Source organism: Telopea speciosissima, chromosome 10 (genome assembly GCF_018873765.1).
Source record: "Telopea speciosissima isolate NSW1024214 ecotype Mountain lineage chromosome 10, Tspe_v1, whole genome shotgun sequence".
Lineage (NCBI taxonomy): Eukaryota > Viridiplantae > Streptophyta > Magnoliopsida > Proteales > Proteaceae > Telopea > Telopea speciosissima.
Window position 1 is genome coordinate 4314575 of NC_057925.1, and position 129335 is coordinate 4443909.

Sequence of the window (129335 nt, forward strand, 5' to 3'; positions counted from 1 at the left end):
CAACAAGTCGTTTGGCAAAGCTTCAAGACTCCATCTGATACCCTTCTCCCTGGTCAGAATTTCTCCATCTCCGAAACTCTCAGAGCTGCAAGCAAGAATTCCATCTCCAGTTACTACAGTCTCTCCATGGATTCCTCAGGTCAGCTGAGGCTCAGGTGGGAAAGCGCTGTCATTTACTGGACTGGTGGAAGTGGAACTTCTTCTACTGTGGGCAATAGAGCTTCCCTCACCTCTAATGGAGCCCTGCAACTTCTCGACCAAAGGTACAGACCAGTGTGGACAGTTTTTGGAGCAGACCATAACGATTCCTCGGTGAGTTTTCGGTTTCTCAGGTTAGATGTAGATGGAAATCTCAGAATGTATTCATGGGTTAAAGCTTCCAGGTCATGGCTCCCAGTATGGCAAGCAATACCTAACCAATGTGATGTCTTCGCCACCTGCGGCCTCTGTGGCATCTGTGTCTTCACTGAAGCAGGATCCACTATCTGCAAATGCCCATATGGATCAAACAATGATTCCAATTCGAAATGCCTGGCACCCTATAAGCCGAAATGTGTAACTGGTAACACCATGATCAAGCTTGAACACACTTCCCTCTATGGCCTCTACCCTCCCAATGATTCAATCACCCACACCAGTTTGGAGCAATGTAAAACCTCATGCTTGAATGATCCACTCTGCACATCTGTGACGGTGACAAACGATGGTACGGCACAATGCATAGCAAAGCAGACCATTTACATCACAGGCTACTCATATCCCTCCCTGAGATCCATTTCCTTTGTCAAAAAGTGTTCAGATGAAGATCCCATAGCTGTGTTGCCCCCAAATACTCCCAAATCCTCGCCTTCATCACCACAGTCTTCTCTGTTCAAACGGTCTCGTGGTTACTGCATTCCTTGTCTGATCGGAGCAGCATCAGGCACACTTGGTGCGTTTGTCGTAATTCAGATTGGAATTGGCCTCTGCATCTTCATCAGAAGAAGAGCTATCAAAAAAGCTTCTACTTTAGCTTACAAGGGTCCTCATTCTCAAGGTTTGATCGTCTTTTCTTATACTGAAATCCAGGATCTCACAGGGAACTTCAAAAACCGAATTGGGTCTAAAACGTTTAAGGGTATGCTTCCAGACAGTAGACCAGTTGCTATCAAGGATATGAGGGCCACCATTACAGAGAAACAGTTCAGGGGTGTGGTTTCAGTTATAGGCAATATTCACCATAAAAACCTGGTGAAGCTTGAAGGTTACTGTTGTGAGTCAGGGCACAAATACTTGGTCTATGAGTTTGCTAAGAACGGTTCTGTGGATAAATGGATGGAAGAAGCTAAGCCAAGCAATGGGCTAACATGGAGTAAGAGAATGGAGACGTGTTTAGGAGTGGCAAAGGCCATGGCCTACTTGCACACAGGGTGTAGAGAGTTTGTGAGCCATGGAAATCTGAACTGGGAAAATGTGGTTTTAGATGAAGAATTGGTGGTGAAGGTGACTGAATTCGGGTTAGGGAGGCTATGTTGTGGCACTATAGCCAGCACTGGGGCAGCCGGAGATATTGGGAGCTTTGGGGAGATGGTGCTGGTAATGGTGAGTGGTCAACGAGGGGCTGAGGTTGTCTCTGAGTGGGCATACAAGGAGTGGGCAGAGGGAAGAGCAGAGGGGGTGGTGGATGGAAGGATTGAAGATGGAGTGAACAGGAATGAGTTAGAGCGTGCTTTGAGAATTGCATTTTGGTGTTTACAACGTGATGAGCGGATGAGACCTTCAATGGGGGAGGTGGTGATGGTGTTGGATGGCTCATCACCCGTTGATCCTCCACCACCTCCTTTCATATGCCACCGGAGATGGCTGCCGGTGGAAGAAGAGGGCTTAGAATCAGACCTTGAAACATAGAACCTGGAGAAGGTAGAAGATTCTGGTTTTGTTTATTTTGGAGGCTAACCCATCTCAGATGCTTGAAGATTCAAATCAGGCTTTGCTTCAAGCTTGTGGGCTGCAGGGCATTGAGGTTAAATTTAAAGGAGAGGTCTTTAAATCTGCTGTCAGACCTTGAAACACAAAAGATGGGGAAGTTCGAAGATTTTGGTTTGCTTATTTCTCAGATGCTTGAAGATTAAAGTCAGGCTTTGTTTCAAGCTTGTGGTCTGCAGGGCATTGAGGTTAGAAGAAGAGGTCTTAAAATCTGCCAGACCTTGAAACACAGAACCCGGGGAAGTTAAGAAGATTTTGATTTGTTTACTTTGTAGGTTAACCATGTGCAGGCTGTAAAACAACTTTGATGCTTCAAGATTAAAGTCTGCAAGAGTGAATTGAGGTTAATTGTGGCATATGATTCTTATGGGTGTCTAAAAGGCAATACCCATTGATGCTTTTGTATTCTTTGACTCCGAAAGGTGTAGTCTCTATTCATGAAATTCTGGATGACCTCACCAATCAACCATGGATTGTATTTTCTTCCTGTTCTCCTTTCTTCTTCACCTCTATTTAATTCGTTTGTCTTGTGTTATTTCCACTTGGGTTGGTTTTGAAGGAGACCTCATGGTTTCTACCAAAAAAAAAAAGACCTCACGGTCAAATAAGTAGACATATATATGGTTGACTGAATAGATCCCTTTTTCTAGTCCAAATGTGCGGCCATTTCCCTAATTTTGATAGAAGGCCAATATTTTTGGGAGTGCAAGAAACCTGGTTAGAAAGTACACTCCGTAGGTTTGTAACTTTCCTTTACCATCGATCTTCTCTTTCCTCGTTAAACCTGTGGATCTTTCTATTTGATGGGGGAGCTTGGATCACATTCTCGTACGAAAATGTGAACCAGCCTCTTTGATGGACTGTTTACCAACCAAATACCCATTGGCTGGCTGATGGAATGGACTGACTACCGAAGATATCTATGTTACTTTGTCTACATTGATTTATAAAATGAATGTTATTTATTTTTTTATTGTCTATTGGTTTGGAGTGTAAGATGTCAATATATCAATGTGTATTCTTATCTTCTAAATTAAATTTGGGAAATGAACTCTGTCCAGGAGTGTGGCCTTGCGATAGTGCCTTAGCTAATGAGAATGCGTGCACAAGCATCAAACAGGAGGAGGTGCAATGGTCATTTCACATGCCCTTGTGTTTGGACGCAGGGATATACTCTTGGACAGAGAACACGTTCTCATTAAACTAAGGTAGAAAATAGTTGCCAAGCTACGTGGTCCCCTACACAAGCGTAGGGCCAATGAAAGCACGTAGGGGCATCAACGGGTAGAGATTTTTTCTTTTAGGGAGTGTAACGATAATTTTACACGGTCCTACGTTTGGGCGCAGGCTGCACGCAACATTCAAAGTTAACACCTTTCTTAAAGATCATTGTCATAATAGATGTATTTTTTATTTTTATTTTTTTTTAACTCAAATATTCTTTAGGACTCAGGCTGGCCCCAAGAATTTTATTAGAAATCAAATAGAATCAATGAAAGAAGAAACAAGGGGGGGACATACCCGCCTTACCCCAACCCGAGTACATAAAGACTCACAAACACTCATTGATTAGGCTCGCTCCCATACAAAACCCCACCGAAGGATTACTTTCTCAAAATCGGGATCCCAATCAAACATATGATGCGATTGAGCTCACGAGGAAGAACATTTTCTGAACTAAACAGGGTGCTAGTTGCCGATGTGCAATCATAATAGTTGTATTAGCTAAGCACTTTAAGTGGGAAAGAGCTTTAGCAATCTAAACTAGAGTCGTATTTCAAGTTGCACCAAATGGATTTGGTTTAACAATCAACAGTAAAGAATTAAGGTAATGTGTTTTTAATATTTCCCTCTCCTATTTATAAATCGTTCCCCTCATTTGAATTTAACTTAACCTCACGTCTAACCGAATGATGCTATAGTAATTTGTATATGAATTTCATAATTCCATCCTTCGAATCTTTTTTTTTTTTAGTAGGAAAACAAAATCAAAAGGATTAACTAAAATGAAAGAAGTGACATTGTCCAATACATCAAATTTTTGCCTATGATGCCTATCAGGATTAGCAAGATCATTAGCTACCAATACAAATGATATATTTTTCTTAGAGATACAAATATGTTCATAAGATTTCAAAATAGCTTTGTTGTTCCACAAGAGGGTAAAATACTCCCATGGCCGCTTAAAATTGTCAATAGTCAACCAATAAACCAGCTCCTCGCAGTCCGTCCAGATGTTGATTGTCATCCTCTGAATCTTATGGAGTCCAAAAAATTACAATAACATGAAATACACTCCCTGTTAGCACAAGGAGATTTCAATACTGGTACTAAAATTTTGAAATTATGTATGAGCTAGTTGTTGCTACATATAATTGTCATCGACAAGTTAATCACTAGAATAGAATGTGTACATCTCTATATTATTAACATATATATTATTAACATATATAATAATGACATAGGCATCACATCTAGATGATGCAATCGCCATTAAAACCCGTTTTTCATGTTGTATTTGTGAATTAAAATTGAATCCTTCTTTTGAGGAATCTTAATAACAAAGAAATCTCACTTATGGGAGATGGGGACATTTTTTGCATTTTCAATTCACTACCTCATTTCGTGTGGCTTCTAAACATCAATTATAATCTCTTATGAAATTTTAAATAAGTAAAAAAAAATTTTTTTTTTTTTTGAAAACCCCTAATGTAGTGATGTTAGAACTAATATATAACCACAAGTACTTCTAACCTTGTACATGAAAAAGACTGCCATTCATACAGTATATATATATTAGATTTCACATCAAGAGGAAACATGGGGTCATACAGTCCAAACATTTTAAGCTTGGTGCCCTAGTAACTAACAAACTAGATATAGAATTAACATTTTTATTGACAATAGAAGACAATAAAATATTTGAAGTTGCCTAAAAGGACCAAATGTCTCCTCAAAAGGTGTAGATTCCCATAGTGGGGTTGCTTTCTAAGTTTAGGTGCAACTGGATCACATTTCAATACTTAGAGAGGCCAAGAAAGATCAAAAGCCGCCAACTTCAGGCCAAGTATATATAGTCACTGCACAAAAAATTATTTATCACTCAAGGAATGGAAAAAATTTAGTGGCATATTCTTCTTTTTTTTTTTGCTATAATCTTTCTGATTTAAAATTATAGGTAAGAGATCTCTACTTGATCGCATGGTCTTTACACAAAGTTTAGGTCAATGAGAGAGCACACCTGGATATCTACCAATGGGACAAAGACATCATTTCACGGTGTCCTATGAGAACCACATAGAAAACGCTACCAAATAGAGATATTTTTCCCTAAAATTATAAATTTAACATGATGTCATGATGTTTGATTGAAGTGAAAATCAATTTATGATTAGAGGGTAATCTAATGTTTACCAACTTTTGATTAGATGGTAATATAATGTTTACCAACTTTCTTTTGGTATAAAAATGAAAAACCATGTGACCCAATATAACAGTGGTGATTAGAACCACTTAGACACATACAATCACAATCCATCCCAAAAATTATAGCCGATATTATAATGTGGTAGTGGCTACTGGCCAATTAATTTGCTGAATAGGAGACACATCACATCAAGTTGATTGATCAATCTCTGGTCTCAACTCTCACTTGGCCCACCAGGCCACCATTAAATATCCCTCAAAGAATATCCATATATATGTAAATTTATCAAACAAATTCAAATGGGAGAATGTTCCCGCAGCGCAGCCTGGCCCAAGCATATGGGCACTTGTTCGGGAGGCAGGGTGGACATTGCGCTCATCCCCATGTGCTTGGGCACATGTTGCGTTGCGGCACAGAGAACAACACCCAACAATATATTCACAAATACAACTTTTCAAACAATTTCAAATGAAAATCTGAATTTCATTTATAGCTTCTTTTTTTTTCTTTCCAATCATGATGTTTCTTAAATTATAAAGATTCCTTTATCTGTTCATCCTTGCTCTGATAAGAGGATATATCTCCTTATTAAATTGGATTTGCTATCCGCTAAGGTTGCAGTTTCTTTTCTTCTTTGTTCTAAGATAGTCGGGTACATCTTCTTTACAGATTTCCAATTTGAATACATTTCAAATTATAGAAATTTTTGTGAAAAATTCTTATCCACCCAAAAGGGCATATCTAGTGCATGAGGTTATGATCATTGCAGAGTCTGAAGAGGGTCATAATGTACTTAACCTTACCCCAATTTCGCTCTTCGTCGTAGAGAGGTTGTTGCATGTACCACCTTAAGTTCAAAATTTTTATTTGGAGGTTGGTGCATGAGGGTCTCCCCTCCAAAGCGTGCCTTTCGAAATATGGCTTGGTATCAAGGTTCAAAATCCAGGTATCGGACTCGGTATCAGTCATTGTCAAAACCTTTTTGGATCGGGATCGGGATCGGACCGGTCAAAAAACCTCAAAATCGTTTTTTTATGGATTGGTTCATGTATCGGCCAAAGTTAGTGGATGTTTTGATCTCGGGATCGGATCAGATCGGTCAATATCGGTTGGTATCGGTCAATATCGATCAATATCGGTCTAGATAATATTAAAATAAAACTTAAAAGCTTTGAAAATAAAAATAAAAATCCACTCGGATCGGCCGATCCAAGGAACGATCCAGCCAAATCTTTCTGTATCGATCAAATCTCGGGATCGGCCTCGACCAATACCAATCCGATCCAGTCAAATCTTTCTGTATTGATGATGTAAGTGTTTTTTATAAAAGGGAACCGAAACGATATGACATCTCTTTTCATATGACTTTCCACGATATTTAATCTGTTTCTATCAATTTTAAATGACGTTATTTAGCAGAATTTCTATCTCTGTTTATTTCATTTAGATCCATAGGATTAGGAACCAAGTGACTATTCAAAAATCTACTCCTAATCCTATTGTAGTATTACAAAACATCTCTCGCTGGATTCCGGATCTTCAATTATGTCATTTGCCTTCTCCTTCCCCCCCTTAGTCCCCTCGGTTTTATTGATATTGTTCCTAGCATAAGCTACATAGACTTGCCTACCACAGATTATTCCATCATTTTATTTGATGGCAGTTTTAACTTTTAATCCGGTCTATGGAAGCTTGATGGACAACTTGTGTTATTCATACAAAATCAGTTTATCTTTGTTGGGCTGGACTATGGGATAGTAAAAAGTGCGACTGTGATAGAAGTCACAAGATTTTTCCAAGAAATCAAAGGAGCATTGTTACTGGGTTACAAACCATTAGAAGCATGTCTAACAGATTTTTATCTTCTCAAGTGTGGTGCATTGTCAGTGCACATCACTTGTGAATCCAATCGTACACGGTACACCCAACACTTGAGAAGATAGAAAGCCATTGTCCATGTCCTAATATCTTAACGGTTGGATTCTCAAGTGCGGTGCATTCGAGAGAATAAAGATCCATGGATTGACTCAGCTTTGCTACTCAACCTGCTCCCCAAGTCTGCTGAGTAAATGGCCGTGGGATTGGTTCCATATGTTGTTTGATATTCACTGTTGTATTTTTAAATGTAAGAAGTTTATCATTAAAGAACAATTGGGAAGTGTTGGTTTTTTTGGAGAAAATTTTCATACACGATCATGTAAACCGTGTATGTGATAGGGTGGGAGTTTCAAGGCATTAATTAATGGGTGGGGATTTATGACTTTTCCAACTCTTTGTGAGAGACACGACCGTGTATGAAAACTTTTCTCTTTTTTTTTGCTTTTTTATTATGAAAATGTAATCATATAAACCACACACCAATCCCAAAAGGTTAACCAACAATTGGGAAGTGTTGTTAGCCTAGTTAATTGTTTCTAGAGAGCTAGGGTAGAGAATATGAGGTTGTCGGTAGGGATGTAAGCGGATCAGATTCGGATCGGATACGGATCGGATGTGATCGGGCGGATATTCCCGTCGAATACGGATACCTCTAAGCGGATTCGGATGCGGATCGGTCGGATTTTCGACCATCCGTTTACATCTACGCCTTGTGTAACCGGACCTTCCTCCCCTAGCGGATACAATTCACTCTCAATCCATATCTCTTAGATCATGATTCTCTTTTCATCATATTCTAGAATTTATTTAATCTTCAAAAACCCTTGAAATCATTATTTACTTAATTTTTATTATTAAGTATTCGAATTTTTCGGACAGATTTTAATCGGAGTATTCGGATTATTTTCGGATATCTCTAAGCGAATACGGATGCCCCTAAACGAATACGGATGCGAATTCGGATTCGAATTTCGGTTATCCATTTACATCCCTAGTTGTCGGCCTTACTGAATTTATGGACATTGTCACTTCTTTGTTTTTATTTCATAAAAAATTAGGAAAACCACGTTGTGGATAATATGTCTATTAAACCTAATTATGAAAGTGTGTCCATCAAAACAATTATTAAAGTATTTTAATTTTGTACCTGTTTACATAATATTAACGGGTTTTGGTTGTCCATACCAAGGTGGAATTGAACATTTTGTACATATAGTCGTCACATTATGTGCTCTCAAGAATGTAATTCCTAGACACAAGTGTGAGAATACATATTTGCATAAAACGAAATGGATCACATGGAAATCTTAAATGGGCTGCTGCCATTGTGTAGGAACAAGATTGCCTTTAGTAGTAGATTAATCCTCAAACTTAAGAGGTCCTTATTGTTGCAGTTAGGCATTATGAGTTTTGGTGTACTAACGGTTGATGACTCATGGACTATATTGGTGCACTGAATTCTTGGTTTTTAGTTGTGAATGAAAGAAACGCTCAACAAGGAATCCATTATCTTCAATGAGAATATTAAAGAGAGAGAGAGAGAGAGAGAGATTATTTATAAGATAAGATGAAATCTAAATTTGGTGACACGTTTTATAAATTATTTAAAATGTTCTGAAAAATATTAATTAGTATTAATATTTATTTGTAAATATTTTGGAATCTTTTTGTGGTTCAATCAATGGTTCAGATGTATGCTATGATTGTAAAAAAACACCACTGCCATGTTTTTACAGTTAGATTCTCAAGTATTGTGCCCTGCTTGAGAGGATAAAGTCTGCTTGTCGAGCCCCTTCTCCATTTATGTTTCTCTTATACACAACTCTTTTTGGTTTTCTTTGAAAAAACAATAAAAGTCTCCACCTTCCCAATAGCGTTTCACCCATGCAACTATGATATCATTGTGCATATTTTCTTATCCAAAAAAAATAAAATTGTACATGCTTTTAAAATACAGTTATTTTCCACGAAAACCAAGCATGATTAGATAAAGATTATACCTATTGACGTGTCACATATGAGACAAAAATAGTATTACATGTAAAACAGAAACATCATTATGAGATTTTTCCTTTTTTCCATCCGATTGTTTTATATCTAGGCTACATCATTAGAACGATAGACATCGGTCTAAATTGATGGTCGGGACCACTGATCGTAGTGATGTCTGGGTTTATTGGTTTCAAGTTCGAGACCTTTCCTCTCCTATTGTTTGCAAACAAGTTAGGTCTTTTTCTGGAATAAGTGTTGGTCTCAATATTGCGTCGAGATTAGCAATTACGAGATCTAAAGTGTTCAGTGAAACTTGTCCAATGATATCATAGTGGATCAAATTTCTATGGTTTTGTTTTGAAGTTAAAGGAAAGAAAAGAAAAAAATTCAAATTTTTTTGAAGATAAGATAGACATATAAATCAATCATTCTATCACCATGTTTTTCGTATTATATGTGTTTTTTTATCTTTTCTTTTCTTGGCTTCCAAACATAGCCTATTACAAGACTATAACAATCTAATTGGGTTGTCTTACCCCACCATGGCTCCTTCCTTCTCCACCAACACTACTGCCATGATCCTTTTACACTTCCTCTATCATCGGTTGCTAAGGAGAGGGCTTTGTTATCACCTTGATGGTGCCTCCTCTCTCATTTGCCAAGGGGAGGAGAAGAGTTTCATAGCTCCAAAGCGGTATGGGGAAAGAGTAGTTTTATCTTATTAAATTTTTTTTTTTTGATAAATACCTTATTTAAATTTTGGGAGAAAATCATAACTCTATAGCACTGTGGGGGATTGAGAAGTTTTACCTTATTTAATTTTTGAGAGAAAGTCATAGCTCTAAAGCGATGTGGGGAAGTTTCTTTTGGCTGCTAATGTAAGGTGAATTTCTTATGCCACACCAATCACAATGTTAAGAATGATTTTTTCAACAGAGGGGCCTACATGGTCAGGGAGGAAAGAGAAAGTGCCAATGCAACTTAACCATAGGTTTGAAAATGGATTGGGAGGATCAACAAATGATTTCAACAGTGCGAGTGGAAAGCAAGGGAGGGAAGCCCTTGGTGGATCATATAATCGGAGATAAGGTTTTTCTTACTGAAATGGGAACCAAAACCGAGTCGAATAAGTCTAATCGAGTAAATTCGATTATGGAATGAAAGTTTTAAATTCGGTTCCAGCTTAGTAATTGTTGGTTCGAACTGAATAAACTGAATAGTAAAACGGAAAATTAATCAAATATGGAGGGAAATCGAACCAAACCAAACCATGCTGGCTTGATTTGAATAACAAATTTCAAAGCTGAATCGGTTCTTGATTCGAATTTGGTTCACAGTAGCACTCCCTTGGATTGAACCAAAACCGAACCGATTGACAAGTTTAGTTGGAAATTGGTTATCAATTTTGAGTTTTGACAGATGACTCGTTTTTGTTTTGATAAATTTTTTGACAGATGACAATTAGCAAGGTTTTAAAATGCATAATCGGACAGTGACGATTCTGATGCAATCCGGATCGGAACCGGTTCATAAATCCAAAACAGGAAAATTTCTAGGGTTTTGGGTGTGAACTGTGAATCGACTGTGTCGGATATATTGGAATTGGGACCGGTCACACACAATTCCGATACGAAATGACCGATTAAACGATTCGATTTCTGATTCTTAAAACCCTGCATATTAGGGATTTCAGAACCAATTCATTGGTAAATCTTCAAAATTAGCAAACAATTCTAGGAGGTTTCTACCGTGGTTCTTCTCAAGACTTAAACGCTACGTAGTTCGTAGAGTAAGTATGGCGTCCTTCAGATCTTTAAAATCCGCAATCTTCGAGAGGGAAGAGAGAAAGCAGTAAGTCTTCAAGATCGCTTTTTGATTCCTGAAACTGGTAATTTTCATTAGCAAAATCCACCTAATAATTTACTTTTTGCAGACAGTATCAAGCTCACATTCGAGGACTCACCGCATATGATCGTCACAATAAATTTTTGAAGGATTACGGTAATGTCACCTTTATTTAGTTATTGTTTTATTCTTTTCTCCATAGACTTTTGCAGTCTGTCTCATTGTTCTGTTTAATTCGTTATGGTTCGTTTTCATAATAAGAGATTCTCTGTTCATGCCTAACTTTAGCTGATTGGATTTACTTTTCTAAAATTGTGTTCTAGCTTAGCGGTCAAATTTCTCATTTTATACAGTTATTGCGGTGCCATTTGGTGGTTCATTATGTTGCATAGATAATATACTCTAGTACCTTCTACTTCTTACTCCACTGTGTTTGAATCATGATAGCTCTGGAGTCTGAACCCCCTCTTTAATTTGGGAGGAGGGGTTGTTGATTACCCTTGAATGGTAGAAGCAATGACTTTCAGCAGCCGTGTTGTTCTGCCTGATCAATCGATGGACCATTACAAAGTCACATTAGGCGCCTTTGATATTTCATCATTATGGATGTCCTTAAAACAATCCTCCCCAGCCCCTTTTGTAGGAACCAGGATAAACTCAACCCAACCAAATCTTATCCCAATTAAATGGGGTTGACTACATGATGCTGTTTTGCCCTTCAACTGTTAAGGCCATTCTAGGATTTATTATGATGGTGTTCCAGTATTATTTAATTGATAACAGTTTAGATATCTCCATGTAAATTTTCTTTTCGTTTGGGTAGCCTCAATACATAATTTACATGTCTATCATGTTGTTGTCCCCTTGGAACAAATGCATTTCAATGGGTATCTTATGATTCAATACCCAATGCTAATGACCTTCTTGGCACTACCTTCTCTCCTTGCTTGAGACTTTAGTTTTGTTGAGTATGTCTTGTATTCCAAGGATCTGAGTGCGATGCGGATCCGACCTGACCTGAAATATTTTGTGGCGCGACCCGAAGGGAGAAAAAGTTGAGATTTAGTTCGTGACGCGGAGGGTTGGGCCACCAAACAAATCTCTTTTGGGGTTCGGGGGCGTAGCTCCTGAGAAAATTTTTTGTAGCCGTATATATATGGCACTTTTCTCTCATTCTAGGGTTAGACGAAAACTTGTATCTTCATTTTGTTTTAGTGAAAAATTTGCCGCTGCTCTTCCCGTGGACGTAGGTTTCTCGCGAAACCAAACCACGTAAATCTTGTGTGTTTGCAATTGTCTTGCTTGTTGTTTTCTTTGATTCCATATTTGGCCATCTTGTGCGATTCCGTTTTAACGAGTTTGAATCCAAGGTCAGAGCTCCTCTGCCAGGCATATTGCTCTGGCTAGGGATCAACCTGAGCCTCTACTCTGCAGTTGCTCTGGTTTGTGTTACTGTCATCCAGCTTCATGCATTTTCACTTGTTCCAAGAGTGCTAAAATTTGCCAAGTCAGACCCCTCTCTCAAAAAAGGGAAAAAGAAGAAGAAGTTGAAATCATGGTTGTCATTAATTTGTAGACTGTATACGATGGACATGAAGGAAACATGCAGATAGTGAGCTTTCTATTTGTTTGATCCTAGTGTCCTAAAGCAAATGGATGGTGAACAATCTCCTCCACCAAAGATAGGAGGGGGCTACACGCATCCTGACATTTACTGTTGTTATAAATGAATCTGTTGGTCTTATGGTACTTTATTGAATTCATTCCTAGTGTCTGTTACTGTTACAAAATCAGAGTTAAATAACTAGGATCAAAGGCAGAATAAGAAGAAGAGAAGAAGACAAGAAGTAGAAGGGAGCAAGAAGGAGAAGAGAAGAGGGAAGGGAGGAGGCGTAAGAGATAGAAAATAATGGAAATAAAACTCATGGTTTTGATTAGTTCTAAAACCGTGAGACATGCTATCATATTTATAATAAAAGAATCAAGTACAATGAGAACGATTGGAGACCATCAGTACGCTATGGTAGACAACACAACATACTAAAAAAAATAGACAATAACTAATAACCAGTAACTATAATTAATAACAAGAACCACAATTAATAAGCAAGGACCATAACAAGCACCTAACAACTTTAACACTCTCTCTCAAGTTGGAGCATATATATCTCCTATGCTCCAGCTCGGAATGATAGACAGACAATAATCTTCAGAGCCAAACTTGAACAATATAACCATTGTAGAAGCCAGTGGACATCAAATAACATAACTGCGTGAGAAATCATCTTCTAATCGCAACCCTTTATAAATATATCAGCCACCACGAGTAGCAACAGAGAAATAATCTTCGAGAGGAAGAAGTCTAGCAAATAATTTAAGCAACAAGAAATATCAGCCACGGGCCATAAATAAGTAGCAGTAGTAGATGAACAAATCATTGTTGCAGGATAAAAACATTAGCAACAATAGCAAAAGCTCAGAAATAGAAACAATGGAAGATGGGCAAGTCATCCCTGTGGGCAAAAAATTTGAAATCTTCAAATAGAAGAGCTTCAGACAAACAGAAGCACAGGATTTACCATAAGAAGGGAGCGCCACTTTGAAGTAGGAGATCTGGTTCTGAAGAAGATTTTTCCCTCTGCTGCACCTGGAAAGTTTGGGCCAAACTGGGAAGGACCATATGCCAGAAATACTAAAAGGAAATCATGTATTTGCCTTATTTGCTCAAGCAATAAGGGGTTTGTACGGAAAAATATTCAACAACAAGAACTCCTGGTAGATAAGAAATATTCGATAAGAAGAAACCCATAATAACAAATCTTCAATAAAGAAGATAAACATATAATCTTTAATAAGAAGACAATCAATGATCTTCAATAAGAAGACAGATAAATAATCTCCAAAGAGGAGACAAACAATAATCTTCACAAGGAAGACAGTCAAAATCTTCATAAGAAGACAGGTAGATAATGCAACAGGAAGAAATCTTCTTCCGGCATAACCATATTGTCCCCCTCATGTGTAGTACTACACGTGGACAAATAATTCAGGGGATGAAAACAAAGATGACTTGTGCAGTCCCAATATTGCAGCAACAACCTACACGGCTACACTAACTGATGTAGGTGCACTGCCTTGGGCCGACCCAAACCCATTTGGGTATCCATGTGAAGATGAACCGGATCCAACCGGGTCTTTGGGTTCAGTAAAATTTAATTTATTTATTAGGGTTTTATTAATTGGGTTTTTTTTCTTGTAATCTTTTATTTTAAATGGGCTACTTAGTGGTAGAGTCCTTTCCATACTTTATTTTTTAGGTTAAATAAAGATAGAGTTGATTTAGGATTTTTTTTCAAATAGGAGTCTTTATGTTTAATTTCAGTTTTAGATTCGGGGTCTTTTATTTTCTCTTTAAATACAAGCTTGTAACTGTCGTTCTAGGCAGATTTGATTAATGAAAATTTGAATTATTTGTTACCGTATGGTACGAATGAATCAGGTTGTGTGACCTCTTATCCCCTCCTCTGACATTTTCTTCTTCTTCTTCATTGTTTCTGGTTTCTTCTCTGTTCTGGACGGTAGTACTTGGCTGAGAAGAAGAATGCCCAAACCCTCATACCAGTTTACTTGAACCCGAGACTTCAGGCGAAGGTTGATGCTCTTTAGGTTGCCCAAACCTTGGAGTATCACTTCCAGATTCTTTTCTTCCTGAGAGAATTGAACCAAACTTTCAGATCTGGACCTGTAGTTACCGCCAGGCTTAGTTGCAGGGCTTATACCTTCTTTCCTATGTACTGTTTGAGACTGTGATTGGATGATTTCAAGAGTTCTAAGTATTACGATGCCTTGCTTGGAATTTCAGGTTGCATGGAGCTCTATTGATTGAGATTTTCCACTCGAACCAGGTCTGGTTCCATGGTGTTCTACCGCCTCTGTTTGCCAGGTTGAGGAAGACTCCCTCAGCCCACGATTTTGTTTTTATTTATTTTTATTTACCGAGTTTCCTAAACTACCCCTTCCTTTATTATTTATTCCCTCATGTCCCATGTCTTAACTTTGCTTCCAAGTTCATTCCTACACAATAAATCTAATTACTATTAGGTCCCATCTTCATTACCTACCAATCTAACCCTTAGAAATATCTACAATTATGCCATTGCCTCTTAGATTTGAGTTATCTGTTATTCGAGTGAGCCATAAGCGATCTGATTTGGGTTTTCGAACCCTGGATCTGCATTACCAACTCAAATAAACCATACCATATTAAAGGATAATGAACACCAAGAAATCAGCAGTAGCAGAGCAATATCAGGCCAGAATATCCAATCACAGAGAAGAAATAATAAAAAATCTGATGACACATTATTGACACCAGCTGATAACAAAATAGTCTCCAAGGATATCACAGACAGCAATCTGATAATGGCACAGCCTTGCAAGCAGTAGAAGGTCTCCACAATGTTTGGTAGAAATCCAATGGCAAATCAGCAAAGAGAATACTGATATACCACTAACTATAATCAACAGTTACCAATTGTAGACCAAAAAATAAACCCTACTCGACAACCGCAGGGCAAGTATAGAGAATGAAACTGCAATCCAGCAACAACCACAGGGAGAAAACCTCCAATATAGTAGTACCGCAGAGAAGAATCACGATATCTTGACAACCAGCACTCTGATCAAGCTAAGATCCTAGTCGGGTGCCAATGGGAAAACAACTAATAAGTCCTGAAATTTGCAGGAAAATCCAAAGGCTAGATAGCCCTGCGAGACCCTTTCCTAGAGTGATTAGAATGAATAGAAAACAACTACTAATGGATCTTTATGATGATCATATCACATAATTTAAAAGAAAACTCCAATCCAAGTCTGTATTAAACAGGTCAGGTCCAAATATGCAGTAAAGATACAACAACAACTATCTTAGCCTTGTCCCAACTTAATGGGGTTGGCTACATGGATCCTAGAGGAGACGATATGATACTAATAAAGAAGTAATGAGGGGAGTACAAATAAAAAAAGGGGAGGGGGCATACAATGACACAAACTATATGGGTGTCGATGGTATATAGATAGAGAAGAAATTTGGGGAGTGGGGGGGGGGAAACATCATCGACACAAGCTCTAAGGCATCGACCCTTCTTAGCTACATACCGCCTCTTAACTGCCCAACATTCTGCTCTAGGTCTCGATGAGGAGTGAAATGCAAAAACAGCAACCCAACATAAACATCCAACTAAATGGGGTCGACCACATGGATCTTTGATCTCCAATCAGCTCTATCTGAGGACATACTAGGAACAAGGCCTAAGCTAAGCATGTCTTTCTTCAACACTTCTCCTAAAGTTATCTTGGGCCTGCGCCTAGTTCTCTTGGTTCCCTCAAGGCCTCAATAAGAATCACGTCACTCCTCCGAATTGGGGCTCCTGAAGGGCCCGGTGGACATGGCCATACCATCTTAGACGACTCTCTCTAAGTTTATCATGTATCGGAGCTACCCCCAACCCAGCTCTAATATGATCATTCTTTACTTTATCCTTCTTAGTTTTCCCACACATCCATCTTTGTAGCCTCATCTCTGCAACTCCTAGTTTGTTTATATGGCATTTCTTCATACTCAACATTTGACCCCATACATCATAGCTGGTCTTTTTGAAATTCTAGTCTTGCAATAGGGTTGACTATTGTGTACATATGTATGGTGAGAACGTAACAAAGCTGGCCTTTGCTGGGCTTTATTTTGATTTCTGGTTGTCACTTATTATGATGGACAATTGTAGTGCAAAATTATATTGGAACTTAAAAGACATAATAAGCAAGCCAAAATAGGTCATTACTTATCCTTCACATAGCAGAATTTTGTAGTAACAAGTAACACATACAGAACAAAACATGATCAAATCTTCAAATGCAGCTCAACCTAAAGTCTTTGTCCAGACCAATCCATTCTCGTTTATCTAGTGACAGACTTCAATTAGGCCTGGGTAAAAACCCAATAGCTTAAATGTAGAAAGTTTAATGAGTGTTAATCATATTATTTGTGTGGAATTTTTCAATTTATCCTATAGTAAATATCACATTCCTTTACTGTCTCTCCTCTCCAAATCTAAAGACAACCATGCAAGTGTATATAGCCTAGGTTAACCAGTGAACATGTGTTTCTTCATACTGCTTAACAGAAATTGCCCTCACATGCTAGTTTATAGTACTTCCATTATTGTTTTATGAATACCACCATGTGTTCTTCACACTGCCTAACAAAATGGCCTTCTCATGCTTGACAGTAGATGCTACTTGCCCTAGCACAAGCTCATTATGGTTCAATTTCCATTTTTATTTGTTTGAGTGATGATTTCTTTTCTTGCAATTATGTCTTTCATTGTGTTGGCTGCTTATTTATCCTTTTCCATTTGTTACCTTTGAACATGGATGCTAATTTGTCCTTCTTGTGCATTTACATGGTTTATATTTATTTACTCTTGTAATACATGTGTATGAACTGTTGTAGGCTGTATTTGAAATTTTATTTGAAACATAGCATTGGATATGAACAATCCAATGAATTCGCCATTTGAAGTCAGTAGTCAAGATAACATTGTTGATAATAAGCCTCGGATCGACATGCCATGCATTTCGGAGATTGAGACATATGAGTTTTACAAACGATATGGAAGAAGGATTGGTTTTAGTGTTAGGAGAGATTATGCACATAGATTAAAGGAAGATAAAACAATCATAAAATATAGGAGATTTGTATGTAATAAACAAGGACATCTGAAAAAGGACAAGAGAGATGATAACGCCTCTCGTGCAGAAACCAGAACCGATTGTTCTGCAAGAATGCGGATTGCTAGGTTGGCTAATGGATTATATGAATGTCGGGATTTTTTTGATGATCACAACCATTTACTTTATACATCAAATTTGATGCGGTCTTAGCGTAAAATCTCAAATGTAGATGCCTATGAAATAGATTTGACTGGTGATTCTGATATCTGGCCTAAGGTCATTTTTGATTTAATAGATATGCAAGTAGGTGGAAGAGAGAACCTCGGTTATACTAAGGAAGATCGTAGGAATTACCTTCGAACCACACGTTAACATGATTTAATTTATGGTACAGCTGGGAGTATGTTAGAATATATTGCAAACCAAATAAGGCTCAACCCATCTTTTATATACTCTTTGTAGTTAGATAATGAAGAACATATAACAAATATATTTTTGGCAGATCCGAGGATGATCATTGATTATTCATTTTTTGGTGAAGTTGTTATCTTTGCCACTTCATTTGTCACAAACAAAGAGTACATGCTGTTTGATGTTTTCGCGGGATTCAACCGTCATAGGGGTGTAACCATATTTGGAGTTACACTTCTATATGATGAGACGACTGACTCTTTCAAATGGATGTTTGAGACATTCTTGGAGGCTCATGGATAAAAGAATCCCATTTTCATTTTTACTATTCAAGATGTTGTAATGACAAGGGCAATAGCTGAGGTTTTACCTGAGACATGGCATGGATTATGTACTTGGCACATAATGCTAAATGGGATAAAACATCATGGTAATTTGATGAAGAATGGATCACCTTTTCTTAAAGATTTGAATAAATGCATATTTTATTATGAAGATGTAGAAAAATTTGAGAATGCTTGGAAAAAATTGCGTGATGATACCGACTTTAGAATACTTCATGACTGGATCGGATTTATGGGATTAAAGAGAAATGGGCATGCTGTTATATGAAATACATTTTTACATTCGGTGTGAGGAGCACACAAGTAAGTGAAGGTATTAACAGTGATTTGAAAGAGTATTTGAGACCCTGTTTGGATCTTGTGCGATTTTTTAAGCATTTTGAACGGGTTGTGGAAGATAAACGTGCCAATGAATTGAAGGCTGAGTTTGAAGCAAGAAATACGCTTCCTAAGAACATGAATTCTAAATCACCAATATTGAGACAAGCAGGAAAAGTCTATACTCCTTATATATTTAAACAATTTCTAGAGGACCATGAGTAGATCTGTGCTTACGTCATAAAATCCCGTAAGGGGGATCATGTGTTCTATGAGTGTGGTTGGATTGATTGACGAGGAAATGAATTTTGTGGAAGGGGAATATGTGGTCTTGTATAAGCCATTTGAGCATTTGATAGAATGTAATCACAGAAAATTTGAAACATTTGGCATCCTTTGTTGTTATGCTTTTTGAAAATCTTAGATGTCTAGATTTTAAGTGTATTCATCATAAATATATTTCAAGGAGATGGACGCGGACAACAAGAAGAATTGTGGTGGAGGACAGTAAGGGTAAATAAGTTGTTGAAGATGTTCATTTGAATTGCACACAACATTTTAGGTTTTTTGGCCCTACATTTCTTAAGCTAGCAAACTAAGCATCTAACTCAGAAGCTGGTTCTAAGATAGCCAAAAGTAGTGCCTATTTGTTGGTTAAACAACTTGCAACACTGGATCTTGATAGTCCCAATACAAAAGCTTCAGTTAAATGCTTTGATGCTAACACTGAATTGGTGCTACAAAAGAAAGAAGGTAGGAAAGGTGGTGGGAGCAAGAGACATAAGGGCTGGAATGAAACCATTGTGATCCTTCTATTTGTGTTTATTGTATTAGAGATCTCACATTTTTTTTTTTCATCCTGTTTTCAACAAATGATATGCTACAGTACGGGTCTCATTCTGAGCATACCAATTTTGTGGTATTTCTGATCGTTCTAAATTTCCTGAACTTTCACTGTGGTAACAGAGATAAACTAAATAGTCTGCAAAAGGGTGTTAGTTTGATGTTACAATATTTACTATCTTTTGTAGAGATAAATCAAAGGATTTTTCTTGTTAAGAACACCTTGCGAGGTGTTAAATTAGTTTTCACTTTATCTTTTTTTTACCCTTCATTCTAGTGTACAGTAATTGCTTAAGAGTAGTAACATAGTAATTACATTATCCCCGTCATCTCTTCCATATATGTATGGACCCTTTCCTCGATGGTGCATTTTTTTCTTGTCCAAGGCTTTACTGAAAAGCTTCTTAGTATGCATTGATAGGGCCTTTTTATAGAGTTCAGGGTTGCAAATCTGAGACTGGAAAGGTTTCTTCGGTAGATTTGAGACAGAAGTAAATGGTTCATTGGTTTTCACTTGAGCTTCGTCACTTTTATAACATTGTGGATTTGTAGTGTAATGGATTTTTTTTTTAAAATATGGCTTTTGCTAAAAACAGAGAGATTTATCATAAGAGAAAGGTGTCACAATGTACAGTGATGGATCAGAGGATATTCAATAGGCCCTGAATAGCCTATATGGCAACAGATAAAGGTCTAAAGGATTATTGGACCAAAAGAAAAACAATGAACTATTGAGAATGCAAAGGAGGTCAAGGTTCTGGATGCAAATTGATATTGGATAATCCACTATAGCAACAACGAAGATTACAGATTTACTTGATGTCCAGGCTAGATATAGCCCACGATCTGGTTTTGGAAGAACTAGAAACTTCCAGTCGATAGAGGCTAGCCCAGCTTAGCTATTTGACTATATAGCCCCTTGGGTTGGTCCAATATTTTGGGTGCAAGATCAGCCCTTAGACTGAATCCTGTAGTTATATTGAAGCCCATGGAATGGATCTACATCAATTTAGTAGGAAACTACCATATATACTCCGTTAGTGAATAAAGGAGACACACAACAGATGTTGGTTTCCTACTAAATTGATGTAGATCGATTCCATGGGCTTCACTATAACTGCAAGATTCGGTCTAAGGGCTGATCTAGCACCCAAAATATTGAACCAACCCTAGGGGCTATATGACCAAACAGCTAAGCTAGATCAGCCTCTATCGGCTGGAAGTTTCTAGGTCTTCCAAAACCAGATCGTGGGAGATATCTAGCCTAGACATCAAGTAAATGTGTAATCTTCATTGTGGCTATAGTGGATTATCCAAGATCGATTTGCATCCAGAACCTTGACCTCCTTTGCATTCTCAGTAGTTCATTGTTTTTCTTTTGATCCAATAATCCTTTAGACCTTTATCTGTTGCCATATAGGCTATTTAGGGCCTATTGAATATCCTTTGATCCATCACTGTAGATTGTGACACCTTTCTTTGATGATAAATTTCTTTGTTTTTAGCAAGCCATATTAAAAAAAAAAATCCATTACACTACAAATCTAAAATGTTATAAAAGTGACGATGCTCAAGTGAAAACCAATGAACCATTTACTTCTGTCTCAAATCTACCAAAGAAACCTTTCCTGTCTCAGATTTGCAACCATTAACTCTATAAAAAGGCCCTATCAATGCGTACTAAGAAGCTTTCCAGTAAAGTCTTAGGCAAGAAAAAATGCACCATCGAGGAAAGGGTCTATACATCTGTGGAAGAGGTGACAGGGATAATGGAATTACTATGTTACCACTCTTAAGCAATTACTGTACACTAGAATGAAGGGTAAAAAGAAGATAAAGTAAAAGCTAATTTAACACCTCGCAAGGTGTCAACAATAAAAATCCTTTAATTTATCTTTACAAAAGATAGTAAATATTGTAACATCGAACTAACACCCTTTTGCAGACTATTTAATTAATCTCTGTTACCACAGTGAAAGTTCAGAAAGTTTAAATGATCTGAAATACCACAAATTTGGTATATGCTCAGAATGAGACTCTTGCTGTAGCATATCATTTGTTGAAGACAAGTTGAAAAAAATGTGACATGTCTAATACAATAAACACAAATGGAAAGATCCTTCAGTCTAGCAAAGAAGGATCACAATGGTTTTCATTCCAGCCCTTATGCCTCTTGCTCCCGCCACTTTTCCTATCTTCTTTCTTTTTGAGCACCAATTCAACGTTGACATCAAAGTATTTAACTGATGCTTCTGTATTGGGACTATCAAGATCCAGTATTGCTAGTTGTTTATTAAACAAATAAACACTACTTTTGGTCATCTCAAAACCAACTTTTGAGTTAGATGTTTGGTTTGCTAGCTTAAGAAATGTAGGGCCAAGAAACCTATGACTCTATGTGCAATTCAAATGAACATCTTCTACACTGTCCACCACAATGCTTGTTGCTGTCCGTGTCCATTTCTTTAAAATATATTTATCAGGAATACACTTAATATCTAGCACATCTAAGTTTTTCAAATAGCATGGCAACAAAGGATGCCAAATGTCTCAAATTCTTTGCAACTGCATTCTATCAAATGCTCAGATGACTTATTTAAATATAAAAGGGGTATAAACTTTTCCTGCTTGTCTTAGTACTGGTGACTTGGAACTCATGTTCTTAGGAAGCGTATTTCAAGATCCAAATTGGGTCTCAAATACTCTTTCAAATCACTGTTAGTACTTTCACTTAGCGGTGTGTTCCTCACACCGAATGTGAAAGTGTATTTCATCTAACAACATACCCATTTCTCTTTAATCCCATAAATCCGATTCAGTCATGAAGTATTCTCAAGTCGGTAATCATCACGCAATTTTTTCCAAGCATTCTCAAATTCCTCTACATCTTAATAATGAAATATGCATTTATTCAAATCCTTAAGAAAATGTGATCCATTCTTTATCAGATTACCATGATGTTTTATCCCATTTAGCATTATGTGCAAAGTACATAATTCATGCTATGCCTTAGGTAAAACCTCAGCTATTGTCCTTGCTATTGCAACTTCTTGAACAGTAAAAATGGAAATGAGATTCTTTTGCCCATGAGCTTCCAAGAATGTCTCAAACAACCATTTGAAAGAGTCAGCCGTCTCATCATATAGAAGTGCAGCTCCAAATATGGTTACACCCCTATGATGGTTGAATCCCGTGAAAATATCAAACGACATGTATTCTTTGTTTGTGAAAAATGTAGTGTTAAAGATAACAACTTCATCAAAAAGTGAATAATCAATGATCATCCTCGGATCTTTCAAAAATATATTTGTTATCTGTTCTTCATTATTCAACTGCAAAGAGTATGTAAAAGATGGGTTGAGCCTTGTTTGGTTTTCAATATATTCTAACATACTCCCAGCTTCACCGTAAGCTAAATCATGCTGACGTTTGGTTCGAAGATAATTCCTAAGATCTTCCTTGGTATAACCGAGTTTTTCTCTTCCATTTGCTTGCATACCCATTAAATCAGAAGTGGCCTTGGGCCAGATATCAGAATCATCAGCCAAATCTATTTCATAGGCATCTACATTTGAGATTTTACGCTGAGGCCACATCAAATGAGTAATCGTAAAAAAATCAAGACATTCATACAATCCATTAGCCAACCTAGAAATCCCCATTCTTGCAGAACAATCTGTTCTAGTTTCTGCACAAGACGTAGTCGTTTTATCATCTCTCCTATCCTTGTTTATTACATACAAATCTCCTATGTTTTATGATTGTTTTATCTTTCTTTAATCTATTTGCATAATCTTTCTTAACACTAAAACCAATCATTCCTTCATACTGGTTGTAAAACTCATATGCCTCAATCACCGAAATGAACGTCATGCCGATCCGAGGCTTATAATCAACAATATTATCTCGACTACTGGCTTCAACTGGCGAACTCATTGGATTGTACATAACCAATGCTATGTTTCAAATAAAATTTTAAATATAGCCTACAATAGTTCATACACATGTGTAACGAGAGTAATAAATATAAATCCATGTAAATTCACAATAAGTACAAATTAGCATCCATGTTCAAAGATAACAAATGGAAAAGGAGAAATAAGCAGCCAACACAATGAAAAAATATGTTTGCAAGAAGAGAAATCATCACTCAAACGAATAATTAATGGAAATTGAACAATAATGGGCTTGTGTTAGGGCAAGTAGCATCAACGGTCAAGCATGAGAGGGCCATTTTGTTAGGCAGTGTGAAGAAACACATGGTGGTATTCATAGAACAATAATGGAAGTACTATAAACTTGTATGTGAGGGAAATTTCTGTTAGGCAGTGTGAAGAAACACATGTTCACTGGTTAACCTAGGCTATATATGCTTGCATGGTTGTCTTTTGATTTGGGTAGGAGAGACAACAAAGGAATTTGATATTTACTATAAGACAAATGCAAAAACTCTATACAAATAATATGATTAATACTCATCAAACTTTCTACATTTAAACTGCTGGGTTTTTACCCAGGCCTAATTGAAGTTTGTCACTGGATAAACGAGAATGGATTGGTCTAGACAAAGATTAGAGGTTGAGCTGCATTTGAAGATTTGATCATGTTTTGTTCTATTTGTGTTACTTGTTACTACAAAATTCTGCAGTGTTAAGGATAAGTAATGACCTATTTTGGCTTGCTTATTATGTCTTTTAAGTTCCAATATAATTTTGCACTACAATTGTCCATCATGATAGATGACAACCAGAAATCAAAATAAAGCCCGGCAAAGGTCAGCTATGTTGCATTCTTACCATACATATATAGACAACAGTCAACCCTATTGCAAGATCAGCACCACCAATAAGCTTCACCACCACCAGCAGTAAGTCAATTACAGGAGATCAAACTAAAAAAGAAACTACAGATAAAGCAGGATTACAGACCTCACGGAGATGGACTTTAACACCACAAATAATGGAACCTGAGGCACTTTTACCAATCGTGACCAGAGATGATTTTTGCCTTCCAAATCTCACGGAGATGGACTAACCGCTTCGCCTAATGCAGAAAAAAATCAACACGATTTTTCAGTTCCACAGCTCAAAAAAGGAACCGGAATCTGCAAAAGAATCTCACATTTTCTTTTTGCAACGTAATGCTTTATGAGATTTGGAAACTTACATTGAGGAGAGATTTACGATTTGCAGGCAACGGCCGTTGGAGAGGAAGGCTTCAAAATCCCTTTTTCTGCTAAGAGAGGTTTCCATAAGTGTGAGAGAAAGAAGACGAGCTGCCCTCTTGAACGATTTTCCCTTCTCTTCAAAACAAAAACCTAGGGTTTTCTTTTGAAACCGAACTGGGTTTGGTCGGCTTCGGTTTGCCTGACCGGTCTGGTTTTGTTTGCTATTCACTAAACCAAGTTTCACAAATAACATTTGAAAAATTTAAAACTGACTATTCGATCGTCATTTGTACACATGCCAATCCCATAAGTGATGGCAGGACGATGGCTGCTACTCACAAGGCCGTAGAAGATCTGAATTCTATTTTTTAACAGTGACTACATTACCTCCTCTCCTTCCTCTTCTCCTCCTTTTTCCACCATGGTTATCTTGCTTTCGTAGCCAATGTTATGACACTCTACCGCTTGGCTTAATCAACTGCTCACTGCTCAGGGTGGTGGGGACATTCCTTCTTAATCATTTTTTATCATTAATGAGCATATGCCTTAAGGATTCGTTATATGTTGAAGGCCTGAAACCCTGGTTTTTAGGTATGGTAACTATGCAGATAATGGAGTATGAAGATTAAATTTGAGATGCAAATCAAAATCTTGGCACCGGCCTTCCTCTTTTTTGGATGTGGTATGCCTGTGCTGAATCGCAAGGGAACATGCAAAAATTCAGATAGATGACACAGTATTTAGACCAGCCATTTGCGAACAAATTATCTTCTGGGTTAGATGCATTTAGGCAGTGCTTAATTTTTTGCTTTTGTTGTTGTTTCACTCATGATGTTGAGACATGGCATCACCTCCAGTTTTACTGTGACGTCCTATAGTAACATAACACTTTGTACTTGTGAATATTTCATGCTTTTCACCCAATATGACATTGACAGAACCAAAATCTTAGATGGGAGAGTGAGCTTGTCTACATTTTAGAAATTGTTTAATTAAACAATTAAACAATTAAACAGAACATAGGTACATCAAAGATATTAGGAGGAGAATTTATCATAATGATATTTTGAAATAGCCTAAGAATTAATGCAGAATCACAGTAGCATTAAACACTATCATTTACAGGTAATTAACACGAATACTTAAATGGTGCGCATGGGAAAAACAATAAAATCCAAGTTCTATAGCCTAATGCAAAACTATAGAACTGGTTTTGTTTGCTCAATTAAAGAAACCTCTGGTTGCAATGGTTGAAAGAACTGAGCAGCTCAACCATGGAGGCGCACAGAGTTGTGCATGTTAGTGAAGTGGTGCTAAGTGAAATGGTTGTGCCTTCTATTTGAGACACAGTGTGCATGCCTGAAGCACCTCCTTAAACACTGGGTGATATTGGGATGCCTGATGTTTTACTTTAAGCTTTTGGACATGTTTTCTCTTCTCTTATAAAGTTCTTAATTTTTTGTTGTTTTCCGTGTGTCATCATAGTTTATAATTAATTATGGTGCAATTAAGTTCTTTTTTGCTAAGTAATTGGTTGACATCCAGTCTGATCTGGAATTTAAGTTTGATACTGATGTAATGAACAAAGCTATTACATTTGTCCCTTTCTTGAAAATTATGTCATTGTTACAATATGGATTTCATTTCAGCCACTGTATTTATATTCTGCAGTTGATTTTTATGGAAAGGGAAAAAATACACAAGACAAGTTGCCTATTAAGACTGATCATGACACTCTGAGAGAAGGCTACAGGTTTAATCATCACATCCCTTGTATTCAGTCCCTATTTGTTGTTCATCTATTATGTATAACTAGCAGTATCACATTTATAATCCACCGATTATTCTAACTATTATTTATTGCACTGTGAAATGTTGGCATATCTAGTCCTTTCAGGTTCTTTACCTGGAATCTGGTTTTTGTAGAGCTGATCAGATTAAACTTTTCAGCCTCCCCATTAAGTATACAAGATTATGGTTCTGTAGTTTTGTCAATTTTGATGTAGTTTCTCCTTTGTTTTCTTTTGACCCTGTATCTTTATTTTTTGATACTGCCTATTACTAAGTAACTTCAGGATGCAACAAATGACATAGTCATCCGGTAATGGTTTCTAAACCAACTAAGTTATTGGGCCTTTGTTTTTTCAAATTTTAAGGAGTTGATCAGTTTGATCTGTTGAAAGAAGTAATTACATAATTGGGGCTGTAAAAGAAAAGGTGGTCGACGTCCTCTATACCATTCCAGAACAGGATATAGGAAGGGGGCACAGGTATGTGGCGGTGAAGGAGAAAGGATTGGGTGGGTAGATAGTGGTTAAGGGTTCTCCAAACGTTGAAGCTATAGCGGGAGATGTGGCCTTTGAACCAAACTAGTTTATGCCAGGGAACAGTGGGGGCATGGAGCCTAACATAGTCCCAAGCAGAACTGGAAGTGAAGAGACGGTTAGGGGAGGGGATCCAAATGACTAAGTCTGAATGAGAGGGATTTTTTTTGGGGGGGGGGGGGGAGACGAAGAGCCATGAAAGATGATAGTGGAGAGCGGAGCAAATTTAGGAATGGCAGAGGAGTAGATTGAGCGGGCATCTAAGGTAGTGTATAGGACTCCTAAGAGATGTTAGGGATCGAGCCAGAGGGAGGTGGAGGACCCATCGGCAATCATAGAGGAGGTAGCTTTAAGGTTGTTGGGCGGAGGAGAAGGATTTTGCAGCAGACCCAAGAGGGGTCAGCAGGTTGGGGAGCTGTCCAGATGGAGTCTTTTTTGAAGGTAGGAGTAGACCCAATTGACCTAGATGGAATCATGCTTGGTAGACATTTTCCAAATTAGTTTGAGGATGCCCACAATATTATAATCCTGGATCCTACGAAGACCAAGACCTCCTTCAGATTTAGGGAGACAGGTGGCCACCCAGCTGAACGGGTGGAGGAATTTGGAAGATTCTCTTCCTTTCCAAAGGAAAGCGTAGAAAAGAGATTTCATGGCTTTGATGGTGGATTTAGGGAGCCTGTAGACAGATTAGAATTAGGCTGAATGCTTGGATGATTAATTCATCCCAAGCACATCGTTATTTATAATCATAATGAAACAATAATAATAATTACATGAGCGATGTGGGACTAAACCACATACAAGATACAACTAATAACAAAGGGTAAAAAGGTCCAAAATACCCCCACGATATTCTGGCCCATATATCTAACACTCCCCCTCAAGTTGGAGCATATATATCATGCATGCCCAACTTGACTAAGATAGGGTGAAACAGCTTGCTACTCAGTCCCTTAGTGAACACATCAGCCAGTTGATCAGAAGACTTCACAAAGGGAACACAAATGAGGCCGGCTTCAAGCTTCTCCTTGATGAAATGTCGGTCAACCTCCACGTGTTTAGTACGATCATGCTGGACAGGGTTATGACCAATGCTAATGGCAGCTTTATTGTGATCATGGGAAGATGGACAACAACACCGATATCCTGCAAAAATCCTCTAGGCCACAGGAGCTCACAAATGCCTTGTGCCATCGCACGAAACTCGGCTTCAGCACTAGACCTTGCCACAACGTTCTGCTTTTTGCTACGCCATGTAACAAGGTTCCCACCCACAAAGGAACAATAGCCAGAAATTGATTTCCTGTTAGTAGAACCAGCCCAATCGGCATCAGTATAAGCCTTAATCTTAAGGTGACCATTGGGAGATAGAAGGATTCCCTTTCCTGGAGCAGACTCAAGTACTGCAAAATACGACGGACTGCATCCATATGAGAGGAATAGGGATCATGCATGAACTGGCTCACCAAACTCACAGCAACTGCTATGTCAGGTCGTGTGTGAGAAAGGTAGATTAGTTTGCCCACTAACCGCTGATAACCACCCTTGTCAACAGGCTCACCCTCTTTCTCCTTAAGTTTTGTAGTAGGTTCCATAGGAGTATCTAAAAGGTGACAGCCTAGCAGCCCTGTCTCAGTCAATAGATCAAGAACATATTTTCCTTGAGAAAGAAAGATGCCCTTTGAAGATCGAGCAACTTTTATCCCTAGAAAATATTTTAAAGGGCCAAGATCTTTGACCTCAAACTCACGGCCAAGGAGGAGCTTCATATCCCTGATAGCAATACCATCATTACCAGTTACCACAATATCATCCACATAGACTATGAGAAGAGTAACCTTGTCACCAACTCGTCTAATAAACAAAGTGTGATCAGCATTGCTCTGCTTATAACCTGCTGAAATCATAGCCTTATGAAATCTGCCAAACCAGGCCCTGGGTGACTGCTTCAAACCATAAAGATCATGTTTCAATTTATAGGCTCTGCCCCTAGTCTTGTCATCAGAGAAGCCTGGTGGAATGTCCATATATACCTCCTCCTCAAGCTCCCCATGGAGGAAGGCATTCTTGACGTCTAATTGCTGAAGATCCCACCCAAGATTTGCAGCACAAGATAATAACACCCTGATAGTGTTGAGTTTTGCCACTGGTGCAAAGGTCTCCTGATATTCAACTCCATAAGTCTGAGTGAACCCCTTTGCAATCAGACGTGCCTTATACCGATCCACCGAACCATCAGCCTTCTGTTTGACCACGAAGACCCATTTACATCCCACTGGTTTTTTCCCTGGCGGAAGAGCCACAAGATCCCACGTATTATTTTTATGTAGTGCTCTCATTTCTTCCAACATTGCTGCCTTCCACTTTCCATCTGTAGATGCTTCCTGCCAATTTTTAGGAATAGAGACAGAAGAAAGAGAAGATACAAACGCACGAAAAGAAGGAGAAAGAGAGCTATAAGAAACAAAATGAGATATGGGATGTAAAGTGCAAGTCCTAATACCGTTGCGATGAGCAATAGGTAGGTCGGAAGAAGAGGGATTACCAGGAGATGAAGCATCTGGGTCTGGAGCCAGCAATTGGATGGGTACTGGTGCTAAAGTGGGTTGCAGCTGCCCTCTGTTGGATCTGCCCCTTGTATAGGTGAGTATGTTGGAGTTGTCAATTCTCTTCTGAAATTCACCAATAGTTCTCTGGACTGGAGTCAGCCCCCCCTAGATAGGAACATTAACAACATTATTTTCTATGGTCTCCCCCTGTAAAGGATTCCCATCAGGTGAGGGAGGAATAGCCAGAGGATGTTGGGCATCAACCAAAATAGGATGGGCAGCATCTAAAGGAGGCTGGGCAGCAGCCGTGGGTGGTAAAGAAGGCTGGACAGCAGCCTGAGGAACCTCAGGTAGAGGAAACTCAAAAGACACATCTTCACTAGAACTCTCCCCCTGAAGAGGTGGCGAAGAATAGTAAGAAAGGGGCTCATGGAAAATAACATCCATACTAACCATGGTACGGCGGGAAGGGGGATGGTAACACTTATATCCTTTCTGGGTCGGAGAATAACTCAAGAAAATACAACGGAGCCCCCGAGGTTCAAGCTTGCCTGGAGATCTAGTATCTCGAGCACCGCACACACAACCAAACACCTTGAGAGGCACAATAAAGGAGGAATTTTCCATTAAAACATTAGAGGGGCTACTGGAGTTAAGAACCCGAGAAGGCAGCCTATTGATGAGATAGGCCGCAGTGAGAACCGCATTCCCCCAATATTGAGATGGGACATTCCTTGCAAACATCAAAGCCTTGGCCATCTCTAACAAGTAGCGATTTTTCCTTTCTGCCACACCATTCTGGGCAGGGGTATCAACACAACTAGTTTGATGAAGGATGCCGTGATTAGCCAAATACTTTTGAAATTGTGATTCTGTAGACTCTGTTCCATTATCACTTCTCAATACTTTGAGAGTAGCCTGGAACTGAGTTTGTATCATTTTATGAAAATGCTGAAAACATGAGAAAACCTGATTTTTTGTGTGCAAAAGATACACCCAGGTGTGCCTAGAATGACAATCAATGAAAGAGACAAACCAACGATGACCAGAAATAGATGCTTTACGACTAGGGTCCCAAACATCAGAATGCACCAATTGAAAACAAGAAGAACTCCTTTTATTTGAAATTGGATAAGTTGAACGTGTCTGTTTGGCCAGAACACAAGCCTCACAAAAAAAGTCATCCTTAGTACGAAGGGTGACCAAACTAGGAAATAAATGAGCTAAAATTCCTAAAGGCGGGGTGACCTAACCTAGAGTGCCACTGGTAGAGTTCAGAAGAGACCATGGAGTTCTGGTGTAGCGGAGAAGGCAATGGTGGTGGAGAGAAGCAACTGTCATCAAGCAGGTACAGCCTACCGTGTACTTTACCCAATCCAATTGTCCTCCCAGATTCCAGATCTTGAAACACACAATGAGGGAAAGAAAGTGACTTTGCAATTAAGATCACGAGTAATACTACTAATGGAAAGAAGGTTAGTAGTAAAGTTAGGAATGTGCAAAACAGAAGACGAGGGAAGAGAGGAAGTGCAGTTGATGATTCCTTTTCCAGAGATGGAAGAAAGGGAACCATCAGCCACCTTGACCTTGTCTTTCCCAGAAGTGGGAGAATATCTGTGAAACAAACCAGAGGAACCGGTCATGTGATCTGTAGCTCTAGAATCTATGATCCAAGGATGGGAAGCTACAACAGCACAATGACCTCCAAATGGAATACCTGACCGGGCAAAGTGTGAACCTGAAGGAGTAGAAGAACTGGCAGTAGCTGATGTAGTAGAGGCAGCAGCAGCGGAAGACCTTAGCATACGTAGGAGTGCCTGTAGATCATCCTGGGATAGACCAGTGTCAGTAGCAGGGGCTGTAGTAACAGTCTCAGTCTGATGGGCCTTGGTCTTTGTCTTTCTCTTTGTCTTGGCAGCCCTTTTAGCTTCAAAGTCAGCCGGTTTCCCATGAAGTTTCGAGCACTTCTCCTTGGTGTGATAGGGTTTGTGACAGTGCTCACAAACAACAGTCCCTTTAGTAGAATCACCAAGAGAAGCAGTGCCACTAGGTGCAGGAGTGGCAGGGGCAGCAGCCTTGAGAGCTGATCTGTCAGTAATAGGAGGGTGCATCATGGCAGCCCTACGGTTCTCCTCAGAGGACACCAAGGCATAAGATTGTTCAAGTGTGGGAAAAGGCTTATGGCCCAACACTTGAACACGAATCTGGTCCTACTCCACATTTAAGCTAGCCAAAAAATCATAGACCTTGATCTTGTCCACATGCTTCTTATAGGAAGCAATATCAGTAGTTGTACTTGGGTGAAAGTCCGAAAAATGATCCAGTTGCTGCCAAAGGCTGCGCAAAGTAGCATAATATTTGGAGACTGTCAAGTCACCCTGAGTAGTGTGAAGGACCTTCTTCCTGAGTTCATAGACCTGGGCATCGTTGCCAAGCTGCCCGTAGGTCTCCTTGCAAGCAGCCCAAATCTCCTCGGCTGTGTCAAGGAGAAGAAAATTATGCTGCAGATCGGTAGTCATAGAGCCAATGAGGTAGGACATGAGAACTCCATTGTTGGCCAGCCACCTGTCTTAAGCAGCTCCAATCTCAGTTGGCATAACACTAGTACCAGTAATATGACCAGTAAGGCCACGGCCAGCAATGGCAAAGGAGGCAGACCTAGACCAAAGCAAATAATTAGTGCCATCCAATTTGATTGGATTAGGAGTAAAGGTATGGTAATCTGATTTGCTGTGTCCATCACCAATAGAAGTAGTAGTCGAATCCACTGAGTCACCCATTAGAACAGTAGAAAAGCTCAAATTTCAGAGAGGGGCTGTTGTGAAGAGAAACCCAAGAAATCCTGCAAGTGAAGGGCTAAAAATTGGCTGAGAGCCCTCTTATAATGATAGAATAATGGTCTCCAAAAATCAGCAACAGCAGCAAAGTGAATCCCTTGTATCGATTTGTATAGGGTTTTGAAAAAAACCCTGAAATTGCTAAAATCGATGAAGGGAGGAAGGATGCCAAAAAACTGAAGTGTTGCAGCTCCAACCAAGGTCGAGTGTGCCTTTATAAGTAGAGAACCAGTCTTCAAAAAACCAGAAGCAATAGAAGTCACCAGCCCCTAGATCGATAGTTGTCAGGGTTTTGAAAAAACCCTGTTTTTGGTGAAAAATCGATCTTAGGGGTTCTTGAACAGATCTGAAGATAGGAACAGATGTAAAGAAGATTGCCTGCTGCAGTTCTTGGTCTTCAAATAGGAGGAATGTTCCCTTGTAGCAGAGATGGAAGCAGTCCCCAAAAAACCTGAAGATTCCAAATATCACAGAAGGTGATGGTGTCCCTATCGAGCAGAAAGATGCACCATGTAAAGAGGTAATTGAGGGCAGCAGCTGGATCTGGAGATCACCTCATCAGTGCTGCCCTATTGGGAGAATGAAGAACAAGAGAGAAAGAAGGAACTGAAATCGAGAATGGCAGAGAAGGGGTGTCCCTAATTCGAAATCTGCTCTGATACCATGTAGACAGATTAAAATTAGGCTGAATGCTTGGATGATTAATTCATCCCAAGCACATCTTTATTTATAATCATAATGAAACAATAATAATAATTACATGAGCAATGTGGGACTGAACCACATACAAGAAACAACTAATAACAAAGGGTAAAAAGGTCCAGAATACCCCCACGGTATTCTGGCCCATATATCTAACAGAGCCCATAAATGCAATACCAGTAATTATATGAGGATTGGAGAACTGATCTAATAAACTCAATCCTGCTGGCATTGGAAAGGAGTTTGCACTTCTAGAGCTAAAGCCTTTTACAGAGAAGATTCAACACAGGGGTGCAATGATGGCTAGTCAGCCTGGCAGGAATAGGGGGAAGACCAAGGTACTTGGTAGGAAGGGAACCTAGGGAAACCTTGTTAGGCGAAGGAGAGTATCCTTATCAGCTTCAGAGACACGCCTAAGAGGAAAAGATTAGATTTCAAAAGATTCATACAAAGACTCGAGAGGCTCTCCAAGAGAGCAAGGAGGACATAATGGAGGAGATGGAGGAAGGAGAAGCCTTGGAGAAGATCATGAGATCATCCGCAAAGGCGAGATGGGTAAGCTTAAGGTCCTTATACTTGGGGATGGGGGAGATGAGGAGTTGGTATGTTTTTCGAATGGTTACTCCTAGAGTGGACCATAGTTGTCATGGCAGTTTGGCGACCCAAGGTGGTGGAGAGGGTCCAAATTCAAGGCGACACCAATTAGGTGGCCAAGGCGACCAAGGCACCCGCCTAGGCGACCAAGGCGCCCACCTAGGCGACCTAGGCGTTGCCTTGATAACTATGGAGAGAACCTCAAGGGCAAGGGAGAAGAGGAAAGGGGAAAGGGGGCAGCCTTGGAGGATTCCAACTTTGGAAGGGAAGAATCTAGCAGGGGAGCCATTGATGATGATCGAGAAGAAAGGGGAGGAGATGCAAGAGTGAATCCATAGGACTAAAACAAGGGGGAAGGACATTTGGGTCATGGCATCACATATGAAATCTCACCGCAAGATTTTGCCAATGAATTTATAGAGGAGGTTGCAAAGGGAGATGGGTCTGAAATCAGATAGGGAAGAGGCTCTCTCTTTTTTGGGGATGAGACAGAAAAGTTTGGTTGATTCGAGGGAGCTGGCTGGGATTGAAAAAGAAGCTACGCATAGCTTTGATGAGTAGGGTTGAATGGAAAGGTGGCATGGACTATGATCAGACATTCCTGGGAGGAGGTTGGCAAGGGAATTGGGGAAAGAAGAAAGCGAGGCTTCATTGATGAGGACACGATCTATTTTGCATGCTATCTGGTGTGTGCCAACTCTTCTATTATGGCAGGGAAGGGGGGAAACCCACCATCTCTGGTCAGTGATGCACTGATGCTAAGGTCTTCAATACAATCATTGAAGGCATTGACAGAGTGAAGGTCAAGGGGGCGACCACCAATTTTCTCATGACCAAACCTAACTACGTTGATATCGCCTCCCATACCCCAAGGGACGGGGCCAACCTTGGACTTGAGGAGGGAGAGATCAGCTCATAGAGGGAGCCGGTCAATAGCTCTATTAAAAACATACACAAAAGAGAGGAAGAAAGAGGAGGAATTGGGGAGGGATAGATGAAGGTGGAGGAGTTGAGGGGAGGAGAAGGAGATAAAGATATGAATTTTAGAGGGGTCTAGAGGATCCGGATACGGCCATTTGGGGAATGGTCGTAATTGGAAATGAAGGATCAGGAAGGAGCAATCAAGGAGGCAATGCGGGAAGCATTCTCTAGAAGGACTTGGGATTCAAGAAGAGCACATAAAGAGGAGTGAGTGGATTTAATGAGGGCCCTAATGTGTGCATGCTTAGCCAAGGAATTAAGGCCCTTGGCATTCCAAATCTAGCCAGAAGACATGGAGAACTAAAGGGAGGTGTGCAACGATCCCTGAGGAGGGAGACTTTTGTATTGCCTACGAGAGTAGGCAATCATTTGTTGCCGGGTCAGGGGGCACAACGTAGGAGAGGCTACTCTGAGCAAGGGCTATGGGGCCTCGACTGAGACCCCTAAGGAGAACCACCGGGGGGGGGGGTGTGGCCAGAGATTGCAGCCAGAGGGGGGGGGGGCCTCATCAGGCAGGGGGCACTCAAAGGGGGGCGGGAGCTCCCAATGGACAAGGCCCAACCAGACCGGGAATGGGGGGGGTGGGGATTGGGTTGGGGTGAGATTGGTTTAAAGGAGTGGGGTGGTTAATGGGGGACTGGTTTGAGGATGGGTTAAATGGGTTTAAAGGGGACCGGTTTGGGGCTGGGTTAAGTTGGGGCTGGTTCGAGTTTGGATTAGGATTGTGGCCAGGGTCAACAAAGGTCGCGGAAGAGATGGGATGGGATCGGGTTTGGGTTGGGTTAGGGGTAGGATGGGGATGGGAATATGAGAATAAGTGTAAAGGGGACCAAGGGTTGACTCGACATAAGGGGAGCACGAGGAAGGGTTGGTAAGGGGGGTGGACCAGGGTTAAGGGGGAAAAGGGGACTCTTTTTAGGTTAATTAATAAAAAATAGATGTGTTAATATTTTAATTGCGAGGATCAAGTTATTGCATCAAATTATACTCACTAAGATACAATAACTTGATCCTTATATTATTGCAAGAATCAAGTTATTGTATCTTAGTGTGTATTACTAAGACAAATTTTAGAGAGATGTTACAAGTTTAATGCAACTATGAGAGAAATTAGGATACACATTGTTGCATCTCCTTCCTTTTCCACATTGGTAAATGTTGCCCCAGTCAATTCTTTAACAAGATCTAAAGGCAGGTGACATGTCTCCAATTCTTTGATGTAGTTTAGAAGTGTAAGGCCACTCTTGTCCATAGTAGAAGATATTGATCTTGTTTAGGGATTTAGGGAGGGAGAAAGGTCTGGTAATATTCTCCTATACGGTCACTTGATTTATCGTCAAGGTGGGTGGCAAAACCTATGAGCTACTTATTCTGTTTTGAGGTGGTTTTTTGCTAATAATCCACCTTGGATAGATGATATCATCATAGACTCTTTGATGCATGTGCAAGAATGTTTTGATATCAGGTAGGTTGATAACCTTGCAGGTTAAGAATTGAAGTGATGGATTAGTATCGTAAAAAGAATTGGAGAAAGTGAAATAATAAGCTAAGAGGTTTGTGGCACCAACTGTTATTTTTTTCCATGTGGCAGTCAGGCAGTGTCTTTTGGTGCCCAACCTGGGGGGATATGTTGTCTATGTTATCATATTACATGTGTTGTTAGACCATTCCAACTTTTCCATGTGTTTTCAAAATTTTTTGAACAAGTCAAATCCATTTGAAGAACAAGAACCATTGAAAACCAAAGGGGCAATGCCCCATACATGGTAGGCCTTACAGTTGAGGTAGGCTAGTAAATTTGGCAAGTGGCTTCTCCAAGAAATTCCCCATCATGCAATGGTTAGAATAGTTAATATGGAGAATAATTGTTGCTTCCGGAAACCATCCGCATTTTAGGTACTGCAGTCTTTTTCCAATAATTAAAGATAATTAATGAAAAATTTAAAGTATTTTACAAGTAATAATAAAGACTTTCATTAAGGGTTTGGATTAGAATTATTGCAGGGATATTAATTGATAAGGATCATGTGAAGGGGGAATGAGCTCCTCTTAATGCTGTATCTTGAAGAGAAATAAGTTCTTAATAAAGAATGGTGATTTTCCAGTAAGTATAGTTGAGGAAGTTGATAGAAATTAGTAAAGCATAAATTAGTAAGCAATTAGAGTTAAAAGATATTATGCTTTAACATATCAGTTTAAATATAGTAGTTTTGTTCTTCGGAATCTTTGCATTCAACTCGAAGGAGGTTTTGCATGTGCAGTTTTTGTTTTGAGATTTAAGTTGTTATAGGGTTATCTGCATTATTTTCTTCAGATCAACTTTTGGAAGGTCAAAACTTGTCACTATAACATGACTTAGGTGCCACTAGAAAGCCTATTCAGTTAGCTTCCGACGAGCCTACGATCTTGCAATTCAAAGCTTATAGGTTGCTTTTATGAACTGCAGCTAAGTTGGTTCTTTATTTTCCTGTTTTGTGGTTGGTGGTCTTGATTTGTAGCTCTAGTTGGTGCTTGCACTTAATCCTGGGTGAGTTGTACCTTAACTAGGTATCCTTCTTCTGTTCTTTCCTTTTTTTTTTTTTTTTAATATTCTTTTGCACTGTACATGTCAGGTCTTCTTTGTCCCATTTCTTCTGTGTCAATTAACCTCAAACCTCCGCCATAATCTGCACATCCAAATCCTAGCTCATGTGAACTGATTGGGAGGTTTTCCCCACAATTAGTAATCAGCAACCTGTTCCAGAACTCATTATAACCCTATAAAGTAGAAACTATTGAACGACAAAAAAGAACAGTTAAAAATACTTCCAGAATGTGTGAGCAGAACTAACATTGGATTTGAATGTGCCTATCTGGACCATGAATCTGTTTGATCTTAGAAACTATATTTAAGTTTTATGGAAGTTGGAGCTTTTCTTCCATGGTTGTGCTCAATAATGTTCTTAACATTGATCACCTCAAGAGAGAGGGTTATGCATGGACAAATGTGAGTATGATGTGCAAACCAGAAGAGGTATCAGTCAGCAGGTGAATTGGATCCTTCTAATGTCCCTTTTGCAGAGTGCATTCATCCCCACAGGCATACTTTAAAGTTTAGCATATAATCCTTAGTTGTCACAGCGTCTAGGCCAACCCAAGGGCGTTGGGGGCGGAAGCAAGGCGACACCAACAAGGCACCTAGGTGCCCAAGGCGACTGAAGCGCCTGGGTGCCTAGGTGATGCCTTGACAATTATGATTTAATATAATGAGTCCTAACAAAGTTCACAAGGATTAGTGAACTTTACACAGTTCAACTTTTTATTGATATGACATGTCAGACTTTGTTCATGCCATAAAAGCACTCTGCCCATCTCATTTGTCAAATTTCAACCCAAATTGAGCCTCTGATATATGGGTCAATGTATGCCACTAAATTTATTATTACATATTAGAGGTAATGGTGTAATTTGACTTAGATTTGAACCACACTTTGACCTCTATTTCATAATTTTAATTGGGATGAAACTTGGCGACTGAGATTGGTACAACATCGTCTGTAACATGTACCCAATCAATTCCAACAATCAAGGTATAAAATTTTGCGATATATCGGTATCTCTGGCCTACCGAGATATTTGAAATATGTCGAAATTTTGTCGAAATATTGCATTTTTTCTGCAATATTTCAGGAGTCCATCTCGGTGGGTTTTTGGCCATATCTAGGCCTGATACTTCATGGACACCCTTATTTAAGCTAAATAAACACATTTAAACCTTCATATTGCAAAAAAATGAACTCAAAGTGGTGTTTTGGGCTTGCACCCTTGATTGACAATATACGGTCGCCGAACCTAATGTATAAATAGTTAAATACACATTGATTAGGCAGTCAAAGACATAAAAGAAATTTAAACAAACTAATTAAAACTCATAAGACATAATTCATAAATCATATTCTCATAAACTCCATAATAGTCAATGACTCAATACTCAATTGCTTATTACTTTAATAGGCAATACACAAAGTCACAACTCATAAGTTCACAAATCATAACTTACAACTTACAGGAGTGCAAGACTCACAAGTCACTAGTGCTAATAATAGTTGCTATGCCTTCCTGGATCAACCCCACTCATGGCCCACTGGAGTCGACGTCCATTGTTCTCTGTTTGAAGGACATATGTGGACCACGGTATAGTTTCGGAGAAGAAACGAGTGTAGTCATCCACAACTGTCATGTAAATGGAGTCATCAACATACTGTAGGTAACCTATCCTAGGATATGGGTTAGGGTTACCAATCGGTCCAGCCTGGGAAGAAGATGATCCAATATGATATGATGTTGGCGGAAGCAGCGTTGGCACTGGTTGGTGAGGTCGGTAGCTAGGGTATGCAAAGATGTCATCCACAAAAGATGATCCAGTATGTCTCTGGGACTGGGACTGGGACTGGGAGTCATAGTCCCCTACCCCACTAAACTGCCCATATACATATCCATATCCATATCCATATCCATATCCATATCCATATCCACCGTGAGGTTGTGATGCACTATAATCCGATGACAATGGAGTGGTATGTGCGTCAAAAGATGGGGCACGCCAATGCCCAGTTGATCCTCCCTCCCTGTCACCCATACTCAAACCGCCAACAGAGCTAGATAAGTCATCAATGTCCATATAATCAGCTTGTAACTGTGTTTGTCGACCCCTACGCTTCCTGCTGTATGGTTGTATGGGGGCTTGTGAGGGTGCGGGTGTGGGGTCACGTGCACCGTGGTCCGTATCCTATGTGGCATGATCAAATTGTGTCTCTCTAGTGAATCGTACTGGCTCTATAGGCACTGTATCCTCGCCTACCACATAACACTCTCGCATTTTAGCAAATTCTTCATTACCACCCCCACCACCCCCACCACCCCCACCATCACCACCATCATCATCACCTGAGGACCTAGACCAGTCATCATCATCAACAACATTGCCACCAGTGGGCTGGAATGGTATGGGTGATGCTTCCCGTGCATGTATCTGACCCTCGTCAGCCATATAATCATCCGCATCAGCACCAATCTCGGAAGCTATCACGGGGTCGGGCCTACCTCCCTCCTGATCCAACACCGGCTCACCTCTATCCCTCACCCAATCCACAATAGGGTCCTCATCGTCTGAGTCAACTTGAAAGATGTCGGCGAGGTCAATGGTGCCCCTTTGTCCTTCATGTCCCATGCGTATGTGTTGCAGTTTTAGCCTCAAATTGTAGTGCACATACACCATGTTAGATAGATGTTCGGACCCCAGTCTGTTGCGCCTCTTGGAGTGGATGAGCGCAAAGGTACTCCAGTTCCTCTCACAGCCAGATGCGGAACATATTTGGGCAGGGACCTTGATTGCTATTCTCTTTAAATTCTCAGCCGATTTCCCATACAACACCCACCATTCAGTTGCATTACAAGTTTACAACAAAAAAAGACGTGTCAAATGTTGCTTCAAGTTTCAACTTTCAATACATACGTAATTTAAAACTTAAAAGAATTAGATATTGAATTGAGTACCAGCATCACCGCGTGCTCTGCCTTGTATTGCAGCATTGGTTCCAAAACTTCCTAATGCATCCCTAAACATCTTCATCTACACCCATGTGGAAAATTAGTAATTATTTATTACTAATTAGTAATTATTACTTACTAATTATATTCCAAATGAATTCTAAGACTCACCTCATTGTTGCAAATAGCTTGTAGTTGATCATTTGGCTCCAACTTCTTCACTACTTGTTTCACAGCATCAATAAGTTGAGTTTCCAACCCAAGCTTATTATTATATTGATACTTGGGCTTCAAGTAGTATGCTGAAATTTGACATTTAGAAATGAGATATTGTCAAATGCATAGGTAATTAGTAAATAGTAATACTATGAATTAGTTACATAAACAAATTTACTAACCAGCCTTATGCAATGGATGCATAAGTTGATTCTCCCAGCGAGCATTGATGATATCCAAGAAGTGTTTGCTACTACGAGGAGCCACACTGTAGACATTATCTTTCATCAAGTCCATTGTAGCATATAGGACTAGCATGGTAGGGCCTTGAGAGCGGAGTCAGCTATCTGTAGAACTTTAACTACTGGCTCCAAAACTTTCACCACTTTGCTTAGTTTTGTCCAGAAGTCCTCAGATGATATGGTTGCTTGTGCTTCCCTCCCACTTGCAGTATTGCAACCCTTCCATCCAAACCACTCCTCAGAAGCAAACATACTTCTCATCTTGGCCTTCTTTGTCTCAATGCTTTTTAGGGCAATGTAGTTGGTGGCAAATCTTGTGATGCTCGGCCTCACCAAGTCACCCCCATATTTTTCCCTCAATAGATTGAGTGCAAAGGATTGGTTGTATACAAAGTTGGTGACTTGTCTTGCACTTTCAACCATAGTCTTTACCAACTTTAATTTTCCCATATCCTTTAGCATTAGATCGATGCAATGGGCTGCACAAGGAGTCTAGAAGAGCCGGTACTTACTATTGTTCATCATCTTCTCACCGGCCAGCTTGAAGTTGCTTCCATTGTCCGATACAATCCCACATCTTTTTCAACCACTTCTTTTAACAATCTGTAAATGTATTTTGCATCCTTTATCTCTTTGGATGCATCCACAGATTTGAGGAAAACTGTCCTCCCATCACAATAAACCATAAAATTGATGATGGACTTTCTTGTAGGCCCAGTCCATCCATTTGCCATTACAGTCACCCCATATGTCTCCCACATACTCCTCATCTCCCCAATGTACTCATCAATCTCAGACTTTTGTTGAGGTAAATAAACATTCATTACCTCAAATGGGGTGGGGCCCTTGAACCCTGGGCCAGCCTCTGCAATTGTATCAATTATGGTATCATAATGGGGGCCTTGTGCAGTGTTTGCTGAGATGGTATGGTATAACATCCACGTAGCTATTGACTCTTTAACTAACCCCTTTCATCCCCTTCCATGCTCCTTTGATTCTTAGTTGACTGCTTCCTTTCTTCCTATGTAGTTTAGGATCTGATGCTGATGGTGGTACTGGTACTGATAGAGGTGTTGGGGCTGCCTTCACATTTTGTGATCTTTTAAAAGGATTGAAAGATCTAGAACCTCCAGATGTGCCAGCTCCTCCATTACCCCCTACTCTCTATCTCTGCTGATCATCTTGAAAACTAGCTCTACTCCTTGAAAAAGGCTGTCGAAAGTCCCTAGTCTCCTCTCCTTTTTGTATATCATCAGGTATTGTAATGTCTTCACCATCATCATCATCAGAGGAGTCATCATCATCATGGTATTGTCCTCCTCCTCCCATTGAACTCCTCACTGCATCTTCAAGTTGTTCTCTTATTCTCTGATTGTCAGCCTTCCTCTTCTTCTTTCTCCTCAAACTCTCACCAATCTCCCTAGCTATTTGCACAGGTGCCATATGGCAACCTACAACATCTTTAGATCCTCCAGTCAGATGTTGTTTAAGTCTACTGGACCCACCTTCCCAAAACTGCATGTGACAATAGTTACATTGGGATTTTCTCTTATCCCCGTCAATTGGAGTGCCATGTAACAATGCAATGTCACCCCTATACTGGCTGGCTGGCCTCTGTTCTCTTTGTTCTCTCTACTCCCTCTGTTCCCTTTGTGGACTACTTTCCCCTACCTTTTGCTTGCCCTTCGCACGTTGTCTTTCACGATCCGCCATAATAATACTTGTTTACTGTAATGTAAGTAAAACAAATAATTAAAAACTTAATGTAGAAGCACTTCAATTGAGACTTTTAGAATACTAAAACAATTGTATAGCTATTTAATATTTTTCCCTTAACCCTTATATTTTTCTCATAATTAAAAATAATTTTTTATATATAATTTTAATATAAATATTGACCTAACACAACAAAACCGAAAATTATTAAATATAATATATATCTAATGCATTTCAAAACATGTAGAAATGGCTTTCATATTTTTTCACGATTTTCAAACCTAAAACTCATATTTTTCCTTATTTATTTATTTATTTTATTTTTTAAATATTTTTCTTAATTTTCGAAACTAAAAATAATTATTTATTGGCAGAAAAATAAGTTCAGCATCGTGAAGCCGTAGATCGGCCATTGGTGTCTAACATCTATTTAATTAATCCCCATCTAAGTTATATTACCCCTAATTTTTTTCTATTTTAGTTGTAGGAAAATCAAATTTTAAAACCAAAAAATAAAAAAAAAATTTCGACACCGTGAGGTTGTACATTGGCCTCCGGTGTCTAAGCTATATTAATATCATCACCATCCAACATGTATTGAACATATTAGTTTCAAAAAAATTAGTTTTAGAGAAAAAAGAATTACCTTAAATAGTGAAAAACCCTTGGAGGATGAGCTTGGATGAAGCTTCGACGTGTTTCGGGCGACAATCGTAAATGAAGAAGAACAATGCTTGGATCCAAGTTGGAAGAGTGGAAGAATGCAAAAACATAAGCAAAATAGAGTTATAGAGGTCTCTGCAGGTCGACCGAGACTTGCGAGATATGGGTTTTATAGCATGGGTCACGTGACCCTTTAAGTGGCATATACCATATTTCGGTGATATTTTGGCGACATACCGAAATGTTCTGAAATGTCTCGAAATATCGTCGAAATATGTACTTTTTTCGTTTCGTTTTCACATTTCGTCTCGGCCCTAACAAAATTTCCGAAATTCACCGAAATATCGGCGAAATTTTGTACCATGCCAACAATACATGCCATGTATGATTTTGTGAACTTTACAAAGTTCAACGACCATTCTGAACTTCAACTTTTCACATATAAATATGACCTCTTCAGTTATTGATGAAAAAAATGGTATGCGAAACTCATGCCTTGGATAATTAACATGCTTTTGTACTTATCTAAAGCTTTTTGATTTTAAGGTTGTACAAAATGTGCTGAACAATGTCTTGCATATGGCTAATCTATTGAGTAATATTATTCTATAAAGGTTCATCCGTTCTGAGGAAGATGATATGGATCCATCTTGGGAGCAAAAGCTTGTGAAGCGCTACTATGATAAACTTTTCAAAGAGTATCCTTTGCAAATATATGCATCCTAGTGTTGGATTACTGAATTGTTTGATTTAGTGATTCAGAATTTTGATGTTGATGATTTATGTGGGTTGCATATCAGAATATGATCTTTCCACGACTGTTGTAGTGTTTAAGGGTTATGGAAAGTATTACAGGTAAATGTTCGTATGATTTAATTCCCCCCTCCCCTCTGGATAAATCCATTTCTACTCTTTTGTGTCAAATTTTTAGATTTTGGATCATTTGGTTATGATTAACATTTAACAAAAATATGGCCATTAATAGAGTAGAATGGCAAAGCAAGATTCATGTAGCCAGCTCCATTTACTTGGAAATAAGATTGAATATTATCAGGATTAAAATGCTGGACTGAGACAACTGTTTTGGAACACATTCTTTTTTATTTAGAATTAATAAATTATCAGCAGCCTGCGGGGGAGTCAACCAACCAACTGCCAAACTGAAATAAGTCGATTCTATATGTATTCATGTTTTACCTATTTCAAAGCGTAGAGATGAGCAATGACTGAACTACATACCACATTAAGGCATCAACCTCATGTCCTTATCAAGTGATTAACGAATCAATACTATATGAGGAAAAAACAATGTATCAAATAAATGTCCACCCTATTGAACACTCTTTTCCCCTTTTTTATGAATCACACTTTATTATTGCAAAAAGAAATCAAGTACAGTACAGCCGCTTGTGGGAACATACTAGTAAAACGAATAGAACCACATATATAAAAAGTTCACACTATTTAACTTTATATGCTAAAAACTTGATTTCCTAGAATTTACAGAAAGCGTGGAAAGAACTTGATGTGGATGTTCTTGGAAGTGAAGATTGTTCTTTGAGCTCTTTACTACCTGCAACACTCAGGTCTGAACATCAAAATCCAATATAGGTTAACAGACAAAGGGTACATTATCATATAATTATCCTTCACCAACTTTAGTGGTATGTGTTTTTTGTAAATAATCTAGTGAAACTACAATTTTCACTAGATAAAGATTACACATTAGTCCATTAATAGGCTGCATTGAATTCACCCCTTTTTATGAATCCCTTTATTATTGCAAAAAGAAATCAAGTACAGTACAGCCGCGGAACATACTAGTAAAACGAATAGAACACATATATAAAAAGTTCACACTATTTAACTTTATATGCTAAAACTTGATTTCTAGAATTTACAGAAAGCGTGGAAAGAACTTGATGTGGATGTTCTTGGAAGTGAAGATTGTTCTTTGAGCTCTTTACTACCTGCAACACTCAGGTCTGAACATCCAAAATCCAATATAGGTTAACAGACAAAAGGGTACATTATCATATAATTATCCTTCACCAACTTTAGTGGTATGTGTTTTTCTTGCTAAATAATCTAGTGAAACTCACAATTTTCACTAGATAAAAGATTTACACATTAGTCCATTAATAGGCTGCATTGAATTCACCCCTTTTTTATGAATCACACTTTATTATTGCAAAAAGAAATCAAGTACAGTACAGCCGCTTGTGGGAACATACTAGTAAAACGAATAGAACCACATATATAAAAAGTTCACACTATTTAACTTTATATGCTAAAAACTTGATTTCCTAGAATTTACAGAAAGCGTGGAAAGAACTTGATGTGGATGTTCTTGGAAGTGAAGATTGTTCTTTGAGCTCTTTACTACCTGCAACACTCAGGTCTGAACATCCAAAATCCAATATAGGTTAACAGACAAAAGGGTACATTATCATATAATTATCCTTCACCAACTTTAGTGGTATGTGTTTTTCTTGCTAAATAATCTAGTGAAACTCACAATTTTCACTAGATAAAAGATTTACACATTAGTCCATTAATAGGCTGCATTGAATTCATCCTTAGGGACCTAGCTTGGTCCCCCAGCAAGCTTTGGTTCCCGCTACTGGTGGGACTAATATCTTTTGTTTTTCTTTGTACTCTTTAGCTTTATAAACATGATAAGAAGAAATAGACAAAGCAAACATCTCTTTGCTGGTAAAGCCTATATTTATCCATCTTCCTCCCATTCAGTTCACGGAAGAAACATTTGGTGCCTCATGGTGCTTCTTGTTTAAGGCAATTGGAAGATGATATGGGAAGTATGTGCTTAGAGATAAATACTTATGGATAATATTTCTAATGCAAAACCTCACTTAATGATTTTTGAAAGGGATGAAAGAATGACAGCAGAAAATCTTAGTAAAATTTTCACCAATAGAGATCATCTCTGTCATATTTACAGCAGCAATACTTAATTTGTAAAATAAGTGAACCATCAAGTATTTGTCTAAAATCTTTCTAGTGGGTGGCACTGTCCTATTGAAAGTTGAAACCTTTATTTCCTGCACTCAAATTTTTTCGACCAAAATGGAAAGAAGAATCTAATGAAACCCAATAATAGATGTTTCCTAGTTACTGTTCATTCTTTAAGATCAACTTTTTACAATCAAAGAACACTGTAAATGACCCTTAATGTTTAAATTAAAAAAACTCATCTAACGCTTTTTCTGATATCCTTGATAGGCCTTGAACCGATGTCTGTCATAACAACTGAGCACAATATCTGGAATCCTGGCCTTCTAATATCCTTGATAGGCCTTCAACCGATGTCTTTTATGACAGCTTAGAATGATTTTTTATCAATACAACTACGACTGTCCGAATAGCTGCAATTCCAAATTGTATGCAAACTCAACAAACACCTAAAAGTCTTGATTATGGGGCTTTCGTGTCATCTCTTGGAATTGTGAAGACTAAGGTTCCAAAACAAAGGTCCAGTTGTTATGAAGTGCAAATCCCTGAAGCAGTGGACAAGGGTTGCTGAAAACAGCTTATATATAAAGAGAAAAGTTCGAGGGATATGGTGTCATAATTTTCTTTTTTTTTCCCCCATCCTATGGGGTATTTACTCCCCTCCCCCTACCCCTGTACATACATATATAACGTTCTCTGTGGGTGGTGTGGGTGACAGCCCTGCCCCCCATGAAAGGCGGAATCCCACCCCCCGAGATATCAGCGCATGTGCTCTCATTGGCTGCCGCATGCGCGTGGCTCTTGCACTCCCCACAGAGAACCAAGGTACTAAAACTCGGAACTCGACCTTGGGAAAAACCGAGATCTTGGTCGAGTTGGTGCATTTTTTTTTTCAACTCGAAACCTGGTTTCGGTGGGATTTAGACCTGGTTTGGGTCTGAAACTTGGTACTCAACCTATTTTAGGCCATTTAAACACAATGACGCTATCAGATTTTGCAAAAACAAAATCCAAATAGGAGTTTCACTTAGTAGAAAACCAGGACATACACTTATTTATGCCCAATATCATTTAAGTTAATGTTTTTGTATTTCATTTACTTAAGATATTATTCATAAATAAGCAAATACTCCCTATTTGAATCCAATAAAAATAGTTAAAAGATCAAATTCCAAAAGGAAAAAAAGTCAACCCCCCAGTTCAAGAAAAAACCTGGATTTTCGACGGTAGATGCAATTTTCAACTTTCTAGTGTTAGGGTTTTTCTCAAATCTAAAAATTCCATATATCTTAATATGGTAAAACATTGCTAAAAACCAAAAGTGCGGTAAAATATTCATTTGTTGTGATATCCAAAAAAATATTTTCATTCAGAGCGATTTTGACAGCATTTGCGCACACCAAATTAAGTTTGACCTGTGCATAACTCCTTCAATATAAATCAGATTTAAACAATCTTGGACTTGTTGGAAAGTTGCAAGGTTGTAGACTTTGAATAACGTTGTTTGTCTGCTATGAACAACTGAATGATTTTTCCATTGAACCTAACTCGTTGCAACTGTTGACACCCCTTCCTATCTTGTTTCCTATGCCACATCCATTCCTGCATTATTTTCTGGATTCGACGGCTGACATGTCTTATCGATTATATGTTTATATGTTTCTTTGGTTGGTTCATCTTCCCATATATTAATTGTTTCATCCTGAAGCTAGATTTTTTCCATATAATATAGAAATTATTGGTGGTTCTTTGTTAGTGGCCTTAAACTTTTTGAAGATATTGCATAGCTGACATGTCACTGTACAAAAGTGGAAAGGTACAGTTTCTCCTAGAGTATATTTTTACATCTGGGTTATTCAATTATAGGCTGGAACTTGTTCACTTTTCCCCCTTATTGAATGGGAAGCAAATGGAAGATAAGGGTGCAGTTGTTATCACTTGTTGCAGTGATTCAGTGGGGATTTTTGTTCTCTAGAGTGATTCTAAGTAGAATCCTGTTTAGAAAAAAATTGATCTCTGGAGTGTTTCTTTCGAAGTATTTGCTTGTTTTGAGTGCTTTTATTTTTTTTTTTAAGCGAAGTATTTTTGCTTCTCATCCTAGCAAGTACTTGTTTTTTTCTTTTGTGGTGATGCATTAAGTTGATTATCGTATGGGTCAGAATTATCCTTGCTGGAAGTATAACTCCAGAGAATCAGAAGTTTTCAAAATGTGGCCTAAATCTGTAGACATAGTTGCTTGGTCAGAAATTTTTCACTTTTTTTTTCCTGTTTTATTTTCTTAACTTGTATTCGAAGATATCTACCTTTGATGAGGGCATGGATATGTATGTCGTGTGTTTGACACAGATATGAGCGGACACAGCAACGTTAAAACTTGACAAGTAGAGATATTGATGTATAACCTTTCCCCTCCCCCTTCTTTCTCTCTGTAGGGATGCACCTCTTCATATTGAGATATAATAATGTTTGTCTCTCGCTCCCTCCTTCCTTATCTATCTTCCCCCGCCCCCCTTTTTTCCATAGTGAAGGGGAAATTTCTAGGCATGTTGACCTGCTTGTTCATGTCCAGCATGTGGGAACATGGCCAGAAAATGACAGTCATGTCCTTGTTAGGTACATATGTTATGATTTTACTTCTTACCAAAAAAAAAAAGATCTTACTTATAACAAATGTGTACCTCTAAAGAGAGAAGCATTTGGTGAATTTTGAAAGTGGAAGAAGCAAGAATAAGATAAGCTCCCCCCCCCCCCCCCCTCCAAAAGGAAAAAAAAAGGGTGGGCAGCTAGCATAAGGACTACGGAGTCTGTCTAACCAGAAATTATTTGTTAGGTGTCTTAAATGTTTGCACCAAGGGATTATAGAGAAGCAAACCGAAGAGTTAGTGTGAAGATATTTACTTTTCACAGAGAAATGGGGGTCTAGTGTTTCTGAGCTGTTTTAGGAAAGTTATGACCAATTTATATGCCAGGTGTCTGTTTGTGATTGAATTTCTGTTTTAGGAAATTTAATTCGATTTTGACTGGAAACAGCCTCTCTGGAAACAGGGGTAAGGCTGCGTACATTTGACCCTCCCCAGACCCTGCTAAATGCGGGAGCCTTGTGCACTGGTACAGCTTTTTTTTATTTTATTTTAAATTTGATTTTGAATTTGAGTTACAATTGATTGTTTAGGTTGATCTTCTCACTTGTTTCTTAAAGGGGTTTAGCACTCAATACAGTTTAATTGTTAATTGGAGTCAAAACAGTAAGTTGTTTGAAATAACTGAATGATTCTTAGAGTTGGTTTTATTGACTTAGTGGGTTTGGTTACTTTCAAAATTCTATTTTCTAATTTTTAGCAAGTGTTTTTTGTTGGATGAATAATTATTTCATTCCCAAAAGGGAAAGGAGAAACAAGTAGCCCTTAAATAAAGGGGAAGAAGAAAAAACAATACTAACAAGCAAAACCCAATCTGTTGGGAGAGGAGAAAGAGATCTGCAGAAGGGAGAGAAGCAATCCCCAAGACGCAACAATATGCGTGTTCATTGGGGAATCAACTCAACGAGAGGTGAGCACAGATAATTTGCTCCTTACATCTAAAGAGATGGAGTCTAAATCAGTTGGAAGGATCTAGAACTGGAGGACCATTTCTTGAGATTGCGCTCCATCCATATGATGCATGTGCGCTTCCTTGGACCAGCCCAAACTCGATGGGGAATCCAGATCAAGATGAACTGGGTCCAATTGGTTTTTGGAGTCTAGTAGGATAACCTATTTATTTATTTAGATGTATACTGTAGTCGTTTGTTTTACTTTGGATAGGCTAGGCAGTGGTATAGTTTCATTATGTTTCAGTTTTAGAGTTGGATTTGGAGATAGAGTCTGATTGCAACTTAGTTTTATTCTTACATTCTAATTAGGAGTCTTTTGATTTTTGTTTATCTATACATTGTAGTCCATCGTTGAAAAACATATTTGAAAATTGAAATTTGATTGGGTTACTCTACATGAGAGTGTATGATTATGTGATACCCTCTCTCCTTGCAGCTTTTAGATCCCATCTCAGACTTCTCCTTCCTCTCTAACCGGCCCTCCACCACCATATATGGTTTATAGCGGCACCAAAGGCAATCTTACCCACCACATGACATGAAGATTTACCAGCAAAGGACATATCCACCCAGATCCATTCTCTCCTGAATGGAAGAATCTTTTGTCTCCTTGGCCAGCATTTTGCCAGGGGCCCTTTCCCAAGAGAAGAGGAAAAGGGGCATGCAAAAAAGAGATGATCCACATCTTCTAGAGGTTCCAGCCAAGGTAGTAAGAAAGAGAGACATGAATCTTTTGATGAATGAGAAAAGACTGTGTTGAAAGGCAGTTAGAGAAGGGATGCCAAACAGGGAAGTAATGACAAGGGATGTGACTCATGAACCAGACTAACTTGCACCAAGGGGCCACGAGATCTGATGTATTCCCAAGCCGCGTTGGAGTTGAATAGGCCCGAAGTAGGTGTAGACCAAACCACAATATCTCCCCTACCATGAGGCCTTTTGGCAATGAAAGGCAAGGCCATTCCTGATAGCTGATAGTAGGGGAGAGGAAGAAGGTGGGGGGCTTAATCGTCATGATTAATGATGTTTGGAACCATAGATTATTTAGAATGGCCTGAACTGTAGATGGCTCTAGCATCAACTGAGTGGACGAGAATGCCCATAGGATGCCAATGATCAAGCCAAAGGAAGTTAGAGGCACCGTCATCAATTTGGGTGGAAATGGCCTTAAGAGAAATAGGCTTAAGCTTCAGAATCTTGCTCCAAACATAGGAAGCACCGGATATGGAAGGAGCAGTCCAAATAGAATCATTGCGAAGAAGACCAGTGAATGCCCAATCAACCCAAATACTTTTCTTCTTAGCCATAATCTTCCAAATCAGCTTGAGAATACCAGGAAATTAACTCTTTGATTCTTCGCAAGTCAAGACCTCCCTCATCCTAAAGAAGATAGACAGTGGCCTAGCTGATAGGGTGAAGGAATCTAGAGGAGTCAGATCCTTTCGAAAGGAAAGTGGATATAAGGGACTCCAACTCTTTGATGGTGGACGGAGGCAACCCAGAAATACAAGACCAATAGATGTAAGATGACCAAAGGACCGATATGATCTATTCAAATTGATCGAGATGAGAGAGAGATGCTTGCCCTTCCAAAGCTAGAGCTTCTTGTGAATAAGGTCTAACGTAGGAGTGCAATGATGAGCTGTCAAACTGGCCAAATCAAAGGCGAGCCCAAGTACTTGACTGGAAGCCGATGAGAATCTTGTCTTCTCAATCAGACTAGCCTTGTCAGCATTAAAAACCTTAACAAAAAACAAGAGAGATTTGGAGGGGTTGATGTGAAGGCCCGACAACTCCTCAAAATGATGTAAACAAAATATACTTGTTTCAAAAGAGACAATATTCACTTTGGAGAAGATCATGATATCTTATGAAAAGGCGATGTGAGAGAGCTTGAGAGCCTTGCACATCGGAATGGGAGAGATAGCTGCTGATCTGTGCAACCTTGGATGCTTCTGGAAAGGGCTTCAAGTGCAAGGGTGAAGAGGAATGGAGATAGTGAACAACCCTGGAAAATACCCACAGTGGAGACAAACTAACCAGATGGACTGTTGTTTACAAGCACTGAGAAGCATAGTTCGAGAACTTGCAAGATCTCGCCGAGTTTCTCGGTTTTTGGAAAAGCCGAGACAAGACCTGCCTACGAGTCTCAAAAGTGCAATATCTCGGCGAGATCTCGGTGAGATCTCGGATCTCGGTTTCGACCCATTATTTTAACCTACCTACCACTTAAATACCTTACCTAATTGGACAAAACTCGACATATCTCTGCGAGATCTCGGATCTCGGGTTGACCCAAAGTTGAGGCTTTAAGTTGAAAAAAAAAAGAAGCACCAACTCGGCGAGATCTCGACTCGTCTCGGTTTTTCCAAGAGTCGAGTTGGTACCGAGACCTGAGTTTTAGTACCTTGCTGAGAAGCACAGAGAGACATGCAGTAGAGGATCCAATTGACAAACACTCGGGGGAAGGCCATATTAAGAAATGAAGTTCCACCTTAAGGAGTCAAAGGCTTTATGGATGTCAATCTTATGAGGGTAGCTGGGGAACGAGAATTTCTGTCAATGCTTATGATAATCCCGTTGTAGAGGAGGATATTATCCGGGATCATGGTTCTCGCTGTCGGTTTTTATCTCATTTTTTTTTGTGTTACTGAGTTGAAACCATAGGCGAGTTAGGGAATCAACAAGGTTTTGATCGAAATTTCAGCATTTCGCCGAGATTTCGGTCCGAAACTGTTACCATCCACTTGATATAAAAGCCTCAACTCGACGAGACTTGGTCGAAATTTCAACCAGTCTCATCCTTCATGGAGGGTCCCAAGTTACAACTGTGAATGCACAGAAACCCCACAAATGATGATCTTTTTACCAAATCTTATACAACCAAGCTTGGAACAAGTAGATTTTTAAAAAACTAAGGGTTTTACTTAAACTATAGAAATTACATTCCTATTGCTTATTTAGGTTGTTTTACTTGAATTATATGTTTTATAATACTAGAGATTGTGTGGAATTGCTTATATCAGTATTGTATACAACGTACACTACCAACCTAGGGTCCTAAGTCAAACTACCATTTTTGGATGTGATTTTTAAAAAACTAAGGGTTCCACCATGTTTATAGGTAATGTAGTCTTAGATCGACAAAGGGTCCACTAGGAGCCAGGTAAATCAGGATCTCAACATCCGCTGGCCGATTGGGGTAGAATTGGGAAATTAGGTCAGAATTAGGGTTAGGTTTAGGGTAATGGGGTTGGATCTTATTTGTAAAGCTAGGCAGGCTTTTAGGAGTCTAATGGTGTAGGTTTGAAGATGTTTGAGTGAGATACTAAATTTAAAAAAATTAGGGTTTTGGGCTTTGGGGAAGAAGGGGGTGTTAGGATTTAGGGTTTAGATTAGGAATTATGGGCAGGTGATGCAGATTTATCACCAAATTGGGCTTCTTTTATTAGGAATAAGTCTAGGGTTGGGTTATATACATGTTGGGCCTTTGATCCCATGGGTTTTCTATGTAATAGGCCACTTTTATGGGCCCAAAATATGGGTAATTGGGTTGCATACGGGATTAGATGTTTTAGTCATATACTTAGTTTTATTTTCATGTTTTTAATGTTTTAAATTGAACCGGTCCAAAGCTGGTTGAACCAGTGGTTCAATTTAAGTGATTTTATTACCTTTTTTTTTAGTTGTTTAGTTGGGCTGGATTAGGACTCTATTTTGAGTCTATTTCAGTTTCCTAGTCAGTTTAAGTTAGCTGATAGGTTAAGGATAGGGTTAGGCCTTTCCTTTTTAGTGTCTAAGTCTATTTTTGAGTCTTCTATATAAGTTTGTAAGGGAGGCCAGCATTGAATACGAATTTGATTAATAAAAACTCAGCTTTATGCTTGTTGCCTTTGTTGCTGCTGTTGCTCCTTGAGAGTATTGCATCCTTGTGGGTTTATCAAGGTTGAAGGGATTGGTGGATCTCCAATCAACTCCTTGCATCGTGAAGATCGGGAGGGCTGCTACTTATCTCCTTGCATCGTGAAGATCGGGAGACCCCATTGTTCATCTTCAAAGCTGCTGCCATTGAAGGTCAGTGTTCAAGTAAGTACTTTACAGTTTCAGCAATCACCCTTCTTCTCCTAATCCTCTAAACCTACCCCCATCAATCCCCATTGCCAATACTCAATCATTACTACTTTCCTCATCCATCATTAATACCATAGATCAATTAGAACCCTAAAACCTGCAACTATTCTTCTTCCCTTCCAGATGGTCACATGCAAGGTGATTTTCGTGAGAATTCTGCCTAGCCAAATCTAACCTTTAGAACCTGCTAAAAATTTGAAGGAATCTTCCTTAAACCCTAAGAGAGTCTCGATTCAAATTTCAGAACCATCCACCCAGCTGATTGTCTGAAATTACAGTTTTACCCCTCTCTCCTACTTCTACTAGGAAACCTCCATAACTCCAGATTTAACCATCTGATTTAGTTGTAACTTTCAGCATATATTTCCCTCCACCCTATCCATACTCGACCTAAAGCCCTTGCCCTAACTCCACCTCTAAACCCTAGATTCAATCGCTTCCCTATTTCCCAAAACCCTAACCCTAGTTGGTGCCCAATTACATCTAAACTACTTCTACTCATCCAAAACCAATAAAACCTAGTTCATTATACTCCCCCACACCTGCCCAGCTTTACCATATAAGATACCTATCCATTACCCTAACCCTAACCCTAAACTTTACCTACAACTCCAATTTTGTCCCATTGAACCAGCAGCTCAATAGGTCCTGGATGTCTGGCTCCTAGTAGGTCTCCTGCCTATTTAGGACTACATTAAGTGGTATCAGAGTCATGGATGTACATGGCAAGCCAGTTCTGCCCGCTCCACCTGATCCTATGGCTGCTATAGAAGTTGAATGAAAAGGTGACACGATTGGAAGAGAAGAGGACTACCCCTCATAGGGGCAGCAACATTCCCTTAGAAGAGGACAGATATCAAGTCAATTCGGTAGTACACAGAGCCCCAGGTAGAGATCAAATACAAAGAAGACAGAGAAAGGTACAGAGACCACAATGAAGACAGGAATAGAGGATACAGAGACTATAGGAAACGCCATAGACCTCCAGAGGCGTATGAGTTGAGAGACTTTGATGGCAGATCAGGTCCCCAGGTATTTTGTGATTGGTTAATTGCTTTAGATGACTATTTTGATTGGAATGATCTATTTGAGCCTAGGAAGATGAGGTTAGCCCGTACTAATCTAGTGGGGCCAGCCCTTGAGTGGTGGAGAACTACTGAGAGGAATCTTCAGTATGAAGGCAAAGCTCCTATTAATTGGGTAGAGATGAAGGAAGACCTGAGTAGAAATATTTACCACGGGCAACCAGAACTCTACTACAAGGTAACTTAAATTCCCTTCAACAAAAGTCCTTCAAATCTGAAGACAACTTGAAGCCTCCATTAATGGGATTCAGTTTGCAAGTTGAAGAGTGTGGGAAATCTGACATCACCAGTGTTAAATCAGCGGCTGAATACAAATTTCCATTACCAAAGGAAATTGAGAGAGCACAAGTTAAAGATAAAGCTGAAGTGACTGTGAATTGTGATGAAAAGAAAGAGACTGCCCCTATGGCTTCAAAGATGGAAAGTCAACATGCAGAAGAATCTACTGAAGAGGTCAATGCCGAAGAGAACAAAGTAGCCAAAGCTGAAACGGAAGAAGATGAAGAGGTGGTTGAGAATATTCCACAGGAGATCAATGATATTCAAGATGCTGTTCTTGAAGAGGTGGAGCTTGTGTCTCACATATTAGATGAGAAGGTTGCTAACATTGAAGACTCTATGGATAGGGCATTCACAGTTGGTGCTGATTCAGAGGTAGAGCACCTAGAGTTTGTTATGCCACCATGGTTCTTTTAAGAGAAAGCTCCACGCCTTGAAGACTATATTCCTAATGTTTCTGCCCCACCTGAGTTTTGTTTGGGAATGGTCAAAGCTGCTACTCACATGTTGTTTCCTCCTTATCACTGGGAGAGTTGATGCAGATTTATCACCAAATTGGGCTTTTTTTTATTAGGATTAAGTCTAGGGTTGGGTTATATACATGTTGGGCCTTTGATCCCATGGGTTTTCTATGTAATAGGCCACTTTTATGGGCCTAAAAATTGGGTGTTTTTAGAATCTAGGGTTTAGAGATGGAATCTGGGGAAAGTGAGCTGGTCGAGTGTTAATGGCAGTATGGAGAGTGAGATGACAATAAAAGATCAGATTTTGATGGGTGGTTAGGTCTAGGTTGAAGTTAGGGCTGTAGGGCTTAATTCGGGTTTAAGGGATTATAAGGCTGCAATGGAGAATTGAAATTAGGGTTGTTGTCGAGTAAAGTATGAAGGCTGTGGATGAAGTTTAATGATGATTGATGGAGGGAATAAGGATGCTGGTTTGATGATCTGAATTGCATTTATGGGGAAGGTAGGTTTAGGTTAGAGGATGAGAAGTAGAAGGGAATAAACTGAAATTAAAATAGCTTACTGGTTTGAAGAGATCCCCAACAACAGCAGCTTGAGCAATTGTGAGAAAACCTCCCGATCTTCACGATGCAAGGAGTTGCAGGAGTCCACCTACCCTTTCCACCTTGATAAACCCACAAGGATGCTACACTCCCAAGGAGCAATAGCAGCAACAAAGGCAGCAAGCATAAAGCTGAGTTTTTATTAATCAAAATTCGTATTCAATGCTGACCTCCCTTACAAACTTATATAGAAGACTCAAAAATAGACTTAGACACTAAAAAAGACAGGCCTAACCCTATCCTTGATCTATTAGCTAACTTAAACTGACTAGGAAACTGAAATAGACTCAAAATAGAGTCCTAATCCAGCCCAATTAAACAACTAAAAGAAAAAATAATATCACTTAAATTGAACCACTGGTTCAAACCAGCTTTGGACCGGTTCAATTTAAAACATTAAAAATATGAAAATAAAACTAAGTATAGGACTAAAACATCTAATCCCGTATGCAACTTAATTACCCATATTTTAGGCCCATAAAGTGGCCTATTACATAGAAAACCCATGGGATGAAAGGCCCAACATGTATATAACCCAACCCTAGATTTATTCCTAATAAAAGAAACCCAATTTGGTGATAAATCTGCATCAACAGGTATTCAGGTCAAGTTTCCCAATGGTAGAGAAGGTTACTCGGCCAAGGTTTTGATGTTTAGATGATGGCTGGAAGTGGTTGATCATCTGTAATTTAGGGTTTGGGTTTTAATGGAGATTGAGGGGAATTAGGATTTAGCTGTTGGGAGAGGCCAGAAGTTAGAGTCGAGTGTAGGGGGTGATATGAGGGAGCTAGGGTCCAAATATGGTGGGATTCTAATGAAGGAATGATGCTGGACAGATTTATGAAGGAATAGGGTTTCGGCAGCTTGTGGGGTGGATGATAGTTTCAAGGGTTTTGAAGGAGGGAAGGGGCTGAGAATTAGATCAAGTATAAGGGCTGGTGAGGAAGTGCTGTGATTTAATTATGGAAGGATTTTAATGGATGGTTAAGGCTGTAAGTGAACTAGGGTTCAGGAAATTCAAATAAAATAGAAGGGGGGATGTTAGGGTAGGCTGTAGAGGATTAGAGAAGAAGGGGATGACTGAAAACTGTAAAGTACTTACTGGAATATGCAGGTCCTTCAATGGTAGAAGCTTCGAAGAACTAGAAGAAGGACCTCCCGATCAACAAGATGCAAGGAGTCGATCGGAGTCCACCAATCCCTTCACCTTGATATTACTCACAAGGCACACTCACGTGGAGCTAAACAGCAGCAGCAAACAAAAGAGTTTTTTTTTTTTTTTTAAAATCTGAATATTGTGGGGTAGCCTTCTCATGATTGTATTAATATATTAGGCCTATGGCCTAAGTCCTAAATCATTACAACTCTTCCCTCTTCAGAAATCGTGGAGGGGTAACTAAAGGTGAAAAAACTAAGTATGGAAATAACTAAGGCTCCTAGCTATGGCCCTATGATTAGGACAGCTTCTTCAGCTTGTGGATGCTTGGATCTGCATCAATAGGGGCTGAAATTTGACATAATAGGCTGTCTTGCAAGTTTCATGACCTAATTAGGTCATATGGCCATCGAAACCAAGGGCCGATATTTGACATAAAAAATACACCAACTCGGCCGAGATCTTGCCGAGTTACTTAGACAACTCGGTTTTTTGGCTGACCGAAACCAGCCAAGACCTCGAACCTTGTCCAAGATACTCCTGCCAGCTATGAAAGCTGATTGTTTGTCACTGACGAGGCTCAACTATCAATTTAACCGTGTTGGCAAGGACTTTGGCAATGAACTTGTACAAGAGGGTGCATAGGGAAATGGGCCTGAAGTCAGACATAGCAAGTGAAAAGTCACTAAGTTTCAAAGCATTGCAAGACTTTGGGAAGGCAAGTAACACATCCAAAGAGTGTAGTTATTTTTATTATTAAACGAAATTTGGAGACTGACTGATGCAAGACAGAATGGATTTTCCCATGAATGCAGAACCAGCTCAAAATCCAGCTAGTGACAGAAACTTAAAGTATAAAGAACGAAGAAGAAAACTTCTCTGAGGTTACATATTGCGGAAAAATTGAAGATGAATAAGAAAAGGATGTAGGCTCTGTTCACTATGTACAGGTGATGTAGATTACCAGCCTGAAGTACAGGGTCTATTCTAGTCCCGTGGTTCATGGTTTGTACTAGTTTTTTGGTTTAACTGAACCTGGGCTCAGTTTTTGTGAGATCTGGGTCACCCAGCTCGTTTGGGCCTGAATGAGCTTAATTTCAAGGCCCCAGTGAGTTATAAGAGCTTTGGGCACTTTATTTTTGGGTTATTCCTAGATCAAATTTAGAAGTGAATGAAGATGGATTTTGCCCAATTGTTCTGTGTGATTCAGAACTTGGCATTGTGCTGATTCAGTGGGTGATTGGTGGTGATTCCAGTCGAGGCCTTTGGGTTGTGACTCCGAGGTCATACCTCTCTCTTATCATTACTGAGGTCAGTTTTCTGCACTCCTTGTACCCTTCACTAGTAAGTTTTGCACCTTCTCAGTTATATTTTGCTATGTGTGATCTTATATTCTTTTAGTTTCTCTACTGCTTGTTTATCTTCAGTTTCTGTTCTGTTTTTCATCACTAATTCAAGCCCTGTTACCGTGTTGTTTCAGACCAGAAAATGTCATTGATTTCTGAGACTTTAGTTACTGCTTGAGTTTTTAAAACTTCAGTTTCCAGAAATTGTTTTGCTACACTGATATCTTGTTCTGGTTGCTGAACAACTTAAGCTTCTATTTTCCATTGGTTTCTATTGTCATTTTTTACTAATTTTGTCCATTTCTTACTTACCATTTTCTACAAGTTTCTATTTTTGAACCTAACTCTTAAGCTAAGTGTCTAATTTTGTTGTTGGTTTCTAATTTTGGAACTACTCTCTATTTTTGTTTTAGGTTCAGTTTCTATTCTTGAGTCTGTTACTATCTTCGGAAAGTTTCTAAATCTTGTTTCAAATTTGTTTTCTTATTATCTGAGTTCCTAAATCTGAGAGTTGCTATTTTTGATCTTCTGTTACTGCTAAAGATTAGTTCTGATTTCGGATCCCTACCCTGGGATCCTGGAATTTTCATGGGGATTCTAAACCCTAAACCTTTAGGTACCCTAGATTCCCATTAATAAGTGTAGTGTTTGTCCATCAAACAGCTGTTGGAAGAGAACCATCTCTTAACCATAAACAGGCCAAGGAGATCGACCAAATTAAAATTCTGTATTGTGGGGCTTTAAAACTAACTAGGCTGCCTTTTCCAATTTCTTGACAGACTTGGGGGGGAAAAAAAAGAAGGGAAATCTCCTTAAAGACTTATAAACGGATATAGAACTTGTACTGATAAAGACTTCAGATAATCAGTCGTAGTCTGATTTGGAGAAGAGTGAAACTTAATGCCACTGTGACTCAAAAACTTACCTCATGATGAAACCTGAAACTCTGGATATGACTAAAATAATTATTAAAAATATTAAAAATTCGATTTACTATAAACAGTAAACTTTGGATTTACTATTTATGACAAAACTAGTCTTACTGAAATACGCCCCAAGAAAACGGCATAGTACCGGCTCACCTGGGAGATCAGTGAGGTGTCGCCACCAAGAGACAGCTTAATAAAGGGGGTTTGGGAGATCGGTGAGGGGGTGCAAACTTAGTCCCACATCGGCTAATGAGGGAGATCCTGAGCTATTAATAAAGGGTGGCCTCCTCTACTTGGTATGACATGTTTTAAAGCCGTGATTGGGCCAAAGCGGAAAATATCATGCCAAGAGAGGTGCTGGGTCGTTGTAGGTATCACAGATGAATTTATCGTAAATTGTCAATTGACATCACAAAAGAGACTCTTCCATCAGTGAATTCTTTCCCTGTTCTTTATATGTTTGAAGCTGTGTGAAAGGCTTTTGGTTTAGCTGTAGCTAAACACTGTACTTGGTTGTAACTGACTACTTGCTATCCTTTTTAGCTTGAACAGGATAATTCCTACCACTTGTGTGTCTGTCTTATTAAATTTGAGATTTTAACTTCAATTTTAGATTTGGAGAAACCAAGGCTATTGATTACTTGAAGTATCTTGTGTCATTGATATTCAATTGTTGCTGAATTTTTTAAATCTGTTTACTTAAACAGCTAGGGCTTTATATGATATACTGCTTGTTGGATCTCTTATTTTTTATGGAGGTCTCCATCACCCCTAATCCAGTTTGATACTATCCATGAAGTATTTTGTACCATGAAAATTCCTTTCAAACTTCTCTCAAAATAAAGTTAAACCTAGGGGAAATTTGTTAAATTGCTTTTTTATATTTGATAGAATTAAAACACTGAAAGTTGAAAGTGTGTCTGTGTTACAATTAAAACACTGAAAGTAGAAAGTGTCTGTGTTACAGTGCATAATCCTCTAACTTGCAAAGTTTCTTTGCAGATTGGCCTAAGGTGGAGAACAGAAAAGGAAGTCATATCTGGAAAAGGTGTCATAGTGTTGTCTCAAATTGTTTTTTTTTTCCTTCTTGATAAATAGGAATTTATTTATTGATGAAAAGAATTGAAATCAAACTGTCAAGGCGTTGGCTAGGCATCCGGCTCTTTCTCGGGTCCAAGGTGACCACGCTTTGTTGGCATTTCACAAGTTTACGTTGATTGATGTATATTGCTTTGTTTTTTGATAAATGTGCTTATATTATATCCTATGCTTTGTCTATTATATGTTGGTTTTCTCATATTAGGCTATTATTAGCATAATTATATCATATTGCATTGATATGGCTTCTATATTTCATACCTAACATGATTATATAAAATTATCATTGCTATATTGCATATATCATTTATGCACGTCTAGGGGCCTAGGTAGGCCTTGTCGCCTAAGCGCCCCTCCAATGTCTTGGGTCTCCTAGTCGCCTTGACAACTATGATTGAAATAGTGGTATATTAAAAAAAAGGCAGAGGGTTGTCTGAGCAAGCAGCATAGAGAAGCCCACCTATGAAGTGCGATAAAATGGTATTGTACATTGGAGGGCAACAAAGACATTTCATATGAGGAAGAGAGAGATAGACACAGAGATGCTAGTGTGCCCTATGCCAGCTGCTCAGAGAACCTTTTCCCATTAAAAAAAAGAGATACAACCCCATAATGGGGTCTGGGGAATATAATCATTGCGACACAAACAGAATCTTCAGCTTCTTGATTCACCAATCTCGACATTCAAGTGAACAAGAAATTCAGTTGCATCGGAAGAGTCTGAGTGAATCTAATCCAATGAGAGAATCGCCAGGGCCCCAAATCAGAACACCTTATCCAATGGACAGCACTAGCTGAGTTGCCTCCCAAACTGAGCTGACTGTAACCTCTTACATGGCACACTCCGTCCCATGTTTCAGCCTTAGTACGGTAGTAGAATCTCCTATCGCTATTAGTTGGGGCCAGAGGGTCCCCTTGACGAAGACCATGCTCAACATAAAAAATTCCAACTGGACCTCCATTCAAAAGAATAGGCAATTTAGCTGAGGAGAGAAGCTGATGAATCCAATTAATCCAAACATCAAAGAAACCAATTTTTTGTAAAACATCAAGCAGAAATCTCCAATCCAGTGTATCATAGGTCTTTTGGATATCCAGTTTAAGGCCCACACTCCCTGCATGCACTTTATTATGCAAAAGATACGTTAATTCTGAAGCCATATTGATATTTGAAAAATTGACTTTTCCTTGTTGAATTGCATCTTGTTCTTCTGAAATCAGCTTCGGCAACAAACTAGTTAATCTTGATGCCATGATCTTAGGAATTAAGATCATGAAAAACGCACCACGGAACCTGTCAAGAACAGGGCACTATGCCACTATCTGGATTAAGGTTAAATACCACTGCCTTAATCTCCTCAGATGATGGAATGGAAGTAAGCACTGCATTGTCCTCAGCATCTACCAGATTATGAATATAAGAAAGAAGATCTGGATGAGCTGTTGTCACAGAAAGAAGATCCGGATGGTAATGCAGTCTTCCGAGACACCATTACTCGAAGTGTCTTCATTTAGTAAGCTGCTGAAATAAACTTTCCATCTCTCCTTAATGCTCATCCCTTATAATTGCATACATCGATTTCTGGAAATAGCTATAAGTCCTAATATTCCATGAACTTAGTTTTAGATAAATGATAAGATATGTTTGAATGTCGCAGTCTAAATAATTCCAGAAATTAATTTGAAATATTTACATTAAAGGAAATGGAGCCTAAATCACTTTGGTGTGAACAATGTTCCCAATAGTAGGATCCACCTCCCTTAAAATTCTTGCATATTTTCTTGATATTAAGTCTTGCTCAGTGATAGTTGGTAACAGCTGTAGGCCTTAGGATTGACTTATTACAGTTTTGAACAGGACAGTTTATATGCGGTAACAAACATTGTGATGAAAAAACTGGTTTAGCAAGCTATGAGGTAAGTATTCAGTTTAATTATTTTCATAATCTTTTATCGATTGTTCCTTTGAGCTATTATTCTTGGGAGTATAGAATTAATTTGCTTGGATACCATAATTATATCATGAGTTTAATGGTGGATAAACATATATAATAATGTAGATGCCCTATCATGCTCTCTCTCTCTCTCTCTCTCTCTCTCTCTCTCTCTCTTTTTGGGATGAATAAAAATTCCATTACCAAAGAAGAGAAGGAACAAAGAGCCCCTGCAACAGGGGGAAGAAGGAAGAAGGAAGGAGGAAGAAGAATTATACAAAGACCCAGGCCCAAGACCTCAGGAGGGGTGGGGGAGAGTGGGTAGGAGCAAGGAGAGAGGGAGACCCCAGGAGACAACAATAAGCCTGTTCCTTGGGGTGTCATCACACCTGGAGATCATGGAAGCCTTACTACAACGTCAAACTCAATAGAGTGCCAAATCTGCTGGAGAGATCTAGAGCTCTTGGACCATTTCCTAAGGTTGTGCTCCATCCAAATCTGGTAGATAGCTGCAAAGGCACGTTTGCCCTCCACATCACAAATTGTCTTGCCGGCGAAGGTCATGTCAATCCAAATCCATTCCCTAGAGAATGACAGAATCCTCCTTCGCCTGGGTCAACACTTAGCTAGAAGCCCTTTCCAAACCGTGGAGAATGGAAAGGCGAAGAAGAGATGATACACATCTTCAAAACCATTACAACTAAGGCAGCAAGAAGGGGAAACTGAGATGTGTCTGTGGAGGAGGAAGGATTGTGTTGGGAGGGACTTTGAGAAGGCCTGCCAAACAGAGAAGCTGTGGCGGGGAATATGACCGTTGAACCAAACCAATGCTCCAAGGGGACAGGGGATCATGAGCTCTGATAAGGTCCCACGCTGACTTGGAACTGAAGAAACCGGAAGAAGTAGGAGCCCAAACAATATCTCCAGCACCTGAGGGCCTTCTTGGGATGGAAGGAAGGTCTAATCAAACTGAGGCCAACTGGGGGGGTCGAGGATGTGGGGGGAGCCCAACCATCTGGCCTAAGGATGTCCATAACCAGAGTGACAGAGTCTGGTTGCAAAAGTTCATATTATAAATGGCTCTGGCTCCTACTAAGGGTAGAAGAACTCTGAGAGGGTGCCAATGATCTAGCCACAGATAGTAGAGGAATCATCATCAATCCGGGAGGTAATAGCCCCAAAAGCAAGAGGCGAATCTTCAATATATTTTTCCAAACCCAATATCATGCTCTCTATCTTCTCAGCAGACATTAGTTTTTGTATTTCTTGAATTTACTTTACAGGTTTAGGGAGCAGGCTGTGTTACGTTTTTATCGGTCTTAGAATATTGTTTAACCATGTGTTTGTGCATGCTACTTGTTTATTTGTTATTTTTGTGTTTAGATGCAAATACGTCATTAGTATTGGTTCCTTGCAAATTATGTGCATTAAGTTGGCTGGACTGTTTCAGTTTTGTCTTGTAGCTCTAGCTCCTCTGACGCAGTCAGAGTAGATAGTGATGTAGATTATTAGGGATGCATCATGCAAGTTGAGTCCCCAAAAACACAAGTTTGCTTGAAAATTCCGGGCTGGGCTTGGATTTTCAGTCTATTGGCCAGGATATAGTTAGAATTCAGCCCAAAGTCATGCCAGGCTGGGTTAAGTTTGAGGCCTGGGGTTCGGCCCGGCCTGACCTGAGCCTGATTTAAATGCATGTTTGCTTTCTGTTATGCATAACACTTTAACTATGCATAAAGAAGTTTGGTTAGATTGATGATGAAGCTTATGCACTACTGTTGTAGAGGTTAGGGTTTGTACCCCCTTGACGTCTCCCTTTAGTAAATATATTTATTGATTTTACAACAATTATTTTGGATCAGGATGGGCTGGGTAGCAGATACATCACCAAAAGGGGCTTGTTTTACTAGGAATAAGCCTAGAGTTGGGTTGTATACATGCTCGGCCTTTGGTCCATTGGGTTTTCAATGTAATCGGCCACTTTAATGGGCCTAAACCATGGGTAGTAAGTCTGCATACACGATTTCCTTTATTAGGACTTAATTTCTTATACTTAGTTTATTTTTATGTTGTTTTGGGTTAGTTCAATTGAACCGGTTGTATGTGGTTCAATTTAAGTTGAAGTAATTGTTATTTAGTGTCTTAGTTAGGCTAGATTAGGATTCTATAAGTCCAGTCCTGTTTTGAGTTTGTATCCTTTATTATTTCACTTTCCTAGTCAATTTAGGTTACCTTATTAGTTAAGGATTGGGTTTGGCCTTTCCTTTTTAGTGTAGAAGTCTAATTTTGAGTTTTCTATATAAGTTTGTAAGGTAGGCCAGCATTGTACACGAATTTAGTAAAGAAATTGCAGCGTTTGGTTGCCTCTTCATATTTGAAGATCTCGTGTTTGATCAAGGAACCCCTTGTGTGAGATCAAGGTAGGTTGGTGTTTGATCCAATCGAACCACCTTATGGTGTGAGGCCCGGGTGTTATTTTTTGTTATTCTTATTATTCCATCATCTTCTTCGTCCATTAATAAGTAAGTATACTTCTATTTTCCTGCAACTAGAACCTTTGTTTATTTGAGATTAAGCAACCCAACCGTTGGATCATGATCAAATTTTGACCGAATCTCAGGAACCCTAATGATCCAATGGTTGGGTTGCTTAATCTCAAAAAACATGTAGCATGTAATGAACATTGTTTCTAGAAGATTACCCTACTCCTACTATACTAGGATTGCCTCATTAAGCAACAGATTGTATTCAAACTTTCAGCAATTATTCCTCTGCCCTTGTACTGAACTCGATTGGTGTTATGGACCTTCCAACCATCTAATTTTGTGTTATTGATAATCTCCTCAAATCTGGAATTATTTCTCTATGAAAAGATCTTGTTTGACTACTGTTTTGATTATTCAAATACAGTATTACATTACTGGGCTTGGGTTGTGCTTTCCCAGCCTGAGGTCAGGCATGGTGGGCTAAGGGCAGGTGAAAAATGATATCTCGATGGGCTTTGGTTTTAAAAAAATCTAGGAACTATATCTCAGCTGAAGGGAAATAGGCTAGACATGCTGGTTGAGTAGGTTTGCGGTTGATGGAAGAGGTGGAGGCTGGTTGGGCACAGGGTTGGTTGTGGGAGCATATTCTCTGAAATTTACTGCAATTTGATGAAGAAAAAAAATCCAGATGATCTATGATTACGAATTCCAAAAATCAAACAAATACATGGTAGTTAGCAACAAACTAAGAAAAATACTCTGCGAGATAAATTCATTCAAAAGTTGAAATAATCCTGATCTTCAGTTGAACTTTTCATTCAAAAGTTACACGCACACACTCTCTCTCTCTCTCTCTCTCTCTCTCTCCCTCACACACACGCACACACACACACACACACAAACACACGTCCAAGCCCACACACACGCACATGCACACGCTCGTGTACGCACTCACTTGCTCGCACACGCATGCGCACTTGCTCACTCGCGTGTGCTCGTGCATGCACTGGCTCGCGTGCTTGAGTATGCACGTACAGAGTTTGAGATCACCAATTTTCACTTGACTTTGAGTTTTCTCTTGGGTCACACCGCACGAGAGAACCTCCGAGTCACACACACAGACAATACTCATCTGCCTAGGGGTGTCGATTCTAAGCCTGTCCCGACCGGTGAAAGCTCGAAACCGACCCGAGTCGTTAGCTAAACGTGTCGTTCACGGTGCAAGGGATGAATCGACAGGTGCCAGATCGAGCCCAGCATGTTTAAGCCCGTGTATGAACCGTTTGTTTTACCCCAGTTACCCCTTAACTTCCCTATTTTTTCCCAAATATACCCTTTCTTATTCTCTTTGATTAATTTTATCTTTTCGCATTACGTAATATATAAAAGACTATGGGCCGAGTAACACAGAATTTATAATTTAATATTAATGAACTATGAAGTTGATGGACCAAAAAAAATGAAGCGTATAATCAAGGCTATTTATATTGTTTGCAATGCCATCATTGATATGTCCATCGAGATTGAGGCCCATAGAGCTCCAAATGCATTGAGAAACATTCTCTCAAGTAAGTCCTTGTTTCATCCCAAAGAATTGAATCTCGTTAGGAGCTATATGGACCAAACTTGCTGATGCAAATCCAAGCATCCGCAAGAAGAAGAAGCAGCCCCATGATTAGGACCGAGTGTTGGAGCCTTAGTTTATTTCCATACTTAGTTATTTCAGTCTTAGTTTATTCCATATTTAGTTTATTTTCCAGTCTATTTGTAAACTTAAATTGAACCGGTTCAGACCTGGTCCAATTTAAGTGATCTATTCCTATTGGTTGTTTGGGGATTTAATCCTATTGGTTGTTAGGGAATATTTTAAGTTGTTAGCTTTTAAATTAAGTGTCCCATCCCCTCCACGATTTAAAAAGGGGAATGATTCATATTTGTAATAGGATTTGGGCCTTAGAGTTAGAATTTATGAATGGAAGGATTCAAGCTATAGAACAAGATTCACAGCAAGGGAAAGAGAAAGAAGAGAAGATAAGAGAGGAAGAAGAAGAAGAAGAAGGTTAGGAGAATCGATTATGTGTGTTGAGTGATTCTCAACACACATGTTAACTTCATTAATAAACTTCTAAAAATTACATAGGCCTCCCTAGGGAGGAAAAAGGAAATAGGAAAAAAAGGAAAAAATACAACTTAGTCATGTCTTATAATAAGACAGTGACAGAACTACCCTTACATACCAAATATTCTAACAACTCTAACACTCCCCCTCAAGCTGGAGAATAGATGTCATACATTCCCAGCTTGCACAATAAGGTACTCCAAGAATGAGACCCTTGGTGAAGATATCTGTTACTTGATCACCTGTCTTCACAAAAGGAGTACAAATGCAACCAGAATCCAGCTTCTCTTTGATGAAGGGTCAATCAACCTCAATGTGTTTGGTTCGATCATGTTGAACTGGATTGTGGGCAATACTTATAGCAGCATTGTTGTCACAATAGAGTCTCATTGGCCCTTCAGTGTCAAAACTCAAGTCTTGAAGTAGTCTCTTCAGCCATATAAATTCACACGCTCCATGAGCCATAGCTTTAAACTCTGCTTTGCGCTAGATCTAGCTTCAACTGGTTGTTTCTTGCTCCTCTAGGTAACTAGATTACCACCCATAAAAGTGCATTACCTAAAAGTAGATCTCCTGTCAGAGACTGAACCAACCCAATCAGCATCCGTGTAACCTTCGATCTACAAATGGTCATGCCGGGCAAATAGAAGACCCTTTCCTGGGCAGGATTTCAAGTACCTAATGATGCGATACACTACATCCAGATGTCCACTCCTGGGAGCATGCATGAACTGACTCACCACTCCAACTGCATGAGTGATGTCTGGTCGAGTCAAGGAGAGATAGATTAGTTTCCCAACTAATCTTTGATACTTACTTGCATCTATGAGAGGAGAACCACATTCATCACTAAGCTTATGATTCGGATCAATTGGAGAGGTTACTGGTTTACAGCCCAACATACCTATCTCTTTCACAAGCTCCAAGACAAATTTCCTCTGGCATATATTGATTCCTTTCTTTGATCTAGATACTTCAATACCCAAGAAGTATTTCAAGAGTCCAAGGTCTTTGTTCTCAAACTGTTTATCTTAGCAACATCATTCCCAGTTAGTACTACAATGTCATCAGCATAGACAATGAGAGCTTTGACTGTACCATTTCCTCTCCTGATAAACAAAGTGTTGTCAGCTTGACTCGGGTAATGCCCATTCTTCAGTATGGCTTGCCTAAATCTCTCAAACCAGGCCTTAGGAGATTGCTTAAGGCCATAGAGAGCTTTCTTCAAGAGACATACTTTCCCTTCAGCTGAGGGACATTTAAAATCAGGTGGGGGCTGCATGTACACTTCTTCTGCTAAATCTCAATGAAGAAATGCATTCTTCACATCTAATTGGTACATTGTTGGCCAATCTTTATTGGCTGCTACTGAAAGAAGAACCTTGATTGAGTTATGCTTGGCTACAGGGGCAAAAGTCTCTTTGTAGTCAATACCATACACTTGATTGTACCCTTTTGCAACCAGCCGAGTTTTATATTTTTCCACTATACCATTTGATCTATACTTGATGGTATAAACCCATCTGCACCCAATTGGAGTTCTCCCCCTAGGAAGATTAACCAATGTCCAAGTACTATTCTTCTCCAGAGCCACCATTTCCTTAGACATTGCTTCTATTTTGGATAGGATAAGGCCTTTGTGACATTTTTGGGAATGGGAGAAGACTCAAGGGCAGTGGAAAAGGCAATACCTATAGGAGATATAGAGTCATAGGAGACAAACCGGGCTATGGGATTAGTACAGGCTCTCTTCCCCTTTCTCATAGCAATGGGAAGATCTAATTCAGGAGGAGAATTGTAACCTAACTGGGTAGGATGAGACTGAGGATGTGGATCTAAAGAGGGCTTTTGGCAGGGCTGCTTTCCTTTTCCCTTCAAGCATTCACCTCTTTTGTACACAACATCTTTGAATCTTTTCTTGTGCTCTTTTTTCCTGCTAGCATTACCACCACTACTAGCATCAACATCCACTTCTTTGTATTTTCCAATATCAAATAGGAATGGGGAAGTGGAGGTAGGCAAGGGAGATAAATGGAACTATTTTAAGCCTGTGTTAAAGGTGAGGGGTCATTTTGACCAAACTATTTAGAGAAAGAGAGGGAGGGAGGGAGGGTTGCGTTAATGCCTTTAGCTGCTGTTATCCCTGTGTGAACCCAGTTCTACTGCTAGGGTCCCAGCAAAAATTTAAAAGTTGGATTGGAGACCAAGATCATTCCTTGGCAAGATCCAATTAGCAAAATCTGAATACTGCTATTTGGCGAATCTAGTATATATGACATTGAATCTGTCCGATTTGATATTAGTATGATTGGCTGATCTGACATATTCAATACTGATCCTGAAATCCATGGTTCCTGGCGAGAAATGCTGTTTCATCAAATGCTTTGTACTTTGGGTTATCATAAAACTTGCAAAATTTGTCTGTTTTGATAACTTCTAGTTCATTGTTAACTTCTTTATAGGTTCTGTATGAAAGAAATCCATCCATGCATTTCTTTCACTCTATCGTTTTTTTTTTCAGGTAAACTTTTCTTACTTTGAAGCAGGAGAAAACAAACAAGCCCTAGTGAAGTTGATGACGTGTCAGAGGTTAGTTTGTACTTCCCAAGGCTGTGGATATTGGTAATATTATTTTCTTGACAACTCTGGGATTTCAAAAATGCATTTGGAGCTTTTCATATAGTGAAGTTGGCGACCTCTTTCTCTCTCTCTCTCTCTATATATATATATATATATAGTGCAGGAGCGTGATCGGTTCTGGTTTTGGGTCAGTTTTCTGGTTCAAAACCAATCTCATGACCCAAGGAAGGTTCAAACCTGGAAACCTGGACTTGTGGTGCCCAATCTGGAAGAGTTTTTCAGCTTGTGTTCAGGTTTCCTGATTTTCAGCAACCTTCTCCTCATCCAAGTCATGGGAGTTTGTTTCTCTATTTATTTATTATATTAGTGGGCTGAGGTAGGACACCTTTTGGTTTGGTTTTCTGCTTTGTTAATTAAGTAGTTAAGATAGATTAGGACACTGCAAGTCAGCCAATGTGAGAGGAGTTTTTTCCTTTTTCTGTTTGGTTTCTTCTTTAAGAGTTGGGTAAGTTAGGAACTCTTACAAAATCATCCTATGACTGGAGAACTTTCCTATTTATTTGAGTTCTTTTAGGTAGTTAATCCAGGTCACTCCTATTGCTGTCCACACATGGGAGAAGTTTCTTTTATCTTTTGTTATTATTTTATTCAATTTAGGATACTGCCACATCAGGCCATTGATATCTTTGTTTTAGTTTTCAGTTTATTTAAAGCAATGTAGGCCTAAGGCCACCCCACGATCTCCTCTCTTTTCACTCTCTTCTCTCTCCTCTTTACCCTCCCAAAGATTGAACTTTTTGGCTCTCTTCTTTCTTCTGCTTCTCCAACCTGCGATCTGAAAACCAAATAGGTCACTCTCTCTCTCTGTGCATCTGTTTGTGTGTATGCATTTTCAGACAATTTTGGCGTAGCATTGGTAATATGAAATGAAGCCATTACAGAAGCATTGGGATTTGGGCAGTCCCCAAGCATGATGAATTCTCAATTTCTCATTAGATTCATGATCCTTAATCATGGTGGTCCTTCACTGTCATAAATAACTTTGAAATTTTGTGCGAGTGCTGGAGCTGTAGCTGAGGATTGTGCTATCAAGGCCATTCTCAATCATGCGTTGTATTGTATTTGCATCTTCACCGGGATGGATTGCTGATGATTTAATGTTCTTATTCTGATGGTATCTTGAATGACGTAGTTGCTACCTTCATTGTCCAGTTTGAAATCTTAATAGTCCTTATCATTTCAACTGTCTACTTTGTATCCTACATGATGAGTCTTAAGACAAACTTGGAAGCGTCTTGTCCCCAATATCATTTTGAAGGTTTTGAAAGTTTGCACATTTGGTTAGGTTTATTCAGTACCTTGCCTCTACGAAGGAATGTTCCTTTCAGTGGAAGCTTGGAGTGGTTAGTGGGATGGCTGAGGAGCTGGCTAAGCAAGGAGTCTTTTGTCGTAGCTTGTGTTGACCCCAAGTTAGGACCAGAACCGTGGCTTAACGTCTGGCCTTGGACCTTAGCATGTGTCTGCTGCTCCTTCTTCCTATGTGTGTATACCCTAAGCCTTGCATCACTGTTGATTGGATGGACTGAAGGTATGAAGTTCCTGCAACTAGATTGGAATAAAACAGGAACCGTAGGCTAGGAGAACTGAAGAAAAACGCTGCAGCAAAGTAAGTGAAAGGTAACAATAGAATTAATAGATGAATAAAACACAAGTAGGTTTAGAACTCACCGACAGATAAGCCACAATAGCATGAATATGCTTGGTAGAATTGATTGAACAGTGAAGGGAAAGAAGAAGGAACGAAAAGATAAGAAAAAGAAAGGGGGATATGACTTGGTATCACCACCTAGGGTCTGCAACTGAATCACCACAGCAGCATGGTCTCACAAGAGCATTTATTCAATCACTAAAGTCATGGGCACCGTGCACCCTCCTCTTTATTTATAATAAGAAACCAACCAACTACAAAATTGTAACCCTCTTATGCATTGGTAGGTGGGGGCGTTACTTGGCTGCCAAGCTAATTAGGATCTTTTGAAAGAAGATCCAATGCTCTTACAAAAATACAAACTTGCTAAAATCTAAAGGACTCTTAGTTGCTATTTCCATAACCAAGAGTCTTCTACTATAATATAACTGAAAATAAAATAGTAACTGAAAAAAGTAGAAACTAAATACAACAGTAACTGAGGAAGATTGTTACAGCTCCATGCCTAGCTGTCCTAGGAACAAAATAGCAACACAAATTCACAAACAAAGGCCCACGTGTGCTGGCCTATTGCTGGCCCAAGCTAGGACCATGAACCGTGGGTTAACTTGATTAACTTCTGGCCTAGGATCTTGGCATGGGTCTGCTGGCCCTTCTTCCTATATTGTATACCATTAATCTGCATCAGCTTTTTGTAATTTTTGTTGCTGTAGACTATTTGTGGTCTGTCTCCTTTTTTAGGCCTGTTGTACTCCATTTTTTTTCTTATATTTGGGTTGGGTGGTGCACTTTTCTTTCTGAGAATTCTTGTTTTTGGTTAAAGGGTCTGGCAGTAAATCCCCTCCCCCTTTTCCCTGCCGTTTCTCTCTTAATTTTGATTTGCTAATATTTCTGATGACTGCCCAGTGGTCCTGAAGTTCTGGGGTGGGAAAAAAAAACTTGTATTCTTTGTCTATTTTTAGTCAGCTCATACAGTTATATGCATGGCTCATAAATTTGAGGGAATAAGTTGCTAGCACCCCCTTAACTAGGACCTTTTCCACCTAACCTTGTAGTTTCTGCCACTTGGAGTGATGATTTGGCCATGTGACCATTGAACAGATTCCAAGTTTCGGTTTCGAGCTTGGAATATTTTACAAAACCGTGATTTCGGTAAAAAATCTGGAAGGTTTTAGTGGATGGTTTCAAAACTCAAATAGCCACAAATTAAGCCCCGAAACTTGTAGGAAACCCTATTTTAGGCCCCTTAAATATAGTAGAACCTTTAGATTTAAAAAACACACCCAAAATGGTAGTTTGACTTTGGACCCTAGGTTGGTAGTTGGTAGTATAGGTTGTTCGCTATTGTATACATCATATGTTGTTCGCTATTGTATACATTCTCTAATATGACCTATTCCACACAACTTTGAATCTTGCACAAAACTTCCACAAATGTTGCAAATTGTCGCTTTTAATGCATTGATTGCGTTCTACACTTCTACTACTGCCCAAAAACTTGTTCCACATTCGTATGGCAGTCATTTGGACAAAAAATCACAAAATAACCTAGTTTCCACAAACCTTAAAAGTCAAAACTAACGTAACCAACGAAAAGGGTTGAAATTTTGACCCATTTCATTCAAACCTATACATTTTATATTGAAGGTTTGTATTGTTTCGGTCGAAACAATACCAAAACCACACATATTGTTTGCCTTCCATCATAACCTTGCACTTTTTACATTTCTCATGGAGTTTCATTTTGACATCTTGAATTTTACGCGGTAATTTTGAATTGAGCTCGTCTACCAACCATTGGATTTGCATCAAATTCACGTGGCTGCCTGTGAGTTGAGCGCGGCACGATGGCCGCTCATCCCTAGGCTGCAGAGGATCCAAATCTCTACTTTTGTACTTAAAAACTAAACATATGTATAAACGTATGTATAATAAACATATGTATTGAACATATGTATAATAAACATATGTATTAAACATATGTATTAAACATATGTATAAAACATATGTTCAAATGGCATTTTTTAAGTTGGGTCTGCTATCATGAAAAAAAAAACTAGCCTACAATGTAGACTGCGACCTGCCATTTTTGAATTTTAAGCGTTAATTTTGAATCGAGCTCGTCTACCAACCATTGGATTTGCATCATATTCACGTGGCTGCCTGTGAGTTGAGCGCAGCATGATGGCCGCTCATCCCTAAGCCGCAGAGGATCCAAATCCCTACTTTTGTACTTAAAAACTAAACATTTATAATAAACATATCTATAAAACGTATGTAATAAACATGTAATAAACATATGTAATAATGTATTAAACATATGTATTAAACTATACATATGTAATAAACATATGTATAATCTGTTCATACATAAAACATAGTTTGGAAGTTGTACATATATAACATTCGAACAAAAAAAAAACATAAGTATATGACATGAATCTATAAGCTAATCTAAACAAAGTATATTGAATCATTTCAATATTCCTAGTTTACTCATTCTAGGTACAGATTTTTTTTTCCCAGGGAATCTTTTGTTGGAGCAAGTTTTCTCACTCGTATTGTCGTATCATGTGACCCCACGATTGGAGTCTTATGTCATTGTTCTAAAACAACGTGAATCCTAACGCAGAAAAAGAATAAAAATTGCAAACAGCAATTAAGTGGAAAAAATGGGAGAAATATATGGGCCCTACCATATTTACTTTGGAATGGGCCATGTCCAAGTAAGAACTCCAAGTCGGGCAAGTTGGGGTCTGGGTTATTGAAAGCCCAGATCCTGCCCAAGGTCTCAAATGTGCATCACAAGCCTGAACCATCACGTAGTTGGGTTGGGGTATCCTAATTATAACCAACCTGACATTGGGCCGGGCTGAGCCAAGAATCAACATTAATCCCCTAGGAGGGAGATAATACGGCCCAACCCAAGGCCTCAGATGCACACCCCAAGCCTTGACCGCCATGTGATTGGGCTGGGGAAGGTTGAGCCTGAGTTGAACAATAATTAAGACTAGTCCCCTACGTGCATAGGAGAGGGAGGGTTTCCTACCCGCAAGCTGTGTGGGTCTCAATTCTTGCAATGGTCCAAATCAGTCCCGTGGGTTGGATTTTAAAGTGACATGTGGAAACCAGTTAGGATCTCACTGCACCTCATTCGTTTCTGAAATAAATTTCTAAGGGGCGCACGTTCTGTGTCTGAGAGCGCATCAGGCCGCAGGCTGTGCCCAGACACATGGGGCGGGACAGGGTTGGGATTTTGGGCATTTGGGGTTGGGTGCCGACCGGTCATTTCACCCATCCCCCATGTGTCTGGGCTCACCCTGTGCCCTGGTGTAGAGAACCTTATCCAATTTTTAAAAATCATCTTGGCAACTTTACTTCGATAAAGTAGGAACAACTGTAGTTTTACATGTTTTATGTGAAAATTCTGTTTTGAAATGGGTCATCACCGTTCATCAAATAGAGAATTGGGTCATCACTGGTCAGATCAAGGGAAGCCGGTGATCTTCGGCCACTAGGTAGACAAAATTGAGTTGGACCAAAAATTCTAAAAGATTAAGCTGAAGTTGTGAAAAACTAGGTGGGTTTGGCTGGCGAAACACTAATGTGGACCCAGTGAGTGAAGAGAGAATCTCCTCAGCCATGGGACCTGACCCTCTGAATTAATCAAATCTCATACAATAAGTCCTGAGAGATTATTTTTCACTTTAACTTTTAAATCTACCTCCTAAATACATATTGAGATGACCTAACTATGTATTACATGATTATTAATGTTATATTGACCCTTTAATGTGTATATTTCATTTTAATGTTCCAATGGCATTTTTTAAGGGTCTGCTATCGCGAAAAAACAAAACTAGCCTACAATGTAGACTGCTACCTGCCATTTTTTAATTTTAAGCGGTAATTTTGAATTGTGCTCATCTACCAACCATTAGATTTGCATCAAATCCACGTGGCTGCCTGCGAGTTGAGCGCAGCATGATGGCCGCTCATCCCTAGGCCATAGAGGATCCAAATCCCTGCTTTTGTACTTAAAAACTAAACGTATGTATAGTAAACATAAGAATAAACATATGTATAAAACATATGTAATAAACATGTAATAAACATATGTATTAAACATATATTCGAATGGCATTTTTTAAGTTGGGTCTGCTATAGTGAAAAAAAAAAACTAGCCTACAATGTAGACTGCGACCTGCCATTTTTGAATTTTAAGCGGTAATTTTTAATTGAGCTCGTCTACGTTGCATGTGGTTGCTTGTGAGTTGAGTGCAACACGATGGCCGCTCATCCCTATGCCGTAGAGGATCCAAATCCTTACTTTTGTACTTAAAAACTAAACATATGTATAATAAATATATTTATAAAACATATGTAATAAAATATATGTATAATAAACATTTGTATAAAACATATGTAATAAGCATATGTATTAAACATGTGTAAAACATATTTAATAAACATATGTATAATCCGTTCATACATAAAACATAGTTTGAAAGTTGTACGTATATAACATTTGAAAAAAAAAAAACATAAATATATAACATGAAACTATAAGCTAATCTTAAAAAAGTATATTGAATCATTTCAATATTCCTAGTTTACTCATTCTAGGTACAGATTTTTTTTTCTAGGGAATCTTTTGTTGTAGCAAGTTTTCTCACTCATATCATGTGACCCCACGATTGGAGACTTATGTCATTATTGTAAAAAAACGAGAACCTTAAACAATGCAGAAAAAGAATGAAAAGCGCAAACAACAATCAAGTGGAAAAAATGGGAGAAATATATGGGCCCTACCATATTTACTTTGGAATGGGCCACGTCCAAGTAAGAGCTCCAAGTCGGGCAAGTTGGGGTTTGTGTTATTGAAAGCCCAGATCCGGCCCTAGGTCTCAAATGTGCATCACAAGCCTGAACCATCATGTAGTTGGGTTGGGGTATACTAATTGTAACCAACTTGACATCAGGCCGGGCTGAGTCAAGAATCAATATTAATCCCCTAGGAGAGAGATAATACGGCCCAGCCCATGGCCTTAGATGCACACCCCAAGCCTATACCAGTTTACCGCCATGTTATTGGGCTGGGGAAGGTTGAGCCTGAGTTGAACAATAATTAAGACTAGTCCCCTACATGCAGAGTAGAGAGGGAGAGTAGAGAGAGAGAGAGAGAGAGAGAGAGAGAGAGAGAGAGAGAGTCCTACCCGTAAGACTGAAATAATTCACGAAATTTCAGTGAAACCTTTAACATTGCTATTGAGTAGATGGACTCCCTGGGTAGGCCACCTATCAAATTGGCAGTGTATATCAACCATATGATCCACCATGTATGGTTTTTTTAGACTCTTTTTGCCTTGTTTTTTTTTAATGGTACCTACTGAGTTCACTTGCTTTGGTTTTCAAACATTTTTCACAACTCTCAAGGATGTGGAAATGTCAAATTAGTGATAAGTTTTAACCTAGTTAAATGATGATGTGGAAAGTTGGCCCTTACTGAACTACCATGTAGGGTGTGGGGGGAGGGGTTGCAGGCAAGAGCATGTCAAAGACCCATTCCATAAGTTTGATCCCTTTTTTTTTTGGTGAATAAAAAAATTCTACACTAAAACCCCGAAGGGGAGGGGAAAGTGGGGGGGAGAGTAATACAAGCCTCAAGCCCTAGGAAGGAGGGCTAGGAGACCTAAAAAGAGAGACATCTAATCCCCAAGAGACAACAATGAGCCTGTTCCTTGGGGAATAAAAAAGGGGACCATGAGGGAGCGAATGAAGCTTAGAGGAGACATAGAAAAAGATGGCTTTCCAAATCAAGTTAAAGGATCGAGAATTGGTGGTCCATCTTCTGAGATTCCTCTCCATCCAAATGTGAGATAAAACAGCCCTGAACACAAGCTTACCAACTGTATCACAGATAGAGCTACCAGAAAAAGTCATGTCTAACCAAAGCCGTTCCTAGGCCAGAGAGAGCTAAGGGCTTTTTTCCTGATAGTGGAGGTAAAAGGGCAGGAGAAGAAAAGGTGGTCAATATCCTCAATGCCATTCCAACAAAAATGCAAGTGGGGGAAACAGGGATGTTGTGGTGAAAGAGGAAAGCTTGGGTGGGGAGGCAAAGGTTAAGGGTTCTCTAGACAGTGAAGCTATGGCAGGGGATGTGGCCTTGGAACCAAACTAATTTGTGCCAAAGGACGGTTGGGGATGGGGATCTGACAAATTTCTAGGCGGATCTGAAGCTAAAAAGACCATTAGGGGAGGGGAGCCAAATAACCTTATCCACACAAGAGGGGAGAGAGAGTGTCCGACCTGGGAAAGACTAGGGGGGAGGGGAGGGGGGAGGACTAGGAACCAATGGAGATGATTGAGGAAAGAGGAGCTGATTTGGGGATCCTTGAAGAGTAAACCAACCGACTCCCAAGCAAGTTGTAAAGGACTCCTAGGGGGTGCCTGGATCAAGCCAGAGGGAGATGGAGGACCCGTCGGCAGTCACAGAGGAAGTTGCATTGACAGCGAAGGAGAAGGATTTTATGCCAAACCCAGGAGGAGTCAGCGGGAAGGTGGACAGTCCAAATGGAGTCATTTTTTAGGAGGTAGGAGTACACCCAATTGACCCAGATAGAATCACGCCTAGTGGAGATTTTCCAAATGAGCTTTAGGATACCCGCAATATTGGAATCACGGATACAGTGAAGGCCAAGACCTCCTTCAGATTTGGGCTGGCAAATGGACTTCCAACTGATTGGGTGGAGGAATTTAGATGCTTCTTTCCCTTTCTAGAGGAAGGCACAAAAGATGGATTCCATTACTTTAATGGCAGACTTAGGAAGCTCATAGATGCCACACCAATGGATGTAGGAGGATTGAAGAACTGATCTGATATACTCAATCCTTCCTGCATAGGATAGGAGTTTGCCTTTCCACTATGGAGTCTTGCGAATGAGGTCTAGCATAGGAGTACAATGATGACTGGTTAGCCTAGTAAGGATGAGAGGATGACCCAGGTATTTCACTGGGATGGAGCCAAGGGAAAAGCCTGTTAGACGGAGAAGGTAATCTTTATTTGAGTCAGAGATCGTAGAGAGGAAGATTTTTATTTAAGGAGGTTGAGGCGAAGACCAGATAGAGTTTCAAAGAGCTGCAAAAAGAGGACATAATGGCTGAGCTAGAAGCATGGTACTAAAACTCGGAACTCGACCTTGGGAAAAACCGAGATCTCGGTCCAGTTGGTGCATTTCTTTTTTCAACTCGAAACCTGGTTTCGGTGGGTTTTAGACCTAATTTGGGTCTGAAACTTGGTACTATGACACTATCAGATTTTGCAAAAACAAATTCCAAATAGGAGTTTCACTTTGGACCCTAGGTTGGTAGGCGATGACGTACTAAAATACCCTACTCTACTCATAATTTAGTAATAGAAAGCAAGCAAAACATTCAATTAATGTAAAACAACTTAAAGAAGTATTAGAAATGTTGAAGTGATACATCAAACTGTTTAACAATGTTACAACTATCATCACATAAAATTTGCTTGAATCACGCATTCAGTCCCCACTAGTGCCATGTAGTCTTCCCATGACATAGTGTTGTTGAACTGTTGCACATAGTTTTCCAAATCAATCATATAAGAGTTGTCATCAGCATCTGCCAAGTCCCCTATCCTAGGGTATAGCGGTTGCCATGAGGTGTGAGACAGTTGCCATGAGGCGTGAGATCCACAGTGACTTTTGAAAAATGCTTCAAATTTGAAGGTAAAATGAGCTCATAGCCTTCAAAGGGGAAGAAAAGAGCTTCTGCACAGAACTCGATCGAGAAATCTTGAGTTCTGTCGAGTTTTGACACTTTTAAAGGATAACATGGGTCGAGATCTCGAGTTACCCGAGATCTCTGACCGAGAAATTGCACTTTTAAAACTCGTATTACGGCTTGTCTCGACCTCCTAGAAAACCGAGATCTCGGTCGAGATTTCGCGAGTTTTAGAACCATGGATAGAAGAGGGGGAGGCTTTGGAGAAGACCATCAGCACAGGCAAGATGAGTAAGGTTGATATGCTTGCACTTGATTCTCCTCTTGTTCTAGTAGATAGGAGATTCAAGTTTGATCCCTTTTCAGTTATTGCAACTTTGAATCTCCTCTTGTTCTAGTAGATAGGGAGATTATAATTTTCCTTCATTCATCCAGCTCTTGTTGATAATCCACCGACTACGATGGATATAATGTTTATGTATATAGGGAGAAGAAAGGGGGAAAGAGGCACTCTTCAAACAAAAATAACCAAGATTGAGAAAATAATCTGCTCCCACAGCTCGACTTCGGAAGCCCGCAAATATTTCAGCCCCTGTTGTCAATATATTGGGTCAACCTGTTCAACCGAATGACCTGACTTTGCTGATTCAATTATTGCACACACATGCGTGCGTGTGTGTGGGTTTTGATCAATATTAGGCAATCTGATTATTAACAAATCAGTAATATATGTATCAAGCAGACAGATTTAGTCCTCATGGACACTAGCATACATGAGGAAATAAGGTTATAGATTCTGTCAGAGAGGGCATGCTTTTATACATACATATTGTGCATATTTCCAGATTGGCATTTCTCATTGATATTGTATCGGCTCTTGACCTTATTATTATGAGATTAGGATACAACTTTCCAGATCTGATCAGGTTCTGGTTATCTGTTATGGAATCAGTTACAGAACTAGACCTGTCTGTTGTGAACTAGTCGTCATATAGCCATAAGCTAAACCCCTTAATGCGTGCTCATCATTCATTACAATTTTCACTAGCACAATAGTTTCTCTCGGGTTAATGCTATTTAATTTATACTCCATGCACTTACTGCATCTGTTTTGAATGAACATGCTCCTGAAGATGTGCTGAGAAGCTTATGTACAAAAAACAGAAAGAAAAGGATCTTTTAGATGGAAGACAGAAGGAGAAGCGGAAAAGAAAAAGGTTCTAATTGCAATGCTTTCTGCTTTCTTTTTTTTCTTTTTTTTTTTTGTTTTTTTTTTGTTTGTGGTTTAGTCCACTTTACTAAATATGAAAGGAATAAAGTATGGAGTTTTTCCTATCTTTATTAAAGGAACAGAGCTACAGTGGTATTCCTGTTTTTCCTATTCTCTGTTAGAAGTTGACTTCAAGGTCTAATTGTAGGGAAAGAACAAAAAATGGTGGTGATACAGATGATGAGGATGTTAATACTAATGAAAGAAGAAGAAAAGGTACTTTTTATGTATTTTTCCATTTTACCTTTGTTATCATCCCTGAACTTGTAAATTTTTATGTTTTCTGTTTGAAGCAAGCATGGTACTATTTGGCTTTCTTCTTTTCATTTTAAAATCATCTAGATGTAATTTGACTACAACCTTCTTATCTGCTGTGTGTTTATTGTTGTGGTAAATACATGTCAGGATACTATTGTAATATTGGGAAAGTTGTATTCAAGGGTTGAGAAGTACAAGGTACAACTGTACAAGCTCTCAGTTTTTGGTTCTCATTTCTATGATTTGCAAACCTTAGATCTATATGCAACAAACTCTAGCTGGTTCCAATCCAAGGGTGCCTAACACCTTTTTTTTGAGAGCATAGAAAATGGAGGGTTCTCAATGGCACCAAGACCAGGGAGCTCTAAAGGGGGAGGGAAAGCATAGTTGTCAAAGCGCTAGGCAACCCAAGACGTTGGAGGGAGTCAAAACTAAGGGGCTTATGAATAATTTTCTATAAGTTAGGGAGATCCTTGTAATTTCATAAAGTTTATATGTTGTAAATGTAGTGGTAGTTAATGAGGTCATTAGGAATCTATCCGATTTGCTTCTTTCTCTTCTATAACTATTGGAAACAACTTTGCTAAATTTGTCAAACCAAGTTCTCGGGGATTGCCCCAGGCCATAAATAGCCTTGTGAAGCTTACACACTTTATGTGCATTGTCCACCTTAGCAACATACCTAGGTGGTTGCTCCATATAGATCTCTTCAAATAAATAACTATACAAAAATTCATTCTTCATGTCAAGCTGAAATAAGGGTGAATCAAGATTAACAGCTGAGGGCGGGCCTTGGCACAACGGTAAGGCTGCTCCATTGCGAATTAGTGATCGCGGGAGTAAGGCTGCGTACATTATTGCCCTCCCCAGATTCCACACTGGTGGGAGCCTCTTGCACTGGGTATGCCCCCTAAGATTAACAATTTGAGAGATAAGAACGCGAACAAAGTTCTGGCGGTCCACAAGTGAAAATGTCTCTAAATGATCAAACCCGTATACCATTTCCCTTAGCTACCAAATGAGCTTTAAGTTGCTCAACAGAGCCATTAGAGTTATACATAATTCTATACACCTAACTAGACTTCACAAGTTCCTTACTTGTAGGTAAATGAACAAAAGTCCATGTGTCACAACAATGCAGTGCATCTATTTCTGCATCAATAGCCAATTTTCACCTAAGATGAGATAGCGCTTCTTGATAAGTTTTAAGGAACAGAGTGCATAGATAAGGACAAGGCAAATGTGTGAAGGAATGAAAGAAGATGGAAATAGAAACAAATTGATCTATAATATACGTAACAAGGGATTTTTGAGCACATGATCGAGACCTTAAAGACAACATGTATGTCAATGGTCGGACATGGGGGAGAAAGATTCCCGAGCAAAGAGTCTAACTATGTAGAGGGTGGTAGAGAAGAACAACTATAACTTGCAGAGATGGCTTATGATAGCATCTGCACACTTGTAGTGTTGCTAATTGCTAACTAAGATGTAGATTGAGAATCTGTAAGAGGAATCAATGCAGGAATGGGACGAAAACTGAAAGATTCAGTTTTTAGGACACGACACTAATGGGGGAGGGAAAGAAAGAAACAGAAGATAGGAAGGAAATCAGAATGGCAGAGGGAAAAGGGAAGAAGCAGTAGGAGAAGAAGAAAAGGGGGGGGGGGGGAGAGAGGAGAGAAAGAAAGAAGAAAACTCCAACGATTCTGCACTTTTTATTTTCTGTTCTGTTCTACCTATTCTGTAGGCTATTACATATTTAGACAGAAAAATGAAAAGTGTAGAGGGAAAAGAGAAGAAGCAGTAGGAGAAGAAGAAGAGGGGGTGATGCAGGACATTTGGGGGCTGTTTGATGAGGGCATTTTTCCAACACAATCTGGTCAACCCCTCAAGGTATACCAAAGGAGAAGACCACACTAGCAAGAATGACATATCAGCATTGCCACATCAGCACCTTGCCATGTCAGCATCTTATGCTACATCAGCATCTTGACATGTCAGCATTTTGCCACATCAATTCCTCCATGTCAGCACTGTCACATCGGCATCATCAGCAGAATAACCTTTAATTCTATTTTATTTTTATTTAGACATGTGTTAAGTTAATTTTAAATTTTAAATTTAAGCTGGGTAGTTTTTTCCTGTTGTTGGAAGTTACAAACCAGGTCAGTTGTAACTTCCCCCCTTCCCCTCCACAAATTTGGGACTACTGTCCAAATTTGAACAACAACCTTGTTCCCTCCCCTACACATGTAACCACCTCTTTCTTTTTGTTTAAATATGTATACTGCCTGAATTGGGTAGAGGATGGAATAGTGAAAGAATTAATTGAAGCAAGTTTGTTGTGAGTGTGCACTCTCCTTCCCCCCCCCCCCCTCCTTCTTCTCTTTTCTCCCCCTGCAATTCTTCTTCTTCTTCTTCTACTGCTTCTTCTCACGGTTTCTTCTCTTTTCCCCCTGCAATTCTGATTTTCCTCCTGGATTCTCTTTCTTCCTTTCCCCTCCCCCCATTATTTGGTATTAGAGCCCAAACCTTGATGAATCTCTCTCTCAACTCCTCTTTTTCTTCTCCCTCCTTCCCCCCCTCCTTTTGTCTCCCTGCAATTCTGATCACTCCCCCTCTTCTTCTTCTTATTGAATTTTGTTCCCCTTCCCCTTCTTCTCCTTCTCGAGTTCTTATTCTTCTTCTTTTCTTCTTTGTTTCTTCTTCTATTCTCCTCTTCAGGTTCTCTATATTTCTTCCTTCCCCCTCCCTCCTTTTTGTGTATTGTTGTCTTGTTATTTTTCTGCTACACAATGAATATGAACAGAAGTTGCCATGAATGAAGACTGGTGGATTGAGGACTGAAAATTGACATCGTTGATTACTACTTTGATTCTTCCGTTCTATAAAACTCGTGGTCGAGTTTTTTTTAAAGTAAGGGAGAGTTGATGCAGGACATTTGGGGGTTGTTTGATGACGGCATTTTTCCAACACAATCTGGTCAACCCCTTAAGGTATACCAAAGAAGGAGAAGACCACACCAGCAAGATTGACATATCAGCACTGCCACATCAGCATCTTATGCCATGTCAGCATTTTTCCACATCAATTCCTCCAGGTCAGCACTTTATGTCACATCGGCATCATCAGCAGAATAACCTTGAATTCTATTTTATTTTTATTTAGACATGTGTTAAGTTTATTTTAAATTTTAAATTTAAACTGGGTAGTTTTTTCTTCTTGTTGGAAGTTACAAACCAGGTCAATTGTAACTTCCCCCCTTCCCCTCCACAAATTTGGGACTACTGTCCAAATTTGAACAGCAGCCTTGTTCCCTCCCCTACACATGTAATCACCTCTTTCTTTTTGTTTAAATATGTAGGCTGCCTGAATTGGGTAGAGGATGGAATAGTGAAAGAATTAATTGAAGCAAGTTTGTTGTGAGTGTGCACTCTCCTCCCCCCCTGCAATTCTTCTTCTTCTTCTACTGCTTCTTCTCACGGTTTCTTCTCTTTTCCCCCTGCAATTCTGATTTTCCTCTTGGATTCTCTTTTTTCCTTTCCCCCCCCCCTAAAGGGGGGGGGGGGGGAGAGAGGAAAGACTTAAAGAAAGAAGAAGACTCCAACAATTTTACACTTTTTATTTTCTATTCTGTTCTACCTATTCTGATACCAAATTTGATGTAGGGAAGGTTCCTAAAGCCTAGGTATTCCACTGGTTTGAGTCCTTGACAAAAGGCAGCAAGCATACATTCCTTACACTTTAGATATTAGGCAATAAAAAATGCAAATAAATAATGATTAGAATATAACAAGGCTAATGTAGTCTTAATTGATTAATTCCAATTAGGCAACATGTGAAGGTATTAAAGATAATCAGCCTTAAGTTGGAACAATACAGGAGCTTTCAAAGTGCTTTGAAAAAAAATAGTTGCTGTAATAAATATTATTCACCAACTAACATGCAAAATAACAGTGAATTAATGTAGGATATTTAGCCTAATTGAAATACTAACAGGTTTGCATATTAAGTCTTTTTAATATAACAAGTTGTAGCAACAAGAGAAACATGGGCAGGGGGGGTTAGATGGTATGTGGTTTAATCATGAGATTAGAAAGAAAAGAAAGAAACAATAGGGGATAGAAGAGAAGGGGAGAAAAGTACCAGGATAGAAGAAAAGGAAGAAGAATAATTGCAGGGGGGAAAGAGAAGAAGAAGGGGGGGGGGGGAAGAAGAGTACACACTCACAGCAAACTTGCTTCAATTAATTCTTTCACTATTCTGTCCTCTACCCAATTCAGGCAGTCTACATATTTAAACAAAAAGAAAGAGGTGGTTACATGTGTAGGGGAGGGAACAAGGCTGATGTTCAAATTTGGACAGCAGTCCCAAATTTGTAGAGGGGAAGGGGGGAAGTTACAACTGACCTGGTTTGTAACTTCCAACAACAGGAAAAAACTACCCAGTTTAAATTTAAAATTTAAAATAAACTTAACATGTCTAAATAAAAATAAAGTAGAATTAAAGGTTATTCTGTTGATGATGCGGATGTGACATAAAGTATTGACATAGAGGAACTGATGTGGCAAAATGCTGACATGTCAAGATGTTGATGTGGCATAAGATGCTGACATGGCAAGGTGCTGATGTGGCAGTGCTGATATGTCATTCTTGCTGGTGTGGTCTTTTCCTTCTTTGGTATACCTTGAGGGGTTGACCAAATTGTGTTGGAAAAATGCCCTCTTCAAATAGCCCCCAAATGTCCTGCATCAACTCTCCCTTGCTTTAAAAAAAAACTCGACCACGAGTTCTATAGAACGGAATAATCAAATTAGTAACCATCGATGCCAATTTGCAGTCCTCAATCGACCAGTCTTCATTCATGGCAACTTCTGTGTAGCAGAAAAATAACAAGACAACAGTAACGAGGGAGGGAGGGGGAAGGGAGAAATATAGAGAACCTGGAGAGGAGAATAGAAGAAGAAGAACTCGAGAAGAAGGGGAAGGGGAACATAATTCAAGAAAAAGAAGAAAAAAGAGGAGTTTGAGAGAGAGATTTACCCAGGTTTGGGCTCTGATACCAAATAATGGGGGGAGGGGAAAGGAGGAAAGAGAATCCAGGAGGAAAATCAGAATTGTAGGGGGAAAAAGAGAAGAAACCGTGAGAAGCAGTAGAAGAAGAAGAAGAATTGCCGGGGGGGGAAGGAGAGTGCACACTCACAGCAAACTTGCTTCAATTAATTCTTTCACTATTCCATCCTCTACCCAATTCAGGCAGTCTACATATTTAAACAAAAAGAAAGAGGTGGTTACATGTGTAGGGGAGGGAACAAGGCTGCTATTCAAATTTGGATAGCAGTCCTAAATTTGTGGAGGGGAAGGGGGGGAAGTTACAACTGACCTGGTTTGTAACTTCCAACAACAGGAAAAAACTACTCAGTTTTAATTTAAAATTTAAAATTAACTTAACACATGTCTAAATAAAAATAAAATAGAATTAAAGGTTATTCTGCTGATGATGCCGATGTGACATAAAGTGCTGACATGGAGGAACTGATGTGGCAAAATGTTGACATGTTAAGATGCTGATGTAGCATAAGATGCTGACATGACAAGGTGCTGATGTGGCAGTGCTGATATGTCATTCTTGCTGGTGTGGTCTTCTCCTTCTTTGGTATACCTTGAGGGGTTGCCAGGTTGTGTTGGAAAAATGCCCTCATCAAACAGCCCCCAAATGTCCTGCATCAGACACTTAGCAGAAAAATACGAAACAACAACAACCATAGCCTTATCCCAACTAAATGGGGTCGGCTATGTGGATCCAATAGAGACTATGACAGTAAAAGAAATAAGAGAAGTAAAAGGGGAGTAAGAGGAGTAAAATGAAGTAAAAAAGACAATGAGTAAAGGGAGAAGTCGAAGCCGTAGTCAAAGCAGCATCCCAGGAACATTCCTCTATAAAGGGTCGGCTACATGGTTCTTTGTCCTCCACACCACTCTATCGGCTGTCATACTAGGATCGAGCCCCACCACAAGCATATCCTTTCTTACCACTTACCCCATAGTCATTTTAGGCCTGCCCCTACCTCTTTTAGCTCCGTCAACCTGAATCTGATCACTCTTCCTTACCGGTGCATCCATAGGTCTCCGTTGTACATGACCATACCACCTCAAGCGGCTCTCGTGGAGCTTCTCTTGGATTGGTGCAACTCCCAGTTCGGTTCTAATACAATCATTTCTTTCTCTATCTCTCCTGATCTTGCCACACATCCATCTCAACATCCTCATCTCCTCTACACTCATCTTATCTATATTGCTCTTCCTAACTGCCCAACACTCTGCCCCATAGGTCATGGCCGGTCTTATTACTGTCCTGTAGAATTTCCTCTGCAATTTAATAGGCTTGCGTTTGTCACAAAGCACTCCCAAAGCACCTCTCCATTTCAGTCATCCTACTTTAATTCTGTGGGAGACATCATCCTCTATATCACCCTCTTTGTTAATGATTGATCCCAGATATCTAAAGCATTCACTTTGTGGTAACTTTCGTTTCTGAAATTTCACCACTTCATCACCTATGCTGGTTTGACTGAAGTCACACATCATGTATTTTGTCTTTGTTCTGCTTAATTTAAAACCTTGATCTCCATAACTCCAACTTTGCATTAATCCCTTCCACTGTCTCATCTATCAAAACAATATCATCAGCAAACAGCATACACCAAGGGACCTCATCTTGGATGTGTCTGGTTAAATCATCCATGATGAGTGCAAACAAATAAGGGCTTAGAGCTGATCCTTGGTGTAACCCAATTGTAACAAAGAATTCGCTACTTTGACCACCTGCCGTTTTGACACTTGTCACCACACCCTCATACATGTCCTTAATTATATCCACATAGTTACTGGAGCTCCTTCTTTTCCCTAGAACATGCCAAATGAGCTCTCTAGGGACTCTATCATAGGCCTTTTCTAGGTCGATAAAGATGATATGGAGGTTCCTTTTATGTGCTCTAAAAATTTCCATAAGCCTCCTTAGAAGGTAAATAGCCTCTGTTGTGGATCTCCCCGGCATGAAACCAAATTGGTTCTCCAAAATATTAGTTTCTCTTCTTAGGTGGGCTTCAATGATTTTTTTCCCATAGTTTCATGATATGATTCATTGGTTTTATGCCTCTGTAGTTATTGCAATTCTGGATATCACCTTTGTTCTTATAAATCGGAACTACAATGCTTCTCCTCCACTCATCTGGCATTCTCTTTGTACGCAGAATCCTATTAAAGAATTTGGTTAGCCAAGACACCCCCCGAAGTCCTAAGCTCTTCCACACTTCAATTGGTATCTCATCCGGTCCCGATGTTTTACCTACCTTCATCTTTCGTAAGGACTCTTTAACTTCTGCCTCGCCAACTCGTTGTAGATGTCCATGACGTGTGTTGGCTTCAAGACTATTCCTCTCTGCTTCCGACACCAACCTATTAGTCATGGTAGCTCCATTTAGTAGGTTGTAGAAATATTCACCCCATCTCTTCATAATGTCCTCATCTCGTATTAGAACTCTACCATCATCGTTCTTAATGCATCGAACATGGTCCAAATCTCTGGTCTTCCTTTCCCTTATTTTAGCTATCCGATAAATTGTATTTTCCCCTTCCTTTGTATTAAGTTTTTCGTAGAGGTCATCATATTTCTTCGATCATGCTTTTCCCACAATCTTCCTAGCTTCTCTTCTGGCCGCATAATAACTCATTTTGTCCTTTGCCTCCTTAGTCCTTTGCCAAGTCTTAAAACGATCTTTCTTAGTCTTAGTGGCTGCTTGGACCTCGTCATCCCACCACCAAGTCTCTCTAGGGGCCAGACGCATACCTTTTGATATCCCTAGGACTTTTGTAGCAACTTTCTTAATACAAGTTGTCATATCACTCCACATCTCGTTGGTATCTCCCTCAAAATCCCACTTTCCCTGTAGAGTTACTTTATCGGTAAATGATTCTAGGAGAGCTCCTTGTAGTTGCCCCCATCTTATCTTAGGGCAAACCTGTTGCGCCTTCTTAGGGCACCTCATACCGAGGTACATATCCAAGACCACCAATCTATGTTGGGTGGTTAAGCTCTCTCCTGGTATAACCTTACAATCCTTACATAGAAGTCTGTCAGCCCTTCGAGTTAGGAAAAAATCTATTTGGTTTGCATGATGCCCACTCATGTAGGTAACTAAATGTTCATCTCTCTTTTTAAAAAATGTATTTGCAATGCACAGGTCAAACGCTATTGAGAAGTACGTTAAAAATGTGACAACAGTGCTGACAAATTACGATCGCGAGATAGGATCATTGCAGCGAGCCAACAATACCATTTTTTGAGTACGAAAAATACCCAAGAAAGACACTTTTGAGGTCCCGTGGAGCTAATTTATTAATGTCAAGCCATAGTTTTACAAAAAAAACTAGTCCAACAAAAAGCCCAGGGTTGTAAAGAAAAGAATGGAGAAGTAGGAAATACAACAAAAATAAGAGATTGACTGTGAAAAAACGGTGGAAGGCATGTGATTAAATAAGATAGCTAGCAGTTAAAATGGCATCCCACAAAAGGTCTTTGGAACATCCATATGAATTAGCAATGAGCAAGCAATCTCTGATAAATATCAATTTTTTCGTTTGCCACACCGTTCTGCTGAGTGGAATAGGAGCAACTAGTTTGATGAATAATGCAATGCGCAGAATAAAATAAAAAAATCATTCGTTAAGTGTACTCAAGATCATTGTTAGAACGATAAATTATGAAACTAACATCCAAGCAAGTTTTTATTTCATCCCAAAATTGTTTGAAAATAGATAGGAAGTCAAAACGATCTTTTAACAACTATAGCCAAATTAACCGAGAATGATCATCCACAAAGGTAACAAAATAAGATAAACCAAACCTAAAGGACTGACTCCTCGAAACATCTCGTGAAAGAAAGGAGGTGCGATGATGCTTACCAAGCACACAAGCCTCACACTCAATGCACGAAATAGTTTTGCAACTGGGAAGCATTTGTTGAATCTTATAGAGTGATAAGATTGTTGGAGGGTATGAGAAGGATGGATTATATTATCTTGATGATGGTTCCTTTTTATGACTGCTTTTATTACTCTTAGTGATGCTTCTCCTCTTTGTTGGCATTATCGAACGAGACACTTGTCTCTCTCCAAACTGCAACATCATCGCAATTGCAAATCTATTTCTCACATTGAGTGTGAAGTTTGTGAGCTTAACAAACATCATTATACTTCCTTCAAGAGATGTTTCTAGGATTCAATATTTGTTTTTAATGCATTCTGATATTTGAGATCCGTAATGAATTAAAAGTCTGTCTCTTTATTATTTTGTTATCTTTGTGGGCGATCATTCTCGATTGACTTTGTTGTATTTATTAAAAGATTGTTATATGTTATTTGTTTTCAAACATTTTCTAATGGAATGAAAAACTAAATTTGGTGTTTGATTCAAAACTCATTGTTTTGATAATGCTCTTGAATATACTCGACGTGTGATTTTGATATTTTGTTTAAGCATGATATTATTCGTCAGACTAGTTCTTATTTCCCTCAATACAATGGTGTCGTTGATCGGAAAAATCGACATTTATTGCAGATTCTTCGATTATTAGTATTATGAGTAATTTTTTGTTAGTTGGGGATTTCCATATCTTGTGGAAAATTAAAACTTTGTTTAAAGAAACTAGAAGGGAAAGTTCGCTACATCATTTATACAGACATTCTGACTATTAAATCTAGCTTTGCGGGCTAAGTTATGAGTGATGCTTATAGTGTTCCTTTCCATCTTAATACAAAATAAGCCCCGAGTTTTAATAAAAGATTGCAAATCATAGAGAACAGCAAATAACTCCTAGGGCCATGGGTGAGAAGTCAGGTCTGTCAGCCAGTGCCCCAGTTCTTTAGAGCCAGTCCAGATTTCCAGCTTCTTCAGCTTCTTCAGTCCTAACGATAATGCTTTTTTATATTACTTGTTTGATCCCCCTCGCTTCAGCTTCTTGGGCTGTACCTACAATTCCCTAGTTCATGGTAGCCATGACAAAATTCTTGTTAGATATTATTAGTTATTACAACTGCCCATCCTGCTTCTTTTGTGGTAGGATCAAAGATACCATCCGTATTGATGATGGTGCGATCATTTGGTCAATGGTTGGTTGGCTAAGGTAAAGGTGGTGAGAGGGTTTGGAGATTGTGTTCCCACTTAACAATTTGGGAGAGAAGATGGTGTGGGTTTGGCTTGATGTTATTGAAAATTAAATTATTTCTTGTAGTCCAAATGAAGTAAGATGTGATAGAAAAGGTAATAAGAATGTGGTTTTGGTCAAATTTGGTGAAGTGGGGGGCTGGTAATGATATCTTTGATCCATTGATAAATGCTTGTGTTGTGTATGGCTTCAGTTCAAAGGCCAAGGGATCCTACCAACCAGATGTGTTTGGAGAAGTTACAAGCCAAAAGGAGGTGCCAGTCAGATTCCTCTGCAGAATTATAAGGCCTGCAATGGTCATCAATATTAATGAAACATTTAATTTTGGAAAGACTGGGGAGGCCACCTTTCATAATTTTCCAAAGGAAAAGTTTGAATTTGGGAAGAGTTTTGACTTTCCTAATGGCTTTCCAAAATATTGAGTCATTGGAGGGTTGTAGGTTGTTTTTGAGGACACTTAGGTAAAGGGCGGCTGTTTTGGTAGTAAGGTTGCCAAAGTTAGTGATCGGTGTGAAGATTTGGTCTGGGTGGTGGGGAGGTGCCGAGGGGAATGTTGATGATGGTATCAGTTATGATTTTGGGAAGATAGAGAAGGTAAGGGGTTGGTTCCATTGCCTCTTATGTATTAAATCTGCAACATGGGTGTAGAGAGGGTGCGGAAATCATGAAAATTTGGTAACCATGGATCAGTCCAAATATTAATTGAAATGCCATCACCAACCCTCCGACAAATTTCTTAAAGTTTATATGTTGTAAATATAGTGGTAGTCGATGAGGTCATTAGGACTCTATCCTATCTGCATCTTTCTCTCTTATAACTATTGGTAACAACTTTGCTAATTTTGTCAAACCTAGTTCTCGGGGATTGCCTCAGGCCATAATAAGCCTAGTGAAACTTACATACTTTATGTGCATTGTCCCTCTAGGAACATACCTAGGTGGTTGCTCCATATAGACTTCTTCAAGTAAATCACTATACACAAATTCTTTCTTTATGGTCAAGCTGAAATAAAGGTGAGTCAAGATTAACAGCTGAGGACGGGCCTTGGCGCAATGGTAAGGTTGTTGCATTGTGACCTAGTGGCTGTGGGGGTAAGGTTGTGTACACTATTACCCTCCCTAGACCCCACAGTGGTGGCGGGAGCCTCATGCACTGGTAGTCCCCCAAGGGTAATAGTTAGAGCGCTAAGAATGCGAACAAAGTTCTAACGGGCCATTAGATAAAATGTCGCAAAGTGATCAACCCCATATGTTTTGGTGCATCTCCTAGCAACCAAGCGAGTTTTAAGCTGCTCAACAGAGCCAAAGTTTTACTTCATTCTATACAATTAACTACACTTCACAAGCTCTTTACCTGGAGGTAAATTAATAAGAGTCTATGTGTCACAATAATGCAGTGCATCTATTTTCATATCAATAGCCAATATCCACCCAGGATGAAATAAAGTTTATTAATAAGTTTATGGAATGAGTGCACAGATAAGGGCAAAGCAAATGTACGAGGGAAAGAAGGAAGATGTGAAATAGAAACAAACTGATCAATAGGATAAGCAACAAGGGATTTTTAAGCGCACGATCAGGTCCCTTACGACAAAATGTAAGTCAATGGTTGGATTGGAGGAGAAAGATTCCCAAACAAAGAGTCTAACTATGTAGAAGGTGGTAGAGAAGAACAACTGTAACCGGCAGAGATGGCTTGAGATAGCGTCAGGTAACTTGTAGTGGTGCTAATTGGGATGTAGATGGAGGATCTGCAATAGGAATGAATGCAGGAATGGGAGGAGTACTGAAAGATCAAGTTTTCAGGACATGACACTCAAAAAAATACAGAGTACATTTGTAAAACATGACAACAGTATTGAGAAATTGCAATCGTGAGGTACGATCTTTGCAACGAGCCAACGATACCATTTTTTGAGTCTGAGAATACCTAAGAAAGACAGTTTTAAGGGATCATGGAGATAATTTATTAATGGTAGGTCATAGTTATGGAAAAAAAACAAGCGCAACAAAAAACACGAGGTGGTAAAAAAAATAATGGATAAATAGGAAATACAATAGAAATAAGAGATTGATTGTGAAAAAAAAGAAAGACGGAAGGCATGTGATTAATAAGATAACTAGCAGTTAAAATGGTGTCATCCAAAAGGTCTTGGGAACATCCATATGAAATAGGAAATGAGCGAGCAATCTCCAATAAATATCGATAATTTCGTTCAGCCACACTGTTCTGTTGATGGGAATAGGAGCAACTAGTTTGATGAATAATGTAATGTGCATAACAAAATAAGGAAATCTTATGTTGAGTATACTCAAGAGCATTATTAGAATGAAAAATCTCTAAGCAAACATTGAGTTTTTATTTCATTCTAAAATTATTTGAAAATAGACAAGAAGTCAAAACGATCTTTTAACAAATATAGTCAAGTTAATCGAGAATGATCATCCACAAAGGTGACAAAATAAGATAAATCAGACCTGACTTGATACGACATGGACCCCAAATATCAGAACGGGTTAAAGAGAACAAAGACCGACTTTAGAAAACATCTCGTGAAGGAAAGGGGTTGCGATGATGTTTTCCAAGCTTACAAGCCTTGCACTCAATGTGCTAAATAAATTTACAATTGGGAACCATTTGCTGAATCTTAGAGAGCGACAAGATTGCTGAAAGGTATGAGAAGGATGGATTATACTATCTTGATGATGGTTCCTCTTCTACTACTGCTTCTGTTACTTCTGATGATAGTTGTCCTTTTTGTTGACATTATCGGGTGAGACATTTGTCTCTCTCCAAGCTTCAACATGGTCGCAGTTGCAAATCTATTTGTCACATTGAGTATGAAGTTTGTGAGCTTAACAAACATCATTATACTTCCTTCCTCCAAGAGATGTTTCTAGGATTCAATATTTGTTTTTTTTTTTATTACATTCTGATATTTGGGATCCATGACGAATGAAAAGTTTGACTCGTTTTTATTATTTAATTATCTTTGTGAGTGATCGTTCTCGATTAATTTTGTTGTATTTATTAAGAGTTTATTGTAAATTGTCTGTTTTTAAACATTTTCTAATAAAATGAAAAACTCAATTCGGTGTTTGATTCAAAATTTATCGTTTTGATAATGGTTTTGAATATACTCAATGTGAGATTTTGATATTTTGTTCCAAGTATGACATTATTCATCAAACTGGTTCATATTCCCCTCAACCATGGTTCGAGAACTCATGAGATCTCGCCGAGTTTCTCGGTTTCGTGAGATCCCGAGACGAGATCACTTACGGTTCCTAAAACTGCATTTTCTCGGCCGCGAGATATCGGTGATGTCTCGATGCAGATTTTTTGAGGTTTTTTTAGTTGAGAAAGTGCAATATCTCGCCAAGATCTCGGTATCGGGTCATACATGGATTTTACCCATTTTGAAAGCCCATTTTCACCCATATGCCCATTTTATTGAAAGAGAGAGCATGGACAGAACTCGAAAATCTCGATAGTTCTGTCCATGCTCTCTTAAGTCTCTAAACAAAGGGGAAAATAGCTCTCTCCCTCAAATTTCTTCCTCTTTCTTTCAATTCTTGGCTGGAATGCTTGGTTTGAAGTGATATTCAAGAGCCAAAGTGAAGATTCAACTCCAACAGTCCAAGAATCATCACCTATTTGTAGGATTTCAAAGGTATTTTCTAATTTCTCCCCCAATCTATTTTTTTTCAAAAAAAATTGTGTAATCTTTGTTAGATTCATGTGGTTTTAACATATGTTAAACATCTTTGCCCGATCTATCACTTGATGGAGTCGGATTTATTTTTCAGTTATTAAATTTTTGTATTATAATTTCTGAAAAAATAAATGATTTATATTTAAAAAAAAAATGAAAAAAATAGGATGAATAGTGATTGTTTGAAAATGATTTTCATATATGTTAAACTACTTGGGATGCTCTACAGTCCCATGGATTAATTTTTTATTTTCACCTATTAAAGAATTTATTTTATTTTTCAGATTTAATAAATATATTATAAAAATTAAAAATATATATATAATATTAAGAAAAAATGCTTATTGCTTATGAAAAATTATGTACAATATATGTACATAATATTCAACTTCAAATGGTGTCAAATACATCATTACATTATATTTTTCTTATACTTTAAGATATAAATATTTTAAAAAAAAATTTTAAAATATTATTTTTAATTAAGAAATAAATACTAGGGTTAGGGGATAAATAAGAGATAGTTATTTCATAGTTCTAGTTGCTTGGCATTACGTTTAAGAGTTATGAATAGCATACTTTAAGTTTTGAATACCTTACTTTAAGTGATCCATGGTTATTAATACATGCTTTTTTATATAACAGTGTAAAATATAAGACATTTTGTACACAATGTCTTATATAGCATGGCAACATGGAGTCCCCATGTCCGCAGACAAAAAGAAGTCCAAATGCAATTATTGTGGGAAGTTGCTATCTGGAGGAGCCACTAGGTTAAAGCAACACTTGTCTAGTACAGGCAAGGATGTTGCCTCATGCCCAAATGTTCCTATCCAAGTGAAAGTGGCAATGGCACAACACTTGAAAGGAGGAAGATTAAAGAAAGCTGAGAGGGAAAGAATGCAACAAGAGTTTGATGATGCAGTACTAGAGAGGACTGGTGTAGAGGTCCGTGGCGGAGATGATACTGACATTGGGCCTCCACCTGGTGAGTTTCAATCAGAGGCTGAATGGAGAATTTACCAATAGACTTTGGCTGAGAGTAGACAAAGTTTTCATTTTGAGAATATAAGAGCATATGAGCAAGCAAGAGGAGCTGGTGGATCTGGCTCAGCTGCACCAGTGCAAGAAGATGAGAGGAGGAAAAGCACTGGGACAAGAAATATACCACGACCCCAAACCCGACCACGAGTATAAGCTCCAGAGCCCATTTTTGAGCAGGATCCCACAACTTTTAGGCAACAAGATGCCTACCAGCCAACTATCCCGCAAATATTTGGTGGTAAACAAGAGGAAGCACAAAAAGCCTTCAGCAAGTTCATGCTTTACCATGGCATTCCAGCCAATGTAGCACAAGGAATATACTATAATGCATTCTTTGATGCTACAGGGAGGGCTGGTGCAGGATGGAAGGGACCTTCACCACATGAATTATACAATGTATATTTGCTTCAGGAGGTACAGGAGCTGAAAGATTACATTGATAGTTTGAATCCAATGTGGGAGACATATGGGGTTACTCTTATGGTTGATGGATGGACTGGATCTACTAGACTATCCATCATAAATTTCATGGTGAGTTGCAATGGAAAGACTGTATTCTTGAAGTCCATCGATGCATCAAATAATGTAAAGGATGCATCATACTTGTATAAGAAGTTGAAGCAAGTGGTGGAGGAGGTAGGACCAAGGAACGTTATCCAAATTGTGACAGATAACGGTTTCAACTTTAAAAAGGCTAGAGAGAAGTTGATGAATAAGAAGAGTAAGAGGATCCGGCTCTTTTGGACCCTATGTGCAACCCATTCTATTGATTTAATATTGAAGGACATGGGGAAAAAGACTTTGGTGGCGGGTGTGGTAAATAGGGCAAGACAAGCGACAACTTTTGTGTATAACCATTCTTATGCTTTAGCCTTATTGAGGGAGAAATGCAATGGAGATTTAGTGAGGCCTGGTGTCACTCGATTTGCCACCAATGACATTGCATTGAAGAGCTTTCAGACTAAGGCGATAGGTCTGAGGTCTATGTTTGCAAGTGAAAAATGGTTTGGTTGACAAGGTTCTAAGTCAGAAGATGCAAAGGCAGCACAACAAACCATTGCAAGTGATGGATTTTGGAAGGACTTTGGGAAACTGGTTGCCATATTAGAGCCAGTGGTGGCAGTACTGAGGATGGTTGATACAGAGAAGAAGTCTACCTTGACCCACATTTATGCTGCCATCCAAAAAATGAAGGAAATGGTTAGAGCTGCTATACCTCGAAGTGCAAAGTCCTACACTAACATCATTGATGAGCGGTGGGAGAAGCACTTGAGTCATCCATTGCATAAAGCTGGTGAGTTCAACATACTTTACACTTTAAATGTTATAACTTTTTTACATTTACATATTCAAAACCCAAAGGCATTAAGTCACTAACAAATCATATTTGTGGGTCTACTTTACCAGCATACTATTTGAATCCAAAGTATCACTACTCCTATGATCTTGGGCTAGACATAAAATTGTTAGAGGCAGTTCAAGCTGTTACTGAGAAGTTAGAGCTCAATCCAAAGACACAGTCTGCTTGCAATGATGAGGTGAGAGTATAGGACTTTGGTACTTTGGTAGTTAATTTATGAATGTAATTACTAAATAGGAAATACTAATGCCTCAAATTGAAAATAGATCAAATACTTCAGAGGGGCCTCAACAAGTTTCGGTCGACAAGCTGCAGTGGAGGGTAGACAAAAGTCAGACCCTGGTAGGTTGCATGATATTACATTTACGAATTATAATTTATCTCTTTAGAATGTACATATTCTTACTATTCTATATTTGTAATGCAGCCGACTGGTGGGTGCTTTATGGTACAAGTTCACCCAATCTGAGAAAGGTAGCAGTGAGAGTGCTCTCACAAACTTGTTCATCCTCCAGATGTAAGCGCAACTGGAGTACATTCTCATTGATACATTCAAAGAGGTGGAACAGGTTGGGTAGCGAACGACTGGAGCAGCTTGTGTATGTGCACTACAATATGAGATTAAGGATGTGGTACATACGTGAAGGAATTGAGGCCAATGATAAAGAACCTATTGAACTATCCAACATTTTCCAAGAGGACTTTGATGACGATGAGGATCCCCTATTCCAGTGGGTGAGGGATCGTGGTACACCTGATATGGATCAGCCTGGAGGTAGGCCCGATCCCACCATTGCGTCTGTAACCGGCATTGATGTTAAGGATTATATGTCGTCGCCAGAGGGGCATGCACATGCAGAGTCACCGAAACCTTTTGAGCCCGCTGTAGGAAGTCCTGCTGATGATGATGATGGTGGTGGTGATGACAGTGGTGATGGTGATGATGGTGATGGTGATGGTGGTGGTGGTGGTGCTAGTAGTGGTGGTGGTGGCATGCAGAGTGGCGGTTATTATGATGATCGTCATGAGGGGATGCGCGAGCAGTACCAGTATGAGGTGGGAACGCAGGGGGACCCTGTGCGTTTCACCAGTGAGTCTCAGTTTACGCATGCCACTCAAGATCAAGACCATGGTGGCCACATACAAAAGAAAGAAGGGTCGCCAACACTCACATCAGTTAGATGCTTAGGGTGATGACAGCAGTATGAACACCATGCTTGCAAGTTTCGGAAGCATGAGTATAGATACTACTAGTGAGCATCAGTCATGGCAATCATCTCAGCATCATCATGGCTATGACTATGGCCAGGAGAGCACCGGTTCTGATTATAATGCCTATGGTCAGTATGGGCAGTCAGCAGCTGAGTATGACAGTCAAAGCTCTGGGTCAGGTTTTGGGTACATATTCCCAGTCCCAAACCAGCCATACATGCCTCAAACTCAATATGACAGTAGCAGTGGATCTTACACCTCATACCAACAGCCTCCCATGTACCCTAAGATAGGGAGATTGGTATATGTTGATCAGAAGACTTATATGGCAGCTGTGTCACTCTATGTGCAACACTACAGCAATTCCATGACATGGGAATTCTTTGTGGATCAATATGGGGATGAATTAGTTGCTCAATCAAATTTTATGTAACAAATTCAGTGAACATTGATGTAATGTACTTTTTATTTAAATGTTTTGATTGATATATACTAATTAGAATGTTTTGATTACTAATTTGCTAAGTTTTACTAAATTATATGTAGAGTAGGTTGTTTTAGACTTTTAGTACGACTGACGGCCTACCAACCTGTGGTCCAAAGTAAAACTCATATTTGGACTTGTTTTTTGGCCCATTGTGGTTAAATGGCCTGAAATAGGTTGGATATCAAGTTTCAGACCCAAAATATGTGTAAAACCCACCAAGTTGGGGATCCGAGTAAAAAAAAAAAAAATTTGCACCAACTCGCCGAGATCTCGGCTCGACTCGGTTTCTGGCTTGGCTGGGATGCCACCGAGACCCGAGTCTTAGAACCTTGCCCTCAACAATATGGTGTCACTGAACAAAAAAATTGACATTTATTTGAGATTCTTCAATCATTATCATTTCATGTGAAAGTCCATAAAATTTATTGGGGACGTCATTTTAACTATATGTATTCTCATATACCCTCTTCTAATTTTCAAAATCAATCACTCGTTTCAGTTATTTTTCCTAGTTCTCCGTTATTTTATTTACCACCTTGGATTTTTTGTTGCCCTTGTTTTATTTATGATCTTTTCCCTAACATTGATAAATTGTCTCCTCGTGTAATTAAAGGTATTTTTCTTAGGTACTTATATACTCAAAAAGTTTACCAATGCTATAATCCTATTTCTCGCCGACAATTTGTCAGTGTGGATGTTACCTTTAAAAATATTTCGTATTTTTCTGACGAGGGTCGTGTATCAGAAGTTGCGTCATTTAGTTCTCCTATTCCTGCATTCATCCCTCTTACATTTTCTCTAACTGTTATCTTGACTTGCCTTTATTTCAAGTTGATATCAAGAATGCCTTATTGTATGGTGACGTACTTGAAGAAATTTATATGTCAACCTCCTGGGTATGTTGCTTAGGGGGAGAATGCACAAAAAAATGTGTAAGCTTTACAAAGCCAATTATGACCTGAAGCAGTCCTCGAGATCTTGGTTTGACAAATTTAGCAAAGTTGTTACTAGTAATGGGTTTACATAGTGCTACTCTGATTATTGTGTGTTTGTTCATCGCCAAGATTCTAAGGTGATAGTCTTGGTTGTTTATGTTGATGACATAGTCATCTCTGGTAGTTATTTAGAGGTTTACAACATCATTTTCAAATGAAGGATTTGAGTACTCTCAGATATTATCTGGGAATTGAAGTTTGCAATTAGAAGTTTTTTGTCTGTCTCAGGGAATATTGTCCTAGATTTTTTTTTCAAAGACTGATATGCTAGGTTTTAAACCTGTAGATATCCCCATGGATCCTCATCTCAAACTGCGATCTTGTTAGGATAAGGAGTTTGTGAACGGTAGTAGTATAGAAGATTGGTTGGTAAACTCATTTATCGCATTGTCACAAGACTTTATATATCCTTTGTTTTTAGTGTTATCGGTCAGTTCATGGAAGCCTAAGCAAGCTCATTGGGAGGCAGTCCGTCATATTACTGAGATATCATGAGGGTGCTCTAGGAAAAGGTCTTATTTAAAATGCTCATAATATATTGACATTATTGGTTATTCTGATGTTGATTGGGCTGGAGCAAAAAGTAATAGAAGGTTAATTGTTGGTTATTATACATTTTTTGTGGTAATTTAGTTACTTGGAGGAGTAAGAAATATACTATAGTGGCTAGTTCTAGTGCTGAAGCCGAGTACTGTTATGGCTCATACTAGAACATGTTATTGTGGTTAAAGTCACCTCTTCAAGAGTTTGGTGTTCCAATTAAGAAGCCTATTGATATGTATTGTGATAATCAGGATGCTATTTTTATTGCTGCATTCTTGTTTTTTATGAACGGACCTAGCATATTGAAGTCGATTGTCATTTTGTATGGGGATGTAGTGATTCAGGCTGCCTTTCTTCAAGGGTATTCCAAGCTGGGCATGGGTGATACATATGCTCCAATTTGAGGGGGAGTGTTAAAACTATTACAATAGGGGGTGTTTTATGAATGTTTTTCTATCTGCTTCTTTGTCTCCCATCATTTCTCCTCGCCTCTTTTCTTTTCCAGTGCAGATATTGGTTAGTTCGATTCTGTTACTGTCACAAGGTTGGTTGACAAAGGTTTTAAGTATCGGTAACTATCATATCATATTGGCAGACACGTATCGGTGTATCAATATGATACTTACCGATATGATACTTAATTTTCAAAAAGGTTTGTATCAACCGATGTGGGACCAATATTGTCTGATACAGTCCAATACAGTTAAGATACACTTGATACGCCTACTTTAAACCTGCAAAACAGATACTGTGAGTGAGATACGGAACTGAGAGCAGCTGAAGGTTTTGGAAACTTGTTTTTCTGTTCAATTTGAGTTGGATTAAATCATATAACATAAAAAAAACAACCATAATCGTCACCATTTCAACAAGTTTTGGGGTCCTAAAGTGCTCAAAACAGTTCTTTTTTTTTTTTTTTTATGGTGTCATGCATCACTAGATTTAGTAAAAAAGATTCAAATCTTTGCATCAAGTTGATATATATTTACATATTGCATAATAAGGTGTTTCATGCTTCGAAATCATGAGCACATCCATACATTTCTTGACTATTATGCTGCAGTATTTTATTGGTCTCGTTTTCTTTTTGTGCTGATTTGCATAGTTGGCCATTTTAAACACCAAGCTGAAGCTGATTTTCAAATTAAGACATGTTTTCAATTCATGTGTTGTTTGTTCTGAGTTGGTCCTGATCTTAGTATAATATGTAATATTCTTCTGACTAATCTTCATACCTTGTAGCGAAGTTTCTGGTGCCATGTTTTTTGTGGTCTTTATGTTGTCTCTAGTTAAAGAATGGGTTCGAAAATACAACCTAGTTTTGTGTAAAGATGAGTTTGGAGTAACGAACTCAACCTTTTCTTATAGTTGCATTGATTGGTGGTTACACAATCACTTTTTAAAAACAGTTTACAAATTTACCATTCTAAGTGGATTTCTAGAATGTAGATCCATAGATGCCTTTTTCTGGTCTTCTTTCTGTTTTCTATCAGTCAATTAAGCTTACATATTTGAAGTGGTGGTATCAGGGAAAAAGGCTCCAACTTCGACAGATGATCATAAGACCGACGATGATGAAAATTTTGACGAGTTTCTTGAAGGAATGTTTCCCTGATTTTAGCTTTAATGGTATGTGTCATCTGAAAATATGTACCCTCTATGCTCAAAGCAGATCTATGTAAAATACAAATTCTCCTAATGATTATTGCAGTTCAATAGTTGGGAAAAGTTGGAGCAGCTAAGAAAAATGTCACCCCAGATGCTGGGCTTCTAATTAGTGGGAAATTATGTGGTATATGAGCTCATGTAAAAAGGGCGTATTCATTGCACGAGGTTTCTGCCATTGTGACCTAGTGGTCGCAGGTTTCTAGTTGAGAAACACCCTCTCTGCAAAGCAGGGGTAAGACCTTTACCGTTGCGCCGAAGTCCGCCCTATATATGTGAGAACTCATGTAACTCAGCGTATTGGTTGAGACCATAATCAGAAATTAGCAGAGACAGGATAGAGCACATGGCATCCAGTGGCAGTAATGTTCTTAATGAACTGTGGTCAACACATTTTTTTATATTATCATTCAGGGTCTTTAAAACCCTTCCGGACCTAACAAACTGGAAAAGAGGCTGTTTCAGTGTTTCTTTCCACTGATTTTATTTTCCAGTTCTGGGGTAGCTTGGGGCCTTGAGAGATGAGACCCATGTTTAGTGCATGGTATCGGAACGGGTATCGATCAACTTGGTAAACGATACGGTATCAGATTGGTATCAGCAAGGATCGGACAAAGTTGCTCCTGATTCTCCTTTAAAAATAAGTTTTTTGACCAATTTACCCCTTATCCGAACCGTGTCACTGATACTTTAGAACCATGTTTAGACCGGACAGAAAAAGGGGGTTGGCGGTCCGACCATCCGGTTTTGATATCTATGAGATCTTTATCTTCTCTGATAGCAAGGTTGGAATGGAGATTCGGTGGTATAGACAGTTGAAGCAGGTGTCTTAGCAGTGGGTGGCATGCTCAAGTGCAGCCAGTGGATATTTTGTGGTTTTTCTCGGCCCTGTCCCGAGTCTGCCAGGAGGAAAATGGTTTATTGATCCTCAATCTGAATCCTTACTAGTGGATCCCCTTCACTAAAGAATCTTCACAAATTGGCCAGCTTCTTGTGTAGAAATATGGAGAGTTCCTCTGCACTTACATGTTATGTGCCAACACCTGTTCCATTTTCTTCCATTTTAAGGGTGAAGGGTATATATGGAAGCAAAAGGGACCGATATTGACACCAGACGTGTGTGTAGATAAACGTACATGCAGAGGATCCACTTTCGAAATTTGACAAGCCATTAAAATAACCTAATTTTGAGAGATTTTTCAACATATTTTTTGGTTGTTCTGAGATTATCTGATTAGTGAATCCGAATGTCTGTTTCCCCAAATGTCCTTCCATGTTGCCATGGAAGAAAAAGGACAATGTAATGAAACCGTATGTAAAAAAGTGTCGCTCATTTTGCACGCGGCTATGTCTGTCCGCAGGTACACACTGCACGCTACGCGACCGATTAGCGTTCTTTTTCCCTGGTTTTAATTAGAGAAATAAAGAGAAGCAAACCTTGTCCTTGATAATCTGCCCCCTCTCTATGTGGAGGAGCTGCCTAATGATTTGATAAATTCAGGTGTTTTACAGAGGTTTGGATGGTAATTGGGCAGGTTGAATGGGTTTTACTGAAGTCAAGGATAATTGGGTACTCAATTGTACCTGAGACTAGCCCATTATATTTGTGGTCTGGTAAGCTCAAGCTCATTGAGTTGAATTAAGGATGGCCAACCTTATGGGGCTTCATCTGGTACTCCTTTTTCATGGCTAACATCTAAGCTCTGTCATTCCCATGGTGGAATACCTTTGAAATACAAACCTACATGTCTGGAAATGTGAATATGATGTTCTGAAGTGAAGCTGCACGAGGATTTAACTAGTAAGTACCAACACGATGGATATGGAGGTTCCGGCCAGAAACAGTGATGGCCTCGATTCGATTGAGTCTTTAACTCAACTAAATGGTTTCTGATATATTAGTCGGTGATGACACAATTAAAAAACTATGAGAAAAAGAACACATATTGGTGCTAAAATATATGTTATTTCACATAATCTCTCATGAGTCTATCGCTCTTCTCCCCATTTTGAAAAGATAGATTCATCCCCTTATTTTGAGGAAAAATAGACATATAAGAGTGCTTGCATAAGCTACACTCTCGGCCAGAAAACTACTTTTCTTTTTTTTATTAAATATTAAATGATCCACTCTTGAACAGATTGGTCGTAAGGTACCCTAGTTCTGAGTTCTGACCCAATCAGGGCCCATAAACTTTTTATTTATTTATTTCTTTTTTTGTAAACCTTTTGACAAGGATGCTTGTTGTTGATAAGGGTCAAGTTGAATTCCATTTATGTCTAGGTTAGGGTACAGTCTTGTAGGATTTCAGTTGGACTTTTAGGAACAGTTAGTTGAGGGAAAGCTGGAAGTTGTTGTTGGGTAGCCATCATCAAGAACTTAATTTGTGTTATTAGATTGGTTGGTAGGGTGAATGGGGTCTCTCAATAATGTCTTCCTTGGTGGGTCCTCTCCTCACGCAGGTTGGCTGTTATGATGCATTAATGGATGATGTTTCAGAGTCTCAACCTCACCGTTGCCCTGTCGGGTACAAAATTAGGAAACAAAAGTCATTTCCGATGTCAAATTATCAAAATTGGGGTACTTGCAATGCAAATCAAGAAGAGTTTTAGGTCAAAGATAAACCCATCCTGTTGCTCTACTCTTCAAATAATAGAAGGTTAGTTCTCCTTGTGGGGTTTTGGCAGTGGGGAGAGGAATCAAGGTTTTAGGTATCGGTATTGGATCACCTGTATTTGTATTGATATCTGATCTATATTGATATTGATATTTGGTTGATGACAGAGGATAAAAGTGTCAAAATAAGGTATAATATCAGTATGTTTGAGGGAAAAACTGTCTGATATTGTTAGTATAGACTACTACTAGTATACTATCAGTATCTTTGTGCGTGCGTGCGTGCATGCATATGTGTGTGTGTGTATATAGACGGAATCCGTTGATTCTTGTACAATAATCCAAAAAACTAGATCAAACAAAAAAAAAAATGGGTAATAAAAATGAATTTTTTTTTCTTTTCCATTCTCCCTCATTTTCACCTTCTCTGAGTAGAAATAAATAGGTTGCAAACACCATGAAAAATGGACATTTCGTTTCTATTTTGTTATTTCCAAAAACAGCACAAGCATTTGTGACACTTCTAAAGAAGGATAAGGCTTTTCTTCTTTGGGATTTTCCACCAATTAGTTTTTGTATTGTTGCTTATAAGATTATGTCTAAATTATTGACTACTAGGTTTCAAAATATTTTAGCGGAGATCATCTCTCTTTACCAATCTGCTTTTATCAAGGGCAAACATATTTCCCATATTATTCCGCGATTAAGAGAACTTATTAGTTGGAAAGTTGGACATAGTTTGGCTACTCTTCTCCAAGTTTTAATTTCCACTTATATTTTAGTCTTATTTTACGGATTCCTCTAGCTATTATTGTGCATCATAATTTTCTCTTTTGCTCATTTGCAAAGAATTGAGAATCTATTTGGCATGTTTTCATCTCATGTCCTTTTTCAAAATGAATTTGAGCCACATGCCATTTCAAAATTTCCTTAAGAATTTCTTTAGAGATTTTGATTGGTCTAAAAGGGAATAGGGTAACTTTCTTTCAATCGTTGATATTTCTTGTTATTTTCTTTGGAATTCTAGAAATCAGTGTATTAATCCTTCTTCCAATCACAGATTTAAATGTGTGGGAGTTTCGGTATGATCATATGGATGCATCTATTTCTTCTTCACCACCTTCACTGTCTCAATGTTTTCACGATTATATGTGATGGGAGTTTTATAACGAATTCTAAGGAAGCTGGTTGGGCATTTATTTGTGATTACAAAAACGATTTTGATTTTACAATTCTTGATTTTAGTTTTATAGGGAGCGGACAAGAGTCCGAGGCCATAGCCATTCTCAGTAGATTGCAAAGAGCAAAGGAGCTAGGCACCACAGATATCAACACTACAAATGTCTAGTTGTTTGTTTGAAGTGGTTATTGGCTTTGGGAAATCTCTTCACTTTATTGTGGGACTATCTGTGAAATGACCATCTCATCCCTGTTTTTCCTATCGTTTAGCGGAGCTGGACGATCCAACTCCCGCCACGGCTGGACAAGAGCCAGGTCCAGTTTGAGGGTAGCCAATTTGTGCACGAAATAGTCAAGGTTAGGATCAACTCAAATCCATCCTCTAGGGAAAAGCTGGACTATGCACCAGATTACGACCCTTTTATATTATGATTGTACCACAAAAGTAAGATCTGGCCAAGATTGATCTTACATCTTTTGGTCCAGACCATAATGAAGGCTACCCAATTGAGTAAGACAATTTATGGTAATCAATTTCTTAAACATCTCATCATCCTTCTCATTAGTACGTAGTGGGGTTTTATTTGGGGGCCCATGATAGCCCATTTCAATCTTGGTGCCAATATAAGCTATTTTCAAGATGGGCTGGGCTGGGCTGGATTTGAGACAAAGATGAAATTGGGAAATTCGAATGGTTGCAAGGGAAATGTGGGAAGTGAAGGGTATTTGTATCACTTATAAAATATATTTTACTTCTTAAAGAAATATTTGTATTTTCCTTAATCATCAAACACAAAAAATGACTTTTCCCGTAAAATATATTTCATTTCCTAGAGAAATATTTGCATTAATTTCTCCTGCAATGAAACAGAGTCGAAGGGAATTCCTCCATTCTATCTTCTACGTGTACACGTACTTAATCATAGCCATTGATATTTATCCAATCTAATTACATCGGTCAGTTCGGACCTTGATCCACTCATCTTGATCATGGATAGATCACGGGTCCATAAGCAGTGACAATTGCTCTATGAAGACTCACTTTTGTTATGGCTCCGATCCGACGTGTTGATCTGATGGATGTATATTTCTTCCTACTACCACCATCACCACCACCACCACCACCACTACCACCAACAAATATGAAATGCTACAGCTTGTGAGAAGGGTTAGTCAAAAGGAAGATACACCTACCATAGGGTCCACAAAATTAATATACGATGGGGGGGGACCTCAAATGTCGTAGTCTTTGTCTCCCAAATAGAACTTTAATTATCTAATAATGTTTCTCTCTGGTGCCATTTATAACTAAAAACTGGTGTATGTGAAGTATTTGGTTTATGTCTCAAACGTCTTTTATTATTATGGATTTATTCAATTATGTCAATTTGGGCTTTTTTTTTTTATCTTTCTTCATGGCTTAGTGCTCCTTTTTCTATTATGGTCGGTCACTTTTAAGCCCAATTAACTTCCAATCGTTCTCAATCGCCACATCACAAATATATAAAAACCAAATCTCTCTCTCTCTCTCTCTCTCTCTCTCTCTGCTTCCCATGGAACTTTTGTAACTTTGGTTTTTCTCTTTGTGTAAACCATGTTTCATGCATCCTAGTTGGAGATCATGACACCTTACGTGGGTATCTTAAATCATTAAGATGATCTGTAAATCAATGTCGTGGACTTTGGTCTAATGGTTGGAATTTGGTTGAACCATTCGGATCTCTAAAGTAAGGTCTAGTGTAATTACGAGGAAGAAATTAAGCAAACAATTATACACAATATGAGGAATTTAACGTGGTTTAACATGAATGTCTATACCCACACAAGAGAATCAAAAATTTTCATTAATCTCTACCTCACAATGTGATATCATGTTTAGGGTTTTTCCCACAAAGAAGGAAACCTTAAAAACCTAATTTTCACATAATTATAATTTAACCCTCGTACATATAATAGACTACAAACCCGATCCAAACATATATAAACCCAATAATAATTATGTGGATCACCACAGAATACAAGACATAAAACCCAACAGAGCTCGCAAATGGAGAATGTAGGGTTCATCAATAGGGATGGAGAGGAGAGAGAGTATTAGAATGAGAGAGATAGAGATAGAGAGCGTTGCAATAGCCTATGCTGCTTGCTTAGAGAGACTTTGCCTAAATAAATAAAAGGAAAAAGAATGTTGCCTAGTAACATTCCACAGTGCATACCCTCTCACATGAGGCAATGAAATGATCACCATGCCTCCTTCCCCTTGGATGCCCATGCACGTGCGTTCCCATTGGCCCCACATTATCGCAGGGGCTACGTAACTTGGAAATAAATCCCTTCCCATAAATAAATAAAGATTCTATGTTTTATGCGAGGATCCTAAATAAAAACAATCATATTAGCTAGTTGATCCAGTCATTTTGGTTACTGGATTACCGGATTGATTCGGGTATCCCATTTGGTCATAGAACACAAACTTGTTAGCAATTTCCAGATCAGATAGGAAGGTCATAATCTTTGCGCATGGGAAAAAAACAAAAAAAAAAAAGAAAGGAAAGAAAGTGAAATCAAATCAAATATTAAAATAAATTTTTTTGTAATCATCACCTCTCACTTGATAGTTTGATTAACCCCCAAACATACCAAATTTAACTATTAAATTTCACTTTACTTTTAAAAATAAAACTTCTCTAATTTTAAAAGTAAAATAAATTTTTTATATTTTAAATTATATTTACTAAAAATGTTATGAATTTAAGTAGATTACACAATCATGATTATAAATTTTCTTTTTTTTTTTTCAAAAATAATTTAACTTCACTTTACTTTCTTTTACTTTCAACCATACAAAGCTTACCTAAACCCCTCACCAAAAAGAGGGTCGGGTCGATGAGATCCGAATTCCAAACCAAAATGGTTCCACCTTAGAAACCTACCAAGCCAACCATTGCCTTGATCTTGTCATATATACCTAACCTAACTAATTAATGGTCCAAATGTAGACTTTCCTGAGCCATCCGATTTAACAGTTTCACCAACGGCCATGATCAATAGCATTTGGAAGCTTTTCAACCAAACATTTATGGATCTTGGCACCATCTTACATGTATCATCGCTTAAAGACCACTAATTTCGGGCCTCTCAGTACAATAAAAGAGACCCAAAAGAACAAAACAAAAGGATCGAATCAATTCAATTTCCATAACTAGAATTATAAAGAAGAGCCTAGAAAGATTATAAAATTACAACATCAAATCAATCAATAACAAATCAACCAATGAAAAGGTGCCAAGTGGACGGCGATGAAGATATCGATTTATACAAAATCAACCATCATGATTGGATTAAAACTTGACATGAAGAGACAATTTTTTAACATCACCATCTCATAGAGAGGGGTCCTCCACCACATAGAAAAAAAAGGAGGGCATAGTCATAGTGGTGGGCATCAAGTGGGTTTTTAGTTTTTTTTTAAATATTTCTTTTGTTTTTTTCTTTCAAAAACTTTATCCTCTTGAAGCTAAGATCAAAGGTTAGTTGACATAGACTATTGGGGAGATGCAAAGTTTTCAAATCCCTTCTTACATGTCTTTATCCCATAAAGATGCGACTAATGGATGTGGAAATATTAAGTGTGTATGTACATGTGGATTGATGTTAGGACCAGTGTTTCTTTCATGCCTTCGTCTTTACGCTTTGAAGGTGAAATCATAGATGTTGAGAAGGGTTGTACCTTGATTCAATTGCATGGAAGAGACTAGAAGAGAAGCTTTACATTTGTCAAAAATGGATTGGTCCACTTTGAACATGATTCGACCGGTTCATTTGGTTTCAAGATTAAACCATTTTCTCACTTTTTTTGTGGCCAAAATTTCTTTCCAAATTGCAATAAGTCAAAAAATTTCTCCTTAATGGGCACATCTATTTTTGTCACGTAGAAGAATGATATTGAAAACCTAAGGAAATTGTCTGAAGAGAATTGATGATGATGTTTCAAACCTTAGTATCAAATTTCAATCACTGACCTTCCCATCTGATTTCATTTTAAACTCTTTCCTATCCTCGTGGTAGTCTCAGGATTTTCTTGTTTAATTTCTTATTTTACCATTTGGCCAACTCTAATTGATCATAAAATTGGTATACGAGCAAGGGGGACCTTAGGGTTTACTGTCCATAAAATTTCAGCCTCATCTAACATGCCACCTAGGAGATCTAAGTGTCTATTAAGGAAATTCTATCTTTAACATCATTTGTAGGAAAACTGTCTTTATTTAAAATTGACTCATAAAGTAGACAAAGCATTTTAAGTTAATATTGAAAAAAGGATTAACAAAGGTCAAATATGGTAGCACGTAGTTTATATGGAAAAAAAAAAAAAAAGATTATAGATTTGTCAATTAGAGCACTATAACTTCTATTGAACAAAAAACTGTATCAGAAATCTGACGATTCTAACCATGAAGGTCCACAAATTTAACCTAAGGGGATAGGTCAATTAGCAAAGATCAACACCTCACAATTAAGAGGTCTCATGAGTTCAACTCCCTTTATGCCTACCTATACAAATACAAAAACCAATATTCGGATTCATATGACGCTAAGCACCTCTTGTATGCTATAGACCACACCACAGGAAACATAACAATATACATATTGTTGAATTTTGGATTTATAGTTCATTATTTGATAAATGAAGTTAAACTAAAATCCTTATGGTTCCATTTCGTGGCAAGGAAAATATAAGGAAGAGAAGTGAAATCAAATTATAACTAAAATAGAAACTTTCACAATTATTATGTAATGGGTCTGTCTAACAAATAAAAGAAGTTAAATTGAAATCCTTATGGCTCCATTTCATTGCAAGGGAAGTAAAATCAAATTATAACTAAAATAGAAACTTTCGTAATTATTATCTAACTAATAGAAATTATTGTAATTTTTTTCCTAATATTATTTTAATTGATTCCCAAGCATTCTAAATCTAGTTATTAAATTTTACTATATTTTTGCGACTGAATTCCTTGATTTTAAGAAGGAAAATAAAGATTTTATTTGGCAAAAATAATTATCATATGTAGTAAAAGTTTAAGATAGTTAGATAAGAGAAAATTTCTATTTTCTTTTTTAAATTGATTTTATTTCGCTTTCCTTCCCTTTACTTGTAACTGAGGTAATGTGGGTGAAGTTGCGTCGATTTCTTGGGCATAAAAACTTTGGTATATTATGTCAATCTCAAAGATAATAGATTCCCACCAATGGTTAGTGCACTAGATATCTTGGTCTATTCTATTAAATTCTTCATTATTCCAATCGAGGAATATCTCGACTGAGGTCATAGGACTTTATGGGTTTGAGGGCTTTCCTAATTCAAACACCACCTAATAAATGGAGGATCATGACAAATAGAGGGATGGATTGCCATAACCAATTAAATACACAAAACACCAGCATAATTTATTTTATTTGTTATCATTTAATTATTAAAAAATAAATTTCTTTCCCGTCACTATGCCTAGTGAAATATAATGTGTTACTATTTGTCACGTAGCAGCACATGAGTTAGTTCATATGATAGAAGACCAGGTAAGTATCTCATTGGTAAAATTTTTAACTTAAAATGAGTAGAGGAAGTAGCTAAAATTATAAAAGATGTCATTTTGTATTTTATATTTATCTACATTTGATGGCATTTTAGTATTTTTAGTAAACCTTTAAATGAGGTATGGTCCCTTCCCAATTGAGCTACACTTTAGAATTACATTTGTATAAAAATTTGTATAGATGGTTGGGACAAATATTAAACACATGTTGATAAATACATTATATGTGGGTTGAGGTATGAGTGCCCCAAGAATCAAGTGGGTTCCATGGAAGAATAAATACATTTTATTCGCACTATATCTTTGATGCATCTATTCATATTGTAGTTTTTCTTCATATTCTCTAAGTGTAATGATCATGCAGAAGGCATTAAAGCATAGCAAGATTGCTTTAGAAAAAGAAGGAAAAAGGATAAAATGGTGCCTTAGTGAGTGGCCTGAAAAGTAATGCAAAGAATGGTCCTTTTCACTCTCTTCTTTTGTTCTCTTTTTTCTTTCTCTTAATATATATAATTTTAATTATCTTAGATTGGAAAATACTTGACTCATAGGTTATCTGTTATGATAAAGTATTTCCCTATGGGCCTAAGTTTAGTTCAATATGGATGTTTAGTTGGAATCAAAATTTTGTGGACATATTGTTCATATTCGCCACAATTTATGTATAAAATTAGTAGAGAAAGATTGAAATACTCGATAATTTTAGAAACAACTAGACTTTTGGGAATATATAAGTGAAAGTTCAAAAGATGATGAATCTATGATTGTGATAGCATATGGCTTATTTGAACAATCACCTCCCCTCCTAATGGTTAAAATAGTCATATCATCTGTCCACATGATACAAAACCTCGACATTTGGAGATGAATATCTCTATCGGCAATAGGAGTGAAATAGTCTAACCTGGTAATATTAATGACATCACTTGGACTCTAACTAACTAGGTGGAATTCTAAACATCATCATTATTGTTGATGAGCCCTAACAGCTAATTTTTCTAGAACAATAAAATTAATTCTTGAAGACCAAAATGGTTTTAATACTTAACATTTTTTAGGTAATAAACTCTTGACTCTAACAGGACTCTAACAGCTAGTTTGTTGCATATATTAAGGTTTAAGTCACTTGAATTATATAGAACTGCACTTGAACGAAAATATCATCTTTAGAAAGGTTGTGATCTTGTGAGATCATTATGAGCTTAATTGGTATAGTTTCAAGCTTGTAAGAAGTCATTTTGTCGTCTGAGCTTGTATAGCTCAGATTGTACTTCATGTACATGTACGTGTTTTGTTGCAAGATGAAGAAATTCTTGATCTATGTGATCCGAATGCTCAATCCGAAGGATTGTGAATGAGAGATGTATAGCTTGATTTCTGCCATTTAGAAAGTGATCCTTGATAGTGGAAATCCTTGACTTGTGTGGCTTGGGTGGTGGACGTAGGATTGGTGAATTCGAATTACTATAAATCTCATGTGTATATTATTGTCTTATCTCTATCTCTCCCTTGCACTCACTACACTACAAGTACTTATGAATATCTTTTATGACACTCAATATGCTTCTCTTATATTTTTACGTGTTTACCACTGTGTGAGTATAAGTATTTGTTATATCATGTTTAAAATTATGAAAATCTAATTCACTCCATCTTGGGTTGCATTCAATCTACATCCTTTTTTTCTTTTTCTTTTTTTTTTTTTTTACAATTTTTACTCTATAGATTAGAGATGTTGGGAAGTAACATGCATGTAGGTGCATCACTTGTGCAATCCCATTAGAAAAGACAAAATTAATTAGTTGGTGATTGATTAATTCTTCAAAAAATTACCCTGATTTCCTATGAATAATTAATTGGATAAGCATTTCTATTTTGAGAATAATTATCTAAAACTCGGGGGAAAAAATAGATATAACTCTCCTTTCCAACGACTGTTGCATTTAGTAATTTTTACGGGTTTTTTTTAATTCCGTTTTACAACTTTTCCTTGTCCTGATTCATTTTGAATGCAAGCTTCAAAAGTATAATTTAAAAACTATAAACTCGTTGGGAGAAGGTTCTTTGAGCCACAGGGAAGGTTACGTTGGCACACTCTCTCTACCTCTCTTCTCCTTTCATGAAATTACGTCATTGACCTCCCATGTACAAAATAGTTATCTTGCACCTCATTGGTGCACTCCCCTATACCGCTTGCTTCGTAAGTAATATTACATAATTTACTATCTAAGTAAGAATTATTCTACAATGACGCGAGGGTTTGATGAAAATTCTATACAATTAGTTAATATTAATTAATACAACCAGTAACATAGTTTGAATCCCAATAAACCACTGTGGCTTTAACCCTAATTTTCCTTTTTGACTTAATCTCTTGTCATGTGTCAATCACCTATTGGTGGGCTGTTTTTACGCATATCAATGAAAATTCTATAAAATTAGTTAAGATTTATTTGAAAAACCACTAGAAAGAGTATGTGATAATTTGCTTGTTTTTAAAGTCCCAATTCATCGTTTTCGAAATATGAAATCTAGTTTATGGAGGAGGTCAAGGTAATTTTACTTTGATCATTTAGTCTTTTTCAGATAATGTCAATCAATTCAATTTTTTTTGTTTTTTGGGAAAAAGGTTGGGCACCCTTCAATGCCCATTGTGTGTATCTCCCCTCCCTCCCTCTCTCTCCCAATTGAAATGATTACTTTGCCCTTCCTGGATGTTGCCCCATCTTGCTTCCCCATTGGTGCCACTCATTAGATTATCGCATGCGAGCGATGTCCCTATCTCTCTCTTCTTTTTTTTTTAATTTAAGATTCTTAGATAGGGCAGCGCGCCGTAGAAGATCTGTGTTGTATATACAATCATCTTATGTCATCTTGACTTTGTTTTATAATTTATGTTATGTTTAAATAAGTATAATTAAACATGCGTTTTACTCTCATTGTGATGGCACCATGATAGTGATGTTCTTGATTACCATTGGCATGGAATAAATATAATGGGCATCATCACCATGGTGGAATCCATAAGATATAACAACCGACCAAAGAAAAAGAAAGGTTAAGGGATGAGGAAGAAGTCTAAATGATATTAATCAACATAAAGGAATGATTTATAGACTAATTATTTGGTGTTAGAATTATTTAATAGGTCCAGCCCTTAATTTAGATTACATTTTAGCCTCCAACAGAGATGTATCTAAAATCCTCTAATGGATCCAGTCAGGACGTGACAACCCTGAGAAAAATGGTTTTTGATGCAAGAGCAGTAGTAGTTGAATTATTTTTATAATTAGTTCATTAGATTGTCTTTATCATGATAACTAATATAATGATTAGGATTAAGAGAAGTACTCCGGATAACTATAGCTTTACTTTTTTTAAAAAATGTTTTAAGGGAAAATGTTCTTTGCATTGGGGTGCAGGCTGCGTCCGGACACATGGGGGTGGGTGAAATCATCGCTCCGCCTCTTAATGGCTGAAATGACCATCCCATCTCTCCTCATTTGTCTGGGTACAGCCTATGTCCCCATACGCTGTGGTGCAGACAACATCAGCCCATGTTTTAAATACATTTATAAAGTGGAAAGTTGATTTTGTAGAGTTCAATCCTTTATTTCGATTTACCCCTCCCCTTCCCCACCCCAACCAAAAAAAACACTCTTTTCTTGGTTTTCAATTCATGCCTTTTTTTGTTTCCCTTGTATTAGTTTTAGTTATTACAAAGTTTTACCGTTTTATCAAGAAAATTTGTCAGTGGCCCACTTTAGAGAAAAAGCTGAAACTCTAATAAAAAATATAAGGGAAAGAATTTTTGTTCAAGAGTGTGGTCCTTAGCACGGGACCAATGGGAATGTACAAGAAAACATCAATAGGGGTGGAACTTCTACCTTTCATGGGGGCGGGGTAGTCAATTTATGTCATAATGGTCTGAACGTAGGAGTCATACTCCTGAACATAGTCCTTTTTTCCCTAAATATAACTATTAATACTCGGGACATAAATGAATGGTTGAAATTTCAAATTCATAACTATTTATTTGGATATTTATCCAAAGGATAAAGGCTGGGCACGCTAGTGCTCTGCCTAGCATTTGTGTCTACCTCTCTCCTCCCCACCATGGAAAAGCTTCCCTGCCCCTCCCATCTCAGTTCAACCCCCCATTGGTTGAGCTTCTAACTCCAGAAAAGCTAATGGTGTGCCCAACCTCCTTCCTTCAACAATGGTCAAAGGGACCGAGGTAATCAGATATTTGGATCAGTATAGGGGTATGAAAGACCCCTTACTATAGGCCATGCATATTGTTCAATAAAAGACTTAAAATTTACACTAACCAATGTTTCGCACTCAAACAATTCAAATTTTTCTAGTTGGATAATAAATGAGGTGCAAGAACTGCATTCCTCATCTACTCTGTCGTACATGCATTTTTTTTCCTTAACAAGATGAAAAATGTTTAAATTGCATAGGTGGTTGTAATAGAAGAGTGGTTGTATCTGCATTACTTCAATGTTAAAATTTGTATGCACATGTGTAGACAGGTTTGGGGCTCACTCTGAAGTGAACAGGCAACTTATAATAAAATATTATATTAAAAGAAATATAATTTAATTTATATTGTCCCATTGATATAACTTATCTCAACAATCCATTGTTTGAGTCACATGGGAAAATGATAACTTGATTTTGATAATTAGATAGATAGGTATGTATTTAGATTAGTCACATGTCAAATTTTAGAATATAATTCAATCAAATACAATCTCATATTTTAACATATTTTTTAGCTGTTTGTGTATGCCCATGTACCTTCACGTCATTCTTACATTTTTAAAGTTTTACTTTGCCATTCGGCAGTATTTATTTGGGTTGAAACTTGATATGTAGGCATGAAATATTGGGGTCTACCCTATCACAAAATTTATGCATCATTTGTTATGCCAATTGTAGATATTTAGACAGTTGAGATAAGTTCATCTCAATGGTTCATTGAGAAAAACTTTACCCTTAAAGAAATTCCTTTTGGCATAAACCAACAGTTAGCGCAACTGCCATGACTGCCACAATGTAGTTAATTTTTTGTCAATTTGATTTTGGATAGATGGAAAATCTTTGGATAAGGCACTTATCAAATAAGCAAGAACACTAGCAATACCAAGGCTTGTGTTACAAAACTATTAGAAACCCTACATATGGGCTAGGGAACTCTTGTGTAGTAATAGATTTTCTCAAAATACAAAATATCCATTGGATTTTGATATTTAACTTAGGAAACGATTTTCCTTCATCCAATGTCAAGGGAGAATCCCTTGTCTGAGATGTTCAAATGGTGGATAGAGGGTATCAGGGAACAATGCAAGGGTCCTATCGACCTTGTACAATACGGAGCAGACATTTATAACCCTAGATAGATGCACTTTTCTTGCATCCATGGTTAGGAAAACTTTCACCTTTAACCAAATTTCCATATGATAGTTAGTCCGGCCCTCGGGGGATTAGGCACCATGCTCATACATTCCCCTTTTTACGTCTATTTATCTTTCTTAAGTAACTAATGGCTTCCACTAGTAGATTACTAAGTAAGGAGAAACCACCTTTATCCTAAAGAAAGCCATCTTATCTATTTTCTCACTCATTGTCTTCAATGTATTCATGTAATGACCAAGGTGAGAGCAGCCATCATTCCACCACCACCAAAAAAAATAAATGAAAAGAATTAGTTGATTCTACTTTTTACTCCCTCCTAGAAGAGTTATTAAAGAGGGCATCCTTAAAGAAAAGAAGCATATCATCTACAACACTTCTTTCCCTGGAGCGATGGCATCCATGCCATGGACACTATTATAAATGCTTTGTGGGTTGGATTGTGATTATTATATTCTTATAATTTGCCAAAAAGAAAATAACTTCAGAAGTTTGCTATTCGTAGAATTAAGTTTGTTTTGTTAGAATTTTGGTAGGAAAAAATTCTAACTTAAAAAGCTGAGAGAAAAAGAATCATGCCCGGGAGTGTGATCTATATCAACACTCTCCGTGTCATTCTCTCTACTCCTCAAAACAAAGGAGCAGAGATGTCTTTTCATATGAGAGGAGAGAGATAGATTCATGGGAGTGCTAGCATAGGCCACTTGTTTTGAGTAAGAGAGAGATAGACGTATGGGAGTGTTGGCATAGGCCACACCCCTGGGTAGAAAACTACTTCAACTAGATAGGCTAGTAAAACTAGGTGAGCAAAATATGCAATGTTTTCATATTAAGAACATTCACAATTGTGAATGTCTTTCCAAATAGAAAGCTTTTGTTTTGCTTTTCTTGGTTGTTTCTCCTGGTATAAGGTCTCTTTTAATGTAGTGTTTGCCTTTCAGTTGTAATGTTTTTTTAAGACTTTCAAGTCCCTTCTCTTCCCAACCTTGAGAAATTGCTGCAATCTCTAAAATTAAGCTTAGTCTCTTTCCAAGAGAAGAAAATTTGGGGAGCTTCAAGGAATGGTGTTTTTACTGTCAAGTCGGCTTACTATCTTTTGATGTCTATCAATGAGAAAAGAGCGACCTTGGGCCCTTCCACTGCTCATTTACATTAATGGGATCAAATTCCTGCAAGTGTTTGGAACCGGATTTGGTCTCTACAAACGCTACCAAAGATAAAATCATTCATGTGGAGAGCTTGTAACGATGGTTTAGCATCGGGTGAAGGCCTTTCTTCTCGCCATGTTCCAATAGATCCTACTTGTCATACATGTGAGGTGGCTAAAGAATCGATAGATCATCTCCTATTTGAATGTCCTTTCGCCAAAGCAGTTTGGTACGGGAGTCCTCTATCTTGTATTCCTCCATCGGATAGAATATCAAAATTGGGGAGTGGTTGAATAGTTGGGATCTATTGATACGCCAAGATAAGAAGGTTGCCCGGGAATCTCTCTCCAATGCTTCTTTTATATGCTGGTATTTGTGGCGTGCCAAAAATGACAGAGTACTCAAAACAAAGGATTGGAGTCCAATTGAGGTTATCTCTACAGCTAAAAGAGCATTTCTTGAGTTCCACTCAGTTATTACCTCTCCAAACCTTTCTCAAACCAATTCGGGTGCCATTTCAAGTAATGAAAATGATCGGTGGAATGCCCCACCGTTGGGTTTTATAAAGGTGAATTGTAATGCTGCAAATCCTCAAGGAGATACTGCTGGCAGACTGGGAATTATTTTTAGGGATCACAATGGGCGTCCTCTAAAGACACTCTCTATTTCCCAAGTCTTATCCTCTGCAACCCAAGGAGAAGCTCTAGCCATTAGAGAAGCACTAATGTAAGCTCATGAATTAGGAATTACAAATCTCCTTATTGAATCAGACAATAAGGAGATTATTAAGTTTATTGAAGATCCAAATCGTGTTCCGCCGCTTGATGTTGCAGTTGTCATTGAAGATAATCGTGAGTTATGTTCTACTTTTGTATCTGTTTCTTTTCTTTTTGTTCCAAGGGCTATGAATGTAATTGCAGATGCCCTGGCAAGGAAGGCCCTGTCTATTATGTGTATGACAGATTGACCGATTACCACTCTGTGACTTAATGATCGATTTTTGTTTATCTGAAGCCACTGGCTATACACATGATTCTCATCAATAAATCTTCATCGTACCAAAAAAAAAAGTCCCTTCTCTCATCTTCCCTTGTAGAATTCCTTTTAATTAAAAAAAAGTTAGTAGACCAAGAATTGAAAATTCTGAGACTATCAAGACCAAGAGGATGCAGGAGACTACAACGAGGGTGCTTAGACATGCATACGAGGTTATAACATTAAATGGGAGGATAAATGATTGAACTTGAGACTGAATTTTGACACACGATCTTTTCAAACCATTCCCTAAACAAATTTGACACTCAGATTTGTCACCTTACACTTCCACATGGCAAAACTAGATGTGTTTAATAAGGAGATTCTTTTCTTAAATGGTCATATGGGAGAATTTTTCACTGGCTCTGATTGTTTCATGAGTATGAAAATTTACAAAAAGGTATATATGAGGTAAAAATGTTATTGTAAGATTTTTTAATCGTTATTTGCCTGTTACCCAAAAAAAATCGTTATTTGCCATTTATATTAATTGATAAAAATGATTTAAAATACTTACATAAAATGTCATTATAATAAATTTGAATTAGGCAACCCACATTATATGGCTGTGAGAACTACGTATGGCATAGGACCCACAAATACATAGCTAACCAATTGATTTGAAACACAATCACCTTAAAGCTTTAATGGGCGTGGACCATATTGGGTCTAGGCAAGAAGGGAAGAAAATAGATAAAATATAATTAATTGATAAATCATTTCAATAGGGAAAGAGCAAGATAATTAGTAATTTGCTTATAATTACAGAAAGAATTTTTAGAAAATATTCAATCTTGGATCAAACTTGAGTATTAATATAGGGAGAGGGCTCCCCATGATGCCAGTGTGGGGAAGCATTTGCAAACCACACAATGGTTGTCCTGAAAAAAATTTCATCCATATGGGGCCTACATATTCAGAGAAAGTGAGAAAACATAATAAAAAATCCATCTGTGAGGGCATTTATATTTTGGCATCATGGGAAACTTTTTCCTAGTAATGTATTATAATTTTTCACCTACACGCAGAAGACTGAAGAGGCATTCACCCAAGTTACCCAACAGAGAGAAGTAAACAATCAACAATGACCCTGCAAATTTTTCATCAAAAATGATAAGCATATGGTTTCTAGTTTAGAGGTTTCTATAGACTACAACCTTAGTTGGACAACGAGGAAGGTTGGATGGGCCTGAAATTTTGTAAACTAGTAAAACCTAGGTCCATTGCTCACATGCCAAGTTCAAGTGCAAAAAGAATTGATTGTGGCTAATAAAGCATCTAAAATCTACAACTACCAAGAGAGTACATGTTAATATTGGGATTGTTAAAATGGTGCACGTCAATACATGATATGTTATATGATTGAATTTGAGAATTTGACATGTAACCAATAATAGTTAGTATTTCCACACCGTTCTTCCACGTGGCACAACTAGGTGTGTAGTCCAAATAAACTTTCTAAATCACACATTCCATAAAAAATTTTGCTAAAAATTATAGAAAAAAAGAAAAAGAAAATATTTTTAAGTAATAGTTCATGTACTGGTACTATATTTGTCATGTTGTAGCTGCTTGGTTGATTTGGACATGATTGACCTGTATGCATCAGTCTCTACTCATATGTAAGGCTGCATCCTAATAGGATAAAAATCCTATGCAGTACCGCCAGGTGTGTGGTGCACATCCTGCGGCACAGTAGAAGCTATGTGTGCCATGTGTGCCACGTGACCTCTGCTGTACCGCAGGATGTGCACCTCACACCTGGCGGTACTGCAGAGGATCTTGGTCCATCCTAATAAGATTTCATCGTATATCAACACAAAGGTCTGAAAAGTGGATTAAAAAGTTTGATGTTCCAAAAATATTTGGACTATTGAATATTCAAGGGGAAGTACTAGATTAAGTCAAACTATTGAGATGTAATTTAATTTGAAATGCTGCCTATTTAGAGTATACATGTGAAAAAGGAAAGTTTTTGTCATTGCAAGGAAGATTGGTTTGGTTTCTTTGTTTTCTTTTTTTATAGATAATTTTAAAAGATTTATAAAATAACAAAAGACAGTTTTTCTCCACCCATATAGGACGATTCACCCGCCATTTTAGAGTTCACAAACCTCTCCTAGGGTTTTAGTATGTTCCAAAATACATTCTCAACACCCATTCCCACTCTCTCTTGGCTCTTTGCCCTTGCTGAAAGGAATCCCATTCACCATGGATGGAGGGAAACTCGATCCATAACAAAATATACAATAATCAACGGAATCACCCAACTACAAGTTCTGAGGAAATCTCTTACCCTTAAGATAATTGAGCGGCATCGGTCCATCACATCAACTCGAATGTTTCTATCTTTCCAAATGTGAGCTATAATAGAGAAAAGTTAGCTTGCCAGTGCTACCAATAGTCAGTTTTGAAGAACTTTTCCACCCACTTGGCCTCCATGAATACATTCTTCTCAGGGCACCTAACAAAAGAAAAACAACTTGAAGACATCAGCTCACATTTGGAAAGTGAAGCTATACCAAAGAAGAGATGATCTCAGGTCTCGAACCCTGCCTCTCAGAAGGGAGTCACATGGATCTTTTTGTTGAGCAAATGGTGCTTGGTAAGAAATGTTGGATCGATTAGCAATCCAAGAAAGGGTGAATTGGGTATGACGGAATACAATTGCTAATTAAAATCTTAAATACCGAATCTAAAATTGATAAATGAGAGAGAGAGAGAGAGAGAGAGAAAATTTTAGATGGCATGTCCATGTGGATTGATCAAAGCTACTGTGGACTATTAGGTCTGATCAATTCCTTAGAAAGTCATGTCTATACATCCAAACTATCTCACAAATTTATTTATTTATTTTTGGATAAAAAGATTGTCACACTGAGAGTGTAGTGCAATTTCTTTCTCACATGATTTTTTGTTTTCTTGCATCTGTTTTGAAAATGTGGGTCTTATATGGATCATATTTTTTGGACATCCATTGATGTGGTGTGGAGATTCCTTCCCACACTAACAACGTGGGAAACCCTCTCCCCTTTTTATTAATTCCACCAAAACAAGATGAAGGATCCCAGTAGTTCAGTCCAGAAGCACCCTCCCAATTCTAATACTCGGCGACAGTCCAAAAGCTCTCTGAAGTCTCTGGCGAGAGCAATGGACAAGTGGATCGGACCACCTTTGTTGATCACCTACCGAATAAAGGGAATCGCTTTAGTCTCCTTCAAGCTCAGGATGAAGACACTGGCGTGGGAGATGGTGTAGACAGCACCACCATTGGAACTGGAGGACGCATGAGAGAACGTAGCCCAAGGAGGAGCAACCCTGTGCAACGCTCCACCACCCCCACCACTCAATGATTAAGATCGGTTCGTGGAACACCAGGGGCATCAACAACCCTGGGAAACATCGAGCAGTTATGGACTGGGCTATGAAAAACCAGCTTACTCTCTTTGGTTTGGTGGAAACCTGTGTGAAAAATGTTAACTTTGTTGCCACGTATCGTCACTTTGCTAGTCGCTAGAACTGCATCCATAACTACGACTCAGTCGACAATGGCAGAATCTGGTTACTTTGGGATGGTGAACAGGTGGATGTCCACCCTCTTCGCATCACCTCCCAGATGATTCACTCACAAGTGCTCCTCAAGTCTTCTCAGACTCTTGTTAACATCACCATCATTTATGGTGCTAGCTTCGCCTTTGAGAGAACTGAACTCTGGAATGACATTTCCAATATCAGTCAGTCTGTTTCCCTCCCTTGGATGCTTCATGGAGATTTTAACTCAATTAAATCCTCGGCCGAAAAGGTTGGGGGCAGGCCGGTGACTTCCAGAATTACCAAGCCGATGACTGATTGCTGGGCTCATTCCAACCTCTCTAATTTGAAGTGGTCGAGCTGCAATTTCACTTGGAGTAACCAAGGTGCGAGCAATAATCGTATTGCCTATGTCACACCCCTATCCCGACAAGGGATAAAATACAATATCAGGGTATGATTGGGGTGACACGCGTCATCCCACCTCACCGCCAGGATCTCGATGCAGTGGCCAACTCACAGTCATAAACCAATATTACAATACAATAATATCAGAGTGCGAAAGATAAAGGAATATTACATTTCCAACGATCATAAAATAAGCGGAAGCGTTTACAGTAGTTACCTCATGTTCACACGGCTAAGTGATACATAAATAGTTTGGATGGATATCCCGAATGACCATAGCATAACTACCCCAAAACAAGTATAATAATAAATATTTATACAAGGCACGTGGCCCCAAAAAAAAAACAAAAGAAGGGAACAAGTCCCAAGTATCAATACAGCCCGTAGGCACAATCATCATGGGCAACCATCGCCATGATCCTCAGTCACGGTCTCTGGCTCCACAGTAATCATCTGCATCAAAATCTAAAAAGAATGTGTACACGGGGGTTAGCTCCACCGAGCTAGTGAGAGAGAAAAGGGGATGCACAATCACACAATCACAAATAGTCCATGGTGCATGCTATTATTAATTCATTTACCACCTAACACACAATGCTAAGTCAATGGGTATATGCTACTGCAATAACTCGGGAAGACATTGTGGATCCTTCCATTCTCACCACAATGCAACCTCAATTATTACTATGGAGCCCGCACTGGTCGTAGTCATCACCACCCGCAGGGACCCGATAACCATTACTACCCTGGCCTGGCCTCTCTAACTCTCCACAGGGCGGTGCTCGGCTACCCAACACCTAAACCCCGTTGGTAAGGGTCGTAGCATAGGGAACTGAGCCATTTACCACCTAACACACAATGCTAAGTCAATGGGTATATGCTACTGCAATAACTCGGGAAGACATTGTGGATCCTTCCATTCTCACCACAATGCAACCTCAATTATTACTATGGAGCCCGCGCCGGTCGTAGTCATCACCACCCAGGCGGACCCGATAACCATTACTACCGCCTGGCCTCTCTAACTCTCCACAGCAGCAGGTGCTCGGCTACCCAACACCTAAACCCCCATTGGTAAGGGTCGTAGCATAGGAACGAGCCTAACCACGGATATACTACATGAATCCTATCGTGTTGAGAGGTACATCCGGGTGTGTCAACGTCCCATTCCATCTAACACCGGTACCAAGACAACACGGCGCATACGAGACAAGAATGAGATGCAATATATAATTCCACGTATTGGGGTTCCGGTGCGTACTTCCCAAGACCGTAACCCAACACAAATCCATATCATCCAAATCATCATCATCGAATAAGAATAAATGCAAATATGCAATCATGCTTGAATGATAATGTCACAATATAATTCATAAATGCATGAATAAGCAATAGTAAACAAGCTCAAACAGTCACCCAAATCCACTCACCAATTACTTCAAATGGAATTTGTATAAGCGCAACGATTCCCACTCAAAATCACCCCATTGCACATATGTTGGCGCCTATGGAAGTGAATAAGAGTGTGAGAGAGTGTAGGGGAGGCCTCATAGAGAAACCCCACAGTTTACATAAGTTATAAGCCTTAAAAACTGCATCGGAGGCAACGTCGGACTCGCGAGCTTGCCTCCGACCTTCCCGCAGCTCAGACACATCGGAGGCAAACATCGGACTCACGCAGTCTTGCCTCCGATGCAACCCAAGTGTGATTTCAAGGTCTTTAAAAGCCCAGGGTTATCCCATTTGGTTCTCTAAGCCTCAAGGGACAAGGGAGGGGTGTCTTGGAGTCTATTTGGGTCTTAGAAACACCCAACATCCAAAGATTTAAGGGGGTTTAAAGGATCAAAAGCTCAAAAATCCAGATTTGGGGTTTTCTTTGGTGGTTGAAGCTTTAGAATCAAATAGATTCAGCAAGAGGTCAAATAGAGGTCTTTATAGGATTGTAATGAAAATGGGATAGCATCCTACAAGGGGAAACTACACATGGTTCGAGCTAACCCTTTGGGTTTCAAAAAGGAAAACCCCATCTTGGGGCTACTACCAACGAATCACCCAAGCTCAAACGAGCAAGGGGGAAGAGAGAAAAATGGGGGAAAAGGGCACTTGGCTTACCTGGTTTGAGGTACACACGATGTACCCTCTTTAAAGCTCCAAACCCAGCAGCCATTTCCTTCTTCTTCTTCCCTTCCTTCTCCTTCTTCTCCTCCTTGCCGCCTCCTCTCTTCAAAGCTCTCCTCCATTTCACGATTAGGTTAGGAAAGAAAAGAAAAAGAAAGACTAAGGAATAGTCTTACCCCTCTCTCTCATATAGAAAACCACTATTAATGGCCTGTTTGGATAAGGCCTCATGGTGTACCCTAGGGTCTATTTGGGTAGGGTCAAACATGGCAGGGCGCCAATAGTACCTTAGCCACAGGGTCTCACCCACAAGGGTCCTTATTAGCAGCATTGGATGCAGGGTCGGAGGCAGCCAATAACCTTGCCTCCGATGCGAGTAGGAAGGTGGTTCCCACCATAAGAGGTCAGGGCCTTTGGACCACACTTCGAGGGCTTTGAGAGGGCAGTAAGCACACAATAAAATTTGGTCAACTACTTACCCCTGACACGTCAAGGGGCAACCTCCATGGTCCCGACTAGTTTCCATAGGCAACCTCGTACTATGGTCAATATAGCTGGGTTTGACCACCAGTGAGAACAACTCACCGGCATACGTGGCAGTGATAACTACACGTCACGGGGAAGAATTAATAATTAATTATACTCCTGGGGTGCGGGTATAACATTCTCCCCACCTTACAAGAAATTTCGTCCCCGAAATTTGAGGCAGCTAGGGTCTCAAGTGATAAGGGTTGTTGGATAACAACATCCCAAGTCACCCACATCTTAAACTAAGTCAAAGGTCGGGTCAAGATGAGGCAGTGCCTACATGTCACAGCAAGTCAGGTTCCACAACTCTCTTTTTCTTACAGGGTCACATTACCACAGGGGTGTGGTTCACAATAACCCTAGGAAAACAGGGTTCCAACTACTAAGTTAAGTCTCAAGGAACAAAGGTTCCCTAGATCTTCCAGATCGGGTGATACCACTCTAGCCTTCACTACTCTGGTCATTCTTGGGTTACAGGATTTAACCTGTCCATGACCCAACATAGGGTTTACATTCTGAAGGCTTTCACATCTGGTTGTCTCATTACCTAACCCAACTTTAGAATGATTTGGAATATTGATGGAATCTCCTATTGTTCACTCCCAGTACGGAGGGAACGCATTTGGTGATCCATTACCCCATTCATATCTGTCGTTGGAGAAGGTTTTGTTACATCCTTCAGTTTTAGCTTTCACAACCTTTAAACCTATAACACAGTTATCCCACAGGAAAGAGTCCACATCAGTCCTCTTTCGAGAACCAACAACCTTTACTAGCTTTTGTCCAAGTCAACTCTTCAAGCAGTCTCCATAATTTAACCTATCCGGTCATTAAATTCATTATTCATTACCCTAAGGTTTGGTCAACCAAGGTCAGGGCTCCAGCTAGTTTCACAGCAAGGTCGAGGTAAGTCATACTTGTAGTACCAGAGAATCACTCGTCACACAAGTCCAAGGTTCTAAGGGATATCTATATATATTTATCACACCAATATGTAGGCATAGATTCAATAATTACATTCAAATCCCTATGGACATATCTGCCATCTAGGTCAATCCACAAGAACAAGAAGTTCTCAGGTACGGTTCGCTAAGTCCTTTCTTTGGAAAGTCGAATCACGGTGTAGGACTTTCTCTATGAGTCTAAACAAGGTTTGGATGGACCAAGTAAAGTCCAAATAGAGTCATCACTAGCTTGAGGTGTTATGAGTGACTTCCAAATACACGTGACCTTCATGGCTTACTCAAATAAACAGCCCAAACCAGCCTATTACTTTCCTTTCCTAGTACCTACCCACAGGTTTAGATTCTACGCACCCCCTTAAGGGTCTCTACCCGCATAGATTTAGGTTTCCCTATCCATAAGGTTTGAGTCCTTACATTCATAGGGTCTAAGGATCTTCATCCTCAAGGGTAACTCTTCTCCTTTTAGGTAAGAGAGGAGTCACAGCGGTTACCAATGCCTGCTAGTTCTTATTAGCTGGCCTAGTCGGGTACAAGTCCTAACCTCTTTCAATTTTTTTAGGTATTAACTAGACTCATGTGGTCCCCACAAATGGGTCACACAACAGGGGTGTCCGATCTAGGGTATAGGCACAAGATCATCACATATAGGTGTGGTCAAAAGTCTCCAAAATAGGCTCAAAATCTTAAAAGAAATCGGGTGGACTCACAAGCGACGACAGCACTCCGGGTGCGTTCGTGGCTCCTCCGTGAAAATAGGTAGAGCGGATTAACGGGCGGATGTGGAATGCAAATTCGTTCATTCGTCCGGTCTCAGAAGTCTCAAAGGCAGAGAGAGTTGAAGTCAAACGGATCTACGGACAGACGCATGAGTGTGGATCCATTCATTGATCTGCACAGTTTTAAAATGATAATTTCGAGTTTTGTGCGGAGCGGATTCACAACAAGTGGATCCGTTCGTTCGTTTGTTCGTAGAATTTTAACAAAACAGAGCCACGAGTTTTAAAACGCATTTTTGGCTCCAAAGAAAAGGACATAACCGCAGGGAAAAAAAGCTCTACAGGGACTTTCGTTCAAGCTCCCCTTAGGTGGTTTTCTTGTAATCTTAAGCCTCAAGGTTCAACTCTTACTTGTTCATGATATGACTTTCTTCTCATTCCTACTTTCTCTTTCTTGGATTTGGGATGAATCATCTCAAGTTGTGATCATGTCTTGATTTTGCTTGTAATCCCATGGCCATGTACACCAAATTCATACCAAACCGATTGGCCGAAACTAGGGTTTTTAGGTGTAAATCAAGTCCTATTTGATCGATGACACTAAGTTGTTGGATCCTCGTTTGATTATTGCATCTTTTATAAATTTTCAAGTCTTTGCAAACATTTTAGAGATTGTTGCTATGTTTGTCATGTCTAGTTGAATTTTACTAGGATTATGTTCAGGTTTTGGTTGTGGTAAAGTCCTCAATTCACAATATTTTGGGAAAACTCTCCAAGTTCAAATCTAATTCTTTTACATGCCATAAAATCTCATAGAAAATTATCACAATGTCTTATCTTCAAACATATTTTCTTGTATACATGATTGTTGATAAAATCCTTAGAATCTTTCCTCTTCTCTTTTGCCATATTTGATTCGGTCTTACTAGATAGGGCTTAGCTTACATTCTCTGAGTTATCACAAATCATATTTACTTGTTTCCCAAGATTCAAACTTCCAACCACAAAATCTAAAAAAATTTCTTTGAAGTTCAAGGCATGCTCCATGATTGAATAAACCCATTTCTTGCTTGAACCCACTGTTTTGCATAAAATATTACTTTCTAGGCATAATATGGCCATTAACCTCTATCATGTATGATTGCATTCATATAGTGGCCATGCATTCCCTTTTTCCCCAACTTCTTAGATCACAATTTGATAAAAAAATCAGAAATTTCTAGCCTAAGAATCCTGCTGTAACTTAATTGCCTTGGGAAAAGAATCAAAGGCTAGGTTTTAAACCCCATAACCTTACATTGATCATCTACTTAGGCCTTAGCATTCAAGGTATTAATTTGCTATCTACTTGGCTTTTGGCTGCAGGTTAAAACAATCAATGGCTCCAAGAACACGGCGTGCATGCGTGGAACAAGTTGCACCAACTGTCCTAGATCCACTTTGGTTTCAAAAGATAGAGGACCAAGAGCTTTATCAAGACTACTTCCGCTTCAAAAATATAGTGGAAGGGGTGAAATGTAGTGTTGGATGATCTCAAAGCTTACATGGTGGGGCAGAGATTCGAGGCATTGGGGTGGACCAACATTCTCAACCTTCCTGAACCATACTACCCAAAACTCATTCTCTATTTCTATGCAAATCTGAACACCGGGAACCCGGGCACACAAAACTATCGGGTTGTTTCATATGTCAAGGGGGTTCCTATAGCCTTCATTGCAGTACAGTTGGCCTGGTGTTATCAACGTGTCCATTGGAGGAGCAAGGACCTATTGTTCACTTAGAAGGAATTC

The 129335-nt window shown here is 38.7% G+C and overlaps 2 protein-coding genes across 3 annotated transcripts in view; both read left to right on the forward strand.

Annotated features, from left to right (window-relative positions):
• LOC122644129 (G-type lectin S-receptor-like serine/threonine-protein kinase SD3-1) overlaps nucleotides 1-2029 on the forward strand; it is a 2571-nt gene extending 542 nt beyond the window's left edge. Inside the window, exons 1-2 of the mRNA XM_043837738.1 lie at nucleotides 1-1982; nucleotides 2016-2029. The exon at nucleotides 1-1982 is cut by the window's left edge and continues 542 nt beyond it. Coding sequence (XP_043693673.1) covers nucleotides 1-1887 — 1887 coding nt within the window. The 3' untranslated portion in view covers nucleotides 1888-1982; nucleotides 2016-2029. The remainder of the gene's footprint in view (nucleotides 1983-2015) is intronic.
• Nucleotides 2030-10999: 8970 nt separating this feature from the next.
• LOC122644252 (protein FRA10AC1) lies at nucleotides 11000-103891 on the forward strand. 2 transcript variants are annotated; one of them, XM_043837890.1, is made up of 12 exons: nucleotides 11000-11113; nucleotides 11196-11263; nucleotides 26594-26675; nucleotides 43893-43976; nucleotides 48028-48067; nucleotides 60838-60883; nucleotides 62792-62850; nucleotides 69991-70058; nucleotides 80637-80720; nucleotides 80922-80989; nucleotides 102147-102246; nucleotides 103797-103891. In XM_043837890.1, exons 1-11 carry the CDS (start codon nucleotides 11058-11060, stop codon nucleotides 102230-102232), a joined length of 741 nt encoding a protein of 246 aa, XP_043693825.1. In that variant the 5' UTR covers nucleotides 11000-11057; the 3' UTR covers nucleotides 102233-102246; nucleotides 103797-103891. The 2 variants fall into 2 exon arrangements, with proteins under 2 accessions (XP_043693825.1, XP_043693824.1); XM_043837889.1 differs by lacking the exon at nucleotides 103797-103891 and having other exon boundaries at nucleotides 102147-102345.
• The last annotated feature ends 25444 nt before the right edge of the window (nucleotides 103892-129335 follow it).

Bases quoted from the DNA above. Each gene is read 5' to 3' on its own strand.
- LOC122644252 (XM_043837890.1), top strand. From the start codon at position 11,058: ATGGCGTCCTTCAGATCTTTAAAATCCGCAATCTTCGAGAGGGAAGAG. The intron at 48,068-60,837 runs GTACAGTTTCTC...GTTTCTTTGCAG, and splicing joins CACTGTACAAAAGTGGAAAG to ATTGGCCTAAGGTGGAGAAC. The intron at 80,990-102,146 runs GTACTTTTTATG...TGGTGGTATCAG, and splicing joins TAATGAAAGAAGAAGAAAAG to GGAAAAAGGCTCCAACTTCG.